At 47.6% G+C, this 137234-nt stretch overlaps 2 protein-coding genes across 7 annotated transcripts; both read right to left on the bottom strand.

The window, feature by feature from the left end:
• Positions 1–37012: 37012 nt before the first annotated feature.
• On the bottom strand, positions 37013–57688 carry LOC149339412 (uncharacterized). Of its 5 annotated transcripts, none has more exons than XM_089548200.1 (10): positions 57128–57688; positions 54649–54723; positions 53847–53942; positions 51865–52406; positions 50222–50459; positions 47799–47872; positions 46598–46692; positions 40740–41005; positions 39622–39761; positions 37013–37224 (listed from the first exon to the last, which is right to left on the bottom strand). In XM_089548200.1, the coding sequence occupies exons 1-10, from the start codon at positions 57240–57242 to the stop codon at positions 37060–37062; spliced, it is 1806 nt and encodes a 601-aa protein (XP_089404326.1). In that variant the 5' UTR covers positions 57243–57688; the 3' UTR covers positions 37013–37059. The 5 variants fall into 5 exon arrangements, with proteins under 5 accessions (XP_089404326.1, XP_089404328.1, XP_089404327.1 ...); XM_089548202.1 differs by having other exon boundaries at positions 50222–50429; XM_089548201.1 differs by having other exon boundaries at positions 53847–53921.
• Positions 57689–76883: 19195 nt separating this feature from the next.
• LOC149339411 (uncharacterized) lies at positions 76884–126849 on the bottom strand. 2 transcript variants are annotated; one of them, XM_089548199.1, is made up of 8 exons: positions 126712–126849; positions 100028–100147; positions 90268–91203; positions 88899–88969; positions 84664–84758; positions 81937–82208; positions 78843–78982; positions 76884–77304 (listed from the first exon to the last, which is right to left on the bottom strand). In XM_089548199.1, the coding sequence occupies exons 2-8, from the start codon at positions 100128–100130 to the stop codon at positions 77146–77148; spliced, it is 1776 nt and encodes a 591-aa protein (XP_089404325.1). In that variant the 5' UTR covers positions 100131–100147; positions 126712–126849; the 3' UTR covers positions 76884–77145. The 2 variants fall into 2 exon arrangements, with proteins under 2 accessions (XP_089404325.1, XP_089404324.1); XM_089548198.1 differs by lacking the exon at positions 126712–126849 and adding an exon at positions 104713–104974.
• Between the last annotated feature and the right edge of the window lie 10385 nt (positions 126850–137234).

The following is a 137234-nucleotide window of genomic DNA, read 5'->3' as shown; positions in this document are numbered from 1 at the left end:
CAGTGCCAGATTAATCGGTCTAGCCGTGCTGCATCATTTACTGCGGGGCTGATCCTTCACATACTTCACCAATCGCATCTACATGGAAAGTTGTATGCGGGTTATCTTCAGCTAAAGCGTGAATATGAACCCAACGACAGCCTCGGTGTACGCGGGAAGCCCTGCCACCCCAGCCGACACTCGCGTAACCTAATTGGTAGCGCACAGCGTGCGAAGGCGCTCATGTACTTCTTACGACAACGTGCAGTCAGAGCTTCCTCGTTTAGCCAATTTTCCCTCTAAGCGCATCTAATAGCCTTAAGACCGCTATTCTCTCAATTGGCATAACAAACACTTCTTCCACCCCTTATTCGTCGTCGACTTCATTTGCCTCTTACGCAACGACCTCCCATCTTCGCGTTAGTCTTGGAGCCGTGCAGGCCGGTCTTCCCAGGCCGAAATTGCGACGTGACCGCCCGGTCCGTCGTCTCCGCCTCAGGGGCAACCACCGTGACATGCGCGCCACAAGAGCCTCGCAGCGCGGCCGGGCTTAAATGGTCCGCGTCCGATGAAGACAGGTCAGTTACAGCGCGCTCTTCACGCACGCTGCTCAGAGGCACAATGAGAGGCGCGCACACGTGCGTCAGTGCGCGCGCCTACTGCGGCAAGGGGTAAAGCAGGCATGTCCAGCTGAAAAGGAAGGAAACAAACCAAAGAAAACGCGGAGTGGCGTCATGCGATTGCGCCGTATTGTGCTTGCCATCCGTAGCGTGAAATCATCCGTTCTCCGCCACGCTTCCCTGCCCCCCTGGCGAGAGGGTTGGTCTCGAAGGTGAGCTGATAGCGAGCGGCTTATGCACGGCCTCTACTCGCTATCACCCGCCCGAGGAAAGTTATCTGACAGATGAGGATTCGGAGCCGGGCGCACTCGAGAAGGATGTCTTCTGTGGCTTCGGTGCCGCTCAGCGGAGAGTATGGTCACGAACATGCGATAAACGAGAGTTTGCGAAGAAGGATTCTCTTGTTCGAACGCGGCGAAAGCGCACGCCCGGCGCGTTCACTGCACTGCCGTCGTGCTCTGAATGCGGTGTGCGAAGCCGGCTCTCACGTTACGCGCCGTTATGGTGCCCCGAAGGCGAACTGAACGAGAGAAGTGCGTGTCGCGGGGATTGCTGGCAAGCTTCACCCGCGGCTCTAGGTTTTGCATAGCGAGCTTGAGAAACAGAGTGGTTTGAATTAGAGTCACGTCAGGCGGAGGTGTGCTAGGCCAGGATAGCCTAGCCCCCTTAAGCTGTCTCTGCCCCCTCTGATTCATTTTCAAGGCTTATGAAAAAGGGCCCTTGATGGTCCTTTCGAAAGCCTTGAAGGAGTTTATTAATGCATGATTTTATTCTTGAAGCCTTGATGGATGCAAGACTACCGAATCAGCGACTGCTAAATTGGTAATGAGGCCACCAATAACAAAATGAGAGGAGAGAATAAAGTTAAATAGCGAATATAAAAAAATAATAGAACACACGACTATAATAACTGAAAGCCTTTTCGCCAGTTGATGTAAGGTAACCATACTTATTTCAGCCCGAAAAACACATTCCTCCGCCCCTTCCCCCATTTAGTGTGGCCAGTTAGCTTCTGTATTGTGAGTGACGTTTTTCACCATTCATTAGACAGTTTGGTCCAATTGAACTCATGTCCATGCGTGTGTGGGAGGGTCATTGACTTTTGATTTTCTTATACCCGAAATTGGGCACGTGTATAGATTCCAAGATTCCAGGATTCCAAGAGAAAGCAGACGTAGCAGGGGGCGGCAGGAAGTTAGGTGGGCGGATGAGATAAAGATTTTATGGGGATACGGTGGCCGCAGCTAGCAATAAACAGGGTTAATTGGAGATACATGAGAAAGGCCTTTGCCCTGCGTTGGGCGTAGTCAGGTTGTTGATGGTGATGGTGATGATGATGTATAGAACCCTCTTGCTCAAACCCTAGAGGAAGGATTGAAAGAAGTTTGAATTCTTGCCGCTTGATTGGTCATTAAAGGTGCACTGAAGAGGATTCTGAACTCGTCTTTTTGCCGCGGGAACTCAATCTGCACGTTCCGAGCATTCTTAGAAACTTCGATTTATTGGCCTGTGTGGCTGATTTTCCTAATTAAATCGAATTAACGTCCGGCTCCCGCCTTTTTTTTTTTTTTTTAATTCTCCCTCGTACGGTGGGCGGAGTCGACCAACGCGTGGAGTGCCTTTCAGCCAGTCCCGCGGCGGCTTGCCGCTCTGCCATCGGCGGAGTAATACGTAGTAGTCCGTAGAAGCAAATAGTCCGTGCGTATTTTTATTTCTGCGGGCTTATTTTGCGGCTATATTATCTGCGAATGAAACTATTTTTTCACGGAAACCTAAAAAACAAAATAAAGCGAAAGCAAAGCATCCACGGAGCTGGCTGCAAGGCACTCCACGCGTTGGTCGACTCCGCCCACCGTACGAGGGAGAATTTAAAAAAAAAGGGCGGGAGCCGGACGTTAATTCGATTTAATTAGGAAAATCAGCCACACAGGGCAATAAATCGAAGTTTCTAAGAATGCTCGGAACGTGTAGATCGAGTTCCCGCGGCAAAAAGACGAGTTCAGATTCCTCTTCAGTGCACCTTTAAGCATTGCAGCATCCCATGTCGAATTACTGAAATAAAGCGAACAAAAAGACATCCATGACTGCTTTGATCTACCGTCAAGCCACGTTTGTTCTATAATTAATTTTCTTTGAGACATGCTTTCAAGCGTCAATATGACTTTAAAGGCGATTAACTGCATCAAACATCCTGCCGGTTCAAAGCAAAGAAAATACAAGTCCATAGGTTCTAGAAATTCTGGTTTCAAAAGTTCGTCCTCTCCGCAAGTTTCGAACTTCCGAAGCGTTTGCCGAAATTAGGCAAACATGCATCTTGCCAGTGAGTGCACGATGGCGTGGTCAGGTGATTTTTAAGGGTGCCTTTTGATAGCGTGCAAAATTTTTACTGATTTAGTTTTCTTTTTTTTTTCTTTTTTATATACGTTATTGTCGCGTTAGGAGGCGTACGAGATGTGTTCCTTCGCTCGGTATCTGCTTCCAGATGTCGAGGAATTCTGGGTGAGAGTCTTGATCTAAGATGTGGGTCGATTGAGTGAAGAAATTGGTACTGATGTGTCGGCAAACTCCAAGGCCGGTACGTTTCTTCGGAAGCAAAACTTTTAGCCATTTGGGACGCATCAGGTTTCGAGAAAAAAGTTCGAATGTATCTCCGATGTTGATGGCCCTTACGGGCCGCTTCATCTGCTTTTTTATTAGCCTGAATGGCACAGTGAGCAGGTACCCACTGAAATGTTATGCAGTGGCCTGCGGCAATAGCTAAATGATGTAGACACTCGATGTCCAGGGAAACTGGCTGGTGATTCGTTTTCTTCAGCAGGTTGGCCAGGATCTGCAGAGATGCTTTTGAATCGGTGAGGACAAAGTTTTAGGTCCCTTAGCCTGCCTTAGGCAACAGAGACTTGCAATGAACTTTCTATTTAAATGTTTAAAAGGCATTGGACATATCGGTAAGCTTTAAATTCACTTGCACGTTACCTTCATGCATTCTTCATGCAGTGAACTTCGTCAGCCCATTTGTCGGACTATGCACTCCATCATTCCATAGGTTACATCAATACTCGCCATTGCATCCTTAGTACCCGTTTCATGGCCGCATTTTATCTTCGTTTTTTTTTACCTCTTCCACACTGCTCTTCTTCTGTCTTTATCTCCCAAATTCCCCTCCCTACGCAGAGTAGCATGCCAGCGGTTTTTTAACGCCGGCTAAATTCTCTGCTCTTCATTAAAGAGTCTCTCTCTCTCTCTCTCTCGGTATATGAATGTTTTTATTGTCATGCAGCGAAATTTTCGCTACTAACGCAAAGAGTAAATAAACAAGCATGTACTAAATAATGTACGCGGTCACTGAACCGCAGGACAAAAGGCTGTGTCAGACTAGTTTTCAATGCCATTTATAGATACGTTTCCTCCTTCGTTTGATCTTTCCCCTCTACGTTATATATTGCCATTACAAAATGATTGTTTTATGGGAAGTCTTCGTGCGTTGACCTTCCTCATATTATGGTTTATCCACATGCACTTATTCGTTTATCACGACTTCCTTATCAACATCTGTTGTAGGAAAACAAAACAAAACAAGAAAGGGAGAATTTTAGTTCTTTATTGAGCTTGGGGCTTTTCGTTCTTAATTTAGTTCTTACGTTAAGCTCTTTTGCAGTCAATTGCAGTTATCCGCTGTGCAAGAACGGAGCTTGTATACCCTGAATTAGTAGTGTCGTTTGTATGACGTACATTTAGACTTATTTACCGCAAACGTTTGAATGCGTTAATAACGTCGCACAGAAGAAGAAAAGAACTCAAAAGACTTTAGCCCACTCACTACAAGAAAGTTCACCTGTAAAAATAATTTACTTAATCTAGACTAAGCATCCAGACTAACCACGAAGGGGTATGAAGTGTAAGAAAGTGAAATCCATATTTCGGTTCTAAGCCCGAGCCCCCTTTCAAGTGGCTTTTGAAGACAAAGATGACGGAACAGTCTGACATGCTGCTTAAAACAGAGGAGTGCGACGCTGCGAACATTTTTTATACAAAGGATCGGACTCTTGCGTTTCTTCCAGTGTCAGCATTTGGGATTCTTGATGTTAGAAACGGCTACATTGCTCTTCAAGACAACTTTTCGCAGGACAGTAGTATTAAGAAACAAGCCAGCTTAATCCTTCCACTATGTAGGCACATCAATCAACGTTAAAGTACGCAAGAAGGTAACAAGTTAAGCGTCAGTACTTGAGACGCAGTCAGGAAGTCAGTTTGTGGCTTTGTATGTATAAAATACTTTATATAAACAGTCTTTCATACTGTAAAAAAAAAAACTACTCATAGCACTCTTGTACATGTTTAACTTTCTCGGGCAAAAGTCTTGAAAATTGGATAATTGTAAGACACTGTTCTTTAAATGTTGAAGATAATAGTCCATTTTTCTGATATGTAGCAAAATCTCTCTTCCATCGATCACAATGAACAGTGAAGACTGCCATAGAAAACCAATGGGGAACGCTTTTGACAATAGCAAAAACGTTAACAGGACAAAAGTTCAAGACTACCGTCGGGTGATCTCCGGGGATATTGATTTTTATAGTGAAATCTTACGATACATGAAAACACAGCGTTTATTAACGATTTCTCCGATCAAAGATGCTTTTGTCCAATTGCTGGGTATGTCTCAATGTGAGGAACGCTTACCTTGCTCCTCAAGACAACTTTTCGCAGGAGAGTAGTATTAGTGCAAGAAACAAGGCAACGTAATGCTTCCGCTACGTAGGCACATCAATCAACATTAAAGGACGCAAGAAGATAACATGAAGCTGTGCCTTAAACGTCAGTACTTGATTCAGTCAGTTCGTGGATTTGCATGTATAGAAAGTATTCGTCATACAAACATTCTTTCATACTGAAAAAACACGTAGATGACAGTACTCTTGCAAGTAAGGAGTTGAAAGCACCTCTGATACGCGCCGTTTTGTCCTGGTAGATAGAAGAAAAAAATGTACATGCAGGGAGTGTGTGGGGGTGTAAGGGGGGGGGGGGGGGGGTGTAAGAGAGGAGCGGGATTGCTAAGGACCGATATGCTACCTGCTATCTTCTCCGTGTTAGCGACTTAGTGCATTCTTCGACCTGTGCTCAGCTGCTTTCAAGGTTGAGGCTGTGCGCGAGCCACATTTTCTGACATGGTTGGAACGGAAAAAAGACTACGAAGAAATAGTTTTAACATTATCTTTAAAATGCGAGTTCTTAATCTGATGGATCAAAACATGGGCTAGCTTTTGGTTACACACACCTGTGAAATTTCACATTATCCCGTATGAATGAGACTAACTAGCCGTTATCATGACTTTGGCACAGCTGCTAGCTAGCGTGCTAAGCCTTTCGGCCTGTGCCGCTTCAGTGGGAGAGGTCCGCGTATTTATGGCACGACTAATCCTACATATAACGGATTGGCCTTTGCCGCAAGGTTCAGGTTCTAGGTGGTCTGCCGCGCACGCGAAAGGTAGCGGTGTCTCGACTGCTTATCTAACGTTTGTTGCAAAAGCATTCAAACTTTAAACAGTAGGCAGAAATGACTAAAACTTCGAATTTGTTAGGCGTCAAAAACAAATATTCAAGAATCTGCAGCTCCAATCGATTTTTGGCAACCGCTTCAAGTAGAAAACGGATTTGGTTTTCCATTAATCAATAGCTTGATTGTCGTAAAAAACAAGAAAATTGTCCACAATAGGCATTTCCACAATTGCTCTTCGTTTCTCACTGCACGCTTATGAGCTAATGCGTCCACACACAACCGATGCCACGCGGTGACAACAGAAACGAATAGCTTCATGTCAGAAATTACAGATAACGATCACAAAGCGTCCTAACTAAATACATTGACACGAATTCGCGAAACAATGGGAAATAAACAGACGTCTTCAGCCATTATGTAGGGCGGCGGTTATATTCCTAGTATCCACTCCTAGCTGTCTCGTCACTTTGACTGGCCTGACAGACCCGGCACATTTTGCCGCAGAAATGCGTCCGGAACGAGTCCGCTCTGGGGAAAAACCCCGGTGGACAAAAGGAGGACTGAACCAGTTTCCTACCATCATCCAAACAATAACCCAAAGACCAGAAGTGCGTAGGCAGCCTTGACCAGCTCAAAGTGGATGGCGCAGTGAGGACGATTCAACCACACAAAAGAAACGGTGCCCAAATTCCTGGATCGCAATCATCCGTGAAACGGGCATCACATGCTACAGCCGCATTCAGAACGCGTCAAGAAACGCAACCAAAAAAAGAAGCAGATACGCAAACGAGAAAAACAAAGAGCCATCGGCAGGGCTCTTCTTGGGTACCCTGACCAAACGTGTGCACCCCCCCCCCCCCCCCCCCCCCCCCCCCCCCCTTTTCCACGAAAGGGTTTCGAGCGCACTTTGTCCTCAGGCGGCGGTGGCAATCGTCTTCGGCTCTACTCATCGCCGTTGACATTGTCTCTGTTCCCTGGCCTCGTTTTCCCATTGTTTCCTCTCGCATCTGGAGCGGAAAGAAAAACGGCGCCGACTACTCCGCGCGTTTGTCGTCGTCTGCCCCACCCCCCGCGCCACGCTAGGCTACGCAAGAGCCGCACGCCACCCACCGCCGCACCGCGAGCGAGCGCGCGTGTGTGTACGTGCGTGCGTGCGTGCATGTGTACGCGTATATGCATGCCTGCCCGCCTGCCTGCTGCGCTCGGGACTGCTGTTCCATTTTGTGCCGCGCGTACAATGATACACGAGCTGGACACGCAATCCCGTCGTCGCCGCCGTCGTCATCTGACGCGGATTTTCCTCCTCGCCGCGTCATGAGGGTCCTCGTACGGTGAAGCTCGGCTGAGCACGCGAGCGAGCAGGATCTGCACCGTCTGCCGAGAAAGGGACACTGGTCCTTCTCTGCAAGCACTGCGGAGAAAACCGTCATCTCTTCTTTTTATTCCTTCTCTTCGACTAGGAGACCAAGTTCTACGAGTCCTTCTTTCTCCTTTTCACCTCCTCTGTCGTTCCTTTTTTTTTTTTTCACTCTTTTTTCGCACATTTGCTCTCTTCGCACTCGTGTTCTTCATCGGTTGCTGAGCGGTACGCCGCTTCGGCAACGGCTGGTACGGCTGGGTGCTCCCCTACATCCCATCTGCGCTGGGTGCCTGTTTGTTCTGAGGCGCCTCAAAGGCATCGCGACACACGGATTAGTTTGCTATGCGCACGGGCCCGTTGCTTCCAGGTTCACTGCTCGTGGTTGCGCTCTCTCTTTGCTAGTTAAGCAGCCTTTTAAAAGGGAATGGCGTTGGTATTTCGTTTTTGAGCACAACTTAGTAGCTGACGTATCTGTGATAGTCCACCGCTCATTGCAACAGCTGTGTTTGTTGAATTTTAATTTACTGTTATCGACCATACAGGGGAATGAAAGTACCACACGCAAATTAAGTTCTGACCGCGCTGTTTTGAGTATGTCGTAGCTTACTCAACACAATCTGGCACTGGATAAGTAAAATCCAAGAACTATGTTCTACGAAAAGCTTGTTCAAAAAAGAAATCCACCGAGTGCAAGCTCTATCTTGGGTTCTTGTGCGACCCTTATTGGGAATCCTGTTGCTTTTGTCATTTTGAAGACTCGCTGAGTTTGTGAAAATTAATTTATTTATTTAGCAAATACTGCCGGCCTGTTTTAAAGGCCTTAGGCAGGAGTGGGGTCCAAACATATTGATAAAAATGTCAAGTACATTGCAAAACAAGCAGATAGCGAACAGAGCAAAAACCAGAACATACAACGTAAAATCGATTACAAAGGCAAAGAACATGTAATGACATCGAACCTGGCAACAAACGAAGGCATCGGACTTGGCCCAAAACCAGGATACATCAGAGCCCTATACTTCAGAAGAGCAAGTTGCTGGGCTAGTTGGTACTGTTGCATCGTGGTGGAGCAGCGCAAAGGACGGGACACAAGAAACAAGGAAGGACGTACACAGCGCCTGTGTACGTCCTTCCTTGTTTCTTTTGTCCCGTCCTTTGCGCTGCTCCACCACGATGCCCTATACTTCATTCAGAGCTTGTAAAAATAAATTTACCGATTCGCAATTGAAAACGTCAGCAGGTAAACAATTCCACTTAGTGATAGTATGGGGGAAGAACGAGTACTTAAAAACGTTTGTTTTACATGCAACTATTTTAGTATGGTAAGAGCGTGTAGGGCGTCGAGATGTGTGCTCAACTAAAATTCCTTCCCCTATTGTTAGTTTATTGTGATAATACACGTAGAATAACTTTAATTTTTCATGATGACGACGCATGGCCAGCTGTTCAAGTTCTGCGGTTTCCAGCAGGGCTGTTGGGGAAATATTCGAGCTACAACAATTAAAGATAAACCTGCTTTGCGTTGGACAGTTTCTATTTTAAGTTTGTTACTTTCGGTCCAGGGATCCCACACTGCTGCAGCATATTCCAACATCAGGCGAACAAATGTTTTGATTTATTCACAAATGAAAATTGGGTCACTGACCAAGTCGAAAGATGAAAAAAGACGTTTCGGGTCCCATACAGGGCCCTTGTTCACAATAAGGCTGTCACAGAAGAAGGGATGGTTATATACGCTTCAGAATCTTCTGCAATCTTTTCACGTAAGTGTGATGTAGCGTGCCCTGATTCTTGTTTAGCGTGCTGGCCGTTGTCTGGATGATTAGGGATTCTAGATGCAGTCTTGCAGATAGGTTTCTTTCCGTCGCCAAGATTTCCACCTCATCCCAGCCTATCTCGTGGCCAGTGGACAGCACGTGCTCTGCAACTGCATTTTTTGCTGCGCGCTTGTTTCTGACGTCGCCCTGGTGCTCCCTCATGCGCCGCTGGAAGTTCCCGGTTTCCCCAATGTAGACGGAGGGGCAGTCGCTGCAAGGTATCCGATAAACAACGCCAGGGAACTTGGCACGTGGTAGCGGGTCCTTCACGTTGACCACTTCGGCTCGCAGCTTGCTGGTTGGCACGTGTGCAATGTGCACTCCGTGTTTACGGAAAATCCTAGAAAGGGCCTCGCTAATCTGACGCACGTAGGGAATCGCAGCACGTTTTATCTTTTTTTGTCAGCTGTTGTGCTCCTCGTGTGTAGGTGGCTTTCTTGGTGACTTTGCTGGTAAAATTTCTAGGGTAGCCGTTTCGCTCAAGATCGTGCTGTATAAGCTTCATCTCGTTGCCAAGGCTGACCGGGTCCGAACAGATGTTTTTAGCACGGTTGACAAGTGACGCAACCACTGAACGCTTGTGAGCCGTAGGATGAGCGGAATCAAAATCCAGGTATCTCCCCGTGTGCGTTGCTTTTCGGAAGACGCTGAAGGCTAACCGATGCGCATCACGTTTGACGAGCACATCCAAGAACGGGATCATGCCGTTCGCTTCCTCTTCCAAAGTGAATTTTATGGATGGCTCTACGGCATTCAGGTGTTCAAGGAAGCTGTGAATATGCTGCTTGTTTAAAATGCAAAAGCAGTCATCAACATACCTCAGAAACACCTTTGGACGATGTGTGAACGAGTTCAGGGCTTTCTGTTCAATAGACTCCATTGTCATCCCGTTCTTGGATGTGCTCGTCAAACGTGATGCGCATCGGTTAGCCTTCAGCGTCTTCCGAAAAGCAACGCACACGGGGAGATACCTGGATTTTGATTCCGCTCATCCTACGGCTCACAAGCGTTCAGTGGTTGCGTCACTTGTCAACCGTGCTAAAAACATCTGTTCGGACCCGGTCAGCCTTGGCAACGAGATGAAGCTTATACAGCACGATCTTGAGCGAAACGGCTACCCTAGAAATTTTACCAGCAAAGTCACCAAGAAAGCCACCTACACACGAGGAGCACAACAGCTGACAAAAAAGATAAAACGTGCTGCGATTCCCTAAGTGCGTCAGATTAGCGAGGCCCTTTCTAGGATTTTCCGTAAACACGGAGTGCACATTGCGCACGTGCCAACCAGCAAGCTGCGAGCCGAAGTGGTCAACGTGAAGGACCCGCTACCACGTGCCAAGTTCCCTGGCGTTGTTTATCGGATACCTTGCAGCGACTGCCCCTCCGTCTACATTGGGGAAACCGGGAACTTCCAGCGGCGCATGAGGGAGCACCAGGGCGACGTCAGAAACAAGCGCGCAGCAAAAAATGCAGTTGCAGAGCACGTGCTGTCCACTGGCCACGAGATAGGCTGGGATGAGGTGGAAATCTTGGCGACGGAAAGAAACCTATCTGCAAGACTGCATCTAGAATCCCTAATCATCCAGACAACGGCCAGCACGCTAAACAAGAATCAGGGCACGCTACATCACACTTACGTGAAAAGATTGCAGAAGATTCTGAAGCGTATATAACCATCCCTTCTTCTGTGACAGCCTTATTGTGAACAAGGACCCCGTATGGGACCCGAAACGTCTTTTTTCATCTTTCGACTTGGTCAGTGACCCAATTTTCATTTGTGAATAAATCATGCTTCGCCCTGACCAGACGGTGTTCCGTCGAACCTTGGACTATGAACAAATGTTTTATAAGCTAAAAGCTTTATTTCTTGCGTGGATTGTGCCAGCGTTGTTCTCAAATAGTGCAGTTGTCTTAGAGAGCGCATAAAGTGTATTTTAATCGTGCGAGTGAAGCATAGCACCAAGTTTCCTTTCTGAAGCTCCATTGAGGACTGCAAAAATATTTTACAGAAAGGAACAGATTTCACGCATACAATATACGAGAGTATTATTTAAGTAACTTTTTAAAAGAGAGAGAGCAAATATTATTTGTCCACTTATGGCCTGCCCGCGGGTGGCTTACTTGGGCAATGTTGAGGATCTTTAACTTTAGGCGTTCGATGTTTGGACCACAAGCAAAAGAGCAATTATATTAGAGGAAAATGGTAGCTGTTTGGGGCGAATTGGTTGCTCATGACCATTAATGTAGCGCTCGTAACACAGGGCCAAACAAAGAGGACAACGAAGGCACTAACTTTCAACTGATTTTTATTCAATGCATATACAGCTTTTTGTACACTGCGATAGCATGAACATATTCTCCCACAATTCTGTCACCCAGCAAGTCACTTTCCAACGCAGCTTCTACGTTCAGTTCGCGCCATCAAGAAAGATCATCTCTTGATAGATATTCAGAGGGTGTGCTCACACAACCATCTTTTCAAATTTTTGTTGGCATAGCTTCCATGATCTCCCGTGTTAGCTGTTTTCTATTCCTGTTAATGACTTTGCGTTAATTGAAAATCGGACTTCGTGTACATGGTTTGCACTCCTGATGGTGACGATGTTTCCTTTACCATTTTCTATATTTTTGATGTGTTTGCGTAGCCCTTCATTTAAGAACCTCCCGGTTTGGGATATGTAGACTTTACCGGATGATAATGACAAGGAATACAAATCCCCTTCTGCGCAGTTAACAAATTTATTCTTGTGCTTCACCCTGCAGGCTTTCTTAATTCTTTTTACGGGATGCAAATTTGTCATCTGATACAGTTTTGACAGTTTATCTGGTGCTCAAGAAACTACTCGAACATCTGCTCTCTTGCCAATTATTTAAGATTATGCGAAATCTTGGACATATGTAGAACCGCAGCTGTTTACTTATACATATCAGGGAGGGTTTGATTTCTCTAATTATGCTTATGGACCAGACCTTCGCCTATAGACACCAATGTATGTTTAGGATAACCAACTTCTTGTAGTCGTTTGGCTTGGTCATTGAAACTACGGGTTCATCAAGTGTTCACATAACTTTTACAGCGCCTTTTTGAGACACGTGTTTACATTGCCTTTTTTTATCAGCTCTGGGAGCGCATAATGATATGCAAGCAAAGATTTGTTTGTCCGAGGTGCATAGCTCTAGCATATGTGGTCTTCTTCAAAGACCAGCTTAAAAACCGTTGTTACACCTGAGGGTACCTTTTCCAGGCCATTAAAGGTTCGGTGAACTAAGATTGGAAACTTATCTACATACCTAAACGCTCTTGTCGCTTTGGAACCAATTAGGGGCTCATTAAGGGTTCTGTCCACGTAGGTAGAAGTTACTCAACCCCGAGTTTCGACACGACCCAATACACACTCCGTGTTTGTGCAGGTAGGGTTTGCCTCACCAGCTCATAAAAGTTAAATGGAGATATAAAGCTAAAACATCTAAAAACTTCTTTAGAGACACTTCTGTAGCGTTCTGAAATTCTACTGCTGATTCAGCAATGCTATCTTCAACGCATTTAAGCAAGCCTAAGTGGGGTAGTGCAAAGTGAAGATCCTTAATATCAATAGATAAGGCCTGAAGGCCCTTGTCTGGTTGTGTCTCAATTGAGGAAGTCCAATACCTCTCCCGAGTGTTTTGTGTAGTATGGATACTTGAATTTGTCCTCTACGAACAAAGCGATTGACTTGCGCCAAGTGTCATTCTCCGGCAGCGTATGGTGTGGTTGCACCAGAAAAACTTCCTTCCCCTCCCGTGCTATTGCTTCTTATTAATATTTTATGGGAACTTGAAGCTCAGGTCCTGCATCCGCTACAGTTCCTTATTCCAGCCTGCTTGACGCATATATGAAGAGACCGCGCGGGCGGCAGTGCCTCAGATAGGACACTGAAACATTCCTTAAAGGGATACCGAGGCGGTTTTCGAATCAGCTAATTTTTTAGGGTTTTGAAGTAGTGCCATTGCTGATCACGTCTGTGAAATTATTTTTTCGATTTTGGCTATAACAGTGGCGCAATCACCAATTAAAAACGCGATGTTCAAATCTCCCGCGCCCCGCGCGAGCATAGGAGAGGAGAACAGCGGAGAGGGAAACCTCGTCCATGCCGGCCAACGTGACGTCACGTTGAGGAGCCGGAGATACTTCGGCGCACCCGAGAGAGCTTTCAGCGCGCGTTGTTTCTCGTGCTGCGCGCGTTGTGACGGACAAAGCGTGTCAGCCGACCTTGAGAATCAGAGTCAACACGAGGTACTACTCTGCGTTCGTGTCCATGAACAAATACGGCCGAGGCTGTGTCGTCTTCCACTGTTTTTAGCAAGATCATAAGCTCGCAGCGCAAGCGCTCGCTGCTGCGACGAAGAATTCAATCTGACCAAAGCAAGCATACTCTGCTCGAAGCACTTTCGTAAGAGCGGCTACATGCAGAGCTTGTCCCTAATGTGACCTCTGGAGATTTCTGCCGAAAAAGCGCAGCTGAACCATGACACAGTTCCTTCGATTTTCTCGCGCATGAGAGGCGTGTCACCATTCCGAAGAAGCGCCTCTTTTAAAAGTAGAAACATGCTCACTTAGCCCCTGAGGAAACCTTATAGAGGCTTAAGCATGTGTCGCTCTCCTCAGCTTAGGCGCGGCCAGACCACCTGAGGCGTGCTCAGCAAGGCTCGGTTAGTGATTTTATACTCGGTTCGACGTCTCCAAGCAAGCAAGCAAGCAAGCAAGCAAGAAAGCAGAGCAAAGCACAATAAAGCAAAGCAAGCAAGCATCGAAGCTCTCGACGTTGATTTAGGATGCAAATTTATGAGAGAAATGAATGCCAACCGAGTTTTTGCGAAAAAACACCGCAACCTTACTCGGTTTCTTCATCAAGTTGTGGCAGCGGGCGAGTTGCAGCTAGCTTGGCTTTTAAACACACATATAGTTGGCAACTACTTCACTGAACTTAAACTGCAAATCTAGGAAGGGCGAACATTTCCGAGGCAGCGATTAATATTTTCTGGCGTCTGCTGAACGCGCCACGAGTGAAGCAGCAGCCTTGTGCACGTATTGGTTTCCAGCGCACAATGATTGCGTCACTATCTTGTGGTCACATGCCTCGCAGTGCTTGGCCACTGCGCTTCGCTAATTTTGACACCAACTTTATGCTCCTTCACCGTTTCTTTGAAATACTTTCTTGCCCCAACCTGCAACGCCGTGTACTGAGTACAGGATTTTTTGTACACATTACTTTGGGCCTTTTCTTTAGGATGAAGCTCTTCCGGGCGAGCCAGGAGGCGTCCGGTGGTGGTAATTGACTTGAGTATTGTTCGCGCCCCTTCCTTTCGAGAATACGAGCCGAGGTTATGCTGGCACCTTTTACGCATGGCCTGCACCGCGTCTTTGACGCTGGCGTATGCTTGTGCTAGGCGTAGAATTTTTTGCTTGTGTCTTTTTTGGTTTGGTTTGGTTTATGGGGTTTAACGTCCCAAAGCGACTAAGGCTATGAGAGACGCCGTAGTGGAGGGCTCCGGAAATTTCGACCACCTGGGGTTCTTTAACGTGCACTGACATCGCACAGTACACGGGCCTCTAGAATTTCTCCTCCAAAGAAATTCTAGCCGCCGCGGCCGGGATCGAACCCGCGTCTTTTGGGCCAGCAGCCGAGCACCATAGCCACTGAGCCACCGCGGCGGCTTTTTATTTTTGATTTCAGCGAGAAAGATTATATGGCTAAATTTAAGGTCGTTAAAATGTAAGATGGTAAAATAAATTGGTAAATTGGTTTTCGAGGAAAGGAAACGACGCAGTTTATAAATTCTGTTAATCGGCAATTTGGTTCAAATTCTCGAACTCCAAAAGTACGCGTACGAAAGCTCGTTAAGTTCACTTTTCCGCATCGCATGTTTATAAAATGGCATCGCTGCGCGTTGTATTGTCGCGCAAGTGAAGTAAACATCTTCTGTTTCAATAAATACACAAACGACGTCTGTATTTGATGCATGCGAAATGAGAGAAACGCAATTTTATGAATATGAAATGCGGGAAGGCCAACTCGACGAGCATTGAAATGCATATTTTAGCTTTCGATATTTCGACGAAAATCGCCAGGTAAGAAGATTTAAATTCTCTGCTCGCCTTCGATGTTGACGGCCATCAGTTTCCCAATACAGGCTTGCCCCTAAAATCAACACACAAAAAGCTGATTAGTAAATTTTACTTAATTTCTCATCATATTAGTGACCTTCATCACGTACATAATGTCTGCTTTGCTGTACAGTTCACCTGGGCAGATTACATCGACATATACCCTACAGTTTTTAAGATAAAACCTGTAGAGGTTAAAGGAAGTTACCGTTTGCATAAAAATTTGGAAGACACAGTTAAGCTCAGCCTTTAAAGGTATGACGCGATAGCTTTAATGGGTCCCATCAGCGACTCCACTTGATCTCATTGTCGTATTACCCGATGACGTGCTGTGCTAATGTTAGCAGATCTTGCTACACACCAATGTCACGTGACACCAGCATTCAGTCGTTCGCGTACTGACCTCTCACCGACAAGCAATTTGATACTCGCTTAACCCCTACTCCCTAAATTAGTGCCTCTTTAATCGCACGCATACTCATTAGCATAAACTCGCAAGATACCACGATATTTAAAAGACCAATGGCATACATATAAAACCCCGCTTTAACTGAGCCGTACGAACGTTCCTGCATGGCCTGAGGGATATGTACAAGAACATCTTTCTATAAGCTACGTACTGAAACGTAACCGGTTAAAACATGGAAAGAGAAAAGGGGTATTTTTGTGTCTACGGCAAGTCGTCACCTTTGTGATGCTCCTGAAATGATTGAGCATTGTTTATTCAATTGCAAAGATGCCAAACTCTTCAGAGAAATCATGCAACGAACATCGAAAAAAAAGACAATTTGACGCCGCATTCTGTACGATACCTCACTGCACTGCAATTTGTTGCCGAACACTTGGATATCTTAATTTTAACTGGATTACACAGCCTCTGGAAAACACGCCTGATAAACAGATATTGTGAATCTGTTGTTTCTGCAAAATACTCTTTCTCTAGAATGACTGCACACCTAAAAGAATTGTATGCCCAGACCGAGTTCGAACCGCAGTGGTACTCACTCTTAGTGCTGTGCTCTTCATTGTCTTTTCTTTAGTTTTTTGTTGCTTACATGAGTTGTATTATGATGCATTAGCTTTGTTGGTGTGTTGATTTCCACAGTTTTCATAACGTTTGTATAAAACTCATGTACATAAGACATCGCATATTATTAATAAATACCATGTTGAAAACAGAAGTTCCTGTATGACTTACGGGTAGCATGTTTGACCATGGCTGGTGTGGCAGCTGGCTCGTCACGTGACCTAATGACGTCGTAACTGTCTCGACCAATGAGGGAATGTTATGACAGACCACCACGCCACGTGTTTTCAACGACAGCTGTTTAGCGCCCGTAGTCGGCGTAAACGGTGAGAGCGTTGCCATGGACACTATTCGGAAGTCGTAGAAGGGGGAGGGTGTGGGTGTGGCACGAACGGAGGAGGTAGGTGGTTACCAACGGAACCAAGAGGGAAAGGGGGAGAGTACCGCGATAGCACAGGGATTCCCACCACGGGAATGGCGGACAAGAGGATCTTCGGTGACGCCAAGCGCCTAAAGTGTTGGAATGAAGAGGAGAGCTAGTCGAAAAACGAGTAAGTGTGGAAAATGAAAAAGAGTGCTCTCAAACTATACAGGTATAAGAAGTCGAGCTCATACTCTCTATCCCAGAATATCGTGAAACATAAATACCTTAACAGATGTCGTTGAATCTTGTGATACAGAGTGGCAGCCGTACTGTCAGTTTTCTTTCTTTTTTCTTAACTAAGTCCGAAGCTTTGGAACGTCAAAACTTTGAGAGATCATTGTTGATACGATACTTTATGAAGGAATTCTGCAGGGATTGAACTGCCAGTTTTTACTTGAATCAAACAAACGGTACTCCCCTTTCAGGGTACGAATTCCTCTCAAAACTGGAAGCCAGAATGTTTATTGTTTTGTTTTATTGGGGTTTTACGTCCCAGAGCGAATCAGGCTATGAGGGACGCCGTAGTGGAGGGCTCCGGAAATTTCGACCACCTGGGGTTCTTTAACGTGCACTGACATCGCACAGCACACGGGCCTCTAGAATTTCGCCTCCATCGAAATTCGGCCGCCGCGGCCGGGATCGAGCCCGCGTCTTTCGGGTCAGCAGCCGAGCGCCGTAACCACTGAGCCACCGCGGCGGGGGGCAGGGCATTTTGAAAAGTCGCATTATGTTTTTAATTTGAAGAGATTGTCGTCGGTATTACGTAACTAATCGCTGTTTCTTTCTTTTTTTTTTTTCGGGAAGATAGGTCAGGACGTCGTTTCTAGTTGACGATGTTCTTTCGGAGCGATATATAGCATGCCATTTCAGACCTTGAGTTGGACGCCCCAGTTCATACAGAAGTGCGTTAGTGCGGTTAGGTATTCGTAAGAAAGTGCGTTCAGGATACTTCAATAACTGCGGAAGACGACATAGAGTTAGAAAGGTTGCTTTAAGTGCTTTTAAACTTAATTAGGGAATTAGAACGAGAGGCTACAAAAAGAAATTTAATCATGAAGATCTCGCCTGGGTAGTGGGCTGTAAGTCGGTAGAAACAACGGAGAATGTTTTACTAGAATGTGGAAGTATCTGTTCAAATGCCGATACAGCCACAGTAACTCTCCCTGTGGCCTTAAGGCTTAGAGATGACAAAGATAATGTGAATGCATAAGCAGGGCGGTGGCGTAAGGATACAAGTTATGGATTGAAAAGTTGTCAGACGTAAAATCATTAGAATTTATATTGAAACAAATATTGAGAATTTATAGATAATACCGTTATATTTGACAGATTTGTGAGAGAAATTTAAAGGAAAAGAACGCTCAGCGTTGCGGCGCCTGCCACCACTCTGTTTCAGAGGTTACGACCCTCATGCATTCCTGCAGTGGGGTAGTCTAGGCGTAGCACGGATTACACCGCTACTTTTTAGACTACGGTAGACGCGCACGGGTTTTTTTCTAGCTCCATTCCAACCTGACTCGCGGAGCTGTTCTAGACTCGTCTGCACACAACCAAGCGCAGCTACCACTGAGCCAGCTACCGCGCTAGGTCATGTCACATAACCAGCATAGCTGCAAAATTGGTCGTGTCATGTGGTCTCATTAAGACACACGTACACCCCACCAACCAATCAGCGCTTGGACATGTCAGGTGACAACGTGACGTCATCAATCGACCAATCAACGAATTTTTTGTCACGTCGTGTTTTTTCCGTTATGAGGTTTCTTATACGACCGCATTAATATGAGATGTACTATCAGCGTCAAATGAAATGCGAACAAAACACCTGGAACGCGAGCACAAAAAATCAAGCATATTAGAGGCTGGAGGTGAAATACAGGCGTGGGCTATTAACATTTCAGAAGAGCGGTCTTTTCGGCTTAGATAGGAAAATCAACTGCTCATGTATTTTGCCTCCCTAGATTAATATCTGCGAGTTGTGCTGTTCGCGTTTCAAATGGCTTGTTCGCGTTTCAATTGACGCTGATAGTACCTCTCAGACTCCCATAAAATTACTTCAACTCGTTCAAAACAATTTTACTCGTTTCATTTTACACAATTGCAACCGCGCAGCTAGGATAACGCCCATTAAACATTCATTACGCTTACCATCTCTTGCTGCTCTCAGTAAACTCTAATTTAGACTTTCTTTAGATCATCGTCATAAAGCAGGAGTACTTTCATGTCGCACGAAAGCTTGCTTTCATTCATTAATGCCATGAACCTCGCAGGACTGGAACCACCTACTTGGCCTTACTGCTGATATCCGAGATCTCAACCCGTTTCGTAACACAATATCAGACATTGTGTGATCAGAAACACCTTTAACAAATATTGTCCTGATAATATTGTACCACGCTCCATTTGTTTATGTTTTTTACTTGTGTCATTTTTCGTGTTGTTATTTTTCAGAAGTTTTCTTTTAGCTGCATTTTTTGTATGTGTATTATTGTGCTGTGGCTTGAGCCTACACCTCTATAACGCCTCGCGGCCTTGGGGGCATAATAAATGAAATGCAAAATCAAATGAAGTCAGCTGTAGGCAACATTTGCCTTCGCGCCAAAAGCAGCATTTTATTTCCTTTCTCTCTGGCTGTAAGCTGTGCGGCTTACTTAAGCATGATGTGAAGCAAGGAGTGACAACTTAGATCCGACAACTCTGGCGACAAAAAAAAAAAAAGCAGAAATATAACTGTAGCAACAAAGCGTAGTGGGCGAGTCGATAATATTGCATCTTGAAAGAACGAAACAACGCAACTAAAACGAAAGACCAGGGAAAGTAAAGACACGTTCCGCGCTTGTAAGTAGTGTCTTTCCTTTCCCTGGTCCTTTGTCTTAGTAGCGCTTTTCGTTCTTTCAAGAAGTACAATGTTTGCATCGCTTGCACTGACACGCACTAGAGCGTTAAATGAAGGATGTTATGTAGGATTATAACGTTAGGAGCGAGCAGAACTTGCCCACAAACGAGACGGGGAAACACAGACAGCTTCAGAGCGTTCTTTCAAACGTCATGGCAGTTGTACAGGGGCTGTGACTGGAATGCAGTCTCAACACAAATACCGCAGACAAGAGGTCCAAGGGCAAGGTCGGGACTTTCCAAGGTCAAGAACGCGCGGGAGTACAATGAGCTTCTGGGAAAGCCCGCAGAGGGCGCTAATAGTTTGTATAGTGACGGTTACCTTTGAAGTGTGCGGAAACCTTATTCGGAGTGTCCTGAGTAGCGCCTCAGACCAATTTTCGCGTCGAGCCATTTCTTTGCGCTTGCAAACAGCCAGCAGCCTTAAGACGCGCTAGGGTGCCCTTTGGGGAGGACGTCTAATGAAAGTGGTGGACGCATGTTTGGCCAGCTTTAACGCTTTTAGCGCGATTATCGATTAGATGGGCTTCAGGCCATAGGCCGACGAACCTGACGTCCACACGACACGTGCTGGCCGTTCTTTTCAGTCGGCCGACGTTTCGAGCAGCAGATTACGCTGACGACCACAAGGCTGTGATTGCTCGATGTGTTTGCCTCTGAGAGAGAGAGAAAAACACGCTTTCACTCGTCCTCGGACGCATTCCGACGTTGGCTTCCCGTGTTCCTGCGTTAGCTTGCCGGCCTATTTAGCATCCGATGTTGTGTTGCGGCGGTGCGCATCTCTGGAGCGCAAAGGTCGGTGTAGGAAGCCAGGTCCACGGACAAAAGAGGGCGAATCAGATTTTTTTTTTAAATGGACACTCTGATCTTAGTTCAGTTTCAATGGATTTAGTGTCAATCTTAAAAACTGGGCAAACATAGTAATCATTGTTTCTTCAGGGAAGGAGGGAAAGCCTACAGATTCTTAGCTCGTTTTCATTCACACACACCAAATTCCGAAAACCTGCTTCGTCTGGACACCTGGGCATGCGTATCTCCCTGGCAATGAGCGCGTTCATGTAACAGCCCGAGTACTCATCCTCCGGACGCCAGAGGCAGGTCATCCCAACCCAGAGGAGGCGGAACACCATCCAACTCACTTATTCGCACATATTCGAACATTGCCGACTCTCCCGGAGAAGATATTCACCACCTCACTGAAAACTCCGAAGAGGGGAATCGGCCTTCTGGCGCCCGATTCGAACCAACACTTTCCCCCATCTTGTGCTTAGACCCACCACGCTACCCCGCAAATCATTTTTTTTTTTTTGAAGCACGTCCAACCCTCTACATTTCTCATCGACATCGGAATGCCCCAATCCTCCCTCAGTACCCTCCATACCCCATCGTCCCAGTGGAAGCCATCCTGACTAGCACAGCCCTGAGCGACTAGCGTGACCTGATCGCCCGGGCCACCCAGATAGCTGCGGCAAATGGGGCCCTGCCAAGCCCTGCACTAAGGGCTCCACCCTCTGGACGTCTCCTTCGAACCTTTGCTCATAAAAAAATAATTTCTCCCTCGTTTCTCATTCTGCTTTTCGATTCAGTGTCATTCACCGGATGTTTGTTTTGCAAAGTATCGTATTCGTGATCCCGATAATTCTCCTCGAAGCAACTTTGCTGCGCGAGAAGTGATGTACGTGCGCCTGTGTAGCAAAAAAAATATACATTAAGTTTCATGCATGCAGGCAATATTCGCCTTCTTTCTCATATTGTTACGAGACGTCAAGCCGGTGTTACGTGACGAAAGCCGCGCGAACGCTCCGTGCCTCGCCACTAAATTATCCAACTTCAAACTGCTTAAAATGACTAACCCAAATGATATGAGGCAAACTTATACGCTAAGTTCCACAATTTTTTCGTTGAACATGAAAGTTTCTGCATAACCTCGCACAAATGCGATGCTGTACGGTGTCTTGCTAAGGAAATCCGTCCATTCTTGAAGATCATCATCATCCTATATCTGTCCGTTACTGGACAATGCCTTCTCCCATGGATTTCCAATCAACTCTGCTCTTATCCACCTGCGGTTACCCTGTCCTCGCACACTTCCTAATGTCACCCGCCTACCTGACCCTCTGTCACCTCTGATTCGTACGTTTACCTTCTCATGGAATCTACTCCTTCAACCTCAGTGACCATTTGATCATCGTCCAGTAGAGTCTACGCCGTTTTATCCCTTATGGTTACTCATCGCTGAACAAGCAATAAAGCAGAAAAATTGGAGAGAACACTTATGCTGCGCTTTAAGGGTAAGATGTGATAACTTTGTTACAGTGCGCTGCGCGTCTCCGAAGGGCCGCAATCTTCGGCGACAGCTTCCCTTTGTGGGACCCCGGAGGCGCTTGAGAAGGAGTCTGTAGCCTCGTATACATGAACCCGACGTTGCGGGTCGAGTCGGGGATTCACATGAGCAAGGTCAACCCAACTCGATGATTGTCTGTTTACATAAACTCGATACTAACGAGTCGACTCTCGCGGTGCTCCCTGCGAGGCGCGACCGCACGAGTAGTAAACCGACGCCCGCTTCTGTTCTCATCTGCAGAAAATGCTTTCCCCAAGCGAGCAAGACGATTAGGTGTAATTTGCGGAGGGGGCTGCAAGTCAACCCACCCTCTGCAGTCGGGTTGGCCCAGCCCGACTCGACAGTCACTTAGCTCAACCCCCTCGCGTATACATGAGCCGGCGGGAGGTCCGGGGAAGACGGTGAATTCCAGAGGCGCCGGCGCAGGGAGGAGGGCAAGGGAGACGCTCCAATCTGAAAAAGATCGCCCGAATTGATACAAAAAGAAACGAGGAAAGCTAGTCAGTGGAGAGAGGAAGAAGTCCCGAGACGACACCGCTGGCAGTCGGTCCTCCGGAGCACGAAGCGCCCATGCCATCGGAGACAAGCTGATCCTCAGCGAATCATCATCATCATCATCATCATCATCATCATCAGCCTGACTACACCCACTGCAGGGCAAAGGCCTCTCCCATGTCTCTCCAATTAACCCTGTCCTTTGTCAGTTGCCGCCACTGTATCCCCGCAAACTTCAGCGAATGAACAAGGCCAAATCCGCAGTCCCTCCGTTCCTTCTGACGAAGACTCCGGCGCCAACTCAGCGGCATGTAAGCTTGGGCACCCCAGCCTCTTCATCACGTACTCCATAACGCGTAATTCTTGAATATATCTCTTTTGTTCCAACTGAGTCAAACGGTGTCTCTTTGCCTCTCCGTCCAGTGTGACCCGCGCAGTATGTGGGGTCGTCCCAGCTTCAATGGGTTTGTAGCGCCCGGCGCCGCTATAAAGCGCAGGCGCTGAGATCGGCGTTCCCGCGAGAGAAGAAAATAAAGACGGACAGCGCGTGCTCGTGGCGCACGCCCGGCACGCGCAGTCCGGAACTAGAAGCCTGCCACGCTGGTCGTTTCTCTGTGGTGCTCCGCTGCGACCCCGCAAAATCCTCAACAGTGGTGACCTGGCGAACCGTGCCTTCTATCGCAGCGGCGTTCCAGCATGGCGTACTGGCAGCACCCAAGTTTCGACCCGCCGCTCCCGGCGTTCCGGCCTGCAGGCGTCGGCGGGTGGTTCGCCCAACTGGAGGCTGCGATGTACCTGAACGGCATCACCATCCAGCCGTTCAAACACGAAGTCCTTTGTGACATCCTCCCGGCCGACCTCCTGCGTCGGCTCACCTACTCTGCTTTCGGCGGCCGGCCATACGATGAGCTGCGTGCGGCCGTCTTGGCGGACTTCGGCGCCTACTACGTTCCGCCGCCGCTCTACGACGCAGCGGACCCGTTTTCGCCGCCGCCAGCCTCTGTCCCTGGACCGGCCTCGCTCGCGACCACGCAGCCTTCATCAGAACCCGGCCCGCCTCAGCAGCCCCTCGCCGCATCGCCGCCACTCCCGTCCAGCGTCTCCAGCCCGGCTGTCTCTCTCGACGCCACACCAGTGGCGTTGTCGCCAGAGCCTCCTGCAGCCAAGGACGACTCTGCGGTAGCAGCCGTGCCGAGGCTTCCGGCATCTCCATCTACCTCGTCACTACCGCCAACAGCTCTGCAGGCCTCTTCTGTGAGGTTGAAGCCGTCGCCCGCTGATGCTAAAGAGCCCTCGACAACGACCAAGCCTGCTTGTCACACTCCCAGCCCCTCAGAAGGTCCGCAGAGCACTACTCGTCATCAGGAGCAGGATGAGAAAGCCAACCCGATGACAGCAGTAACAAGCACGGCGATCGCCTCCAGCCCCACTTTGCCTGAAACAGTTCCTGGCCCAGTGTCAGCGCTTGCTCTCAAGCCCGACCATGCCCACACGCGCATCAGCACTGGCCAGTCGCTCTGGACGGCCACTCCCGCTTTACCCCAGCACCTGGAATTGCACCCAGCAACTTCCTCCGTCATCACCACAGCTGTCACCGTTGTCTCGTCGGTCACACCTGTGCCAACCCTAGTGGCCGGACCGCACTGCTCGCGCCCTACATCAGGGGCACCTGAGCCATGTAAGCCAGCCATTTCCACCTATTTGGACGACTTGAAGCTGGCGCTACAGCAGCGACATGACACCACGCTAAAGACCACATCTGTCCACGGAGCCGTTTCGACCGCTCCCTTGCTTGTGACCGCGTACACGGCGCGTCGGATCCCCATCGACATCAGCTGCAATGTTCCAGCACCGATGACGCTTGTGTCCGCGGGCAGCACTGCAAACAGTGACGGCCCGACCATGGTCTTCCCTGCCCCCATGTCCTTTGTCAGCTCGGCACCCTGCATCATTCGCCCCTTGCGCAGCAGCCAGGCTCGTCCACCTGAGCCGGCGCACTCCACCCGACTGCTCTTCCCGGCCCCTGACCTGAACTTACCGGACCTTGTAGCGACCCCGTGGGGACACTGTTACTCTAGCTGCCTGCTTGCCTGCCGTGGCTACTCCCTCTCTGCCCCGTCGGCACGTACATTCCGACGTTCCGTCTAGGCGGGGGGCCCTGTAGCGCCCGGCGCCGCTATAAAGCGCAGGCGCTGAGATCGGCGTTCCCGCGAGAGAAGAAAATAAAGACGGACAGCGCGTGTTCGTGGCGCACGCCCGGCACGCGCAGTCCGGAACTAGAAGCCTGCCACGCTGGTCGTCTCTCTGTGGTGCTCCGCTGCGACCCCGCAAAATCCTCAACAGGTTAATGCCCATGTATGCAGTATAGGTCATCCTCTACTTTACATTCATATATCTCTAAAGCCTGTTTCACATGACAGCGAAAATGCTAGCGAATCCTGTCGCCGCGGCGGAAAAACCTGTTTTTGAGTCGTCGCTGCGACGAGCGGCGAGGTTTCAACAAGTTGGAAATTTTCGCTGCGACACGTCGCTCAATCGCTCAGTCGCTTGCATGTGAACCGGCCTTAAGAGTCCTCATACCACGCCTGGCGGAGTGTTGTACCGGTTAAACGACGTGCCACTGTGCTGCGAAGGCAGATTCTGCCACCGGTGGGACTCGTGCGATACAGGTTGCTCTTTCCGAGCTATCTATCGCGACCAATCATTAATTTAACTGCCACGGTGCCCAGTTTGGTCACAGTCCTGTGGGCAGGTTGGGATGACACCTCAAGGTTATATGACCTAGGTGACCCAACTGCCTCCTGGCTTGCTTTTGTTGGGATTTTTCGGAGATTTTTTCGGGATTTTTCGGCGACACGAGCTCCTGAACGCTATTGCATTAACAACTGTCCACCACTGTGTTGATTTTGATTAAACCATTGACCTCTGCAGCCGGGAAGTTCTATAATCAACATCCTGGTGAGTCAGCCACGGCTCCGACATACGATGTGACGCGACAAGTCAGAGTCACCATTATTGGTTGTACATTTCGTTTTTACATTGGTCGCCTTCCCATTGCATCTTTGCATTGCATTTCGCCGAAGGGTGTAGGTGCGTGGTGGGAGGACGTGGGTGGGCAGGCGGTGCTTCTAAGGGGTAAAGCTGGGTGATGGTTGAGGCTCGTATATGGGGAGATGTATTTTTACCAGTAGGTGCCCGAAGGTGGCACCGGAGTGTCCTACGGATAAGGGACCTTCCCGGCTCCGACCCGCTAGGGTCGAGCTAAGGGGGAGGGGGGAGGGTGTGTGCACACGTGCATGCACACACCTTGGATTTTCCGCCGAATGCAGACTGAGCTCAATGTTGAAGGCTATTTATACAACTTACCCCTAAGGATTCACTTCTGCATCAGACCCCCCCCCCCCCCCCCCCCCCCCCCCGCTACCCGAATGCGGTTTCCCTCTCGGGCAGATGCAAGCGCTGGCTGCCTTCTGCTTTTGACGCTGCCATGAGCGCGTGAGTGCCAGATTGACTACCATCGCTACTCGCATATTCATTTTCCATGTGCTGGTGCTGCAGGAAACTGGCGCGAGTAACGCAGCTCCTAATGCGCGACGAACAATAAAGGTCTTTCTCGAACTTCACCTTGCACGTAATGGTCAGACAGTAAGCAGTCGTTAATGTGTTCCTATTCATTTTATACTGCACTTCTACTCCTTGCGGAAAGATTGGTTGCGTATTAAGCATGAAATGCTTTTAGCCCCCGTTGTCGACAGTGTGGTGACGTCACGCCGAGACCGAGAGCCATCATCCGGGCACTGAAATCCAGTCATCCGGGCACTGAAATCCAGATATCCGGGCACTGAAATCCACTCATCCGGGCAGTGAAATCCAGTCATCCGGGCACTGAATTCCAGTCATCCGGGCACTGAAATCCACTCATCCGGGCACTAAATTCCAGTCATCCGGGCTCTGAAACGAGAACATCCGGGCACCGTACGTGACTTAGCGAGATTTAACGAGACTCCGTAAGCCCTCCTACGCGACCGGCATGCAAGCGCTGGTTGGTCTCCAAACGAGACAAAAAATAACTGCTGTCAGTGCCTTCTCAATGTTTATCAAGATATCAGTGGAGCTGTGGGTTTGATAACGCACGGAATTATAATTTCCGATTTCTAATAACGCGTGCAAAAACCACATAAATTGCATGTTGCACTTCGTTGTCGTACGTGATCCGGGGGAGAAGCGCTGCGTTCAAAGGGCAAGGCATCGCGCCGAACGGGTGGTGGCGTTCCTCCCTTCCTTTACGGTGCGGTTCGGGTGTCCAGCGAGATGGCAGAGAATTACTGCGCCATTTCCTTTCCTCAAAAAACCTTGCGTTCAAATGACAAGGCATCGCGCTGAACGGGTGGTGGCGTTCCTTCCTTCCTGTACGGTGCGGTTCGGGTGTCCACCGAGATGACATTAGGCCCGTAAACATTTCATGCTTACTCTACTCTCGGTTACGGGAGAGGCAGAGATTTTTTATGTGTACAGGGCTCCAGATGTCGGCAGGAACACGAGACCGTATGCCTTATGATACGTGCTGTATAGTCTAGTTGCAGCCACATAATTTGACGACGATAGCACCTACATGGGCAAGCACGTGCGAGCAGGACAGCTCTTATGAAAATGTCTAGACAGTCTATATACACTGTTGATAGACTTCTGTCTATAACGTCTATAGACTCACTATATAGAATTCCTAAAGAATAGTCTACAGTAAATACAAATCTTACAGACAATCTATGAACAAACTATACATTTGTGGTCATACCCTTTTGGCAGAATTTTCTACAGACAGTCTATTGACTATGAATGGACAAAAAAAATGTACATAGGAAGGCGATAGATTCTATAAAAAGTCTATAGACTGCCTATAGACCATTTTTATAAAGGAGAGGTCATGTGCGTCGAGCGCTTAGTTTTTCCGGGAAAACGGCGGTGAGCATTAGGATATACAACCGGTTTTCATGGCTGCATTTCTGCAGCGACTTTTGGAATGCAAAGTAAAAAGTTCAGTAGAGATAGAAAAAAAGGGTGGCTGAACAAAATCACAAGTGTCGCATAGCTGAGCGTGCAGTGTGGTGTGCGCTGAGGATATAATTACACGTACCATGGTTTACTGACGACGCATTCTTCATGAAATTTGGTGGCCCGTTTGGAGATGAGACCAACGAGTAATTCGCGCATGTCTGAAATGATGGACGCACTCACTCGTCACCACTGTCACGTGGCTCGCTCTGTGACTGCTCGTAACTCGCCAGCAATGCAGCCGGCTTTCACAAGGGGGTGTTCCTGACATCACTGGTAAACTCAGTGTCTTGAAGTTCAGTAGTTTGTCGCTTTTTATATACGCTCCCGGCAATACAAATTACAAGAATATTAAAAAGTTAGTGTCAGCAATCGCGACTGTCGATCTCAGGCTGCTGATAAGGGTGATGAGACGGGGAGTTCAAAAGAACTCCTTAAATTGGCCTTTTCAACTAAGGAACTACCGTTGATGCTTTCTGTGGAAATATGTCACTTAACGCTCAAGTTTGCCGTCGGCAGCCTGATATGTAATAACAGGAAATGAGCAACGGCTCATGCAACGCGTTTTGATTAACAAAAGTAGTTTTGCACGTGCTGCGTCCAACGATCCCTTCTTCGCCTGCCGATGTGGTGACTCCTACCGGTAGTATAATGTTTGAACAGGAAAGGATGCTTATTTATTTTTCCAGTGTGACCTAAAGTCAAAAGAAGTTTGTGACTTGAGGGTGTGACGTTTGATGATTGATAATGCTTAAGTGGTCGGTTTTTCTGGCGGATCATGTTACTGCACCTTTTATGTTCAGCGAATCCGTGCCTTCAGGATTACGTCGAAAAAGCACCGCTTTAATGTGGTAAATGCTGCAAGGTGCATGCGACCTCAAGCAGAACTTATTCAGACTCGTGATCCTTATCAAAAAGCCTCTGGCCTACAACTGCGCGGATTTTCAGACCACGCACAAATCTCGTGACTTCTTTCAACGGAGCGGCGAAGGCTACTGCGATTTGTCCTTGAGAGCACTCGATATATTGCTGACAACCCCCCACTTGCAGCGGGATTCAGAGGCGTCGTGCTACGGTCCTGATGGTTTACCGACCCTCTCCGCGCAAACGAATCTTTCGTAATCCGCTAAGCTAGCCTCGTGCCGCAGTGCTTGTTTACGACATGGTAGCTTGCCGACGGAGTCATTCGTCGCTGACCTTCATTGAGTCGTCTTTATTACCGCAGGTATATAGGATCGGATGTCGGCAGTTATTCGTGATTTCGACAACTTTCTGAAGGTCGTGGCTGTTACTGTTCCCTGCGGGCGCTGATAAGGCTTCTCTGCACAGCTTTGGTGTCATGAGGGTGAGGCGAACTGAAACGCCAGCGCCGCAGCGATGTCGATCTGACGCCAGTAACTTTTACAGACCACCTCAATTCTGCTCGTAAGAGCAACCTGTCCCTCTTCCCAAGTTTTACTGCGTTGGCGGTACTAGCGTGTTTCACCCAGAACGGCGGAGTGTGAATACACGGCGAATGAAGCCTTCATCCTCCAGAGGCGCCACCTACACTCTAAATACGTATACGCCTACATTGTAGTAAAAAGAGTGTGTGCTAGAGAACAGCTTACGCCCTTTTTATTCCTTTCGTGTTTATACTGCACTACCGCCTATAGCTACGGGCATGTCAACGTAGCACAACAAGGCTTCACATGTCCTTCGCAGTCGCAGCGAGGGGAGGGTGAATAGCACTTGCGAAGAACATGCAAGACAGAGGCATGCTGGATAGGCGCAGGGCATTACTCTGACAATAGACGTCTTCAGCGCTGCAGCCGATTTGTACTCCCTGCGCATGTTTGGCCACCATGGTGAAGGGGATTTCACTGTGCAGAGAAGCTAACTTCCACAGTTGCGCATAGGGTCTATTGGAGGAATTTTTTAACGCAATCGATATTTATTCGACACCTGGATTAATTTTGTAGAAGTACTGGACGAGTGCGAGTACGAGTACTGGCAATGACAATCATAGAAAACTTTATTTAGTAATAAAAAATAATGCGCATAAGTTCTCCCCGGAAGCGTCTACTTAAATGGGGCTTAACTCCGGGTTTAACACGCTGAGATGAGGGTTAGCGAGGGTTGGCGCAGAAAAAAAAATATGGTGGTCGATTTGTGTATTTAGGCCCAGTGCGAACCAGGTGCCCAAGAAGTTCGGTTTTCCCTTCGGTTCCGGTGTTCAGATCCAGTGTTCCCGGATGGCAGCTGTTCGGATAGCGATAATGGGTTAATGTCCATATATGCGGAATTGGTCATTTTCTGCGTCCATAGATCCATGGTAGAATTCCCACCCCTCCTGGCACATTGGTGCAGTGGTCAAGTGATGTGCCAATGCCCTTCTATGGAAAGTGCTACCATCGTTGGGACTTCAGTTGCTTGGGTTGGACTCCGACCTAGGTTCCTCTTCACGAGCAGCCTCTCGACATGAACTGAGCTGTCGCCTGACACGGTGGGCAAACTTCTTGGTATATATGTATATATATATATATATATATATATATATATATATATATATATATATATATATATATATATATATATATATATATATATATATAAGATAAAGCCGCCAGAAATTGAAAAACAACAAGATTTAATTCACGACGTTTCGGCTGGAGGACCAGCCTTTTTCGAGTGTATTACAGTATTAGAAACAAGCAGCTTTCAAGTTGTAACCAACTCTTTTTTTTTAAACCTCTCCCCTCACCATTGATTGCATTTGTGTTTTACACTTTTTCCTGTACCTCGCGGATGCTATAAAAGCTGCTTGTTTCAAATACTGTAATACACTCGAAAAAGGCTGGTCTTCATGCCGAAACGTCGTGAATTAAATCTTGTTATGTTTTTCAATTTCTGGTGACTTTATCTTATATTAATCAATCAGCTGCCAAGAAATAATTGTTGATATGTGCGTGCGCGCGTGTGTGCGCGTGCGTGCGTGCGTGAGTGTGCGTGTGTGCGTGTGTGTGCGTGCGTGCGTGCGTGTGTGTGTGTGCGTGTGCGTGTGCGTGTGTGTGTGTGTGTGCACTCGTGCGCGTGCGTGTGTGTGCGTTCGTGCGTGTGTGCGCGTGAGTGGGTGTGCTTGTGAACCTGTGCGTCTAAGTGTGCGTGCGTGAGTGTGTGCGTGCGTGTGCGTGTGTGTGTGTGTGCGTGTGTGCGTGCGTGCGTGTGTGCGTGCGTGCGTGTGTGTGCGTGTGCCTGTGTGTGTGTGTGTGTGCCTGTGTGTGTGTGTGTGTGTGTGTGTGTGTGTGTGTGTGTGTGTGTGTGTGTGTGTGTGTGTGTGTGTGTGTGTGTGTGTGTGTGTGTGTGCGTGCGTGCGTGCGTGCGTGCGTGCGTGCATTGGCAGCAGCCTGCCACAAAACAGGCTTCAGATAAATAGAGAGACCGATAAACGCACAAAGGCTAAATGCGGGGAATGGCCACTATAAGTGCTAGCGCACTAATATGTGAGGGTGAACGTGAGGGAGGGTATTGAGTGCAGGGTGAGGAAGGAAAAGATACACGAGTTGAGGGCGGGGATGTGTCTCCAGATTAGTTCTTGCCCAGCTTCTAAATACACACTGCCTGTGCAGCACGCGGATATGACGCAGCCACATAGTTCGGGCAGTAGCGGCGGTAGGCACGGTCAGGTGGAACCTGCTTTGCTTACCGTACAAAAAATCGCTACTGACATTAGCGCCACCCCACCTTCGTGACGTCGCGTGACGTGGGGAGGTGAATACCATTCGAAGCCGGAGATTAGATGTCCCCCAACTTTTCTGTAACGTTCGCAGATTTTTAGTTCTAAAGGGAAAAAAAATTTCAGAGGAAACTTAAGACTGCTTAGGACGAGCCTCCGGACGTTGATTCCACAAACGCTGAATCCACAAAGGTCCGAGTAAAACACTCGGACACTCGATTCGAATACCTATCGCGAGCTAGCCTCCAGCCTGACTAAGCGATGTATGCTGTCATCATCATCAATATCATCATCAGCCTGACTGCGCCCACTGCAAGAAAAAGGCCTGCCCTATTTCTCTCCAATTAACCCTGTCCTGTGCCAACTGCCGCCACAATATCCACGCTTTCTTAATGTCATCCGGCCACCTAACTTTCTGCCGCCACCTGCTACTGTTGCCTTCTCTTGGAATCCACTCCGTTACCCTTAAAGACCAGCGGTTATCTTGCCTTCGCACTAAATGCCCTGCCGAAGACCATAGTTTTCTTCCTCTTGATTTTGACTAGGATGATATTAACCCGCGTTTATTCCCTCACCCGCTCCGCCCGCTTCAGATCTCTTAACGTTAGACCTATCATTTTTCTTTCCATGGCTCGCTGCGTTGTCCTTAACTTAAGCTGAACCCTCTTTGTTATCCTCCGCGTTTCTGCCCAATAGGTGAGTACCGGTAAGATACAGCTGTTGTATACTTTTCTATTGAGGGATATTGGTAAATTGCCGTTCATGATCTGAGAGAACCTGCCAAATGAGTTTCACCCTCTTCTCATTCTAAAACTATATTTCACTCTCGTGATCAGAATCCGCGGTCTTGTGAACATGAGACACACGTGATTTTCTGCCTCGTTCTGAAGCCGACTTCGTGAACATCGAGGCTTTCCTTACAGCGTGCTGCATTTTCCAGTTCTGAGTGCTTGCCACATAGCTCCAGTGTGGCGACGGCTGAGCAGTGGCCGTTCGGCTCGCGCTGATCTTGAACATGCGGGGTTTAAATTGTACGACACACGGAGAACAGAGGAAATCAAATTTACACAAAAAACTTCAGTGGCAGTACACACGACAGGCGCAAACCAATGTAACAGAACAGCACATAACAGTCAGCTACCGAAGCTGACTCTGCACATAATCAGCTTACAAAAATAAAAACAAAGAAACTCTGCACATAACAGCTTAAAAAAGCTTACTGCTTTGTAAAAAGCTTACGAACACAGCGCTGTGTTCGTCCTTCTCTTCGTGCTTCCTTTCTTTGGCCGTGTGCCGTTGCGCTGAAAAACTATGAGTTTCCTCAGTGCTTACAGCTTAGCTGCCGAAGCTGGCTCAACGCTTAGCGGCTTACCATAAAAGGGGACGCGCCTAATTCGTTGCTCGAAGCCTGGCAAAAAGCCGCTTCGCCTTCACAAAGCTCTACTTCGTAGCTATAAGCGTGTGTTCATCGCGTGCTCACAAACACAGGCCCTTTGCAGACCCTCTGCCGCGTCGCAGCCCGGGCGCGAGGGTATAGTGTCATCTTTTGCATTACAGAGCGCGGACATATTAGGAATGTTCTCGATATCCTTCCGGAACCGAGAAGCGATGTTTAGTGAGAGAGTAGCCACCGTAGCCCGCGCTCAGCTTCTCTCCTCGAATGTTCCAGATCGTGCTCAAACCTTTTGTTGCTGCTCGCCGTGCTGCCGAGGTCAACGAGAGGGGAAGGCCCGGGCCAAGCACCGGGGTGCGCTCGAGGCCGCTCCCGCTATCGAGTGCGTTTTTCTGCCAGAACCGCTTGGCGCTGACAGGGGCGGCCTTGCAGTGACCTTGGGACCTTTTGAATGTGGAGATGATGTAGGGTGTTGCGAGTTGAGCATTCGTATTCGAGCTCGCAAGCTGAATCGAAAGTTTGGGTATCGCAGGAATACTCTAGGCGCTGAAACTATGGTTTCATCAGGTTGTTCACTTTTTCTGACGACACCCAATTATATCGACATCGTCTGGAGCGAAAATATCGGTCATTGTCGTCTACACTACACACATGCATAGGAAACAGGCACTTTCAGCGTGCCCCGCTAAAGAAAAGAAAGTCTTAGGCGATCTTCGGTGGATCGTTTTAATGCGTTAGCCAACAAATGTTCGTTACATTGGCACACTAAAATTTGTTAAATCTCAGGTGGTACACTTGTATCCGTGTTCCGGATACCAGATGCCGTGTTGTATCTGTGGTCAACACACGAGTGTTCGTTATATATTGCGAGGTTAACACTCGCAAGTTCGTGATATCCGAGGTTGACACACGGAAATTATTTATATCCGAGGTGGCATACTAAGTTAGTTATATCCGAGATTAACAAAGCAAGCCATAAATTATAAGGTTCTCCGTCGAGAACGTGTTACAGATCGTAGTTCTTTAAATGTTATTTTATGCATGGTTTCTTGGAGGGAACTAACTGCTTGCTCGAGTTCTTGTACGCGTTTGGACAAATCTGCCTTTTTATCTGAGGAGACAGAGTAAGGTTCATTGCATCCTCGGTACTATACTAAGTTCGTTTTTATCCTTTGCTCTGGCTACTCACACACGGCGGTCGCCATTTCCGCTTGCGCAGACACTTCTAATGATAACGCATTAATGATATGACAGCGCAATGGCCCGACGGAATAAAAATCAAACAAATCCCGCTGCTCGTCTCCAAGGAATTAGGCACACGTGGTTCCAACGGGGAAACGAGTTCGCTCACTGGAATCGGAACGTGAGATTAAGCTCAAACGTGTCGAGCACCACCAGTAACGCCATGCTAAGCAGAGAGATGAACAATGGGGCCGCAGCACCAGCAATTAATTCCACTGCCAATCGTCGCGTGCGCGAATATTTGCTCACATTAGCCTAGCGAAATCTGTTCTCACTAAAAGTATTATGAGACACATACACTCATAGTAAACGTAAGCTGATCAATGCAGTGTCCAAACACATTATTCTGGCTGTTGCCAAAACGTTCATTCACACTAGTGAGAATAATCCTCAAAATTGTTTAGTTAGGCATGTGTCCTGGTTTTCTTGCAAGCTATTGCACTGGTAAAAGTTCGTTTTGAGCGTTCTTTGGACTCATGGATGTGCCCTGGTTTGGTGGACGGAGTCTTTTATAGTGTCGGCTGCGAAATTAGTTTGCTCTGTACTAGGGTTGACATTTTTTGATTACTGACGTGCCCTGGTTAATAGATGTAGACTTTAAAGGGGCACCGAGGTCTAATTTAAGTTCGCATGCACCTAGATAGTACATCGCGTTGTAATCACAGGAAGACTACTCTCACCAAACATGCATCTTTTATAAGCGACAAAAGACCAACAAAGCGAATTACAGGTGTCGCCATCCCCCGGCCAATTCCGCAAGCACAATGCGTGTGTCGAGACCAACTTTTTGTGCAGATCACAGAGGCTACGCTACACGGTCATTCACTTAAATACAGTAGCAACCCGTACTTTTCGGGGAGACTGTCACGAGTTTGAATCGATTGTTCGGCAGATTTTTAAATCCAGTCTTTTCGGTAATAACAGTCTTTTGCTGCCGGACTAATGTTAATATACCCGGAATGAGGCAAAGGATTAATTTTTGACGAGAAAAATAATTGCACAGAGTTATCCACTGCGTCCCTTAGTAGTGTAGGCTGTTGTTTGTTGTGTATAGTTAGTGGCTTGTCACATGCATGGTCTGCGCAGTATTCTACTTCGTCGTTTGTAGTGCATCTCGCATAAGCGATTGCGCCGCCAGGACTGCATTTGCGTTACCTTTCAATGCAACATGGTGTCTGTAGTCTGCGGTCGCTTATTTGGTGCATTATCTTTTTTTTTCTGGGTAAAGTACGTGTCATGAAATTGCATGCACTTTATGGCCTTTGTCGAAGTGCTGTGTACAAGGTAAGCCTCAGAGCTGAAATAACTTCGGGAATAGTCATTTGCCAGGAGCCAATATCGGTAACATTGTCCTGTCTACAGTTATCTCACGCACTGAAATAGAACGTTGGCAACCCCTACGTCCTGCACGACATCATTCTCTAATATCCTTGGTTTAGTCCCACAGATGGTTTATTTGTTATTGGATCGCGTTATTTTTTGCGCATAAGTCTGCAGCAGTGTTGCTTGTCGACTGACACAAGAAACAAGCGTGATAATGTGGCTGTTTTGCTCTCAACCACTGAATGGCGTTTCCTTAAAGGGTCGTTGCTATGGTATGTTCAATGAGGACGGCGGAAGCCGAGTGTCACAGCGTTGTGATAGGCATGCCAGCACACGATGCGTGAACCCTACGCCGAGGTAGCAGTGATGTTCTATGCCGTTGCCAAAAAATTTCCTCAATTAGACCTAGAAATCCCTATCTCTGGCCATTTTGCCCTGGAGCAGTTTAGAAAACACAGAAAAAATCCGGTTCTTAAGATTCCCTGAAAACTTGTGAAGATTTTCATTCACCAATTCACACTCTAAATTTAAAAAAAAAATACTAAACATTTTCGCATGAAACATCACTGCGAAGTAACGAGAAAACTGGGCTTCATGAGCTAGTCGCTTAGCGCAACACATTTTTGCACTCTGATTGCGCGTTTCTGATTCAGCCTATGCAAATCCTTCATCAAGGCTAAACCGTCCTCGTGCGGACACGTGCTCTGTCGGGGTAAAACAAAGAAAGAAAAAACGGAAGGAACGCGCCACGTGCGTGCGTGCGTCAGCACCTACGGAAAAACCGGCGTAATGCCCCGATCGAGCAGCTTCTTGAACCCGCCAGTCCGCAGCTGGTCTCGGCACGTGTTTATACCTGGACGTTGAGTGCGCCTTCGAATAACGCTTTCACAGCTCTTCCCAATGTTCTTTAGCACGGAACAGGCTATTTTTGTACCTGCAGCACATGACGTGGTCAGGGGGACGATGTGGTGCAGGGCGACAACAGCAAAGGGGGCAGGCATGTCTGTGGAGCCGGTGTGAGTTTTTCCGAACAAAGCAGTGACACTACGAAACGTTTTAACGAGACGGAAATGCGTTCAATTAAGTTTTTCCTTTGGCCCGGTTGGTTTATCGCTAGTGAATGTGAAAGCAGTGCCGAGAAGAGAGGGATGCTACTCTTATAGTGAAACTAGTTCTTTTTTTTTTTTATACTGCTTACGTAACCTTATCCGGCGCTTTCATACTCACGCAGAATACGCAGAATTCGACCGGGGTTTAATGTTTTGGTTTCAAATGTAGGCGCCTTGCACGCAGGAAATACGAGTCTATTTTTTTTCCCCACTAGGGACTTCAGAACAGTAGCGAAAAAGATTAGAAAACAAAAATTTTTGGTCATGTGTTCCATCAGAGCGCATACTGCATTGGTAATAACAGTATTAAAAATTGACGGGAATTTAACGTAATATGTCATTGAAAACAGGTCGTTGGAACGAATATGAAATTATAAATTGTCTTATACAGGAGGGATTTGGACCCTACAGCTTTTTCGGGTTTTTTTTTTTTAATGGGTCATCTCCTCTTCCTTTATTGCAAAAAAGGCTCACGAAGTATTAAATTTAGTGATCCCCGCTAGTACTTTGCTACGAACCCACATGCGTTTTCACATACGTGTACCCATGATTTCAAAGTGCCGAGGCGTAGGTATTGGTAATGACGTGAGTTTATTGTTCGTTCGATATGGGCCAATAATCATTGACTGACGGCATGTTCATAAATAAAATCGAGGAAGTGAGAGATGCGAGTGTAGATGCCAGGAACGCCTGGCTCCCCGCATTTGATGCCCCAGGAGATGACACCGATCAAGGTCCACTGCTTCGATTTTGTCTGCACCATCAGGGGACCTCCGGAGTCGCCCTGCAAAGACAAGTGGAGAGCGAATAAGTTACAGTTTCCAAATAATTCTTCATCGCACGAATTCAGCAGTGGAGAAGAGAGTTAATGCTGTAGCAAGAAAGATAGAAGCCAGAACTGCAACAGGAACAGCCAGTACTGCGCGCGAGGTTTGCGTTGTTGATCCGCCTAAAAGGATGCAAGTACCTTTTTTGCTTACACTAGTAAGATTAAGCAAGTGCAATTCATGATGAGACAAGCACTACAGCGGTAGGAGTTGACAAGCGTGAAGCGTAGCAACCATCAACGGTAAGAACCAAGTAAAACGACCACTTGTATGCTTTCCTGCCACTGTACCTTCTTACAGTTCACTACGTTTGAGAAAACCGCCGCACTCCTTGGCAATATCGGACGTACTCTTTCGATTATTTTATTTCACAATCTCCCAACAGTATGTAATATTTCTGCCAGCTTTTCTTTATTTATTTATTTATTTATTTATTTATTTATTTATTTATTTATTTATTTATTTATTTATTTATTTATTTATTTATTTATTTATTTATTTATTTCCTCAAAGGTCTCGGTTGAGACATTACATGAGGGAGTGGACGGTATCTGGCGAACAATGGTAAAAAATGTTAAGATGAAAGGTTGGCGATGCTCCGCTTGAATTCTAGGGGGTTGATGATAATGGCAACTTCGGTGGGCAGGTCATTCCAGTCTCATTCCAGTCATTCCAGTCTCTCATTGCAATAGACATTTATTAAAAAGGCTCATTTCCCGTTTGGACCTTCAACTCATTGTTCCAAGCGATGATTATAGCGGTAACAACTCTCCCTATTTTGATCGTGTCAACTCGCGTCGCTTCCTGCCGTTCTCGGGACGACGGGTGAAATTGTAACGAATGATCAGATTCAGACAACTTCGACACATTTGCTTTGCGTCTACACGACTTGCTGGAGAGAGAGAGAGAGACTCTTTAATGAAATGCAGAGAATTTAGCCGGCGTTTAAAAATCGCTGGCATGCTACTCTGCGTAGGAAGGGGAATTTGGGAGAAAAAGACAGAAGGAGAGAAGCGTGGAAGAGGTAAAAAAAAAAAACCCCGAAGATAAAATGCGGCCATGAAATGGGTACTAAGGATGCAATGGCGAGTATTGATGTAACCTATGGAATGATGGAGCGCATAGTCCGACAAATGGGCTGACGAAGTTCACTGCATGAAGAATGCATGAAGGTAACGTGCAAGTGAATTTAGAGCTTATCAAGATGTCCAATGTCTTTTAAATATGTAAACAGAAAGTTCATTGCAAGTCTCTGTTGCCTGAAGCAGGCTAAGGGACCTAAAACTTTGTCCATTGTTAGGGGCACTGGGCAGAGCTTCTGCATGCAATGTTCATAGTACGCACGCTCGTTAGCATACGCAGGGCACACAAGTAGGATATGTTCCACAGTTTCTATAGAGGCACAATTGTCACAATGCGGACTGTTCGTTTGTCCAAAACGGTATCGCAAGCCGTTTGTATATGCAGAATTCAGACGAAGTCGGTGATAAAGTGTTTCCAGTTGTCGAGGAATTCTGGGTGAGAGTCTTGATCTAAGATGTGGGTCGATTGAGTGAAGAAATTGGTACTGATGTGTCGGCAAACTCCAAAGCCGATACGTTTCTTCGTAAGTGCACATTGAAAGGAAGGCAAAGGCAACAACACAGCCCACTGAGCAAAGTTCAGCGGAGAGGTGTGCCACGCGGCGGTTGTCGGCAGTTTTTCTGGGTACTAATCCCAGGTCAGGAGGGCAAGCTGCCGGGCTAGTTGGTGATGCATGTTGCGAAGAAGTTGTGTTAACTTCTTCACAACTAACCCCAGCCGCTGTTAATATTTTGGTAGTTACATATGCTACAAAATATCTTTTTATCAGGTTACCATGCTTTTCATGTTGGCTTGCAGGTAGGTCACACGCAGCTAGACACTTGCGTTCATGTTTAAGTGAGCGAATCTCTTGCAAACCATCTCCTCAGTGCTGAACCGCGCCAATTTAAAACGAGGCGCTTCTGTTATGTTGGCTCAGTCATCAACACCTGTTTTCATCTTAGAGTTCTGCTATCAGTATTTGGTAGTCCTCTTTGCCATCTTCCTCACGCAACACTTCGGCCTATTTGAGGTGTGATCTTCCACTAATAAAACCAGCTGTCAGTTAAAGCTTGCGCGTGTGCGTATAGTTTTTCTCGTGTTCTGCGGCTGTTTCCTCTAAAAGATTTTACAATATCGATGTGCATCAACTTGCCCAAAAATACATTTCAATAATTAACCCCTGCCGAAGGTGTGGACAAGCGTGTTTAGTGCGATCCACTTTCAGTTAACGGTGAGTGTCTAGCTCGAACCTTGCCGCAAGCTCCGCCTCAAGTCCCGCTTTTTCTCACCTGGCAGGCGTCTCCCTCTCTTTTCTTTGCGCCAGCACAGAGAAAGACCTCAGTGATAGGTTGCGCGAATCGCTGGTTGCAGTCCGTGTTGTTCCACACGACAAGCTTGACTTCGCGCAGAATTTCGCTGTAAGGACCACCTGTAACGAGAGAAGGGTTCATTACATGTTCCTAGTCATTATTAGCTCTCCAGTACGTTGCCATTTATTTGCTTACGTTTTGCGTAATATTTCTCACGGTGATTTCACACATTCTGAAGTGAAAATCTAGGACACATTGCACAAGAAAAGTTCATGCAAGTTCTTGTGCACAATAACGGGATGAAGATGTGTGTAGAACCAGTTTCACAGTAAGACATATTCAACCTGAATACAAGCAGTTATAGCAGTAGTCATTATCTGCTTCCATCGCTCCTAAAGTAACGTTTGAGACCGTTAGGTAGAAATACCTGAGGGCAACTGCAACACGCGATTTTGCAACACTGGCGATCTCAAATACCAGTCGGAAGTCGTCGTTCAGTAAACGGCCTTGAGCTTGTATATGTTTTGTTCGGAAAGATTTTTAGAGCGTTAACTCTAATAGTCGCATTACTCAAGGTCGCGTTAGTATGAAACACAAACACAAGGTCATTCAAGTGGGATCAGCGGGTGGTACCATTGGTACACAGATTGTGGACCACCTAATTGGTGTAGAATGTTCGTAGTGCATCAAACGATTGAGCGCATTACGGAGCTTAAGATTAATGTCGAATCAAGACGTACGGCATCATAAGGATTCGCACCGACGACTTTTGGCTCCCCAAACCATGACTTCTTGAAACTTCAAACATCCATTACGGCCAAACTAACTGACGTAGGACATTCGAAGCGATGTTAAACGATTTGTCTTCTTGCGCTGTATACGTTGGCATAAAAAAAAATTAGATATCCGGATATAACGAAAAATTTGTACCGGATATAGCGAAGATGGCTTATGACGCAATATTCGTTCGATATTGATAATGTGCGATACTCATACGCTGCCTCAGCGTTTCCCTCTTTTTTTTTTCTTTTTTTAGCACACATAGTGAACTGGACGTAATGCTTTACTGTTTTTGAAAGAAAATACACAGTGCTCACCGAACGTCTGCGTCCCCCAGCCAGTGGCTACGGCGGTCTTGCCGAAGTATGTCTCTTCGGGGCGCTCGGGCAGGCACACCGGGCGAATGTACTCGTTGAACGTGACGGGCCTCTTGAGCCGCAGGACGGCGATGTCGTTCATGAACGTGTCCTTCTGGAAGTCAGGGTGCTGTCGGATGCGAGACACCTCGATGTCTCGCACGTTCACCGACGGTTCCTGGATGTTGTGGGCGCCTAGCCTGATGGTTATGTTGTTAGCTTTCAGCCTGCGAGGAACGACGGAGGCAAGCATGACGGAAGTGCGAGGCTATAGCGTGAACGGCTTCAGTTATTTTACTGCGATGGCAGAACCAGTGACAGTTGGCGAAATTTCGCCGTTTTCTGTGTGTGTGTATGGGGGACGGGAGGTGGCCCTTGGCACCCTCGATCCACATTCGCACCCCAGCTCCGCTGACCTTCAGACTCCAAAACCTCCATCCACCCACCCACCCAACCAGCTCTACCCACCAAAAAGTTTTCACCCATCACTAACCCACCTACCTCCGCCGTTCGAAAGGCCTACATCCACTAGAAGCCCATGCACCAGCTGAGCAAAAAAGTGACGGCGAAATCAAATTCAAACACGCCAGCCGCTCTCCATAGGCACCACCACCCACCACCTTCGCCCTTCAGAAAAATCCTGTCACGTGTGTGAAGCCTCGGCTTTGAGCAAAAGCATCCATTATATTAAAGGTATCATAGTAATGTCGAGTTTTTCCTCTGGCATTTCTTTTTCATTGTTCTCTTTGCCCAAGCAAGGGTCCACGTACAGTGATTAAAAATTTTTGTTCTGTCATATGTTGACAATTTTCCTCAGCGCTGAAACGTCGCCACGTCTTTTTGGTCGCCGCAGGGCACACAAAGAGGCGAAAGGTAGCGACGAAGGCAAAGGGCATAAAGTGCATGGGTTTATTGAAATCTCCCAATTTTTATAGGCGGCATTGAAACGTGAGAATCAAGAATTAATATGCGAACAAGTAACCCGCAATCAATCCTTTTTGAGTACATATTTTTTGTGTGTTATTTTTGGATATAAAAAGTTGTTTAGGTCAACTTATAAAGAGATAGAGACTGCTCTCAACGCTCTTTGAAATTTAAATAGCCGTTCGTGAACCTGAAGCGCGTTTATATCTTATAAGACAGAAGCTGGTTCGCACTGAACTCGGTTGTCAAATGAGCAATGGGTACGAAGGCTGTCCTCTTGAAAGGGTAAAAATAATTCCCAATATGTTTCCTTTCTTTTTTGAGCTCAAGCACTAATATTTTTAAGTATGTTTGGAGGTTATATCTAGCTGTGTTTCCACATATCTCTAAAAGCGCGAACTGACTTGAAAGTGTGCCTTTTCGCTAGATATACATATTCTCTCCGTACACAATCCAGCTCGTTTTGAATTCAATCTAAGTTGGCATGCTGTTTTTTTTTTTCTGGCTGCTGCTCACATTTTTTCCGTTCCCATGTCAGGGCCCTACTCGTACCTGAGCCTGGCATTGATTGATTGATTGAAAACATCTTTATTTATTCAGTATTTTCAGAACATGTGGGTGGGCCGCCTAGTCCGGTAGTCCATTGGCTGCTGCTGCTGCGGTGGCCCTCCCTACCAGCCAGTGCTGACGGTCAGGATCATCGCTGAGCAGAATAGCCTCCCACTGCTCCTCCGAGGGGTTGGGAATGGGGTCAAGTAAGGGATTAAATTGGCATGCCCACACCATATGGTAGAGGTTAGCTACCTCTCCACAGTGTGGGCACTGCGGAGAGTATAGTGTAGGGTACCACAGGTGTAATTTAGCTGGTGTTGGGTATGTGTTGGTTTGTAGTCTCCTAAGGGTGTTCTCTTCTAACTTATTGAGGGATTTGTGTGGTGTTGGGTACTCCTTTCTGGCTGTTCTGTACGGCGCGAGATTGTCAGTATACACCGCTAAACCTATCAGGTCACGGTACCCTTCATGGTCATCAGGGGGAGACGCCCGGTATAGAAGAGCTCGGGCATGCCTGTGAGCGGCTTCGTTTCCTCCTGGTAGTTCCAGGTGACCGGGAAACCAGATGATTGAGGCTTGGTTGGGTGGATGCTTAGTCAGCAATGACAACCCTGACTTATGAATTAATCCGGAATTGAAGTTGCGACAGGCGTTCTGGGAATCAGTGAGCACAACGGCGTTGGGGTTATATGCTACAGCTAATGCAATAGCTGCCTCCTCTGCGTGAGTGGGGTTAGATGTTTTCACCGAGGCGCAGTTCACCATCGACCCTGAAGGCGTTGAGACTACAATAGTCATGACTCCATTCTGTGGTCCTGCTGCGTCCACGTAAAGGGTGTTAGTCTGCTTGTCCCATTTCTTCTGCAGGGCTTCCCCTCTTGCCTTCCTCCTCTCGATGTTATATGCGGGATGCATATTCCGCGGAATGGGGTGCACGTTGATGCGTCTTCTTACATCGCGTGGGACCTCTTCCCTTTGGTCAATTGTATAGGGCTGATTAACATGGATCTTCTCGAGCAGTTCTCTGCCGGGTGTTGTGAGTGCGAGCCTATTGAGTTGTGAGAGCCATTGTGCTTCCCACATCTCTTTGAGGGTATTATGTATTCCTAGAGCCATGAGCTTGGCCGTTGGCGTGGAGTTCGGTAGCCCCAGTGCCGTCTTGTAGGCTTTCCTGATGAGTGTCTCCAACTTTTCAATTTCCGACCTGGAGAGGTTAAGGAATGCCGTCCCGTACATTATCCGCGAGATCACGAAAGCTTGCACTAAGCGGATGGTGTCCCTTTCCTTCATGCCATGGTGTTTATTTCTGATACGATGTATCATCCGGAGGATTTGCTCGGTGGATGTTGTAAGCTTCTTCATTGTGGTGGTGTTCTGTCGCCCCTGCGGGATATACTGCCCTAGGATCTTGATCTCCGTGGGTTTCTGTACTGGGTGGCTCTCTATATACACCGAGATGTTCTGCGCTAGGGGTGTCCTCGGGTTCTTCAGAATTAGCAACTCGGACTTTTCCGGCGCACACTGGAGGCCTCTCTCTCTGGCGTACCGGGCCACCGTGTCCGCTGCTGCTTGAAGACGCTCCTCGATCTCGGCGTCACTCCCCGAGTTGCACCAGACAGTGATATCATCCGCATACAATGTGTGTTTGATGCCGGGAATTTCGGAAAGAAGGCCTGGTAGATCTTTCATAGCCAAGTTGAACAAGAGGGGTGACAGTACCGCCCCTTGCGGAGTTCCCCTCGGGCCTAGAGTGATGGGATCTGATTTTATTCCACCGAAGTTTATAGTGGCTTGCCTGGCTGATAAGAAGTTTTTTATATAGTTGCAAAAACTAAAGGGTGTTGAGCTCAACTCAAATCAACCTAGGTAAATTGGTTTTTGAGGAAAGGAAATGGCGCAGTATCTGTCTCACATATCTCGGCGGACACCTGAACCGCGCCGTAAGGGAAGGGAGGAAGGTTGGAGTGAAGGAAGAAAGAGAGAAAGAGGCGCCGTAGTGGAGGTGCAGTCTTTGTCAAAAGTAACCAGGCTGCATGATTTGATTCTAGCTCGTACAGTGGAGCCCTTACAGCTTCCCTGAAACTGAAATGATCGTTAAAGGTAAGGACTGGGGGTCTCCTCACCTTCCAACACCTTTCGATCTTTATGAAAGCCACAAGGGCTCCACTATGCAAGCTAGAAGCAAACCATGCAGCCTGGTTACTTTTGACAAAGACGGTACCTCCTCTGCATAAGTTCAGAGCGTGGTGCTGTCATGCATTATCTGTTCTCGCTTCGGCGAGCGCGGCTTCGGCCGCTTCTTTTTGAGCAGCGTCCGCTCCGGCGGACGCAGTTGTTGCTGCGACGCGCGTCTTTTCTTTCCTTTTTCTCTTTCCTCTGATCTTTTAACTCTCCTCTATCTGCACGCGGCAGCGGTGGTGGCTTGGCTCGAGCCAGTAGCAGGCCCGTGCAATTTCCTCTTCATCCTTCTTTCAGTCACAACAACAACAACAACTGTCATGCATTCATTTATAGTGCAAGCTGTGAACCTCTCAATTGCGCAAGCACATGGTAATGCATTTATCGCTTGCGAAAAGAAAGGACCGGGATGTCTCTAGGGTCATAACCGGATCTTCATTGAGGTCTTCCTCTCTCTCAACCCAAGGAAGTCATGGAAATCCATGTGAACGTCGTCTTACACACTTATATAATTCGCTAGACAGTGCAGGGGACCTGACGACGTATATTCCAATTTACTCTCTTGCTCTCGCTCCATCACCATACGAAATAAAGGTTTAAAGAAAATCAACTGAAGTGGTTACAAGGTTTACCTGGGCAGTATGCGCTTATAAACTTTTGTTATCTTCAGTTATGTTGTTTATTTACCGGTACTTATAGCAATTCTAGCAAAAATCCTCGTTATTCTTATTGCAGGTTGCGCCTGATAAATGGCGTTGATTTGTTTGTGAGCAATCTTTTACCGGTACACATTTTGCCTGGGCTGGGCGTGCAGCTCAAGTTATTAAGCGTTAAAACGAAACACCTTGTTTTTTTTCTGCTCGTGATTAAGCGCATTTCCGCTCGCTGACGTTTCTTGTTAGTGTGATTCAGCGTTCCAAAAACTGCCCGCTGCCGCGCATTAGGTGTCAGGTACGTCTCGATCGTTGTAAACATAAGCTTTCCTCAGACACCCCACGAGGGCTTGAGTTCAAGGGCAGATAGCCTTCCCGCTGATGACTCTTTGAACGATGCCCTCGGCATGGTCGACTGGCGCTGTCCCAAGCGGCGCAAACGATGTGGGATACAATGTGTATCAGAAGTGTTTCCCCTTCGTACGGACGTTGAAGACGTCCTCAACGATCTCCCGCCGCGCAAAAGTGCTTATTTTCCTTCTATACGTCAATATTCTTGCTCTCTATTGTTGCCACTTTTTCCCCTACCAGGCCTGTTTCGTCGAGTTTCCGTGACATTCTCCGTTCAAGGTCGGTCAGCGCGGTACGAGTTGTTTACATTCTTCCAAAGGCTGGCCATTAGAATTGAGCGCGTTGCGGGATTCGCAAGTAACTGAATACGTGACCTCATGGGTGTTTTTCCGGACTGACTCGTGACGTCATGAAGTGACGCCGGGCCGGCTCGCCATCCGGATGTGGTGTTTAACCTGGAAGAGCTCATTTTTATGCCAGGCACGCAGCCATAGACCCCACATACGTAACAGGTTCTCGCTCCTTTCACAGCCTGCCGCTGAGCCTTTCTTCCTGCTGAAGATTAAAATGATTAACCACCGTTGGCGCTTAGTTACGCACGTCACTGATAAAAGTAGCACAATTAATTCTTACGCTATGAAAACGTGGACATCCCCACTGACGCATGTTAGAGCGTTAATATGTAATAGGTACTGAGCGCGAAGACAAAGACAACGAACGTTCCGGAACCATCCGGCATCGCTTCTCAGGTCAGGTTGTGGCTGTCGTAAGCGATAATTAAAGCCACGTGTGTAGATAACACAAGCAGTACTCATTCATCCACAAGTTGCACAATTCTCATGTGAAATAGTGTTCTGTGTTCTTTTCTTTTTCATTCATTCTAAGCAGTCCGTCTTGATAGAAATGAAAATTGGTTTTTGAGGAAAAGAAATGGCGCAGTAATTGCATCACATCTTGGCGGACACCCGAACCGCGCCCTAATGGAAGGGAAGAAGGTGGGAGTGAAAGCAGGAAGAGAAAAAGAGGTGCCGTAGTGGAGGGCTCCGGAATAATTTCGACCACCTGGGGATATTTAACGTGCAGTGACATCGCACAGCACACGGGCGCCTTTGTTTTTCACCTCTGACAATAGCCGAGTCGTATTTCTTCCTGGGCACTTACCCATCCGTGCAATGTGCTGCCGTGATGACGTATCTGTTGCTGATAAGGGCTCCGCCGCAGTAGTGTTCGCCTGTATCGCTTCTCATGAGGGCAGCCTGCATGATGAAAGCATATACGGTGCATCTTTCTTTTTCAAAACCCTCGCTCCGAAGCGACCACATTATTTTGTATCATGCGACATTCGAAAGGAGTTTATCTCGAATGAAATTAACCAAGCTCTATTGCCCACATTTAAAAAAATTGGAGCGTGGAAACGTTTCGTCCAAAACGATTCTCACCTCGCATGTGAGCAGTGTTCGACAGTATATTTATCGCGATGGGTGCCAGATTTTTCTTGATAGCTTTCTATAATTCCGCTTTCATAAAAAAAGAAAGAAAGCAGGGGACGCAATATTGAAAAATCGTTGTTCTGCCCCTGACTTTTTTTTTTGTTGTTGTGGTTGCATGTTGGGCCCTTAAAGACGCGCCTAATTATCCGTAAAGCTGTCCTTCATACAGACGCAAATGTTTAACCTGAGTGGTTTTGGTAAGCTTTAATACTCTGACGGTCAAATTGGAATTCACCGCACAAAAGGCAACGTTCGTTGCAAAGTCCGCATGACACTGTCATTCCGAACTCGGTTACTAATTTCAATACGCCTTCTACTTTGCGTATGCCTCGTACCTCTTAAGTTGAGCGGTAAGGATTGATAATAGAACTTCGTCAGCAAATATAGGACTTGTCACATGCAAAGGCTGAAATTTCTTCTGAAGATAGCAGAGCGTTAAATGCCCAAGAGAATTAAGCCGGCTTTTTTTCCTCTGAAATTTTTTTTTTTCGGGTTGTTGTTTTTGAACACCACTTGTGCTGCATATCTAACGCCCATGAAACTAGACTAATGTTGGTTACTAAGTTCCCTTCTTATAACTGAGTAAACAACGCTTTTCAGGGATTAATCTAATACACGTAATTAAATTGTGTCTGAGTGAGGTGTTACACATGTTAACACCGCAACATCTCCCATTCCGACACAATTAATTAGATTGAATTATTAACAACAGGTCCTGACCGCACATATTTCGGCGGAAACGAATTTAGTTGCGGGGAAAGAAATGGGTTGCGTAGAGAAGATCCGTTAGACGTGTGAGCGCCATGCGCTCTATGGTCTTCCCAACAAATGAGGTAAGGGAGGCGGGTCTGTGGTTTATTTTTCGTACTTACCATCCATGCCCATTTGTTCGGTTCGGCTTCGTTGCCTCCGATGATTCTCTTGTGGAGTGCGGGAATACCGCATGCTGTAACCAAAACAATGCATCATGCTTTCGGTCACTGCACATAGCAAAGTTGGTCAAAAGCATTCGGTTTGATTTCGAGCCTAACCCTTTGTTTTATATTTAGGCTTCAAATGTCTACAAAGCATACGCAGTTCGCCAAGTGGATTACGCTTACTGTATGAAAAGGGCCTCTCTAAATTTTATTTATAGATCCTCCTGCGCCAGCTGAATTTCACTTCTCCTGGCTTTCGGCCGCCCCGGAATTGACTCTTTTACAGCAAAAGACTGGCAATGCGCTGGAATTATACATACCTTATTCAACTCCATTTCTAATCCACTTGGCACTATTTCTATTCCTAGGCGAATTACTGAGCGAAAAACGCTGAGCTCTTCACCTTAAGTGATGTAGTACTACAGGTCGTAGCTTTCGAATCAACGTGTTCAGAAATGAGTGAAATGTGACGATGTTAGCGGCGCCCAGTCACCGCTTGTTGTTGTTTTTCATGATATACAGCTCGTTTTGCTTACGTCAGCAGAGTTGCTGCAGATTTTTGTGCTCGCTTCAATGCCTTTTATCATCGTGACTTCCTGGCCATTATATTTCGTTCCGAGAGCCGGTGCATCCGGCCTCCTTCCTGTGGGGTTTTTCGTTGCGTGTCGCTTGTGGGGAAACACTAGATTTCGGAACATTTTATTTTGTATTGCAAGAGCTAGTGCTGCCGCTCATGGATAATGCCAGAGGTACGAAGAAATCACACTTTTGTAAACAGGCGGAATGCCTCGGAGAAGTAGGGTATGATATGTACTGGCATTAAAAGCAACACGGCCGCCTCTACATCTAATGATCGACCATATTTGGGTTGGTGATAGCGATGGGCTTCAAACATTTCTAGCCCCCTACCCATCCTCTCTTCCTTCTCCGGTCCCCCTCCCCTGCCATCTTTTTCTCCCTTGGTAGAAAAAAAAGAAACGAATTGCCTCAAGATGCTTCTCGGCCTTTTCAAAAACTATACCTCAAGCTTGCTTGAAGCAAGTTTTTGATAACAAAGCTCACACGATAACGTGATAGAAGCAGCAGTCCACTCAGAGCGGTATCTTTCTTGCTAAATTTGTTTTCCACCCTACGCTTAGTGCAATCATTCTTAGTTGTTACTTAGTGATGTATACTGAGGCAATTATGTCCGAGGTGAAAATTAACAAAAAAATTGTTTTGTCTGGGTGGTTGTCCCCAGCACATCACTACTGGTGCTTGACTGCTGTCACCGACATCGTTTTGATCCCTTATTTTTTCTTCCGTCATCAAGCAACGCAGGTCGGTGACAGTAGTTGCCAGTATTTCCAAGTACGCGAGGATACGTTCATTCATTCAGAAAGAGATGAAATTGTGTACCCAGATGTGTCGGAAGTAATTGTCTATTGTTATTTGTAACAGGGAGAATTGTGCAGCCCTCTGGTTGTTGCTGCCTCGCCGGTAAGCAAACATTGACTCTTCTTTTTTTTTCTTTCTTTCTCTCACACTGGTATGTTCCCAGTCCTGTGTCGCTGTGTAAAAAGTGTCGTCCTGATTCAATTCTAGTCGACCTCCCTGCCTTTCTATCACTTCACATCTCCCATCTCTTCGCGAATGCTGAAGCAAAGGTTTGGTTTTAACTGTATAGGAACTTCAAGTGTACCTTATAGGAACCGTATACGACTGTTCTTAAAAATACACTAACTTAAACCGATTTCCGCTGAGCGACCGATTTTCGGTGCTGTGTACGTCGAGGAGTTTCCTGGACTTTTTTCCTCAGGAAAGCTTTTTTGGCTCGTATATGCTCTGCTACTCAGCTACGGAGCAGAAAAATTGAGGCTAATGAAAAGTTTTCAGCTTAAGTTAAAGACTACGCAGCGAGCTATGGAAAGAAACTGATAGGTGTAAAGTTAAGAAACCGGAAGCGGGCAGAGTGGGTCAGGGAACAAACGCTGGGGAATGACATCCTAGTTGAAATCAAGAGGAAGAAATGGGCTTGGGTAGGGCATGTAATGCGAAGGCAAGATAACCGCTAGTCCTTAAAGGCAATGAAGTGGATTCAAAGAAAAGGCAAGTGTAGCAGGGGCCGGCAGGAAGTTAGGTGGGCGGATGAGATTAAGAAATTTCCGGGAATGTGGTGGCCGCAGCTGGCAAAGGACAGGGTTAATTAGGGAGACACGGGAGAGGCCTTTGCCCTGCAGTGGGCGTTGGAATACTGGTGATGATGATGATAATATGCTTTGAAAGGATGAAAAGCCGGAAGAATTGGCCAACGTCCATTTTGCCCAGAAACAGCGGGGAAAAAAACGTTCACAACACTGGTGAAAGGAGGAGCCACGCTAGCGTATTTAGGGACTCACTTTGGCGGATCTCTTGCAGCTCAGGCGGAGGGGGCCTAGGCGGGTTCCTCTTCATATGCGAGTGCGGGCCCGAGTTGGGCCTGCCAGCAGGCCGGCTCGTAGTGCCCCGCTGCGTGGTGGTGGTGCCACTGCCAGCGCCTCCCTGCGGCCTGCCGCTGGGCTTGTTGCCGGGCCTGTTGCCGCTGTTGCCTGTAGACGACACGTGCCTCTTTCGCCGCATGAAAATTGTTTGTAGCAGCTGTATTTTGACGTCAACAAAAGAACGAAAAGTTGTGTGCATGCACTGAAGAGCGCGAGATATAGCTCACGCTGGTGTGCGGGCTATACTCTATATGAATATGGATGCGTCAAGTCACATCCCTTAAGTAAGCGTAAGTGACGGCGTTGGTTTCTTTCAGGCTTTACTTTCACCTCAGATCTTCGAGACAAAAGCGTTCAAGGAAGCGTAAAAACAGTGGCCAATGGTCTCAAATTTTCGAAGCCTGTAACCACTTGTATGATATTACCGCATTTGGTTCGATCGTCTTTCTTTAAAAGGCACTTTGAAATTGCTACGAAGCCAAAAAAATGCCTGGAATGAAATATTTCTTGACAAGCAAATCAATTCACTACTGTGGAAAAAATTAGCTCAGGAGACAATATTCCAACTTACATGTGGAGGAAATGTAAAACTGAATGTAGGACTAACAAAAAAGTGAACCTGCAGCTAAGCTGTTCTTAAGTTGCCACGTCACACTCGTCGTCGAGTTCACTGCAATAACGCTAACCCAGCACGCTTAGGCTTAGCATACACACATAGCTTTTCAACGACAATAGGTCGCAACATCAGTACACTTGGTCAAATGTTTAGGGGAATCCCCCAAGGTGGATTAGATTTGTAATAATAGAGTAATTACTACTCCACCTTGGGGGATTCCCCAAAACATTTTACCAACACAGTTCCCACTTCGAGTTATAGATCAATTCGCTATCGCCCTACCATGAGATTGCCGTCCCGGTTAGCTCAACTGGTAGAGCGACTGCTCCGGTGAAGCGGTGGTCCCGGGTTCCAACCCCGGACCAGGACGAATTTTATTTATCTACTCGCACTTTTAAAAAAAGCCTTCGCGTGACCCGGCCGCAGTTACGTTTGACCTTTAGCGGAGTGAATATGGGCGACCAACTCGCCCCTTCGGATAGCCCGGCTGCAGTTACGCCGCGCCGTGCACCTGTGGCGCTACTGCCGCTGTGACGTCATACCAGCTGTAGATTATGTTTTCTTTCTCTCAGTCGCAACAACATCAAAAACAAAATATAAAAAAATACCGAAGACGCTTTGAGTCGTCGCGCAGCGGCGGCCGGTAGCCACGCGTGACCTGTAGACGCTGCGCACTGCGTTCCTTCATTTAGAGGCGCTGCGCTTTTGCTTTCGCAACCTACCAGCTCAAGCAAAGCTAAGCCCCGCCAATTTTTCTTTAACTACGAAGTTTCTGAGAAAGCTGTATAGCTTTTTTTTGTTGCCGTATGGCTGCGCTCGGGTGGGTGTCAATGAGTAATTACTCCCTTATTACATATCAGTACGTTTTTAAACCATTATGTTCAATTCGTTAAAATTGCTCTGAGAAACACAAAAGAAGAAGGTTGAAACATATGCTACCACTTACATTGTCGGTGCCATGTCCGCCCCCGTTGTGAGGGTACAGCCCTTCATCGTGCTGCACCGGGTAGACGGGTCTTGAAGAGCTCGTCGTCACAACATGCACCGTCGAGTTTTTGGTCGGCCGCGGCGGGCTAGGGCTGAGGACGGTGGCGATAACGAAAGTGCCATCCGGTCTTCGCGGTATGTTCGTGTTCACCACAAACTCCGTGGGGCAGCACACGCCGATGTGGTCATTGTCTATAGCACACGTGTATTTGAGGAACACGTCCAGACTGTCTAGGAACACGGGCAACACGCACAGTCTGACTGGCGTACAGCAGCCCTTGGATCCGGTGGGTGTCAGGCAGGCGTGGTAGTCGGCACGGCTGTTGAACTGGGTCGAGCGCTCTAGAGACCGCTGCAGCTTGTCGACGAACCTGGTGACGACGATCTTGTCAGTGACCGGGCCTTGTCGGTGCGGGTGAGTCGCCGAAGGACGACTGGGAGCGCGAGCATATTGCTCTGGACTTGGAAGGTCCAAAGACGTCGAGATCCTGTCTTCGTGGGCTGTAAAAAAAAAAATAAAATAAAAAGAGCCGGATGACATGATTTTCAAAAATTGATGTTTGTGCGTAAATTACCTTCTTGAAACAGTGCAATTTTTTAAAGCATGCTTGAAACCGAGCCGCGAGTGATTCAACTGTGAATTTTCCTGTTAAATGTATTGATGCGCTCTAAGAAGATGGCCTGATTATCAATAATTCAGTCGCTTTCAAGTTTGCTTCACTGAGCTTAGCGCCTGTAGTGCGCAGTGTTACACTATAGCACTCAACCGAAGGCACACTGAGTGGCTTACCTTACGGTACAAATGACTTAGATAAACCTCTTTGTCTGAAACCTTCGCTTAGGTTTTCCGTCTTGGTCAATGCAATTCGCTGGCACTACAGCATAAAATATTTGTGGAATTATGCTATATCGTGTATAAATTAAAACCAGACATAGACAATGAAGCAGAGATTCATCAATCTGCATTTAAATATCTACTTGTGTGCGTTTAACGCTGGCGCTAAGAAAAGAACTTGGGCAATGTTAGTAATTGGTGCAGTCGAACCGGGAAATCGCGTAACATGGATTACATGCCAGCTCCCGAGCGCCAGTGTTCATGTTTTATTCTACATTGACAGTACGTGGGCTGACTTTGTTTAACATTCGAGGTCAGCTCTCCCAGCGACGCAAAAGGACAATCGTTTCCGCTGGAATTTGGAAGACTGTGTTTTAATGAAACGCAAAGAAATACCGATTCGAACGGAGACCTCAAAAACAGGGGCAGATTTAAAGGGGGAAAGGGAGATGCGGTCGTCTCCTCCTTCCCTCACTCTTCCCGAAGCGAGAAATTTTAAATACGAAAGCCATGCTGAAGCTCATTTTCGTGACGAAAAAATTAAAAGAAAGACATGGTTCCAATACCCCCAACCCTCCCAACCCAAACACACACACTCCAGACCACCCCCACCAAGAGTGACCGATAAGCCGGCCCTTCTCATGAAGACCTACGCTTTTGTATCACTACAACATGACTTTTCTTATACTTTGCGTCTCATACCACAAACACAAACTTGTTCTTGGCACCTTGTGTTTCATTCCCTTCAATGCGTGGCTTGCACATTTTCTTTTTTTCTTTTGCGATGGCCACGCATGTCATCCATTAGACTGGTGACCACGAGTCACCTGGTCAGCCCAAATTAGCTTAGTCATTTACAACGTCCTGCTGTTAAGAAAAAATGTCCCGCACGACACCTTAAAGGGAACAGAGACTGCTACGCTGCAACTACAGCCGCCCTCGTTTGTCCTGGGTGACTACCACTTAAATAGCAGCCAGCTCTTGACGCGTCTCGCTGTCACAGACGCAGCACTGCACGTCAAGGAATTGGACCCGTCTGCTATGCACCTGGATCACGTGCTGCTCATGCGATCGCGGCACCATCAACCGAATAACTGGCGTCTCACCTCTTGTTGGCTTCAGCCAGCCGGATGCAGTCTCGACGGTGCGCTCCGGTTCACTCTGCCTCCAGCCACCATGGTCTGCGGAGTCGAAAGAGGACACTGTAGTTAATAGAGAGAAGTCGACATATTGACATGTAGCAACACTAACCGAAGACAATAGCTGAAGGATAGAGAAACGGGCCGGTTTGGAGTGCGTTCACGACTTAGAGCGCAAAAACGATGGCGCAACAAGAAAAACAGAGGGTGACACAGGCGCTCGTGTCGTCCTAACTCCTTCACCTTTGACACTTCGCGCTCTAAGCCGCCAACAAAAATCTACGCCTCTGGGAACGACCAGGTTGAATACCATCTGCCTTCAGATAACACACAACCTTCGTCAGAAGTCCCCGGACCACGTCGCTTGCTTGTCGGCCTTATAGCGCACACCCCGTATAGCCCTTGCCGTATTACAACACTCATGGAGACAAAAAGGCATTGAAAACGGAGCACGAGACTTCTCATCCTGCAGTCATTTAGAGCTTCAGAAGGGCCATAAGCACTGCCCCTTTGATAAATGATGTGCTCTGAACGCTTTCGATTAGGGGCATTTCATTTGGTCCACTGTTTCTACACCTAACAAGCGGCCAAGGTGGTGTGCATATCATGGTGCACACCCTTGGGACAGTTTTCTTGGTTAGGTTATTTGTTCTGGCCTTGAAAAACAAAGCAGCCCTGCGCGTCAATCAAATGGGCCCGACTGCTATACATAAGGTAGCGTGCAGTGGCTGCAATCGCGGCTCCGTCAACGGAGTGACTGGCCACGCACCTGCTGTCGGCTTCGGCCAGCTTGATGCAATCTCGACGGTGTGCTCTGGTTCACCCGGACTCCAGCCACCACGGCCTGCGGAGTCGAAAGAGGACACGGGGACATGTGTCAATCCAGAAGAGTGACAGATTGGTGTGCCGGTTTGAATGGGCCGGTTGGGATGTGTTCACTGCTCTTTGGCACCAGCTGCAGCATCATTGCGGACTTGCCTCTCAACTATTTGGAATCGCATGCCTGCAAGCGGAATGTGATGACTAGCTCCGCTGTTGCCCGCCAGGTTGGTTCATTTTGGCGGCTTACTTCCCCACTTTAATTTCCCCATCATAAAGCTTTTACCTTCCTCAAAGATCAACCGCATGGTAAAAATGTGTAATTATCTTTAAAATCAAGAGTGTGGAGCGACTACTCTGCACAGGAAGACAGTAAAACACTACCAGAAGAGTTTAAGCTTATAGCACCTTGACGCACGACGTGGCTCTTATGAAATCAACCTTTCTATTCTTTTTAAGCCTTCTGCCTTTGTCTTCGAACAAGCATCGAAGAGCACAGAGGCCAGGTTGCGAGCTGCCGTGCGTTACCACAAGTCAAAAGAGGAAGAAGCTCATATTTATTTAAGAGCATAGTTCTCTATTTTTAACTTGAATTCATAAAATTCCGGCCAAACTTTGCTTGAAATGGCTGCTTGCTCCTTAAAGCTAGAGCCATAATATTAAAGTCCCGCCGCTGTAGCTCAAGGCTTTGGCGGTCGGCTGCTCAGGCCATAGTCGTTGGATCAAATACGAGCCTGCCGGCCGCGTTAAAAACGCGCGCTCGATAAAAAGCGCCAGGTGCCCGTAATTAATCCAGATCCCTCCAATACGGCTTCCTTCATAGTTCATGTCCAGTCGGGAAGTTAAGCATTACATACCGTGCCTTGATAATGAATGTAATAACTGTTCTGAAAGGCTTGGGATATAGATAACCTTGCGTAGATGGATCATCTGGCGTTGACGTTCTTGGGATGCCAAGTTTTCTACTCGACAGCAGTACCAGTTGCTCTGTTTCTGTAGCATACCTGGGACGAGCACAATTGAGGATTTTTCTTTTTTTTTTTTTGAAATGAGCCAAATCAAAACCCCGAACGTACGTTATGTTCTGCTGTAATTGCAAAAGTCGCCCATAAAACTTGGTTTTAAAAAAAAATATAAAAATCAAATGCGCCATATAACTAGTCTTTTAAAGCATGTCACGTAACAGCTTCCAAAGCTTTGCTGGGATAAAAAAACTTCCACATTTTTCTCGGTTTCTGTCACGGAGTATTTGGCTCATTTCGAAAAAAAAAAACATCTCAAGTACAGGGAAAAAAACTGAATAAAGGTATAGAACAAATTATGGGGACAGCAACTGATATAAGCGGGACAGCGCGACGGACCGGTTGTTTAAAATGTTGCGGCGTCTCAGTCGTAGCCTTGGGTTAACATCGTTGCGATCGCAATACGAGTTTTTGTAATCGATGCACAAGCAGCCGTATAATTTTAGTCCGTGTAAGGTACGGTAAATAGATGCGAACAAGAAATAAGGCGGCACTTGACAATGAACACAGCTATACCAACGGCACTGGGGGGCAAGTTCCTTCACTACAATGCGGTGAAGTCAAACATGCAGGAGAGGAGATCATGGTGAAGGAAAAACATTTAGCATAACATATACTCGTAGCATAACAAACAGCATAACAGTGCGCTTCATGAACGCGCCAGTTTTTTTTGTTTTGTTTTTGTCTACACTTCCTCTTCAGACATCGGAGACACGGCTACTGTCAAGTATTTCGTGCATTGCTCCCAAAGGCCAACTGTTATTCCGTGATTTGTAATCAGCTACTTACCCAAGGTATCAAATGCTCGCGAAAAGAACGCAACCGACGGTCGGTCACTGTGCACTTGTACTTTGCCACGACAAGCGCATTTCAGTGTAATCGAGGCGGCCGTTTGCACCCTGAATTTTTGATTGGAATCGATCGGTCACTGATTACATTTGTTTATCATAACAAACCGACGAAGTAACTGAATGGCATGACATGCTGCTGACCATACAAGGCCGATTACATGTTATTCACGAAGCCGCACTGTGCACAAGGTTGTTTCTGTCCGGCAGCTAATACCCGTATAAGCGTCTGATAATGACATTTGGTTGACGGCACGCACAGTGGGGGATTCCCGTATAGAGTACCACATTTCCCCACTTAAGCTTTTTTTCCTAGTTCCTGTTTTTCATATTGGAAAAAAGGGGGAGGGGGTGTGCACGTTAGTCCACAAGCAAGTTCGGTAAGAATCTCATCCGCTGCTCGCAATGCACAGAAGAATAAAGGAACATGTAGCGTATGAAGGAAAGCGAAACCATGCGAAAATATTGTAGAAATAGGTGGATCTAGTATGCAGCTATAGCGCAAGAAAAAGAACTCTAATAGCAGGTTTGGGAGGGTCAGGTTAAGGTTAGGTCTTACCTGACGTATAGGTCGGCTCGATGTCCGCCCTGTGCCAGACGTGTCCGACGGCGCAGAGTCCACTCATCAGTCCCCACAGCGCGAAGGCAGCAGCCACCAAAGCCACGCGAGCCATCACTGACGGTCCTCTTTCACAGTATCCTCCTGGACGAGCACGCGGCCGTACAACTGTGCACTGCAAACGGGGGTTGGAGGAGGGGCGGCCCGACCATCACCTCGCTCCGGGCGCCGGGGCGCCCAGCGAGCGGTCTCCCTCCCAGCTTTGCGGCATCTTCTCTTCGCGGGGTCGGCTGGAAGCTCGCGGCGTCGAACGTGCGCGACCTGTAGCCTCTGGCTGCGCGGCTGCTCCCGACGGACGCACGACCGGTCAAGTCAGCGGGCACCTCGCGGCGGGGTGCTTTTTCTTACCAAGGTCGCGAAGGATATCTCTCGCCTTTGCTCCCTCTCCTGTCTGTGTGTGCGTGAGTGCGACTGCGTGTGCCTTGCCGCAACGCGGTTTCCTCTGCCGGAGCCTTCTTCCTGAGCTGCCGCAGCCGCTGCTGCTTCTAGAATGGCAGCCACACACACACGTGTCCCCCCCGAACAGCGACTCTCTTTTCTCTTCGCTCTTCCATCTTTTTTTTCTTTTTACATTCAGCACTTGTTTGTGCCATCAATCCTCTCCCAAGCTGCACGTATATACTTCTCTTCGGGGGAAATCGCCAGCGTGCACGTGCTTGCCACGCGATTGTGAGATTCCCTTCCTTTCGTAACGAGCCCGCGTGCGAGTCACGTATCGCGCGGCCAGCGGAAATACGTCACGGGCAAAGCAGAGCCACCCTTTTGTGAAAGAGAGGAGGTGCCTGCCATCGTGCTGTTTTTCTTTGGTCTTCGAGTTGGATATCTCTCGAGCAGGCCGCTTTAATGAGCGCCGTTTCCTCGCCGACTGGCTTTGCCCCGGAACTGAGAAGGGCAAGGCCGGAACTGTTTCGAGCGGCAGCGGAAAGACGGAGATATCGGTGCGAGCGTAGCTCAGCGCACGGACGCCGAGAGCTTAACTGCGCGAAGTGTCTTGCCGTGTTGCACGCCCCTTGCTGGAGACCCGTCGACGTCAGGCGCAGAGACAGTGCGTGGGGTTTTGGGTTTTCTGGCTGCATTGCACAGCAGTTGGGTTCTGCACTGGTTAACAAGGATGCATTTGCAATACCTGTCTGATGAATGACTCCTGACAGCTTGCCGCGTGTTTAGCTATCTTTGCAATATCTGAAACCATAACATTCAATGAAAAAGAAGTGTCTTTATAGGAGTCCCTCGTAAAAATATTTGAGAACGAAGGGGGGGGGGGGGGGGGGGGGGGGGGTCTGTGCAACTTTTTTTCCCTAGCAACTAATCGGTGTGGTCCTGAAAGCCTTTTAGTAATCACGTCCTGAAGTTGCATAAGGCCCGGTTTCTACCAGTCAGGGCTGGTCAGGTTCAGGGAAGCTTGACTGTAGTGGTAAATATTAAGCTTTGATGAGCGTAGGTTTTCCTCTGTAATCTAATGGTGTTTCAGCCGCCTGCCCAGCCAACTTTGATTGGTGCATTAGAAACGTTCGGCTGGCAGAGATTCTCGTCGCAATTAATTTCCACGTGGACAGGGCACTCAGCCAATTATCTTGCAGAGACTGGCAATTTCCCCAAACTAAAACGAAACGTGACGTATATTGCCTGTGTTAGTCACTACTTTAGTTCTGCAGTGCGGAAGAAGGCCCAGAAATGATGTTATCTGCAGAGAACTGGTCTCGAGCCATCCCTGTCGAAAACACAATAGAAAATTTTCTGTCGTCACAACGTATATTTTGACCATGAATTTATAATAGCAGCAGAATTTTCCGTAGTATGTGCAGTCCATTGGCGTAGCGATAGAAATACCGAAACATAAGACGGAAAACTACCCCGGTACTGAAGAAAAATCCTACAACACAGAAAAATAATCCGTTGCGACAAAACGCATTGTTATATTTTGGAGAATATATTGTATCTTTATTCTTTTTTTCGACTGGGATGTCAATAACGGCACAACAGCCTCTCTCTCCTTCCATGCAAACATCCAGTTGATTCAGCATGCAAGGACCCTTCATGTCTCATTTTCTTTTTGGGACAAAAAAGAAGCTTACAAAAAGAACACTTTGCACAGAATTATATGCTTTTAAACCGTTCTGAAATCGCAAAGGAAAACAGCGCGAACTTAAAAATAGACAAGACACTGGCGCTGTGTCTTCGTGAAGTTTGCGCTGTTTTAGTTTGTGATGTACAATCTACTAGCTCGAGATATGTTATTCACATTGTGAAATGCAGTCATGGAAGGGCATTTGTCGCGGTCGAGCACTAACTACGCATAACAATACAATTGGTTTGGTTTGGTTTATGGGGGTTTAACGTCCCAAAGCGACTCAGGCTATTAGGGACGCCGTAGTGGAGGACTCCGGATAATTTCGACCACTTGGGGTTATTACGTGCACTGACATCGCACAGTACACGGGCCTCTAGAATTTCGCCTCCATCGAAATTCGGTCGCCGTGGCCGGGATCGAACCCGAGTCTTTCGGGTCAGCAGCCGAGAGCCCTAACCACTGAGCCACCGCGGCGGGCATAAAAATACAATTGTGCAACATACTAGCACCATTCAGTATGAGCATTTAGCATGGTTTATCGTTTAAGGGATTTAACGTGCCAAAGCGACTCAAGCAATGAGGGACGCCCTAGTGGAGGGCTCCGGACAATTTCGACCACCTGTGGTTATTTAACGTGCACTGACGTCGCACAGTACACAGGCCTCTAGCATTTCACCTCCACCGAAATTCGACCCCCGCGGCCGGGATCGAACCCGCGTCTTTCGGGTCAGCAGCCTAGTGCCATAACCACTGAGCCACCACGGACAACTTGAGACCCATCTCATTAACCTCGTGTGTGGGAAAGCTCATGGAGACGATGGTTCGGGATCGCCTCTCTCCATACATGGAGGGTAAGGGCCTCTTTGCAGACACTATGTTCGGGTTCCGCCCGCACATGTCTGCACAGGATGTCCTACTCCAACTACACAGGGACATAATACGACCCACAGCCATGCAACAAAACGACAAGGCCATTCTCGCCCTCGATCTTAAGGGGGCGTTTGACAATGTTAAACATGCCACCATACTCTCTAACTTGAACACCACTAACTGCGGGGCGAAGGTCTTCGCCTATGTCAGAGACTTCCTCTCTGCGCGTCAGGTACTCCTCCGGATCGAGGACGAGGAGTACGGCCCGTACTCTATGGGTACACGAGGTACACCACAGGGGGCGGTGTTATCACCGCTCCTTTTCAACATCGCCATGATGCACCTGCCCGGCCGACTGGCTCAGGTAGATGGCATAAAACACGCACTCTACGCAGACGACATTACAATCTGGACCACCGAGGGGAGCCTTGGGGAGATAGAGGACCGCCTTCAGCAGGCCGCCACCATAGTCGAAGCATATGCTGCCGACTGTGGTCTCCAATGTGCTCCCGCCAAATCAGAGCTTCTACACGTCAGGACAAACCACAAGGACAACACGTCTCTACACATATCTCTGTCAGGCGGTCCCATCAGAGAAGTGGCGGAGCTCCGGATCCTGGGTCTGTTCATCAATAACAAACTTAGGCCGGACTCTACTATAGCGAAACTCAAGAGCATAGGTGAACAGGTAGGGCGCATGATCCGCCGTGTTTCCAACAAGCGGGGTGGTCTGCGGGGCAGGGACGCGCTACGGCTCGCCTATGCCTTCGTGACCAGCCGGATCCTCTACGCCGTGCCGTACCTACGCACCACCAAACAACAAGACGAGCGCATTGACGCCATCATCAGGAAGGCAACAAAGCGAGCACTGGACCTTCCGGTGGCTACCTCCAACGCCAAACTGAAGGCGTTGGGAGTGGTAAACTCCTATCAGGAGTTGCGGGAGGCCCACCTCGTGAACCAATATACGCGGCTATCGCAGACGGTGCCTGGGCGCCGCCTGCTAAACCGCTTACACATCCAACACACATGCATACCAGAGGGGACGGAGAACATCCCGGTGCTGTGGCGCCACATGCTCTTGGTCGCTCCGCTCCCGCGTAACATGGACATGGTTTCACATGAAGGCAGACGACAAGCGCGGGTTCGCACGCTTGAGAGGCAATATGGGTATAAAGAGGGCGTCTATTACGTGGACATCACAGGGCCGTCGCCCTCAGGATTCTTCACGGCTGCCGTAGTCCACCGGGGAATGAATGTCGATGGGCTATCTTTTCGGGCCCCAAATTCAACACGAGCGGAGGAAGTCGCAATAGCTCTCGCTGCCGCCGATCCAAAATCGAAAACGGTTATTACAGACTCTCGCCGGGCCTGTGAACATTATCTTGCAGGCGAAATATCACCTCTGGCCTCGCAAATTCTAAGACGCGCTCTCGCCGATCCAACTCGCACAAAAGTGATCTGGGCTCCTGGCCACCAGGGTCTACGAGGCAATGAGGCCGCTGATGCGGCCGCCCGAGCGCTCACACACCGGGCTCCTCATCCTAGCTCTCATGGCTCAGAAGCTCATAAACCGCTTCTGCGGTTCCGCGAAATCCTAATTTATTATTGCGACAGCCACCGTCTCTACCCGGCACCTGCCAAGGGGCTGAGTAAGGCGGAGGAGCGAACTCTGCGGCGCCTGCAGACAGGAACCCTTCTCTGTCCTGCAATAGCAAAACACTTCGATCCGAACACAGATGGGCGCTGCCCGCACTGTGGAGAGATCTGCGATATCTTTCACATGGTGTGGGCATGTACTCAGAATCCTCACTTTCCCCCCTCCCCCACCCCCACCCGAGAGGTATGGGAGACTGCCCTCCTCAACTGCTCCACACTGGAGTCCCAAAGGGCTCTGGTCAAGCGGGCGCGAGACGGGGCCTCGTCATGCGGTGTCCCGGACTAAGGATACCGACCATGCAGCAGGGTTATTTATTTTTTTTTAACCCTCAAGCTCTCTTGATTAAAGTTTTTCACCACCACCACCACCACCACCACGGCGGCTTGAGCATTTAGCAGGAGGGATCAGTTCGAGAAGCGGATATTACAGCCAAAGAGCGACATGAAGTTTTCATGTCGCACTTTCTTGTCGAAAAAGCTGAGTCGCCACCTTGCGGCAAAGCAGAGAACCCTCCTTAGAGTAGTTGGCTGCTCGTGTCGCCTGTCCTAGCAGTGCATGCGCCGCATACGGTGCGCATTTCTGGTCTCTGTTTCTTTCGCGGTTTCAGTGTGCTCAGTTTTTACTTTTCTACCTCTTATACGAAAGAAGTGTGACCTAAGCCTAACGCTCTCATCACACGCTGCAATGGAGGCAATCACTGTTCATGGCCACGCGGTATCAGCGCATGCTCGGTCGGTTTTCGGCCCTTCAGTCTCTTCGCCATGGCCCGTTTCAACACACCGACTACGCGTTACTTGTCGCCTTAAAACAAACTACCAGGTTGCCATCGGCTATATAACTAAATGTGGCCGTCCGGCAGTTATATACCATCGTCGTTTATCCCCGCTTGGAGATTGCTGCCAAGCTTAATAAAGTTTGAACTGGTCATGTGGTATACTCTGCACGCATGATCAAGTTGTTTGAGTATTGTCTTCTCGTTATCTGAATAAAATCTCTATAAGGTATGAGGAATTCTCATGCTTACCCTTCCAATAGTTGGCACTTCCACGTATGATACTAGATTCTCCCAGCAGAGCTTAGAAATCAACTTTTCGGGTCTTTGCTTTTAACGAAGACATGTGAAGTGTTTTATATTCGTTGTTAAACTTTAAAGCTACTGCGCATCAGTCATATCGCAGCAGTGAGTAAATTCCGTCAGAACGAACTACGGAAACGTATGGGAATTCATTATGCCTTGCAGCTGGATGTCAACGATAATCTTGCTTAGTTCAAGCCAATAAATCGATACCATTGACACTATGGCAATATTTACATTCAGACCAGAGCTGTCTGCCGAGTAAGTCCATGTTTCTGGCAGGTAAAAATTAAAATATGAGCGACACGTCAGGCACGTTCGTCTGAATGCGGCGTATGATAGCGCAGAATACGCAGTGCGACTTATAGATTCCCTCGGGGCAGTGTTAATTTGACGAGAAGTTATTGGCGTTGATAGTGGCATGAACGTGATGACAATCGTTTGTTTAGGGACAGTGAATTAATGATGAAGGCTTTATTTCAGGAATCTGTTGGGAAAACATCGCAAAGATCATGTTCACATAAAAATTTAAATCATCAGTAGTTACCTAGGACCACACTCAATCCCCGACGACTACCCATCTGTAATTCTCAGCGTCTCCCTGACATTCGGTGGGTGAGCCCAAGGTCGCGAGATTGAATCCCTGCCACGATGCCTATGTGCTGACCGATGTCAATGGACTTTATGCTTACATAGGCGTTCTGTAGTTAGGGTCCATGCTTTTGTATTGTCGAGCGCTTTGTTTTAATGGATGCGGTGTGTAATTTCCTCCGTTTCAGTGTTATCGCTTCTGTCACACTCATGGTTCTTACACGGGGGCGGAAGAAATGCTCCTTCTTTATTTTTTAATGTGCAGTTTCCTTATGGTTTTCATATTGTCCTGGAAAGGATAGTTGCGAAAGAAATGAACAGAAGAATCGAGCAGATATTGTGAAGAACACATGAAGATGTTTGGTGACAGCGTCACTTCTGTATACCCCCAGGGAGAGGATTTATTCGAAAAGAGAGACAGAGAGTTTATCCATCGGCACACTACTCTGTGGTCGTGAGAGGCGAAAGAAAGAAGAAAATGCCGTTAGATGACGTCGACAGAGGGGTGACGCGACTGTAAACAACACACGCCACTAGGGCTGCTTACAGCTGGGAGTCGAGACCCACGTTGCGTATGAAATGGCAAAGCCTGAAACTCTTGGAAGATCTTTCCAGCCTCTTACCAAGAGCCTGATATGAAATGCTGAGTGAACGGCTTGCTGCCACGGCCAGCTAAGAGGAAGTTGCTAACGACTTTCTTTCACGAGGATGCATTATCGATAACAGCTACTGGGGTGCAATTTTCAGAAGCCAGAGTTCTATCCCAGTATGGACAGTTGGCACATCAAACGCATATAGTATCGCTTGAGAGTGACGTCAGTTGTTAGTCTCATGCCTGAACAACATGCTACGCATCAGACTGCAGGTCGTGATGGGTTGAGCGGTTAGGGCTACCAAGCTTGGCTCAGTGTCTTGCTTTCAAGATGCGCAAAGCGTAAGAGAGACGTCAGTTGACTAGCAATGAAGCATCACTAAGGACGCGCTTCGCATTTTGATCAGCATGCCCATTCCCTCGCAGTCTGCAGTGACTTGGTATGTTCTAGTACATTATGCAGTAGCTGTTTTCTTGGACAAGGAATGCAAGTTTTGAGGAAGATAATGATGAAACATACCCAGCAATTCCGGACAAAAATTGTTCCTGGACAACGCAATTTTTTCATATAATGTAAGATTTCACTATAACAATTAATATATCCGTAGATCACCCGACGGCAGTCATGCTTTTTTTTTATTAACGGATTTGCTGTTTTGAAAACCGTTCCCCATTGGTTTTCTGTGGCAGTCATAACTGTTCGATGCGTTCGTTGAAAACACTCGCTACATATCAGAAGAATGGACCATTACCTTCAATATTTTCATAATCATACCTTACAATATTTCAATATTAATAATTTTTGTCCGAGAAAGCTGGATTTAGCTTTTTCTTAGATCACTTTCGAGAACGCGCAACACTGTTTTTAAGCAGAAAGACCTTCAAAATACGTAGAGACTCTTCCGGTGTCGACACAGGTTGAGCAGTAGCTGAATTCTTTTATGGTCCAAAAGTTTACAGAAAAAGAGGACCCTACGATGCTATTGGACAGGCGCTGCTGATATGGATAACATTACAGAGCCGACGGTATACATGTGTAAGGAATTTGCATGTTGCCTCCAGGTAGTCGATTGTTGGACGCCACACTGTCTGGCCAGGCAGCCTAATCGAGTCGATCGAGTTCATAGTTCAGTGAGACGTTTCATAAGAATGAATGACGTTTCGAGAACACTACACCTCTCTTGTTTATAATGAGGACCCGACTGGGTGAGTCAGGTTTTTTTTTTAGCAATCGGTAATGTTTTTGGTTCCGCATTACTAAATATTGCTTCATCAAACATCATCTCAGAACTTCATTTCTTATCATGGAAAAGGCCAATGGCCAATGGACGTCACACTCTCTACAAATGTGTTCAAAAGTAAGTTGTTTGAATTCCGTAATTTGCATCGACAGTTTTAGCCTTCCCACGAGACACAGTCGCAAGAGAGGTTAAGCCGCCATCAACAATTTCAGTCATCATCAATGCACAATATTATTTTTTGCCGTGTTAACCCCACCCGTCATAGTGTTCCACAAGGGACAGTTGAAATATAAATAAATAAACAAATAAATGTATAAATGAATAAAAAATATTAAACGGCAAGCAGGAGCAAAACATGATGGCATGTAGGACTCATGGCCCCTTATATTGGCCTTAGGAGCACAGCCTCAAAGAGCGTCGTATTAAAGATGTAGCTTCGTTGAACACGTGCCAGCTTCCTCGATTGTGGCCTTCGTTGAAGAGCGCGTCGAGATACGTCAATGCACATCCGTAGCAACCGGTTCTGTCACGTTTTCAACGTACGCTAGCAAGAATTGTTTAACCACGCATTATGTGAGGAACATTTTACAGAGATGTCCTGCTGTTCGATTACATGCTCGAAAACTAAATCGGCCCGCATAAAGAGAGCTATTATAAGAACTTTCACTTCCATGATTTCATTGCTTTCTTATTAAACTTAATTCAACATATCGAGTTCTACGAGAGGCGTTCAATAAAGATTTCCCCTGACTCACTTCTACTTATTGCAGGATGCTGAAACTGCGCATGTACAATGACTTAAGTCCCTATAGGTAACTTGCCAATGTGCAACTCTCAGCTAATAACGGTCTTCCTTTCACAGGTGCTGAAGTGGTGTGATGTGTGATAATGGATGCAGTGGAATACAGAGCAGTCATCAAGTTCCTGTACTTGAAAGGCCGCACTCAAAGGGAGACGTTCGATGAGACAAAACAGGTTCATGGGGAGGATTCCCTATCATATGGTGTAGTAAAGAACTCGCATCGTCAATTCAAATGTGGTCGGACTTTGGTGGAAATGGCTCCGATTGCAGGGCGACCTCACTCCGTTATTGATGAACACACCATCCAGCAAGTAGAGGTCGCCATTTTAGAAAATCGCCGCGTAACCGTTCGAGACCTAGCCGAAAATATCAATATTAGTGCGGGGTCCATGGAAAAAATCATTCAGAACTATCTTCACATGCGTAAGGTATCCGCTCGCTGGGTTCCCCGGCTGCTCACACCTTTCCGAAAGCAGGAACGAGTCGAATGCCCCCAGGCTCTTTTGACCATGTGCCATGGAAACCAGGAGGACTTTTCCAACAGACTGATTGCACAGTACGAAAGCTGAGTCCATCACTATGATCCGGAGACTAATGTCTAGTCGGTGCAATCGAAGCACTTGGACTCACCGCCTCCAAAGAAGGCACGCGCCCAGCCCTAGGCGGGCAAGGTCATGCTCACAGTCTTTTGGGACCAGCACGGAGTAGTCTTGATGGATTTCCTAGCAAAAGGTGCCAGATTACTGGGGCATACTATGCTTCACTGCAGCGGAAATTGCGGGAGGCCATCAAAAGCCAGAGACGTGGCATGCTCACCAAAGGTGTCCGCCTTCTGCAAGACATTGCCTCAGTTCACAACTCTCATGTTGCCCAGATGAAAGCACGCTGCTGCGGCTTTGAAATTCTACCGCATCCCCCTTATTCACCCGACCTCACCATCGGACTGCCCCCTCTTTCCAACAATGAAGTCATATTTGAAGGGAAAGCATTTTCCAGATGATGAGACTCTGATTTCTGAAGTCACAACATGGCTTTTGGAGCTACCTGTTGACTTCTACAAGCGAGGTGTTTACAGTTGCATAAAAAAATGGGAGAAGTGTGTGTCCCTGGGTGGCACCTATGTAGAGAAGGACTAATAAATCTGTAAAGTTTCGTTGCTCTCCATCCAAAGAAAGAGGGTCAGGGGAAATCTTTATTGAACGACCCTCGTATCTCTCCACAGACAGTTATTAAAACCTAGAACGGGAACCCGCCTTTCGAACACCCTGGAAATAGGAGTGTATGTCTCGAGCTGTTGGGGACGTTGGAGCAACGTTACATTTTTTTGTAGCAGTAGCTACACTAGGCCAGTCAGCGGCGCATTTCGGGCGGTCGTCGCAGGCTAGTATTGCGCATGCGCCGTAACCATGCCAACCGGTTGCCATGGCTGTTAGGCAATCATGGTAACCATGGCAACCATGGCAACCGGTTGCCATGGTTGTTAGGCAACCATGGTAACCTTGCCAACCGGTTGCCATGGCTGTTAGGCAACCATGGTAGCCATGGCAACCATGGCAACCGGTTGCCATGTGTTAGGCAACCATGGTAACCGTGCCAACCGATTGACATGGCTGTTAGGCAATCATGGTAACCATGGCAACTATGGCAACCGGTCGCCATGCTTGTTAGGCACCAAGCATGTTATGCTGGGCGCCTAACGTACCTTTAGCTATGTATATCCTGGCCTAGGTGAGCTAAACCACGGCATTTTTTTTTTCAGTACTCGAAGAAGACAAAACGGCAGGTCGGCCGCTTTTTTTTTAAGTTGAGCATGTATACAGGCAGCCTTTAGCATTTTGCTGATTTATGTCCGCAGTCCGTTTTCCAACGTTCGATGCAGCCTTGGTAGAGGCTAAAAGGATGAGGCCTGTCGAGACAGAAGGTAGGACTTCCATCTTCTCGCTGACATCCCATTCACCACTTCATTAACCCTAACCACGTTATTGATTTTACCGCAATTATCAACAGTGCATCACCGCCAGCAAACCGTTTTGTCGGCTTAGAAGCCGTAAACGAAGAGGTTGCAAACGAACGTCGTTACGTGACGACAGCGCCTTTCGGATCACGGTGCTCAGGAGGTCTGGAATGTACGAATGAACAATGAACTCATTTATCGGACGAACTTGTAGCTGTCAAGAAAATCGACGGCTTTGCAACTGCGCCAAAGACGCGACATAGCCTTGCCATCATTTCTGATTACACGAAAAGCAATCATTACATCACCGGCAAACCTCTGTTGCCCAGGATTCGTGCATAAGTGCATAAGGGAGCACTACTTGCCCTAGACCATTAACTAAGGCAGCGACATCTCCGCAAATTAAGTGAATTGGCCAGCCAATTATATACCAGGTAGCCCAGGCTATTAATGATAGCTAGCAACACTCATTACAATTTCCTACAGGTACGCCGCGGTGGCTCAGTGGTTATGGTGCTCGGCTGCTGACCCAAAAGACGCGGGTTCGATCCCGGCCGCGGCGGTTGAATTTCTTTGGAGGAGAAATTCTAGACGCCCGTGTACTGTGTGAGGTCAGTGCACGTTAAAGAACCCCAGGTGGTCGAAATTTCCGGAGCCCTCCACTACGGCGTCTCTCATAGCCCGAGTCGCTTTGGGCCGTTAAACCACATAAACCAAACCAACCAACCAACCAACCAACCAACCAACCAACCAACCAACCAACCAACCAACATATTTCCTATAATTTTATGCGCAGTTTCTCGGCGTTGCAGGTACAGACATTTAGAAGTACAGAAAGGTGGGCAAGTTGGTTATTATTATCCATGGTAAAACAGCGCGGAAAAAACACGAGGACGGAACAAACACGACAACACGAGCGCTGACTTTCAACTGACGATTTATTACGCACATGTGTACATATATAGCATTCCCGCCAAACACTAAACAGAACAAAAAAAACACTGCATCATCACTGAAAATATTAAATCTACATATCTACAAATGCATGCTCCAAAAAGGTGATTTCGCGGTTAGCCAGTGATAATGAGGGCTTACTAATGCATGCTGTACCCCCTTTGTCAATGTGATATGCCTCTACTATTTCTCTGACTATCTGATCCTTATGTTTGAAGATGACGGATGTCTGATGAAGCAATGGGGCGCACGTGTGCTCAGGTTGCCTGCAGTGAAGCGCCAAATTCAAACCGGCTGCCTTGTCCAAAGAATTATGGTGCTCCCTCAGGCGTTCGTTTAGACATCTCCCAGTCTGGCCAACATACCACCCACCGCAAGAAAGGGGAATCTTATAAACAACACCCTCGATGCACTCAACCCTCCTCTCTACGTGTGCTGTGGTACAACCACCACCGATCCTCCTTCCTAGTAGGGCCTCTCGCTTCCCCTGCACAGCTCGGCAAATGTTGCTTAATTTTCTGCGAGACGAAAATACCACATCAATTTGATGTGGTATCGAAAATTGATGTGGTATTTTCGTCTCGCAGAAAATTAAGCAACATTTGCCGAGCTGTGCAGCGGAAGCGAGAGGCCCTACTAGGAAGGAGGATCGGTGGTGGTTGTACCACAGCACACGTAGAGAGGAGGGTTGAGTGCATCGAGGGTGTTGTTTATAAGATTCCCCTTTCTTGCGGTGGGTGGTATGTTGGCCAGACTGGGAGATGTCTAAACGAACGCCTGAGGGAGCACCATAATTCTTTGGACAAGGCAGCCGGTTCGAATTTGGCGCTTCACTGCAGGCAACCTGAGCACACGTGCGCCCCATTGCTTCATCAGACATCCGTTATCTTCAAACATAAGGATCAGATAGTAAGATAAATAGTAGAGGCATATCACATTGACAAAGGGGGTACAGCATGCATTAGTAAGCCCTCATTATCACTGGCTAACCGCGAAATCACCTTTTTGGAGCATGCATTTGTAGATATGTAGATTTAATATTTTCAGTGATGATGCAGTGTTTTTTTTGTTCTGTTTAGTGTTTGGCGGGAATGCTATATATGTACACATGTGCGTAATAAATCGTCAGTTGAAAGTCAGCGCTCGTGTTGTCGTGTTTGTTCCGTCCTCGTGTTTTTTCCGCGCTGTTTTACCACAGGTACAGACGTCAATGACACAAGCTTTTCTTCCGTTTCTAGGTAAAGGAGGTAGGTGAAGCTTTCCTTGTGATTCCAGGTAAATGGTGATTTTTCTATGTTGCTAACGTATATAAAATTAACCCTGCACCGATGCATTCGTGTACATTGCAGTTCAGTCGGTCAGAAGGAGTGGTACGTTCTGACTACTAACACATCGAACAGTTTAAGCATTAATAAAAAATACAAAGAAACTAAGAAAAAAGAAAGTATGTGAAGATTTCATTTCAAGGTTCCAAACAAAGCCAGAGCTTCTGCTAGCGCGTCGGTTTACAAGCCTGACCCGACACCTGAGCAGCATGCGATTTTGAAAGGAAGGAGAGAAAAAAACAAAGAAGTAGGCACGAATTCCTTCGATGGTCTTTGTTAGTACTCCCCACAAACGAGCGTCGAGGGTAGCTCGAAGCAGCCGTTGAGTAGACGTTCGAAACAACGCGCTCTCTTGGCAGCACCCGTCGTGTGGCATACCCCGAGGGCTCAGGCCATGCCACCAGCTTCGCATTTCATCCCTCCCGCGCGTCGGACTCGAGAGAAACCTTTCACAACGTATTTAGTCGCGTAGTCCCCTGGGGAAAAGAACAAAGAAAAAAAAAGCAGCCAGGCCCGTAGACATGACGCAGACACTGCGTCACGAATACGCGTTACGTTTTTACTCATTTACGACCTGCAAAAAGTACCGTCCCCGCTTGGCCAGTCATGTCTTCGTTAGAGGATGAGAGCAGGCAAGAGCAGGCAAGGGAACTGCTGGTAAACAATATGGTGGCGCCATCCGTTGGTAAGCACTATAAAGAAAGGCTGATCCCGAGAGGCCGTCAAGCTTGATTTCGTTTTCGTTCGTTTCCTATAATTAGTCGAGAGCTCCGGACCATCACCGGAGTTTATATTTCTAATGAATGACATAACTCCTTTGCATTTTGTGGAAACGTAAATGAAAGAGGAAACCGAACACTACATTTGAAATTTCCGCACCAACACGGTCGCCTTTTCGCTCTGAAAAAAAAAGTGTATTGTTCACGAGGGGCAATCTGTCAGTCTAGCGCAGCTCTGCAGTGACCCTTCGAAAAGAACATTTTTTTTTTCGGTTATATTCAAAACAAGGCTCATTACTGGCAACATCGATACGGCCTGTGGTTTCAAAAAATTCACCAGTGCTTACCCTTGCTGGGTACGTTGCAGAACTTGGCGAGAGTGGCTTGTTGCTGCTACTGTTGTTGCTATTTGTTTTTATGTCATAGCATTTCGATTGTCGTCTCATAAAAAATCCCGGCTTCTCTGTCACGAAATTCCCCCATTGGTCGCGAGGGCTCTGACGTCGTCAACACCATATGGCCACCGGTGGACCAATAAGGAGAACCGCCAAATTTGGAAATCTGAAGAGCCCAAAATTTCGAAACTGGCCAACCCCCTCCCCTAAAATTCCAAAGGACACTCAAAATTTTTGATGTAGGCCCACCCTAGAAGATTGATTAAGGTGAATTAGTAGGAATTTGTGCGTGGATTAAGCTTGGTTAGCGGTCGGATTATTATAATTCCATATGATAATCCAGTTGAAGCTATTCTAACCTTCTAGAAGCTGATGACGCATGCCTAACATATAAGGGCAGTGAAACCGGTTATAACCAGAATTTTGGCGGGAAAATCGCACTGGGAACTCTAGCCACTCATTGGCGACACCACAGCAGGCAAACTAAATGCTCTCTATTTCATTTTTTAAGAATATGCTTCGAACCTAGCCGCGGCGGTCGTGTTCCGATTGGAGGCGAAACGCGAAAGGCGCCCGTTTGCTGTGCGATGTCAGTGCTCGTTAAAGATCCCCAGGTGGTCGAAATTATTCCGGAGCCCTCTATTACGGCAATCTCTGCCTTTCCTTCTTCCTTTCTTTCTCTCTTTCTTTCTTTCTTTCTTTCTTCCTTTCTTTTTTCTTCCTTTCTTTCTTTCTTTCTTTCTTTCCTTCTTTCTTTCTTTCTTTCTTTCTTTCTTTCTGTCGTTCTTCCTTTCTTTCCTTCTTTCTTTCTCTCTCTCTTTCTCTCTCTCTTTCTTTCTTTCTTTCTTTCTTTCTGCCTTCCTTTCTTTATTCCTTCCTTCCTTTCCTTCTTCCTTTCTTTCTTTCTTTCTTTCTTTCTTAAGCTCCCACCTTCCTCCCTCAGGTTAAGCGGTAGGCGGACGAGATTAGATGGGCGGATGCGGTGAAGTTAGGTGGGCGGATGAGATTTAAAAGTTTGCGGTCTTACTATACGGAATCCTTTTCGAAGCGTTCAACTCGCAGGAAAACTGAGGACCTTTCTGAGGGATGCTTGCACTCTTTAGGAAACCTCTGGGTACGGTAGAACTGCATTCAGTTACAGTGCCTCCCGCACTGGAGGTGGGTTTTCTGTCACGAGGTCATCGATTCTGTACAATTGTCTACGCATTGATCGTTGCAGACGCACTAAATGCATCTGTCAACGTGCTCCGTTCTGTTCCTTCCTACTTCCCGGTTGTGACCCGCTCAGCTTTAACTCGATAATGAAACCACGAGGTTGCCGGCGGAAGCAGGCGAGGTTGCTGACGACTATGTTGGCTCGCTCTTTATCGCTTGGTTTGACGTCGTCACTTCAACGTCCACTAGAGAGTTAAGTAACCGTCGTTACCAACCGTTCTCGCTGCTTTTTCTTTGCAAGCGCTTTGTCGACTTGCAGCCAATAAATCAGCAGTGCCGAAAACCATTCCTTTTTCCAAATAAATTACACTTTCAGGATGCTTTGGCATCAATCATACTGTTTAACGAGGAAAATATTTAAAGAGATATATAATTAATTAGAGCCGCAATTCGTAGACGCCAATTAACGCACTTAACACATCAAAAATAAAAGTAAAACCTTCAGGACCACTAGTCCCCAATTTCAGAAAAACGCTTTTTACCAGCCGCCTGAGGCACAACTCTATAAAATAATCTGATGATATGTGGTACATAGGAAAAACGCACCCAGATCTCTGGGGCCCGGCTCAGTTTTGTCCAAAATGATTTATTTCAAGAACAGCTGCGAGACAGCTTCTGGCATTGGAAGGTGACTTAAACTAGGCAAAAAGTAAACTACCACGTGCAGACAAAATACCTTAGCCATGGCCCTCTTTGGACAAGTTGCCTTTGCATCATAAAAAAAAAAAAGAAACATCTTTATCATTTCAAAAAGAAAATAGGAAAATGCTACCTCTTAGTTATCAAGTTTCCTCACTATCCTGAAAAAGAGAAAAGGAAACACAGTTCTCAAAAAACATCCGAAACTTCAGGATCCTGGCTCCCAGACACGAAAGACTTTTCCGGTGAAGACTTTTCGGGTCGCGTCCGACAACTCGGGAACAAACAGTGCCGAAACGAAGCAAAACTGGAGAGAAAATAAAAGTTGCAAAGGTTAAATGTTAAAGGTTAAGAACACCTAACATTTCTGTACTCCTTGGGGACATGACTGGCAAAAGAGAGGGCGAGGACGCTTACGACTGCGTTCCATGCACGCATTACAACCCTTTACAGTTCCCTTAAATGCCATTTGACGTCGAGATGTTCATCCCTCCAGCTCCCTGTTAAATACCGTTTCATGAGAAATTAGTGCTTGTTCGGAGCAACAGTATGAGAAATATTTCTATAATTTTATGGGCAAGAGAGCGTCAAACACTCTTTATGAGTAATGCGAATACTTGAGATGTGTCCTGGTGTTTCGCGGATATTTTGGGGCGAAGACACATAATGCTGAACACGGTACACCTGCATCACCAGGTGAGGTGAAAACTCATGCAAATAAATCTGAAATTAAGGCAATAGGTACCTGTAGTTTCATGATTTTACCCTTTTCAAGTAGCTAGTAAAGAGTCTTAGTTAAGTGTCTTGCCGTTGGAAGAAGAAAGCTCTCTGTGTGTTTGGCAAGGTCGTCATTTCATGGATCTTTAGTCAAGATAGCGCCCTGAGGAGTACCTTTATTGAACTCAATTTTTTTCGGTTAAAAATAGAGGCGAATTTATACCAAGAGAGAAGAGGAGGACGCCAAGCGAAAAATTCTGTTGCTCGTTATTTTTTTTATCTCCCTAAGAAGAATGCTCAGGAAAGGCAGTCTGTAAACAGGACCACCTCATTCTACGCTCCAAGAGTTTTTCACAAATCCCTTCATGTTGGAAAATCAATCTGAGAGGTTTTAAATCCGCCCTAGAACTCAGAATTAGCTTTGTGGTATTTTTTTTACTGGAATCTGAAGGACATCATTTTGACACAGTAGCCATGTATCCAAAGAGAATATAGCACATACTTTGCGCAATGTATCACGGTCGCAAGCTTCCCGGAATAAGTAGCTACTGAAAACATTCTGTGCATACGTAATGACAAGATTTAAAAGAATGCCAGTTTGTAATTCTTACCAATAGTCGGGTTTTAAATAATTACTATTTCGGGGGCACAACTCGTTAAAAGAGCTTATATCCAATTCAGTTCAGTTCCGCTCAGTTTATTGCCTTAAATGTCCCCCGTAGGGGCATTACATAAGTGGTGGTTTCTTATGCATGCAGTAAATATCATGGTAAATGATTATTGAAAAAAATGGTAAGATATAAGTTGGAAAAACGAAGGTGGGCAGGTAGTAGCAGCGATTTCGTGGGAAGGCTGTTCCAGTCTGTGGCGGTTCGGAAAAAAATATGAGGCAGTGAAGGTGGTGGTCCTGGCACGTGGGCGCACAACTTGAAGTGGATGGCTGGTTGTTTTGGTATGGTCAGGTGAAAATATGTAATATAAGATTACTAAATGTAGCAAACGACTCTTACAACAAAGTCGTTCGACAACCTCAATTCTAAGCGCCAATTGTACAAGCGTTGTCAACAATGTGGTCCGGTTCAAACTCATGTTGACGTCGAAGAACCCAGAAGCTGTCGTCCGACGCAGACTCGTCTCAATTCTCGACAGGGAATTCCTTCCTGAAAACTGCAACATCTTTTTAAAAGGCTTGCACTATAGATATTAATGCGTTAACGTATAAATCACAAAATACTACCGCGTTTAGAACGACACATACTACCGCAAATGTAGAATGAATATTTCACAAAATACACTGTATCAAAATTCGCTAAACGCTGCGAGCTCTTCATATATGTAATCCGTCAAATGATAGGTTCTCTTTTGTTTAATTCGGCGCACTTTTCTCGGTGTTCGTTGCACAACGCATTTTTCTTCTTTTTTTTTTCTGGCGAAGATAATGTTTTACTCGAGAATTTCGAGTGTTTTTTTTCTTCAGTGAAATATATCGTGTTCTTGTTCGGTCGCATTCACCTAGAGTTTATCTTGGCCTGTATTTTTAGAACGAGCATGTATTTGTAATTAACACACAAATGGTCGTATCAGGAGCAATCCTTGCAGAAGGAAGACTTACAGTCGTAGCAAAAAGTAAATATGTCGAAGGTAAATAATCGGGCCGCAAGACAACAACATAAATGGAAGTTTAGTTCCAACAACTTCGTTGTCATGGTCTGGGTGCATCCTGCGCTGAACTAGACCACCGCACATCTTATACGGTCAACTTGCTGATTGAAGCGATGACACTGCCGCTTAACATCGCGGAAGCCAGAACATGACACTGTCGTGTCATGTTCTGCGTGGTTTGGAGTTATGCATGGTTTCGAGTTGACAGTTGGTTGCTTGTTATAGTTCCAAAAGTTGTCAGTGTCCTTACATGCAGTGGAAAAGTCTACTCAACCAAACGTCAGCCCTAAGGCAGGGCTAAGGCGGAGCAGGCGCATCATCATAATCAAAACTCACAATCACGGCACTAAATTTCAATTATTTCGTTGTCGCGCCGCATTCCAGGCTCTAGCACGTCGCTATAGTTACAAGGGGGGGTACTGCGCACAAAAAGACAAGGACAAGAAGATAACACAACAAGCGCAGATGTTGTGTTATCTTCTTGTCCTTGTCTTTTTGTGCGCAGTACCCCCCCTTGTATTCACCATGATTGACCGACTAGCCCAACAACGTACGCTTTTAAGCTATAGTTACCTTGATACCTCTGTAACTGGCACTTAATAGCCAGCTAGTTGTGGCATGCACGCCATGAATGTAGACTTTTTTTGGTTAAAATTACATTTTAAGAAATGAATTCGGGGTACATTTATCGGTGTTTTCCGGCTTACAAATAAAAATTTGCCACTATAGTAGGATACAACTTAAAAAAACTGCAGTTTCTGACACTGGGTCGCGATCCGCGGTGTCATGTATTTCTCCGCTGGCCAATCGCAACTGTAAACGAAATCATATTTTTAATGTTTGACTATATCAAGCAATCCATGAATCAAAACTCTAGAGCTCATAATTTTTTTTCTTGTGATTAGCTTCTTGTTTACGCAACAAGAAACGTTTAAGCAGTGGACTACTTTTTTTGTCGTGGAGGAATTCTGTGCGCGGAGGCTAAATGTAGGCGGAGCTTCACGGCAGTCTTAAGTTGTATCTTACTATAGCGCCAAATAGCCAAACAGCCAATTCTAACTAAGAACAAATATTGGATACAGTTGTCGCCAGTGTCCCTTTAAAATAAGATAAGGCAAACTGTGCAGTCGGTACTCAAAGGCTTTGAAGCAGCTTTGACCATTTTACCGCAGCAATTGCAAAAGCGTTAAAATAAGGTGAGAAGAGACGGTACGGTCAGCAAGTGATGCCAACGCGGATACTTTTTCCGGTTCATTTCTGTCTTTATTTAAAAAAAAAACCATGTTATTGAAGAGTATGTTACATAACAGAGTACATTCAGTTGATACCGTGAGTGATGAGCACCTCTGAAATGAATCGCTGAAATGACTTCCTAAGTCTGCTTGTTCTTTGATGAAGAAAATGAAGATGAGTGCAGATGAGTAGTTTCCCTGTGATTGTTGTTCGTCCCCTGTGCCCTGGCGTCGCTTAGCATCCTCACACGGCGTTCTCGTAGATCCAGCCCAAAAACTCGGTGATTCTCGTGTAGACTCCAGGAAGACCTTTCTCAGCGCACTTAATACCCCAGGACACGACGCCTACCAATGTCCACTGGGTGGTGTCCGACTCGAGCATCAGCGGCCCCCCGGAGTCTCCCTGAAGAAAGGAATAAGAAAAAATGAAACAGTCGGTTACAACAGAAAACACAATCAAAGTTAAACGACGACGATGATTTATGTTCAGTGGCGCAAGGGTTCATGTGAGTGCCATGGCACAAGGTATTTTAGCCTACTCAATGTAGAGTCAGAGGCTCCTTTTCAAAAATATCGCCAATGAGAAGCCAAGCACCATGCCAGGGGAAAGCGCACCTAGTGGAAATTGTTGGGTGCCCGACGGCAATGGGGATCAAATACCCCACCTCCCACATCAGAGAGAGAGAGAGAGAAAGAAAGAAAGAGAGAAAGAGAGAAAGGAAGAAAGAAAGAAAGAAAGAAAGAAAGAAGGAAAGAAAGAAAGAAGGAAGGAAAAGAAGAAAGAAAGAAAGAAAGAAAGAAAGAAAGAAAGAAAGAAAGAAAGAAAGAAAGAAAGAAAGAAAGAAAGAAAGAAAGAAAGGAAGAAAGAAAGGAAGAGAAACTGGTGTTGTTTCGTAACGTGAAGTGCGCATTGCACGCACAACATGCCGAGCCACACATATTTCGACATGAAGGCAAGTAATAAATATTACTACCGAAAACGGAGCGCAGTGCAATATATTACTGAGAATCACTTTCCGGATTGTAATGCAAGGTGCGACATTATATCGTGGTAATGCCAGAAAGTGGCACAGTGACATAGCGAGGCGGGGAAGGGTCACCTAAACGGGAAAAAGTGTTACCTCTCAAACTACAGAACCGGTGTGTCCGGCTTCGCTATTCACGGCGTGCTTTTATTTTTAATGCTTTCGCGCTCTGTATATGAATGACTGCTTCCCGACGGGTTGTAAAAAAGCAAGAGCTTTATCACCATCCTTCCCTTCATGATGAATTCTTTCAGCCACCGCCAGTTATCTTTCCACGTCGCGATCATCCTTACAAAGTTAAACGCATTAACTGCCAGTCATTCCATTATGCCTATTCTTTTTTACCACGCACAATAACCGAATGGAACGCTTTGCCATCAGAAATTGCCACAGAATCTGATCTAAATAAATTCCAACATCTTATGCACTTATGTTTCAACAACTAAAAAGGTATTTTTTTAGCGTTCGTTTCTTCCGCCTTGTCTTCTTTTATTTTATATTTTTTTGTTTTGTACTTCAGCACACCTTTTCCAGTGTCGTCTTTTTCTTTTTCTAGCGGTGCTGTTATTTATGCTCAAATTTTGCTGTTATGTGCATTGTTGCGACCCTTTCTGTGAATGCCTATTTATGATTAATATTTTGTGATTTCTATTTTATTTTAGTGCAATATCTTTATTCTTATAACAATGCTTTGTACTTACTCCCCCCCCCCTGTAATGCCCTCAAATGAGGGCCTTTGGGGGTATTTTGAATAAATAAATAAATAAACATTCGTTTTCTCCTAACTTTTTAAGTTCTCGAGTTAACACGCTGCCAAAGGTGTGACACCCTCTGTTAACGGACGACGGTATGAGCCATTAAAGGCTTTCGCCTTAAAGGTGAACGCTGATATGATGAGCACACGACAAGCACGCACCTGGCAGGCATCTTGCCCTCCTTCCGTCGTGCCGGCGCAGAGGAAAATCTTCGGGATGGCTTGCGTGAACTTGGACTTGCACTCCTTGTTGTCCCAAATGGGCAGCGTCACCTGTCTCAGGATGGAGCTGGAGGGTCCCCCTGCACATGAGCGATACTTCCGGTCAGAAAGGCACGACCGCATACCAAAAGCACGAACTTCGCACTTTCCCGACCCGGATGTCATCTGTGCACAAACGTAGTCTTCCGTACAAACATCCCCAGAGACAAAATTCTGGTAGCGGCAACGACCAGAAATGTATGGGTCTTAAAAGTTCCGTCTAGTTAACTCCCAAAGACACGGCTTTCGAACCTCTAGAGTAGTGGCGGCCGAAGTTGTTAAAATGCCAACAACGGACGTCTACGTGATGGGCAGCCAGAGAACGTTTCCTCTCCTCCTAGCACTTCTTTGCCATTACTTCTAGTACAGAGGGCGCCGGAGGCTTTGTGTCCACGGAGAAGGACACGCAGGCACAAAAAAAAATAAATAAAACGCAGGCATATGCGAGAGCAGCGCCGCCGCCAGTCTTCCGCGTCGGGCCTGGGGGCACAGCTTTTCTGTCCCCGCGGCGGCTCGCGAATGGAGAAAGCGTTACTCAAGGCAAACAACACTTCAGTGGTGGAGACGACGTCGAGATAGCGCGGCCTAGTCGCGAGAGCTTTGAAACGAAACAAATGTTGTCAAAGTCAGCGTTCAAGGTAGGACAAAAGCGGTGCTGCCGTCCTGCCCGCTTCCTAGCTGAAAACGTGCATTTCTGACTCTTCCCCCCTCCCTTCCCCTCCTTTTTTCTTTTTTCGGTTGAGATGTGTATCTCCTTTCCAAATGATTGCGTTTACTTTGGGAGAGACTCGCGGCGTCTCTGCTTGACTGCCGCAGGCAAATAGGGTCCCCTTAGAAAACGTGTCTGTGCGGGACGTGATTGACTTCAGGCGGCGCCAAACACGGAAATGACGCCGTTGCGTCTCAGTAGGCTTTGTATGTTCAATGTTTCTACTCGGGCCCATATAACGAGAGAGGTTGTTTGAGCTCAAAGTAAAAAGAATCCTTGCGGAAAAAACGGCCGCCACCCGCCTAACATAAACATGGGCACGTCCACCTGTCAAACGCAAACATGGACACGTTTACATTGTCCCACCGCAGACCTGCTTTCTAATCGCTTTCCTTTTTCTACTTTCTTCTGTCGCCCGTCGAATGTGTGTAAAAAAGACAACAGATGAAAAAAAAAACTCGATGTCTCCTCTGTACCACACAGAAGCGTTCAATATGCTTTGCATTTATAGGGCCTTGCACCTTCCAGAGAAACCGTCGGATCGGCATCATGAAACTCGCCAGTATTTTGCTCTTGCCATATACCTTGCACCAAGCAAGAGATCGTGACCTGTAATTCCGAGAGCTGTGCCGCAGTGCGCGCGCATTCGCCTCTTTCTCCGACGGTGTAGTCAAAAGTAACGTGTCCGGCTGTCAACTGTAAGAGTTCCGAGGTTTATTTCACGCTCCGACGCAATTTATTTTTCTGGACATCTCCGCCGACGTCACACCGAACACCGGACATTTATCAGCAAACATCAACCAACCAATCAGCAAACCTTTTTTTTTTCGAGCGTTGGCCTCAAGGCATACATAGGAGGAGGAGGAGGAGATAGAAGAGGAAAGGCAGGGAAGTTAACCGGAAGAATAATCGGTTTGCTACCCTGCACGGGGGGAAAGGGGTGAGGGGATAAAAAAAAATGAAAGAAAAGAGAGTAGGAGAAAATTTAAGTCACTATGAAAAGTCAGCGTTCGTTAAGTCACAGCCTATGATGCAGGCTAGAAGCTCGCAAAAAGCGGAGCAGTGCCTTGGAGGACTTCACCGCCGACGATGGCCGCGGCCAGTCCCGAGAACCTTCATTTCCGTACGTATAGTCTTTGACAAAAGTAACCAGGCTGCACGTTTTTCTTCTCAGTCGTATATTAAAGCTATTATGCCAGCTCTCAAGCTTTAAATTTAAGTATGGTAAGAGGAACGCCTGCTCTCACCTTCAAATAACTTTTTGATCTTTAGGGAAGCCGTGAGGGCTCATACATACATACATACATACATACATACATACATACATACATACATACATACATACATACATACATACATACACATACATACATACATACATACATACATACATACATACATACATACATACATACATACATACATACATACATACATACATACATACATACTGTGGGGACGCCTTCGTCCCCTGCGTTAGCTTTCCCGCAACGCACTACTTCCCTGTGGTTAGCTTCTCCGCAAGGCACTCTTCTCAGTTTTGCTACTTTAACTAACAGGGGAGGGCGCTCGCGTCGCAGCGACACCAGCGCCACGGATGGCGTTTTGCTGCGCGCGCGCGGGGGATAGCGGGCTCTCTTCCCTTGGGACCGGGAAAACACGCGGACGTTTCGCGAGCCGCTCCGCTCTTCGCCGGTGGGCGACCTCGTTTTGGGAACATGTTCCCGCAAACCCGTCCCGTGCGGCCTCGGAGTCTTCCTTTGCCCTAGCGTGGGCGAACGTTCGCTCGTAACCGTGCTGGTGAGTCAGACATCCTCGATTCCTCAGTGTATCTTGTTGCTAGCTGGCGTTATTGTTGTTATAGCAATAAATGCCTTGTTTGTGTCAGCCAGTGTGTCGTTCCTTTGTTCCCGTAGAGCAAGGCCCGCCGTGGTCGGCGAGCGCTCTGTAGCGTACCCGACCACGGGGTGGGGTCCGCGCGGTTTTGAACTGGTCAGCCGCGGTTAAGCGGGGAGAACGTGTTTATCTCCCCATTTAAACCCCACAATACATACATACATACATACATACATACATACATACATACATACATATATACATACATACATGAAGTTGAAAAGACCGAGACTATTCTCAAGCGACACACTGTTCGCACAAGTCTTGTGCCACGAGAGCGCCTTGCTTTCCACTCTGGGCAACCTGACGCTAGCGAAACATGTGTTCGGCGTGTTTTACCTCTTCCGTCTCTCGGTGCAACATGCCAGGCGCATGCACGAGTGCACTCACCGAAGGATAGGGTGCCCCAGCCGACCACGGTGGCCAGCTTCCCTATGAAGGACTCGTCGGGGCTCTTGGGCAGGCAGATGGGCCGGATGTTCTCGGTGAAGCGCACGCGGCGGCTCATCCGCAGCAGCGCGATGTCGTTCTGGTAGGTGTCCTTGCGGAATTCCGGGTGCTGCCTGATGCGGGACACGTTGAAGTCGCGCGGCAGCCGGCTAGTCGTGTTCTGCTTGAAGTCGTACTCGCCCAGACGCACCGTGATGTTCTGCGGACGAAGCCTGCGCGCCGTCCCGAAAAAAACATGCACGGTAAGCCTTCATGTACAATCACCGCGCCAAAAAAAAAAGGAGGCATGAAGCAGACAAGCAGGACAGACACGAACCGCCTTATGTCTGTGTCGTTTTTTTTTAGTTTTTGTGTGATATACATTCGAATCAAAGCGAGAGACGAGTGCAAGCAAATGTGTACGAGTACATCTCCATTTTTCAGGTTACATAGTGCAGTTGAATCTCACGCCGCGATGGCTCAGTGGTTACAGCACTCGGCTGCTGACCTGAAAGATGTGGGTTCGATCCCGGCCTCGGCGGCCGAATTTCGATGAAGGCGAAATTCTAGAGGCCCGTGTACTGTGCGATATCAGTGCACGTTAAAGAACCCCAGGTGGTCAAAATTTCCGGAGCCCTTCATTACGGCGTCCCTCATAGCCTCAGTTGCTTTGGGACGTTAAACCCCAATAAACCAATAAACCAAGCAGCTGGATCTGTCATAACATCATCGCCTACCATTTGCACTATGCCCCTGACTTGTCGTCTCTGTGAAGTGCTATATATACTACCGCAGGTCCGAATGAAAGACGCGCAGACGCACGGTTTTTCGCGTTATCTATCTAGAGAACGGATACATGTTTCATTAGATGCGAACAAAGCAGCGATTACTGCAATCGCCATACCATTCCCTCCCTCCATAAGATTTTTCTAAAACGCGTACATACCTCACGGCTGCGCGCTTGATGATCGAATTATTGGGCCCCCTCCAGAACCGAAGCTTTTGAAGAACAATCTCTGACGTTAAACTTTCCTAAAGTTCCCCTAGTGACGGAAAAAGCGGCAACATCGTGCTCCTGAATAAAACCTTATAAAGTTGGGGCTAAAGCAAATGCTAGTTTCTTTTTCTAAATAGAAGGCTTCGATGAGGCTGTCGAGGCCACAGACAGATATGTACTTTTACGATGGCATCTGAGACGTAATTTTTAATGTTGTTTTGATTTGCGTTGTTTATTTGAGTTGTAAACTGAACAGCAAAGGAACGGTCGTTAACACTGATTCGCTGAACAAAAAAGTACAGTTTGTTTTGACATGGTTACTCGTGTGCAGTAAGGTGTATCTGAACCTCGAATTCATTAGCTAGGAAAAAAGCGGAAAAATCACAACGGTTCGAGTGGTTTTGAGTATTGTCAAGTTTTTCTCTGTCATGCAGATTTCTCTGGGCTAAAATTAAGTCGGTTACAAATTGATTAACAGGCGCTGCGTATCTATGAAGTACTCCGAGAATAGAATCACGAGACTTGTGTAACTTCACGAGCGTCACTCTAACCTTTAAGACGAAAGCTTGAATGGTCTATGTTTCGCTTCACGAGCTGATATCGAAAGCTCTGGCAGGATTGTTATAGCTGTTATAGCCCTGCATTTTACCGTGAAATTTACAGCGTCAGCCGAAAGACCTTATTACTTAGTGAATTATTTTACTTACTTTAATTGCCGTCTGCCCACCGTGGCAGGTGGCGAAGTGGGGAGAGGAGGAAAATCCCCCTCTGCACTTTTAAGGCAGATGAGGGTGATGAAAGTGCGAGAGAGAATAGAGAGAGAAGGTCAGAGGGGACGGGCGGCCTAATGGCTGAGGAGGTTATGGCGAGAGTGGGGCAATGCGCAACCAACATTAAAACTATACTCGCGGACACTTTGTAGGAATGCAGCAGAGACTAGACAGGAAAGGGAAGAAGACCGTCCTTTGGGGAGCGGGTTGTTCGTTGTTTGGGCTAAGGGTGCGGAGGGGTGAAGGAGGGAAGTTGGAGAGAGGGTGCGGGGTCGCTAGCTCTGAGCAGCGCTAGCAAGTCACGCAAACTTTTTAAGTCTCGCACTGAATGTAGCCCGCATTGCAGAAATGTGCAAAGTGGACTACAGGTTGTGTACGGAAAGTAATGCAATATTATACGTAGAAAAAAGTTCATTCAAGACATCGTTACTAACGTTTAAAATTCTTCGAAGCTAGTCCCCTTTTGGCATGTACACTTTTTTTCTAGCATATTTTTGCCTTTTTTGCGAAATTGAAGCACCTTGAAAACATACAAATAACCGACATAATTTACATGTGCACATTTCTGGAAGCAAATTTCGTCTCTCCTTGGCTGAGGCACTACCGCTTTTGTTCAAAATTAGCATTGCCTCACCATATCATGTAACTCAGAGACTGGCCTCGGTTTTATTAGAGTTTTTTTTTCTGAAGAAACACACCTAGTTTAAATTACAACGCACCTATTCTGATTCTGAACGAAAAGTAACAAAGAGAACAATCATACCGGGAAGAAAGTATATAATTTTGCAAACAAAACGTTCTTGAGTACGCACTTTTCAACTGCTAGTCACGAAAGTTTTTCTTTCTTTTTTTTTTCAATCCGTTAAGCGTATGTTCAGAACATCCGTCGCAAGCAGAAGTTCAGAAGGGCGTAAAGCTTACCCCTGAGTGCAATGGGCAGCTGTAACCACGTATCGATCACTGATCAATGCACCACCACAGAACTGGTCGTCATCCGCCTTTCGCAGGAGAGCAGCCTGAAAGATCGAAAAAAAAATTACCACATGTTTTAGCATGGCTATGCGCGGAATATCGCGTAGTAGAACTAGTTACGGTAGGCACTTAAGGTCCTTACGTGCTGTGAATGCGAAAGAATTCTTTGACCTAAAGGCCTTAACCATAAAGACCTTTGACATAAAGGCATTTGGACTAAAAGGCCTTCACACTAAAGGATTTAACATTAAAGACCTTTGGTATAAATGTCATGGACATAAAGGCCTTTGAACTAAAGGTGTTCTACCTAAAGGCCTCTGACCCACAGAATTTGGCCCTGGAGGCATTTACCTTGAAAGCCTTCACCGAGGTGAAGGCCCGGAAGCAGCTCGGTGGGCTGGTGGGCTGCCTGCCCTAATGTAGGCTCCAGGGACGTGTACGTGCGTACGTAAGCCCGAAATATGAAAATGCGCCTAATAGTGTTACAACACTAAAAATCCATCCTATACTTATTAAGCATCTGACGCTACTGAACAAACCAACCGCATTCCTCTATAAAAGTCATAGCCAGCCGTTATCATAAAAGCCAGCGTAGCGTACCACCAAAAGAACGGCTGTTCTTTCCTCTGATGTACGTCTCGAAATGTAGCACGTCATTCGTGACGATTGCAACGGACACTGCCTTTACCACTTTAAGTCCTCATGGCCTCACGAACTCACAGCGCTGTTTGCAGTAGTAGTAACTGTACACTCACCACAATAAGATGCACCTCTCGTTTCGCTCATTCCTAACTAAAGAAATTTCCGCGTGTGTGAGAGCCACAAAGCAGACAAGTAAATCGGAGTACTATTTTGGTTGACAAAAGAAAATCGCCGAGTACATACGCAAATGTTTATACAGCAGCCGCGACAGGCACACGCTTAGGCATTTCACAGCGAAGACACTGTCACAAACACTACCGAAATATCACATCTTCGATGTGCTCAAGGGTATCGAAGTGTAGCTATATACTAATTCCCTTTGCGTTTCATGCAACTTTCTTCTAGTATTTCATGTACCACAACGCTTTCGTTCTTGCCGAAACTTCGCAACTTCTCAAGCTTTGGCGTTCATCTGCATGCAGATCAAGTTTGCGTGCATTCCCACTTAAGTCCCATCGTAAGCACAGCACGTTTTTCCTGCTGTTCGATCGTTGACCCGTTCCCTCTCAAGCCCCACGTAACTTTTGCCGCGTGTCAAGGGTACTTCCTACGTCACTCCAGTGGAATATTTATAATACGGCCCAGCATGCTCTTTCCTCTACTGAATGAGCTGGAATTCGAGTGAACCTTCCCAGCCTTTCGGCAGCGCTGCCTTTTAAAGGTGTGGATTAATTTTCAGCGCTGTGTCGTCCGTTTTCTTGTCTTTTGTGCTCGTCTTCGTTCGCGCTGTTTATTCAAGATGCTTAACCAACTAGCCCGCCAAAACGTGTTAATTTATGTAAGTGCACGTTGTGGGGACACGCTTTACTCGTTCCCTGTGGTTCGCTTCCCCGCAATGCGCCCTCCTTAGCCGTGTTAGTTACTTCAATTAACAAGGGAGGGCGCCGGAGTCGCAACGACACGAGCGCCACGGATGGCGTGTTTGCTGAGCGCGCGCGGGGGTAAGACGGCCCTCATCGGCTCGGGACCTGGGAAGCGCGCCGACGTTCACGCGCGACGCTCCGCTCTCCGCCGGGGGGCGGCCTCGCCTGAGGAAATTGGACGATAACAGGTGGGCAGCTAAGGTATTTAAATATTTATACAGAAAGAGCGTTGACTCACAGTGGCGGAAAAGAACTAGAAAACTAACCAGTAAGTATGCCCATCATGAGGACGGAGAAAGAAAGAGCATTAAACGACAGGTTAAAAACGCGGAAGTTTAAAATTGGATGAAGTCAATGGAAAAGAAACAGTGTAGAACTATATCGATACTGGAAAAGGCAGATCAGGAAAGAATTTTTCTATGATAACTCAAGAGGCAGTGCCCTACTTTTTGAAGCTAGGTCAGGGTGTCTTAGAACGCGAAGCTACAAAAAGAAATTTAACGAAGAAGATGACACATGTGCAGTGTGTGGTAGATCTGTGGAAACAATTGAACACCTCATAATCAAATGTGACGGTATCCATCCGGATGTCGATACAGGCACAGCCACTCTTCCTGAGGCCCTGGGGTTTATAGATAACAATGTCCATGTGAATAAATCTGCAGTGGAAGTTAGCAAAAAGCGATTGGAGGATTGGTGGCTGAAAAGCAGAGATGTGGCATAAGGTTAGAATTGTAGGAAACCGTAGGTAAAGATGATGGCGAATCTTAATGAGAATTGCCAACACAGTAAACAAAAAAATTATAAAGAAAAGAAAAGCTGAGCATGGTGGCAATTGCCACTACCCCGTTTCAAAGGGGGCGCTCCTATTCATCCATCCATTCATCCATTCATGCTCCCGCCAGCTCGTCCCGTCCGGCCTCGGAGTTTCCCCCTTGCCCTGGCGTGGGCGAACATTAGCTCATAGAGAAAGGAATTTTAATGAGGAAAAGGTGGAGAGGTCGGCCGGTGGTAACATGGCCCTGGCCTGCTACTCCACACAGGGGAAAGGGAAGAGGAGGAAAAAGAAAGTGCGAATGAAGGTTGATGATGGCATAATAAACTTGCTGGTGAGTCGGACCTCCTCGATTATTCAGCGTATTTGTTGCTAGCTGGCGTTATTGTTTTTGTAGCAATAAATGCCTGTTTGTGTCAGCCAGTGTGTCATTCCTTTGTTCCCTGGGAACAAGGCCCGCCGTGGTCGACGTGCGCTCGGTAGCGTACGCGGCCACGGGGTGGGGTCCGACGGTTTTGGACTGTGTCCGCCGCGGTTAAACGGGGAAAACGTATTTATCTGCCCAATTAAAACCCCACAACGTATGCGAGGAACCAGCATCAGCACTTTTGATGACACATAGCTTTCTGACTTTCGCATTTGCTTTCCACTCGATCTGCAGAGTGAGCCTTCCCATTGCACCTGTCAACAGCGAGCACATAAATAGTAAAATCTTCAAGTGGCTGTCTTGGTCTGCATGGGGTGCCTACTGCAAGCGCATGAGCTCTGTGACTTCTTATATTTATGCGCATTGGATCTGTGGATAGCAAATATTTTTTTGGCACTGGGAGGCATCCAGCAAATGTTACTGCAGAAAAACGAACATCTTTTATACCTGCAGATACTCCAACGAAATGAATGGCTTCTGGCACATCGAAAGCCTTTCGCGTATAGACATTGTAGATTTACTTTATTCAGTGCTGTATGCTGATTTGTTTGCGGATATTAAAGCCTGTACTGACGAACACGGGATTGTCGGTTTGCAGATTTGCGCAGGCGTAACAGTTGAGATTTTTTTAAGGGGCTAACTTTAGTTTACTTTCATTTCTCTCAGCAAGCGAAATTATCTAAGCAAATTTATCGAGGGCCCCGTTACAATTTCCTACTTTGGGACCCTCGTCTGTATACTGATGTTTTCGTGCTCATCCCTCATGTATTCAATAAATTTTTATAAATGCTTTACAAAAAACACTTCGATACTCTTGTGGGCGTCGGAGAAGCGATATTTCGATGGTGCGTCTGATGGACTTCCCTAAAGGTAAGTGGTATAAGCGCAAGAATCTCTTCATTATTGACCAGACGTTTCCTTCCAAATAAACAGTTTCTAGTCTCCGTTCATTCGGCAATCTGTTTCGCGGTTGTCTCACCTGCGGCAGACTATTTTTGGTTGAGAACGAACCAAACAGTCCAGCTGCAAGTCCTTCGTATGTCCAAGCAAAAAATTGGCCTAGTCTATTTTGGTCTATGAATGGAGGAATTCCCAAGCGGCAGAAGTGGACAAAGATGGACAGACGCGAGCGACACAAACACCAGCGTTTGCGTCGGTCACCTCTGCCCTTGTGTTCATATTTGCCGCTGGGAACTGCCTTCTTCCTGAACTTGCGGCAGCCATGCACTACGATCCTTCTATATATGTAAATTACACGACATAATCACATGAATTCTATGAATGGATACAACGTCACTTTAAATTAAGGTAAGCGTCCAGGCATAATGAAGGACACCACTACGGCCAATTTCTCCTCCGTGAAACTGTAAATCATGAGCGCTTCATTGGCACTTCTTTCACCAGAGAGGCTCCTTACCATCCATGTCCAGTCGTCCGGTTTGGCAATGGTTCCACCAACGATTCTTGTCTTGAAGTTTAGGCCGCATGCTGGAAAAACAAAATAGCACTGTATACAATGTACGAAGAACGCGAACCAAACGAGTCCGCGTTACGAACTCCCTCGTAAGCAATGTGACGTACTCTTTCTGTAACATTAGTTTGCACAATCAGGTCCAGGCAAGCTCCCTCGAAAGTCATCTGCTGGCCTTGAGAAGCACATTTGTCCCCATCCTTAAGTGAATTCGTCATATTTTTGGGCTATAATATAGACGTGTCTCCATCGGCTCAATTACCTTGGCACTGCCTAGAGCACGACGTCCGGGACTGCGCATTAAGATCATTTGCTGCCGCCGCAGCTGTACTGACAAACTACCTCAGAAAGTGACGGTTGCTTTCGGGCGAACTACAGGTGCAGAAGACCTGCTCACTCAGAGAATGACGCAATGGTCTTAGTCGGTCAGAAACACCGAGCAAATAAAAAAAGTGAGAGGAGCGTGTAAGGGTGAACTGTCATGGTGCAATCAGTAAGTGGAGGATCGATGGCGAAACGGATCTCATACATTTTGATTCTTTCACTCCTTCTATCCGCGTTTTAAAGGAGCGGCGTATAAGGGGAGGGGCGGGGGTGGGGGGGGGGGGGGGGTGAGTAGCATAAAATGTGGTTAGCAAGTAACGCATGCATGCATAGCAAGCTTGACATGTAACATGGTACAAGGCGCACCAGCACCCTATACACGAGGACAAACGAGCGTAATTATCCCAAGTTGCATCACGAATGAAAGAGGCGATAAATGGAGGCACCTAAATAGCACAACATAACACCGGTGATGTTTGTAAAGCTGCCGCCAACTCCTACAACAAAGCTCCTCTCTTGCGGAGAGATCCGTTGTCGCTACCAGCGCCCAGCAGAATTCTCAAGACTTAACATGCTCGGTGCTACGCAGACCTGACGCTTGCAAAAACCTGAGCAATGACGCGTCTGTAGCATATTATGCGAAGTTTCTATCAATGCCATAAACCCCCATTTGACAGTGCGTGAACATGCCGCCATGGAGCGTGGGCTATCCACCGAAAAGTATCCAGGGCGCGCGAAAAGCAATCAAGGCGCATAGTTGCCATGTCTTCCCTCAGATGCCTCAGAACGTAAGCACATCCCTAACCTCCACAGGTATGCCCTCTAGCCATCGGCAAGTAACACAGATACTGGCTGCGGTTGCCGCTCACATGTCTTAGAAACTTTTGTTCCCGATGCAGTCAAATGATGCAACGGAAGTTAAAGATGAAGCGCCGGTCCCAGCAGTCGACATTCGCGTAGCCTAGAATGAAGTTAAATGAAGTTAACTCACAAGTCGTCAACTCTGCCAGACCAGGGGGCACCGGAGGCAGCGGCTTCTGGCGCGTTTCACTCTGGCCGGCGGCCGGGTTGGGCCCGGCCTGAGGCCTCGGAGGCACTGGCTCGTGCACGGCTGCCTCTTCCTCGTCGTCATCCGGAAACAGGATGGGAGCGTTGTTCGTCGGCGTCTGGGGCGGCTTGGGCTTCTGGGGTGGCGGCTGCACTACGGGAGGCTTTACCGGTGTTGGCTGCACTGGTGGAGGCTGCACTGGCGGGGGCTGAACTGGCGGAGGCTGAACTGGCGGTGGTCTTTGAACTGGATTGGGCTGCGGTTGCGGTGGTGGCTGCTGCACTGGGGGTTGGGGTTGCACCGGTTGATTTGGAGGCGAGACACCTCCGTGCCCGTGCACATCTTCATCGGGAATTCCGGGATGGTCAACATCGGGGTGGTTGGGACCTGGCCCGCCGGGGCCGTCTTCGTAATCCGGGTTCTGCTCGGGTGGACCGGACGGTTTCCTGCCTATGTTGAGGATGCCGCTCAAGATGGGGAACAGAGGCTTGCGCGGGTTCAGAACATTGCCGAAGAACTCGTCGGGGCAGCACACGCCGAGATGGCGGTTGCCGACAACGCAGGAGTAACTGAGGAAAAGGTCAAAGTTTTCCAGGAAAGCGGGAAGGACACACTCCCTCACGTAGCGACACTTGCCAGGGCCCGACACCGGTGTCGTGCATATCTGGAACTGCCGCAGCACATTGATGGCTGGTCCGAAAAAGGAAGAGCGGCCCCGAGGTACGTTGAAGTTGTGTCCCGAGCGCTGAAGGCCCTCTAAGAACTGGTTCACTACGTTCTTGTCTTGAATGGGAGCGCCATGAGGATGTTGGACGTCCTGGCGTTGCGGCCTGGACTTGCCCGGGTTCAAGACGGGCTTTAACAGTGACCCTAGAAGCCCTGAAAAGTAAATGCAGTGGCATTGAAGACATTTGGATGTAGTCATAAGGGATCAACTTCAGCAACCTTAGCTTACCTAAAAAAATTCCTTTCTCTCTCTATACTTACTGAATTAAATGTACGAGGACAAAATTCCGCATAGGACTAGAAACTGTACAATAGCCAGAAATGACTAAATATGGCTGTCTTCCATAAGTTCTACAACTTTTCATAAAACTAGCAGAGCACCAATTGCATCCTCCCCTCCGACCAAGAAGAATAGGCGACTTTCATTCCAATTTTGCAATTCCATGACTAAGGTCAAAAACCTACTTTTGATGGTGTTTGAGTTTTGCTAAGTAAAGCGGCCACAAGTGTCGATGTGGAATGTTCACAAAACCACCAGTCCGCACTGTAGCGCTAAATACGACCGCAAGAAGTTCCTGCATCTATTCTGCACATTCTGATTTTTCTTTCGCTTTCGACTCAGTGTTTGCCTTCCTTCTTTTGAACGTTTATCTGTTATGATGAGCAAATGAATACGTCCGCTCTGGAATCATGCTCCTGTGGAGGCTGCTTCACCATAAGTACTGGTTGCATTCCTGACTTACTATGTGCGCGTGTGTATGCCCCTATGTCGCGGACTAGTTTCCGTACTGAAAACGATCGATCTTAGGTTATTTGACAGAACCGTTACGGATAATTTTTCTATTCTATGGGCCAGTCCTAACATCTCGAGAAAGCATCGTGAGATTTGGAGATTTGAATGATGTATAGCCGAAGGAATATAGTAGCCCCTCCGGAAGGCAAAAGAAAGTTGTCTGAAAAGCCGAAAAGCATAATGGAAGCAAGTCGAGCTGCTGGATTTGTCACCTATTTTCTGAGGCATATGGAAGACATGTCTAACGTATGTAAGTTATGGGGTCACCCGCGAGCAGCCGGCCGTGAAGGCGCGCTTCCGTGCCAGCTATGCGCGGGCGTTCTCGTGTCCCCAACCCGTGGAGCAAAGTCACAGCCACGGCGGGTTCGGACGAAGTAGGCAACGAACAGAGTACGCTAGGAAACCGTTTATTTACCTAGCGCAAGGCAAAGCACACTGCGGAAGAATGTTCTATCCGATAATAGATGGTTCAGCAGCTTACCAGGTCGTCGTCGACCGGCGTTGAATAATCCGGGAGGGCGCGGGCAGGAGACGGGGTCGGCGGGGCAATCGGGCAGTCACCGCCGCGAGAGGAGAGACTAGACAGCCTTTGTTCCCGCGTGAGCTCTCCTTTTAACCCCTACGACATTACCTCCCTCTTGAGCAACTTGTTGCAATCAAGAGGGGTCGTTCACCCGTCCCTAAGACGGCAGAGCGTAGGCGTGACGTCACGTCCGAGCTGAGGGTGAGGAGAGTTGCCGGGTGCCCTCCTCTCCCCATTCCCTGCGGCGCGCGCTCTCGTCTCGTGACTCAGCGCGGGGCGGCGAGGGATATTTGTATATCCCACATCCTCCCCTCCTTAAGAAGCCTCCCGGACAGAGAAGCGGGCGCAACGTTACTTAATCTTCTCCGCCATCCAGGGATCGCAGTTCTTCGGCTCCTGCCGGTACACTTGTTGATGTCCGCGCCACGCCCGCACCGATCAGCTGGTCCGAATGCTTGACCACCCGCGAGATGGCGATGTCGAAAGGTGGCTTGCTACCGGTCGCCGTCTTCCGAGTACGCGCGGCTGCGCCGCTCCGGTGAATATGGTCGACCGCCTCCTTGGCCCCGGCTTCGATTACTTGGGGGCCAGGTCCGTGGCTGCGCCGCTCTGAGAGACTGGGTCAGGTGGCTTCAGAGGCGAGGGCCGCGGCGTTTCCAACGTAGATGCCGGGCGGTTGGGCTGCCCTGGCATACTTGATCAGCTGGCCAGGGCCCAGGGTTGAGGTGGTAATGAGGCCACGGCTGCTCTGACTTCGTTTTGCCAGCTTGCTCTTGGGTAGGCGGGTGCAGAGGCGTACAGTCGGTAGGCAGGCGGTTGGCTCCGATGCGGCGTGGCAGGTAGCAGGGGTGCCCAGGTGGCAGCAGGGTGGCGGCTTCAGGTCGCGGGCTGGGCGTAGAGGCGGGCCATGGGCGCGGCGCGTTGCCGAAGCTGGATGGTGGCTCTAGATGGTTCTAGTTGGTGGTAGCGGCGAACGATGTCGTTCTGATGCGCCCTGCTTCTTTTCCATCTGCGCTGAAAAGGTCAACACAGATGTAACCAACTGCCGCAGCGCGTGCTACGTAGCTGTTCGGCCCTCACGAGAGTCATGAGGGTTAACGCAAGTAAGTCTCACGTAACATTGATCGGCATGAGCGGCCCGTACGTTCATGCATCTAACGAGACTGCGTGTAGGCCTGCGCCCTCGCTCTAGTCCGCGCAGGCAGATTTTATTTCTGCCTACGGCGCAAGTTATAGCGGGACGCGGAGTTCGCCGGCTGATCGCAGCGCTCGTTTTCCGACTGCGGCGCGGGTCGGGCTGTGTCCTGAACCCACTCATCTCGCTGCACGTAACGTTTCAAGTCGCATACGTGCACCGGTCCGCCTGTCGGTTTCGACCGCAAGTCCTCGAGCCTGTAAACGAGCGAGGAAAGCTTCTCTCGCACGCGAAACGGCCCTATCCATTTCGGCGCCAACGAGGCCGCGAACTGTCTGCTAGCATCGCTGAGAACGTGTTGGCGCCGAAGCACCAGATCGCCCACTTCGTAGCGAACATCCCGGTGCGAGCGGTCGTACTGTGCTTTCTGCTGCGCTCTAGCGGTGCTCAGGTTGCGGCGAGCCTTGTGTAAGGCCTCCGTCATCTTAGCGCGCAGCTGCGTCGCGTATTCAGCTCGTGCTGACGAAGCGACTGGCGTCTTCCTGCTGTCCGTTAGAATCCGGTCCATCGGATTTAGCAGCTCTCTACCCAGATTGAGAGAAGACGGTGCATACCCAGTCGAGCGGTTAACGGTCGAACGCAAAGCGAACGCGATCTCTGGCAGATAGGAGTCCCAATCTTTGTGCCTCTCAGAGTACGCGACAAGCATGTGCTTAATGTTGCGGTTGACTCGTTCCGTGGGGTTCGACTGAGCATGATAGGTGGTCGTTTTCTTGTGCTTAATGCCGAATGCAGCGCACGAATCTACGAACACCTTCGCAGTGAAGTAGGACGCGTTGTCCGTTATCAGCTGCTCTGGGAAACCGAACCTGGTGAATACGTCCATCAGCTTCTCCATGATCACTCGTGCCGTCAGCTTTCTCAGGGGGAAAAGTTCAACCCACTTGCTGAAGTGATCCGTGACCACCAGCAGGAACTTGTTCCTACTCGGTGTCGTGGGATACGGTCCCATGATGTCACACGCCGCGATTTGCCAGGGAGTCTGGCTGTTAATCGGCTGCATGAGGCCGGGCGGTCGTCCACCCCGGGGCTTCACACTTTGGCACACATGACATGAGCGGGCGTAGCGTGTTACGTCCCTTTTCATGCCAAGCCAGGTAGCAAAGCGACACAACTTAATGTAAGTCTTGGGGCCGCTTGCATGCCCAGCGATGCACGAGTCATGAAAGTAACGTAGCAGTGCCGCTCTCAACGCTCGCGGTATCACCACCTTGAACGCCTCACTTGTGTCGTTCTCGGAGGGGATATACCTCAGCAGGACGCCGTCGGAATCCAGCAGATACGAATCCAGCGCGCTCACAGCACTACCAGCTGTTTCCAAGCGCTCCGCACCGACAGCAAAACCAGCTGTCCCCGTGTGCGCGGCGGCCCGGCCGCCTGGCTCCCGGAGCCCGTCGAACACTTTTCGACAAAAGGAATCCATCTGCTGAGCTTCGAGCAGCTCCTTTCTGCTGAACGCGATCCCCACGGAACTCGCGTAGTCCACGTGGTTCACGCTCTCGCCTGGGGTCAACGGTCGGTCCGCGTCCCTTACATCGGCTACGGCTGGGGACAGTCCCGCACTCTCTCCCTCTGTCGGGTGGTCGGTCGCGTGACCTTCCTCGCCCTGGACAGGCGCTCGCGAGAGTGCGTCAGCCACGGCGTTGTTCTTCCCTCTGCGGTAGCGCACGGTAAAGTCGTAGCGCTGCAGCAACAGGGCCCAACGCGCCAGGCGGCCGCTCGGCTCGCTGAGGCGTCTCAGCCAGGTGAGCGCCATGTGATCCGTCTCGATCACAAATGCCACCCCGTCGACGTAGTAGTCGAACTTCCGCAGAGCAAAAACTATCGCGAGACATTCCTTCTCTGTCACCGAGTAGTTCCTCTCTGCCGGCGTCAGTGAACGGCTCGCGAACGCTACCGGTCGGAGGACGCCTTCATGCTCCTGAAGCAACACTGCTCCTAAGCCCAGGTCGCTTGCGTCGGTTTGAATCACAAACTCCCTGTTTAGGTCGGGTAGCTGCAACTCAGCCGTGTCCGCGAGCACCTTAACGAGGTTGCGCAGTGCAGCCTCTTGCTCGGGACCCCAACTCCAGCGCTCGCCCTTCTTCAAAAGCTTTGTCAAAGGTGCCTGCAGCGCTGCGCAATCTGGGATGAACTGGCGATAAAAGTTCGCCATTCCCAGGAAGCGTCTGAGACCAGCTAGATCTGACGGCGACGGAAACTTAAGCAAAGCCTCGAGTTTATCCTCGCACGGCAGAATGCGGCCTTTGTCGATCGTGAACCCCAACAGTGTTATTCGGGTCGCGGCGATCTGCGCCTTTTTCGGGTTCAAAGTGATTCCCGCGGACCTCAGCCTCTCTAGGATGTCCCTCAAGTGGCGCAGGTGTTCCTCGAACGTTTTTGAGTACACCACGATGTCGTCTAGGTATGCGAGCGCGTGGTGCCACTTCGCATCTCCCAGAACACGGTCCATTAGGCGCTGATAAGTAGCGGGTGCTCCTACCAAGCCAAAAGACATTCTCTTGAATTGGAAAAGACCTCTGTGACAAGTGAAAGCAGTCTTCTCCTTATCACGCTCATCCATTTCAACCTGAAAGTATCCGCGGCTAGCATCGAGCGTAGTAAAGTACTTCGCCCCACCTAGGTTGGACACTAGGGAAGAAATGGTTGGTAGAGGGTACGCATCCTTTCTCGTAACCTCATTCAGTCTGCGGTAGTCCACGCAAAGCCGATATGTATCGTCTTTCTTTGGAACTAAGACTACCGGGAAGCCCCAAGGGCTGTTAGACCTCTCCACAACGCCAGTATCGATAAGTTCGTCTAAGGCGCCGTCTAGTGCTTTTCTCTTAGCCAAGCTGATTGGTCTAGGATTGCACTTCCAAGGCAGTGCATCACCCGTGTCTATTCTGTGCCTTACTAGTGTAGTCAGGCCAGGCCGGTCTGTGAATGTCGCGTTGAATTCGTAGAGGAGAGATGACAAACGTGCCTTCTCCCTTTCCGATACGCTGTTCACCTCCGACAACAAAGGGTGCATTGCCCTCCGTGGCACAGTAGAACAGCTTTCTACCGCGACAACATTCTCTGTGGGCCCTCTCTCAGCGGCGACTGTCCGCCCGCATGCTTGTTTCCGGGCCGGCGGGGGTGATTTTCCACGGTCACTCCCCGCTAGCTCCGCGTTCGGAGCCGTAATTGACTGCGAGGCCGCGGGCGCTTTTGCAAAAAGCTTCAAGGCGCCGGTGGTGCGCTCTCGATAGCCTCTGCTGGCTATGTCTATCACAATGCCTGTCTTGGCTAGGAAGTCTCGCCCAAGAATTACAGGAACGGATAAACAGGGAAGATGAACGAGGCGTTGTCGCCGCACGCGTCTTTCCCAGCGAACCACTATCCTAGCTGCACCGCTGGATTGCGCTGTGCCGCTCGCGAGGCGAAAAGTGGTATCGCACTCTCTCAACCGGATTTTGTTCTGGCGGAGATGGTTTAGCACTTCGTCACCGAACAAAGAAGCGCTTGCCCCTGTGTCGAGTAACGCGGTGAATTTCTTTCGAGCTATCGTTAGCTCGATGAACGGCGCTGGCAAGTCAACAGAACTTCCTACGCGACATGCCAAAGGCGCTAATAAACCGGGGTTCTCTGTGTAAGCCGCGCGGGATCGAAGGTCGATCACCGGCGGCTGTAGCCGTTTCCCGACTGTGTTTGGTCACGGGCGGGGAGGCGGCCACAGTCGCGGGCGAAGTGGCCCGGTTGGTCACACCTGTAGCAGCGGTTGCTCGGGCTCCGACGGGCTAGGCGCTGGTCGCCACGTTCCGGTCGGTCGTTTCGATCTCGATCTCGCGGTGCGGACGGTGGGGGCCGCTCGTGCGGCCGCGTGTCGGCCTCGCGATCTCGGCTACAGGTGTTCCGCTCTGCGGCAGCGTGTGCTGTTCGCAGCGCGTAGCTGAATGGGTCCAAAGCGCGGTCGGACAATTCCCAACCCCTCGGGACACTCTCGTCAGCAAACTGTGCTGTCGCTTCAGCTCTAGACGGACTACGCACTGAGCTGCCATTCCACGCGCAGCGAGGCTCAAGTGACTGCGATGCAGGTGGCGGCGGCCGATACGCTCGCGCAGAGAGGATGTCTCCCTGAATGCGCTTCGCCTCAGCTGCTAGCTCGTCCAGGTCTCTAAACCTGCCTCCTCTCAGGTAGGTCGCGAAAGTCGGGTGCGCTTGTCGTGTGACACGCTCAACTTTCTCCGTGTTTGTGGCGCGAGGGTCAGCGAGGCGATACAGTTCGTCCATCGCTCGGACGTACTCTAACAAAGACTCGTCAGGGTGCTGGGTGCGGAGTTCCAGCTCTCTCCTCAAACGCCACTCGTAGTTAGCGGGAAGGAATTCGTCGCGGAAGCTTGCGCTAAACTCCTCCATTGTCCTCGCTCGGTTACCGGTTAGTCGGTACCAGCGGGCCGCTTGCTCCGTCAAAGAAACAGGCACAACACGCGCGAGCAGTTCGGCGTCTGCGATTCCTGTCGCTTGCTGATAACGCAGCAGACGGTCGAGGTACTCATTAGCCCCTGTTCTGTCATGGTACCCCGTGTAGGTAGGTATGTCTATCCTAAGACGGGGTGCCTGGGCCGGGGCTTGCAAATTGTTTTGCAACATACCCGCTAAGCTCTGCATAACTTGCATCGCGTTCTGCAAGAGCACCTCGGATGACTGCGGACTAACGCCCCCGGAGTTGGGCGCAGCCGCTGATGGCGTCGAACAATGAGGCGTAGGTGCCCTATTGTTCGCACCACGGAGCGGCGGGGTGCCCGATGTGGTGCCCTCCGTACCAGGCCTAAGTCCTGCCGACGCGCCCGGGAATGCAACTCGGCTATTCCGCGTGGAACACTCAAGATTTACGCCTTCCATAGGCAAGTCAAGTAGGGAGCCCTGGCTCTGTGCCGCTAGCTCTGACAGCATGAACAAAGACTGGAAGTCAGGCCTATCAGCTGCCATTCTTTGTTAGCGCGTCGACAGTCGTTCGCTCCAACAAAGTACACTGCTCAATGCCTAGTTCGCCCCACGTTCGGGTGCCAAGATATGGGGTCACCCGCGAGCAGCCGGCCGTGAAGGCGCGCTTCCGTGCCAGCTATGCGCGGGCGTTCTCGTGTCCCCAACCCGTGGAGCAAAGTCACAGCCACGGCGGGTTCGGACGAAGTAGGCAACGAACAGAGTACGCTAGGAAACCGTTTATTTACCTAGCGCAAGGCAAAGCACACTGCGGAAGAATGTTCTATCCGATAATAGATGGTTCAGCAGCTTACCAGGTCGTCGTCGACCGGCGTTGAATAATCCGGGAGGGCGCGGGCAGGAGACGGGGTCGGCGGGGCAATCGGGCAGTCACCGCCGCGAGAGGAGAGACTAGACAGCCTTTGTTCCCGCGTGAGCTCTCCTTTTAACCCCTACGACATTACCTCCCTCTTGAGCAACTTGTTGCAATCAAGAGGGGTCGTTCACCCGTCCCTAAGACGGCAGAGCGTAGGCGTGACGTCACGTCCGAGCTGAGGGTGAGGAGAGTTGCCGGGTGCCCTCCTCTCCCCATTCCCTGCGGCGCGCGCTCTCGTCTCGTGACTCAGCGCGGGGCGGCGAGGGATATTTGTATATCCCACAAAGTCTAGCTGTACCTGCCTCTCTTTCGCTTTTTTATCTCGTTGTGCAGAGATTCCTAATGCATTTGTCACGCGCATGCAGAATGTTGTTGAGGCCACCTACCCGGCCGAGTGCGGGAATTCAGGTTTTTCCCTGCCCGAAGGCCGTGTTTGATGTGCAAGCTCATAGGCGCGCAGTGAATAGAAGCGCATATGTTGCCCCTGCTTCTGCCGACGACGCGTAGGATATCTTGGTATCCGTGGCGGGGTTTCTCAGAAGTTCGTGGCCTTGCTGTGTTTGAGTACGGTGCGGCAAGGGTTGTGGGTGCGCAGCTACTGAAGCTTCCATGTATGCTCAGTAATTCGAACGAGAACCGACTATGGACGTTATAGTTTTGCACCTGAATCCGCAACGCCCGCCCTGCTAAATGGTTGAAGGTTTTATGTAAAACATTTTGGAACATTAAATGGAGGACATTGTATGCCGAGCAGTGCATGTAGACACTGTATGAAAAGCGCATGCAGAAAATGGTGCGTAGCACGTTTCATGGGAAAAACTTTATGTAGATCATAGTACCTAAAATCATTGTATCTACAATATTGCATGCAAATCATTGTGTGTAGAACATTGTATGTAGAGCGCACACAGATTGCATCCGACTCATTCACGAAACAAAAGGGGTTCTGAAGGCTAGGAAACGGTGTTGACAGTCTAAATGGCAAGGGATCGTAAAGCAATAAAGCGCGAACAGCAAGAGAAAAGACAGGCAATTAGACTTTGTTGCCGATTATTTATTCCTGCGTGTTACGTGGTTGTGTACACTCTCGGCATTACAAAACGCAGACATTTCGACAAAATACAAATGGCACCATCCACTTACCTTGCCTCTTAGCTCGCACGAGAACGGTAGAGTTGTCTCCAGTGGCCGCTACTGTGCTCGCTATGGAGACCACTACCAGTGCGCCCAGTAGCCCCCCGCGCATGCTCGGTGTTCTGGTACCTGTTCGCACCAGAAAGAAAGAAAGATGGGAATCGATGAAATCAAGCCGAAGGTGCGTAACGATGCGGCAATAAAGCGCGCATGATGTAGCGGCCCTCGGCTTGGTACGCCGCAACGAGTGAACGCCGGGGTTGAGAGCTGGTTTTCAAGGCTAAACCTGTCGAGTTATTTATAGCTCGTTCTTGGCCCGCGGCCGCTTCCGCTACACCACCGGGTGAGCATCAACACGTTCTCAAGGACCGTGCTTGCTGCTGACCGTGGTTTTCAATTGTTCTCGCTCCTAGAGTGGCCAGCGACCACTTAGCAGCTCACCCAACAACCCTGATCAGCCTCGTAGCGTTACAACAGTCGGCTACACCAGTATCGTTTGTCAGAGATGTGAGGGTATTATATGTGGTATGTGGTATCATAGTAAAACTAAAATACCACGGCATTGTTCCGCCTGAAGCCGACGAAGCGTACATATAGATGGAACAAACAAATATTAGTATTCATTCTCTGCCCGTCAGGAAAGCCAAGTGCCACTTTCGGCATCATGCGTGACGATCGTGAGCAGTTCGCCGCATCATTAGAATGAAGGCAGCGATGCGTAGCGTTTGTTCCCACTCTATCTGCGCCTTCTCAGTGGAGTAATTCTGGTGCCACATGCCTGTGCCATCACGCGAACTCGTCATCCCGCGCCCTCGTGCTCTAAAGTAGATAGGAAAGGTAACCTTGTTTGCAGTGTTGCTAATAAAAATAAGTATGAATTATTCACCGAAATTATAAAATTAAAAGTAATGAAAAGATGAAGTGATTTGCACCTATGTCTAAATAAAATTTTTCAGTACCAAGAAGCAAGAATCAGCCATTGCCTCTATTTAGTATTTTCAGCACTATCTTTTTTTCCTGCATGAAAGTCTTAAAACTCCTGGAAACTGACAACTGATTACTCGGGGATAAAGAAACAGAACAAACTGCCCAGCTATTTACAAATCGAAAAACAACATGTATGTGCAGTGGAAAAGCTCCTTTTCTATAATATACCATAATGACACAACTACTGCATGCATGATTTGGTTCGAAGTCTACTACCTGCTTCTTGAGTTGCATTATTACTCCCTTGCTCGAGATATTTCGGGCTTAGCACAAAAACTTGTAAAGCAATAATTCCTGCCGAAAAGAAAAAACTCTCTGCCAAAGGTTATCTTATAAATATGGATATAATAGGAGACAGCTCTTCATAAGCCGGCAGCAATGCCAGAGCAATGTCGTTCGAATTCCTTTGCAACCTTGGATTTATCTTTCAAGAAAGGCGGGTTGGGCACGTTCGTGTTCGGAATGGCTACACCTGACAGGCGGCTCTCGCTTCCAAGAATGTGCCACTTTCAATTGCTTTGCGATTCTATGGGCAATGTGCTTTCTTGCAAAAAATCTACGTTTATACAGGCACATATTCTTGCAGCCCAATGTGATAATAGCATTACCATGAGCGCGAAAATATAAAAAAAATCTTTTTGGAAATCATGAGCTGAGCACCATCTGTCCTTTTTCGTATTCAGTCGGCATTCATAAACCCACCCGTTTAGAAATGTTTGAAGAAACACAGAAACAGTCGATGCGAACAGCGATTCCTTCTAAGAGCATCTTTACCAAGGAAAATGTTTAGTCAGACTCAAGTAAACACGCATCTTATTCGGTTTAGAACATCTGGAGTTGCACAGGATGCCTCAAGCTGAAGGATTCGTCAAGAAAATTCGCAGGTGCCTTATTGCCTAAAAAACAACGCTATGCACCCTGGCAAATACCCCGCCGTGGGTATGTGCCATTAAACCTGAGGACATCATCATCATCAAACGCGACGGTTTCGAAGGTATTGTTACCAGTAAGCTGTCTACAAGTATGGTAGTTTCGTCGCCGTGGGGTCTTATAACGAACATGGTGGAGTGTTCCCCGAACTTTCGTCGCCTACTGCCGCGCCTCTCGGACGAATAACTCTTACAAAAAGGCGTAGCTATAAATGAAATCGGCATCAGTTAGTATTTTCCCGTCTTGATAAGCAAAAGTAGGCGCGTTTCGAATGTTAATAAGTACATTTAGCGACCAATACTTGCATACTTTTCTTCAGTTGCAGTTTATTATTTGGTTTCCTGAACCCAATGTTGTTCTCCTGTTTTCTTGAGAAATTCCCCAAAGCTCTTAGCAGACAACACACTGGAAATGCATTACCAAGGATTACATTCTGTCTCTAGCTGCCTAAGCATTTCAGTTTAATGAACTCAGCTCCTCCTAAACTGGAGTCAACCTCACCAAGGATTACGTATGTACAGTCGTCCACGAGAAACGCAATACTACGAGCGTGTGTTTTTCGGCAAATTATTTGCACTTGTGAAGAGTACAAGCTTCAGGAAACGCACGCAAGAAAAACAGTATCACTTCAGTAGCTCAAGCACTCTCACAGCTTTCATTTGAGGGCTCCTTTTCTGTTAAAACACTCGAAACAAGTTCAAAACTGCGCCCCAAATATCTCTGAGTCCACGCGCTGATTCCCTGACCAATATGCATTTCAAACATGTAACTACTTTTGGTCATTAACAATTTCAGACACGTCTATGTCCTCAAGCGGCTATGGAGACAGAGAAAAGAAAAAAATGAAATGCAATTTGACAGAGCTCCCGCCGCCCGAAGTACCAGATGATACAAAGCGTAAACGGGACAGGACGAACGAAGAAACGACACGGACAAAGCGCTTCTTCGTTGTTTCTTTGTTCGTCCTGTCCCTTTTGCGCTTTGTATCATCTAGTCATGTACCAACTCGCCCACCAATTGATTCTTCTGAGGCAGTGGCGCAAGGAGACGTGAAAGAGAGGCAGAAATACAGGTTATCCAAGTCATTTTATAATAATCTTACTAAACTTCTGTTAAAGGCAAAATATCAATTCACACTAAACTTCCATTAATGATACCAAATTAATGTACCAGAGAGATTCCTGTGCAACGAATTGTGTTAATTATTTCTACTCAAAACTACCGGCAATGTAAATGTCAACATTAGGAGGCTAGAACGCGGCGCATGCGTGAATTGTTCTTGGGAAGGAATTTTTTCTGTTTCGTAGTTTCGACCAGACTAAAATCTAATGCTGAATCTTCTATACTCAAAAGTGGGGAATACACGACAAATAAATTGCCTTTTTTCTTCCAAGTTTACACTTTCATGTAAGGATTAGGAGGACGCCTGCTAACGGTCTCTCTGTACACTCAGTTCGAAGGAGACAGCATCGTCACCTAACTTTATAATCTTCGTTTTGGTTTCTGCGACGTCTGCACCGATGAACACAACTTTTTCGCAAGAACGCAAGGTTTCTATGGTTGGAATTCATATTGACGTTCAATTACGGCGACAAATTGTTTTCCAGTAATCTAGCTGCAGCAACGTTACAGGTATTTTAGTAAATTTACCCGACAAAGGCGGCACAACACACAAAAATAGCTGCTTGGGCGCTGCAAGGAAAAAAGAAATTCTTGCGCAAAACTGCTTGTGGCTGGAGATAACTACTATTTTTAACTCATGTATAACGCCAAGGTAAGCATAGTTATAGCGTCTGTCTACGATGTCTCAGCGTTGCGTAACTACAAAACAGACTCGACTCGTACTCGGGAGCTTTTGCTTTAAACATTTTGAACGAAATATTGGTAATGCGTCTGTTTTAAAAGCTGCGCGTCAGAAAATAACGCCCTGAAAACTATTTTACTCTATAGTCACCTCGATCAGCTTCTTCCACTGCCTAGCGTCCTCACTCAATGCAAATCGTTAACACGTGCCTCGCGTCCTCCAAACGCGTGAAAGCAACTACGAACGTCGTCGCGCAGAAAACAGACACACACAAACCGGACGCTAAACCATCTGCGCACAAAACGACCCTGCGGCTATAGCTCACACACGCCGTACTCTTCCCCAGAGGCATCATCGCTCTTCCACGGCTGGCGAGACGGAAAGGCGCTGAAGGCGTGTTCGCGTTAAGCACCACAAGGCGTGCGTCTAAATTTTCCTGCTCGTTTTGTATGCAAGAGCTTTCTTATAGCTTCCTCGTAAAACCCAGCACGAGGCTAGTGCTATTGACACCCACTTTTAGGTGCATTCGAGCGAGTAAATTGGGTCGATTTCTTTGACAGCACCGGGGGCATTAATAAACCAGCGTGCCATTTATAGACATGCCATATCGCGCCACCCGTACATATACTAGGTTTGCCTGAAACGGATTAGCACTAACAACCAAGGAATTATCTCGTACTAAAATGATCCGCGAACCATATCGGAATTCCGAAGCGGTGCCCTATCGACTGGTACGCAATATTTGGGTTCTTCCTCTACACAGACTGCAAACGACCTACACAAAATGTGGTGCGCGAAATTTTAGAATAGATCATCCACTTGTTCAGACTACACCTGACATCTCTCTAGAGCTGAGCCACTTGCCAACAAAAAGCCGAGGCACCTGTAGACAGATACAGAAGGAAGCAGAAAAAAAGCGCGCGTTTTTCAATGTCATCGCGGTCGCGCGCATCCCATCGCCACATGCACTCACCCGTTGGTGTGAAATTAATCCTCGACTTGCTGCTCGCGACACCGGTTGCATGAACAGTGGCACTCGGCGCACGGTCCACTCGAGCTCAGCACCAGCGTGTGCCCTCTGGCACGGAGCGTTAAAAAATCGCGCGTCAGACGAACCGCGAGCGGCTCTCTAGGTTTCCCCCAGCACGGTTGCGAAATGTTGTCTAGCGATTGCTGCTCCTCGGGGTAGCTTCTGCGAAGCTGCTCCTCCTCAGCCGGAAAGAAAGAGCGAAAACCAACCAAGCTCCGAAGGGGCAGATTAACTCGCAAAGCACGCGCCGTGCGGTCGCTTTCCCAGTGGCGTAACGCCACCGGCGACGTCGACGACGTAGACGCTGCTAGGGCGGACCTTCAGCGTCGTTTTTTTCCTCCCTGGAGAGACTACTCATCTCTTTCTGTGCCACGGCCGCGCAGCTTTCGCTTGTTTACTCCTTTCTTTCTTTCTTTTTTTTCATCTCTTCCATCTCTTCAAGTAGTTCTGCTAGCGCATGCGCCCTTCGTAGCGCGAAGCGAACATCCCACGTAGCCACCTCTGCTTGGTGTCGCTGACGTCATGATCTTGCGCTTACCAGATTCTTGCGCGCGCGCTACAGTGCAGGCCGACTATCAGCGCACGCAGTCAACGCGGGCCGCTCGCCAGTCGCTGGAGGGGGTCACGATTTTGGACGTTCGCCTTGAAACGTAACGGGGCGTCCCCGACTGACCAGGCGCCACGGACTCAAGACAAATGGGCGGCTCAGTAACTTGCGTCGTGGCTTACCAGTACGTACAAAACGCCCTGAGGTGGCATCAGCCCGACCGTGACTCTTTCTCAATTCCTCTGTCATCTTCAATTTTTTTTATTTCATTCTTTACCCAAGTTGACGTCTTTGTACCTATTTTGCTATTCTTTCTGAATCGCTACATGTTTCGCCCTTCGCATTGTTCAACGTCCGTTTCCGGCCATGCCTATATCTCTGACTCATTGCGCCTCTCTTCGCGTCTCATTAAAACAAAGTTGGCTAATTCACCAGGGCTGAGATCGGCGACCTTTCAGAGCGTACAGTACAGCGCTGTCTACGCAGTACGTTCGGCTGCATACAACAGCGGCCCCTCTGTGGCACGAAAGGACGTGAGTTAACTGTTCTTTTCCTAAGAACTCCGCGGAAGCCGCAAGATAATAACCACGAAACAAAGGGGACGACGTGAGCTCATCTTAGGCGAGAACGTTCATGCCTTCCTTAACAAGCGGTCTGACGGTCACGTTCGCCCTGTGTGGCTTTTGCAAGCAGCCCACCTGTCCTTGAATTTCCTTATACCGCCCGGAAGTCATGCGAAAGCCTTTAGTCCGCTTAGAACGTCACAAGTGAATGACGCCCGCAGACGCACCTTTCGAGCCCGTAACTATAGCCCGTAAGATGCATTAAGTACCGGACTTTTGTGTCGATGAAGTCAACGTCAGAAGAACCCGCTATGCACGGCGTATAAATAGAAGCAAATAAAAATCGAGGCATTAAGGTACGTTGCACACAAGGCTGCAAGTGTTTTTTCTCTTCGTTTCAATAACACGCCTGTCAAGTCTAGCTTTCTTGGACATCACTTTTAATAGCGCGGCAACTGTGGAATAGTATAGCATACTGTTATTAACATATTGATAGCAATGGTTTCATCTTCTGACGCGTAGCAAAATCTTGCTTTTAAATTTTGTCTGGCGCTCGCAATAGGTAAGACTGGCAGAAAAAAACTAATATAGTGCGTTTTGACTCTAACTAGCGGAAAACTTGAAGCGACCTGAGGGGGCAGGCACCCAAATAATGATTGTTATGGTGTCATCTTACTATACGCAAAAAAAAGCATTTATAAATCATTTCTCGTTGAAAAAATGCGCTTCATCATGATTTCTGGATATCTTTATAAACTGTTTTTTTTTTTTTACTTTCGAAGGGAAACAGTTTCTCCCTTGAGGCAGGCTAGTCTGTCTGGCAGAGGTTCGCAGGTCTTTGCAGCTGGGCGTACTCTATTTAAAGATTCATTTGGATTTATTTCTCTCAAGGTCAGCCTCAAGTTAAGCTTACGCCGTTCCTTGTCATTTGATAACTTACACGTGCTGTTAACGTAACTATCTTGTTGGAAGTTCGGGCACAAGTAAGTACACAATTTGTTCCAGCCAGCCGGCTGGCCGCATCCATAATTTTTCGCATGTGCAAAAAAAAAAAAACTTTTTTTTTTCGCCTTAAGCTTTATGGCTTCGAAACGTGTCTTGAGCTGCTCGAATTTCAGCAAGCTAACCTGTCAGTACGGTGCCCCCTCAACCAACGAATGAAAGTCAAAACCCTCTACACGAAGCGTGGGGCTTCGCCAGTGGCAGAGAACGTACGACTACTCTTGCATTATTCAGTGCTAGTAGTTTCTTTTTCTACGGCGCGAATTAGTGATTCGCGCTGTACATCAGCGCCTGGATTGCCGCACAAGCAGGTTATTTATAACTATATGCAGCTATATTCTAAGCTCCTGCGTCACAGTTCGCATTGACTCCTTCCCCCCACCCCAATAGCGGTTCGCAGAAACACACCTTGGCGTAACAAAAACGCATGTAGGGCTAGCGCAAAACCAGCGCTGCAGTCAGGCTGGTTTTCAGGGGCCTGATGGGATGCATGGTCGGTCGCCGGCCGGTTACTTGTGCCAAAACGCATAACAAGCTATAACCGCAGCCGCTACAAGCGCCTCAGTGCCAGACGCCCAAGGCTCGTCTCCCCTTGTTTTTCCGGCCCACTTAACCAGACTAACACGGCGTTAAACTTAGCCGTTATGAATATTTAAACGCCATCCGTCCTTTCCACTGCATACTTCTTGCTCTAGAATGGACGCATATATGTATATCTGGCAACGAAGATGGTTTTGATTGAGATCTCGTAAGACGAGTGGTGTGGCGGGTCGGGTTGCATGGAAGTAATTAAACTGTTGAGCAGGCGACCTCGTCTGTGTACAGGAACAATCTCCGCAAAGAAGAGAAGGAGAGAGGGTTGAACTCCTCTGATAGGAGTAGCTCTGACGTTGTGCGGTATTTCTCTAGTTTCTACCCTTGTAACACCGAATGTACTGAGGCTTCGTTGAATGATGTCATATATTATTGCGTGGCATCGCCAGCTATGACTGCGCAACCATGATATGCTTGATGTTTATGAGTTTACTGGCTACCGCAGCGGTGGCCTGGTCGTTTGAGTATCCACCTCTCATGCTGAAGGTGCAGGGTTCGATCCGCAGTGCCACCCATAGGCCGGCACACTCACTCAAGAGTGCACTCATATCGCCACACTCACACTCACGTCTGTGAGTGTGAGTGGGGGGTTGTGAGTGTGAGTGGACGTGAGTGTGAGTGCGAGTCCGTGGATGTCAGCATGGGTGGCCATAATTGCGAGTGAGTGGATGTGAGTGTAAGCGGAGATGAGAGTGAGTGCGAGTGAGTGGATGTGAGCGTGAGTAGAGGTGAGTGGTGAGTGGGCATGATTGATGAGTTGATGTAAGTGGCAATGAGTGGTTGTGAGTGGTGGGTGGACGCGACAGCGAAATCAGTCGCGTATGTTTCGTGACGACGATACCCGCTTGGCTATTTTCATGCTGTTGACAGCCGAGGGAAGCAAATATTCACTACTGAGGGCGCTCGAGGCAGCATAAGGCATCAAGCCGGTGTCTTTCGACAACCGAAGCAGATGATTCCGCTGGCATGGGAACGCAGTCTTTCGTTGCTTTTGTAATTCAACGTTGACGCGGGCGCAGGCCCTTCGCGGATGCAATGAGCCGCTACGAGTTTTGTAAGATCCTTTATCGAATTTCGCATTGCCAGCCCTGCAGATATAGATGTCTCTTGCCACGCTACCCGCACGGCTCGATCTCATATACACAATAGTTACAGTGCTTACTGCTGAAACGACTGTCCGCTTCTCGGCGATAACTACCGTAAGATGGGATCTCGAGTGCTGCAATTGACTCTTAGGTTTTTTCTGTGCCCAGGCGTGCGCATTGCAGAGCTCTGCTCTGACCGTAATTTGCTGATTTGGCCGGACCCACGCGAAAACCTGACCTACTTGGCCCAGCTCTTGAACTGCACAAGTCCGACTCAAGCCCGGAAACGACGCGAAAACCAAGAGCGCTTTTCGGCAACGCCAGAGGATTCTTGTTTCTATCATGTACTTGAAGGAGCCCAGCGTCGCAAACCAAGCAAGCGGTTTTTATTTTTTTTTATGCATAGCATTAGACATGGTGATGCCTTTGACGCCCAAGGAGATATCCAAGCTAACAATGCGACAACTGGGGCTAGTTGGTATTTCATTTTTTGAGCTGTAGTAGAAATGCGCTGAGTATAAAAAGAACAACACGAGGCAAGGCTAATCGACGCGCTTCGTCAAGTCATGTCTCGTGTTGTTCATTTTATACTCAGCGCATTTCTACTACAGCTCAAAAAGAGATATCCAAAATGGCAATATTTTATGTTTTAATTTTTTCTGCCCTCTGCACAACTGCAGAGAAGGGGGTGAGACACTGGCTACCCAGCGAGATAAGGGTAGCCGTACAGCGGAAGATTCCGAGAATACGGGAAAGGTCAAAGGTCACTTCCCACTGTGCACGTTCTCGCGTCGCGTGGCTTTTGTCCCACGTCTACAGCGCCGCGCGTTGACAGCTTGAGGCGCGGTCAAGAGGATATTGCCACGCTAGCTGCAGGCATGAAGACAGCTTGTGAGTAACGGTACTGAACAGATGAGCCTTCAGGTGACTTTCCTCGAACCTGGGTTTATCAGAGGTTGAAACAACCTGTTCCGTGGGAAAGAGAGAATGTTCGCGAAGCTCACAGGAGGAAGGGAGAATCCTCCGAGATCTTGATGGCGGAAAGTGTGTGTATTTGCACAGTGTTTGTCGAGAAGAGTTATCTTCTTTCCAAAATTATTGATTGCCTGTGTTGTCCTTTCCCAATTGTTGATTGATGATGTTTTCCTTTCCCCAATGATTTATTGGGTGGATGTTTGTGGAGTTACCTGATTGGTTACTGTCCCCACCGAGGGCGCGGACGTAGTTTAAAACCAGCTGTTTCGGTGGGACCGAGGGCTGGTTTCGCCACGTAAAACTACGAGTCAGTCAAAGTTTTCTCCTTGCTTGTATCTATCTTTGGTTTATTAATTGCTAATACAAAGAGTCCTCTAGCAACGTGATTGAGCAAAATCGAATCTGCAAGATGTCAGGTATCCTCCAGTAATCATCATCAACGCATTTTCCCTCTACAAGATTGAGAGGGAAACTCAACTATGTTGAAACGCTGCGGCGATTTTCGGCAGTGAATATGAGGTGGCAACCAAATTGGCCGCACCCTTTTTCATTGATTGGACGTACAGTTCGAACTTAATTTTTATGTACTCGAGAAAGGGATATAATCTATATGTGACCAAAGATTGTGTGCTCTTTACCTGCTCGCTGAACGTCATCCGGAGCGAAAGCCTTTGTCAGGCACTGCAGCCTTTAGCTTTCGCTCAGGCTTTCTGTGACGGAAAGGAACAAATAAATAGGAAGAGAAAGAAAATAGTACGTCCCTGAGTATTGTCACCGTTTCGCTTGAGAAAAAATTCAAAATAAAAGCAGTAGAGCGAACGAAAGCTAATAAGAATCACGCTAGGGTGACAGTTTTCGTTTCGCCTAAAATTATCGTGCAAGCGAGTGCTGCTGTTCTTCTTGCCCATACCAAGAAGGCAGCGGAGAACAAAACGTCCGACGGACGCCACAGCCAAAAATGTGACCAGAAAAGAACAGAAAACTGGGGGCGGCGGACGGAAGGGGGGCCAGGAGCCTTTCATAAACAGGTCGAAGTGTGCCAGCATGTTCGACACTGGACTGTGCTCGTAGAACAGGAAAGAGTTGAAAATTAAGCCCCCCCCCCCCCCCCCCCACGCTCTCCCCGGAGTCCAAAAAAAAAAAAAAAATTTTTTTTGTGGTCATGAAAAGGCTCCCGTCAGCGTCATGTAAGCGGAACTCCGTCGCCGGCAATTTGAGCGGCTGGGGGCTGCCCTGGCAAGCCAACAACTGCATACAAGCTTCCGCTGTGTGTGTGCAAGGCGTGGTTCTCATATGTGGCGCCTAATCTTTGGCACTGGGTGAGTGAAATCGAAATGAGCTTGTGAAATGCGATTTTGTTTATTTTTCATTTTTTTTCAGTACAGTAAGCGGATTAACTTCTGGTCAAATTAACTGGTGGGTTAACTTCTGTTTGCACGCACCGATTTCAGCAATCCTACCCGCACTGATATCTGGACAGCAATAGGTATCCTTTGAACCGGATACTACGATTTCCTCTAAGAATTTCTGGATAGCGTTTTTTCCCAGTAAATTCCTATCGTTGCAGAAGGGCGTGCGCTACAAAATGGCTCACAAGTTATCTGCATACGCATTTTTCGCGCGAACTACGTTGGAGGATAATCTGGTGCATGTATGCACCCCTTATTACCACGCGAAGGCGCACGTGGTCTCCGCAAGCGCTGGCCTCAAAAACACCGCGCCGCTTTGTAAAACCTCCTTGAGACAGGGATTATGTGCAATGCAGAAAACGTACTGCACTGCAGACATGTCCACAGATCAATCACACATAATAAGCTTACAGGCTCATTCCTACTGCTGCTTCAACCAGTTGCTTTCACACACTCGCACCCCTGCGCCATGATGTAAAACACGCGTGAGTGCCCCGGCCATGTTTTAATTTCTACTTCCACTGCTCATCTGCATCTTTGCGACCGAAGGCTAGCACTCCACGGTCGCGTGTGATGCCTCGCAACCCGCATATCTCTTACTCTGGGGTTAAGGTTAAAAAACAATAACAAATGACATGACGGTCAGCCCGTGTCAACGCGATATTCAGCGACAGCTGTTAATGCGATATGTTGTGGTTGAGAATATGAGCGCGACCTCTTTTCTGTATCCCATACACAGTAGTTTACACACCAGCGTATACATCTCGTTCGGTCGAAAAGCCGTCGGCGTCGTAGTTGTAGTTGCCGGCATCTCTCGTCGGAAAAAATCGCATCATGCCAACCGTTTGGCGCAGAATGTTGCAGAGAGAGAGAACTTTATTGCCATAGATTAGCGGGATTTAGGGCAGATGGGCTTGGTGTGGCCCCCAGGTGGGGGCGACTTCCTGGGCCCATGAAATGAGTGCCAATTGGATGCTCTTGTCTGGCCTTCTGAGGAGTTGGTTCCATCCTTCTTCGGAGGGAGCTGGCAGTAAGGTTCGAGGGGGCGGATTTCCCGCGCAACCCCAGAGGATGTGTGCCTGGGTGGCGATTTCTCCCTGGTAACAATTTTGACAGACGGGGTCGTATTCCCCGTCTGTGATGAGTGAAAGTATAGAATGGCTAAGGATGGAGTGCGTCTGCAACCTGCGGAGCAAGGTGGCTGGCGCTAGATTCAAGTCGGGGTGGGGAGGCGGGAACTGGCGTCTCATCTCTCTGTGGAGGTTGGTAATTTCGGCAAAGGTCTGGGGAGCCTCGGCAAGAGCGTCTGGATTCGTGGGGCCGGCCGCCCGGTTGGTTAGTCCTCGGGCTAGTCGGTCGACCCCTTCGTTTCCAGAGTTTCCCGCGTGGGCGGGCACCCAGACCAGGTTGATCTTATGGTCAGCCGCCGCGGTGGCTCAGTGGTTATGGTGCTCGGCTGCTGACCCGAAAGACGCGGGTTCGATCCCGGCCGCGGCGGTTGAATTTCTTGGGAGGAGAAATTCTAGAGGCCCGTGTACTGTGTGATGTCAGTGCACGTTAAAGAACCCCAGGTGGTCGAAATTTCCGGAGCCCTCCACTACGGCGTCTCTCATAGCCTTAGTCGCTTTGGGACATTAAACTCCACATAAACCAAACCAAACCGACCTTATGGTCGGGAGTGCAGCCGCGAAGGATGCGTGCAGCGGGGTGGCAGATAAAACCTGCCGAGTAATTTTGTATCGTCTTTTGGAGTCGCTTAGGACTGTGCGCGTACGTGGGCCAGCGATGGCCAGCGCGATACTGTGGCACAGAATGTTGCAGATGGTGTAGTACCACTCAGCCTTTCGAGCAGAATAAATTTACTAGTTAGTTATATATAGAGAGTTTGCGGCAGGAATTCTAGCCGGCGACCTATAATCGAGGCTGCGGGTGTCCACCGAGATGTGTGAGACAGTTACTGCAACTTCCTTCCCACAAATCCAATTTTCGTTTCCTTCATTACAGCACCTCTCTCTCTCTCTTTCTTCTGTCACTCCCACCTACCTCCCTTTCCTTACGGCGGGGTTCGGATGTCTACCGAGATGTGAGAGAATTACTGTGCCATTTCCTCTCCTCAAAAATGCGTTGCGTTCAAAGCTGTTTCCAAGGGGCAAGGAGTCGCGCTGAACGGGCGATGGCGTTCCGTGGAGAGAGAGAGAGAAAACTTTATTTACAAAGGAATTCGGGGCACGCCCCAGGGTACCCGCACGACCCCACTGCACTCAAGTGTTTATGTTCCTGAGGTCCATAACACTGGCAGCACGGCCGGTGGCGATGGTCTGCACGGCCGGGTCCTCCGAGCGCAGCAGGGTCTCCCAGTCCTCCCAGGTCTTGAGGTTCTCTAGGTCCCGCGGGGGAGGATCCGCCGGGCAGAGGGAAAGGATGTGGAGGGAAGAAGCGAAGGGTTCTGGGCATAGGGCGCAAGCAGGAGTGGGGAAGGAGGGATGATAGTGGACTCCCTGGCAGCGCTGCAACATGCTGTCGCGTTCCACTCCTGAAGGCGTTAAGCGTCTTCCCATTTTTTTTTTCTACTATTACTGCTGTCGAACTAATACCGTCGCCAGACATGCCGACGACCCAGCAAAGCAAAACAATAAGCCTACAGTGACTCAGACACCGACAGAGGTGCGCTCAAATTTCGCATTAAGGAGAATCGTAATTGTCTCTAGAAATTTTTTTCCTCGTTTATCCTTATTTATAGACGTCTAGAAATCCCAACGCATGCTTATTGTTACTGGCCGCCGACCTTGTTACCGCCGGCGCAAAGACGATCGATTCTTTACGCCATTCATTTCATTCGTAAATGAAGCGTAAGAAAAAGAAAAGCAGACGATGCGTCCCTTCATTGCCTCAGGGTTGCCGTCTGGCGATTACAACGCGACGTTTCGGCGGCATTGGGTGTATGGTGCGTTCCAGAAACCAAACTGGCTAAATTAGACTACAGCTTAGTTGAAAACAACGAAACGAATGTTTCAACAAGACTATCGAAGGCTTAAATTAGAATGAGTGCACGAGGCCTTTCTTTGAAAATCGTCAGCTTTTCTATCTTGATCAGCTCTGTTTATATAAACTTGCCACATTGCATATACATTCAAAGGATGCAAAATACCCAGAGCTTTTATAATGTGCATATCGTGAAGAAGGACAACTTTTGAATGATGAAAATTCACATTACCACGTACTCGGAAAAACTAAGGACTACAAAGTATGAAATATCTTATTCCCAACATTCTATACGCGAATACTAGTCTTAGCTGAGATTTTAAATTATCCTTCTATTAAAACATTCAAAATAATGTTGTGTGAACGTTTATGTAGATGGATTTTTTTTACTTGATACTTTGTTTTTGTTTTGCTTCTAAAGATGGATATAGTTCTAATTCAGGTATATACTGTTCCTTTTCCGTAGTGACCGTTCTCACTAGAAATGACTTTGGGTCTTATATGTAGGATGCTTACCCTTTGTTCTGCTTATAAGGAATGAAAATGCTCCGGCGTATGCTACAGCTTTGCTTGCTCCGGTAATTGGTTTTCGCTTGATCGAATTTTGTTTGGTTTCATTTGTATAGTAATGAATGTTGTGAAGATGTCCTAACAATTATGCTGAATCATTCTCTTCTTTTGAGTGCTCTTCTTCGTTTTTGGCATTGATTTCGGTTACCTTCAAATGTTTTCAGGTTCCAAACGCATCGCTGTGAACATTTCTGGGAAGTCACGGGACCCTGTCAGGCACGTGTTCACGCTTTTTGTCCCCGTCCATGATATTTTTTCTTTACTGAGAAAACTGTAATCCCTTACAAAAAAGTTTTAGATACTCTATAGAGTGTCTATAGATTTCTGTCTATAAAGTCTATAGACTGTCTATAGACAAATCTTAGAGAACAGTCTATAGGCAATACAAATGTCATAGACAGTCTTTAGACAATCTATAGATTTAGGGCCATGCACTTTTAGTAGACTTTTGTCTATAGACAGTCTATAGACTATGAACAGACAAAAATCAAAATTTATAGGAAGTCAATAGAGTCAATAAGAAGTCTATAGACTGTCAATAGACTATTTTATATGAGATGGCTCAATAAACTCAGACTCAGCTCTGTCCACTTTGTAGTTCCTCCATTTCCTTCTCCTCCTGCTCTTCCTTCTTTTCGCTCTTTTGGCCTGGCTTGGCTCTTGGTTTGGCTTGTCTTGGCTTGGAACCGATAAGCTTGAACGCCGAGCTAGGCCATGCTACAACTATATACAGCGGGCTTCAGTTACACGACCACTTGGGTGGGCTCCCATTATCGGCTTTCGAGGTAAATAGCCGAGATCCCGTTAAAAGCTGCCATAGTCGGGTAGCGAGCTGAATTGCATGCCGCAGTCATTAAGTCCTAATACCTTGTCCGCACAGCGTCGGTCGCACATAACGGGAACACTTCGGCGCGCAATTCCGCAACTGGCGAAGCGCCAATGGGTGAGCATTTCGAATAGAGAGCGTGACCATACAATGAGTAGCGTGGGCAAGAGAAAAAGAAATAAAAATAAAATTGTCTAGCCCGCAGCGTGACCATACAGTAGGACTGGGCACAGACACTGTAATAGTATGCCAGCTGAGCGAGCCTCAGGACCACGCGCTCAAATGTTCCCTGTAGGTGTGAGCCGCCCTGTACAAAAGAGACACTAGAGGCATATTTTGCGGCGGAAGTGTGAATTCGGGGTGTGTCTCTTGATTTGCATACCGATGGGTATGAAAAACAAGAATTAACGGGGGGTTTTTTTCGTGTATGTTCGCCTACGAGTTTCACTTAATTTGCTGTAAATGCTTCACTATTCTGCACACGACTCGGTGAATCGTTGAAACCTGCGATAGGCACGACAACCCACCCGAGCGATCTAAGCATTATCGGGGTCGGTATAGTGCTTTCATTACAAAACCTGGTCGGCGGTAGGTGATAAGAGATTAAAGAAGATTATAGTAAACGTATGAGGCTTTCCAAGCACCAGGCCAAAGCCTGGCGTAAACTTCAAACTAACACCTATCCAAATCCCCAATTCTGTAACTTCTATTCGGATGGACTCTACTCAGACAAATGCAAAAATTGTGATGCGAAAGCCGATCTAAATCATATGATCTGGAACTGCCCGCAGTCCCTGCCCGCGAGTCGATTCATTACCGACTCTGATCATTGGGAGGCTCTATTGCTCAGCCCCGACCCGGGGACACAGATCAAGCTCCTCCAGCTGGCTGAAGACGCCGCCGCTGCCCAAGGGTTAGCGGCCGCCGTATAAGCGGGGGGCAACAGAGAGCCTGCATACATCTTGCGCCTTTTAACAATATAGTTCGTGCTCAGTGACCTCTATGATTTTTTTCGCTGTCACGGTCTGTTAGAAAATTTCTATTATGTTGGGGCCACTACTAATTTTATTCTCTCGCGATTACATCGACATTGAGTCTTATTGTTACTTACGGGCCTACCGTTATTTGTTTTGGAGATTTACGCTTTAAAACCGGGGGGAAAAAAACGGGTTTCATAAAAGTGGAATGCAGTTCTTCCTAAGAAGCAAACATATACTTGTTAATTGAGCCGGACATCGCGATCGCCGGCAGGGCCCAATTCGTTGCGAGAGACGTCCTACAATCGCTTCTCTCTTCCTCAGGACGGGTGCGACCCGCCGTCGCGAAGGGTTATAATTGCGCTCCGAGAGAATTCCAGGCCAATTAAGTGGGCGTCCCTTCCGCATGGTCGGCACGGGCAACGCCGCCTAGACTGCACATTGGCCCGGGACGGTGCACGGCTCGCTATGCACTGCCTACACTGCCCCGCCAAAGAAGCAGTGACGCAGGCTCGCCAGAGGTGGTGTCGACTCCTGGCGAGCACGAACAAGGCGGCCCTTTGTCGCCGATTTGGCGCGTGAATGCGTTGTCCCCGTTTCCGTGGCCCTCGCAGCCCGTGCCCGCGAATCCATTTCGTGCGCACTGCACCGAGAACCGCCTGAGTTCTCTATTTTTGTTCGTTTCTACTTGTATTATTGTCATCCGCGTAGCGCTGAATCTTATACGTACGAGGATTCAAAACGCATTTGTACTTCCTCTCGCGCCACGGTCGCCACAGCTGCCTATGTGCAATAGACCGGTTCAGGAAACTATGCCGTGCCGGCTTTCGGCTCTCGTACTGTGTATATGGGAGCTTTGTTCTTCTACATTGTTGTTTTGCTTCGCAGCGCACGGAACTGCGTTTCGGCACTGCAGCTCAGTGCGGTGTCCTCCAGCTCCCTCCGCCCACCTCGTCTTTGATCTCCTGCCAAACCTCACCACCGCCGGTTCTCTTTTTTTTTTTTTTTTTTTACATACGACGTATTGAAGCAAAACTGCCGAATATCGTCCCGAAAGACGCTCCTTTATGCGAGCCGTGAATCTTCGCGTAAAAAAGGGCGTACGTCAGATTCCACGCAGCGGGGAGTATGGCATAATTCCGCGTCGCGTTTTCTGGATTCTTTCTTACCTTTCGTGCTTTTTTTACGTCATTCGTATTCTTCTGTGAGTGTACAAGCAGTCGTCGGCGCGCGCGAGGCGTCAAGAATATACGAAGGGCGACCCCGAACTTGCAGCCAGGTCACTCTGAACGTATGCCAGAAAAGAAGCGAAAGATAAAACGGGGAAACAACACCGGCACTCGACTCTTATTCAGCGCCGCGCCTACTCTTGAATCTGCCCTCAAGCTTGCTGCATGCGTAGGTGTGCATGAGTGCTTATAAAGCGTCGCTGAAGGTGCGTAGCCGAGAAATCAGTTCTCGATGGCACGCTTGCCTGTTTATCCAGTCGAGCTTTTCATCGGTGACTCTGTGGGACAGGCCCTTGGTTATATTTAACTGAGTCATTCACTTTTCGAGTTGTGAAGTATGAAGAAGAAAGGCCTTATGGTCACGAGCTCTCGTAAAGTCGCGTTGCTGGCAGTAACTGAAATCCCGCATGCGGCATGTACCAGGTACGCTGCAGCCAAATCAGCGGGGAAACACTTGCCGTTTTCCTTATCCAGAATTATTTTCGTCACCTTTGTGTTTCTACTCTAGCTGAACATATGCTTTATGACATTATTATAAATGCAGATGACAAGCTAAAGGATGCCTCACGCAGTCTTTCCACTAAAAACTGAATCACGTTTAATTCTCCAGTAAGGTTTCTCCTAAACAACAATGTTGTTCAACTCTCCCAACCATGACGCAATGCTTTTTAATCAAGTAAACGCAGTGTTTTAGCAGTAAAGGTAGCACATTACAGGGCGGATACGTTCTTTCTTTATGCAGCTACCTTTTCCATATTTGTGTTGTGTCAGTATCCCCATATTTTTCGGCTTCATTCAAACAAGCCAGTTATAGAAACGTACAATCGGGGACAAAAGTCTCCGGACCACGTGTTCCTCAAATGAAGCTTATAGCTCTACTATCAGACAGCGGCTGGAGACCGCACTTGGGGAGATGAAACAACAAAAAATTAACTTTTACCTCCACAAGTGTGGTCTCCAGCCGCCGACTGATAGCAGAGCTATCGGCTTCGTTAGAGGAACACGTGGTCCGGAGACTTTTGTCCCCGACTGTACGATGAAGGATTCACGTGCATCCATCCATCAAATTTTTATTCCGCCCTTGTAAAGGTTAGGATTGCTCGAATATTGTTCAAGTCCTTGTAAAACAACCGGATTGGCTTCATAGACAGTAACATTATGTTTACGTACTTCTCTAATGCTAAAACCGAGTCACTAACCAGGGTTGATAATAGAAGCTACAGGCGGTAGTTTGGGGTTCTAGCCTAGCACCTCCTGCATAGAGACAGATGCCCTCTGTTGGGCCATCGCTGAACGATCCGTTTCTTAGGGCTATCAGGCATACATCCTGCACAACAAAACTGATCAGTGGAAGTACGTGATGCACGCGGTGACGTTAAAATTCTTAGGTATTCGACGCAAGGTAGCTAATCCAACGCCATATTCGGTATAGTCTGACGCTTTCGGCGCACCTTATGATGGAAACAGTCTTTTAAATACTCCGTAAAATGGCGAGCTGTCAAGATTATCCTGTTCCTCCATAGGCCCTGAGCAATTTCTAAAACGTATGGCACACAATCTTCCTGCGGCAGATTCAGTTGCGACGACCGAAGCGCTGCTACAGAAAGCGCTGTCATTACGATAACTTATTTCGTTCTCACAGAACGACTGAAAGGTTTTGTCGCATTTTTGTGTATGGCGAACTAAGGCGCAGCGAGTTGAGGGGTGCGCATCCCTTAAATTAGCATCCTCTTTTTCACCAGTTCAAGCTTCGAATTGGGACAGTACTTTTAAACATGATAACCGAAATACTTTTATGAAAATTAGACAACACGCTTAAACAGAATTAAAAAAAGCCGATACTATTTGCTCGACGCCTTTATTTCATAACTATGATTACCTTGTAGCATGCATAAACAGTGCGACAGCTTTACGTGCACCACGTTTCACGTGCAGTACACTTCACGTGCGGCTTGCGCAGTAATATCAGAGGAGGTTATTCGTGTACTGCCCTTATTTCAGTATTACGGCATTCCTTGTAACAAGGGCTGTGTGAACAGGCAGATTGTCTCGATGAAGGATGAAACCATTCCTTCAGAGTTGTGGTCTTTTCTTTCTCACTCTATTCTCGGCCTTCTCAAAGCTTTTTTATGATAATCCCCGCTCACAGTTCTACATTCTGGAACCCATTCCTCCACTCTTTCGACCTGGATGTCGAAAAAAACAATCAGCATGGCTTAGAATTTGGACTTGGTTTGTGGTGATTTTTTTCATTCTTGGTGGAGATCGTGCTTTCCAGTGCATGGACTGTCGTTTCATCACAGGATCATTTTGAAAGATCCAGGTTGCATCACAAGTGATGACTTCTGATACAGGTTTGGGTTTACTCCAAGTTGCTCCAGAATATCAACACAAATTTCCGTGCTGCATTCTTTCTTCTCCGGTGTGAGAATTATAGAAACCCTCAAGACATGAACGATCTTCCTGTTGAAATCCCGAAGCAACATTTTCCACGCATCGTTTTTGCCAACGTTGAAAGTCAACGATGCTTTTGAAAAATGTGGTCAATTCTGTCTATATATATGGTGTTTTCTGGTCTCACTAAAATTTCAAATTAACATGTTGCTCGACTTTTAAGTTCAGCATCTTGCCGACGCACGATAGACAGCACATTTGCTTCAGACCATGACTGACAGTCGACTGAACGCCTGAGGACGCCGCTCTCTGTCATGCAGGTGCACACATGTTCAAGGTCACCATTCAAAAAAATTCACGCGAACAGTAAAATAATAATTATGAATCGCAATTAGCTTCAGCGACGCGCCGATAGTCATGCAAATAAGTTGCATCACACGCGCCGCTTGTTCCACAAAATAAATGTAGGATATCCTCATTAGCATGCTCAATGACCCCAACACCTCTCGCTTCGCGATCATTTCTGCGAAGAGTGAGCAACGACTTCTCGGGTGTTGCTGTCACACAGCTTACGCAATGGCTTATGTGCCTCATAACGTTTGTTTTTTTCTTCTCTGCTCTTCATTTTTGTGGCTTCTGTCCATCGAGGGAACTCAAGCCACTTTAGCAATGCTTAGCATTTCTCTAGAAATAACTTTTGGTTGAGAACTGAAAAAGACATTTAAGCTCCGCCTTTTAAGGTATGACGTAATAGCGTTAATGGGCTAATGCCCGAATATGTAGAATTAGTCATTCTCTACTTTACATTCATACATCACTGAGAGTCATCATACCACTGCTGGCGCAGTGATGCAGCGGTTAAGGGATGCGCCACTGCCCTGCAATGGCAGGTGCTGCCACCTGTGGAGCTTGTGAGACCCAGGTTGCTCTTGCCAAGCGACCTCTCGCGACCAATCAGTGACTTAACTGCAATCTGCCACGGTGACCAGTTCGCTCACAATCCGATGGGCACATTGTGATGACGTCACAATGCCAGCAATCGGCCGCTCCGGCTGCAAGGCTTCAAACGGTCGCTAAAGCTCTCGCGCTCAAATGGCTCTTAACGTTTATAGTTATTTCAGTGCAGTGCATACGCGTCAAAGTAGATAACTATATGGCGTAGCTAGTCTATTATCAATCATATAACAAAGCAGTGACTCGAGACACGACACCGTTTTTTATACCGCTAAGTCACAAAATGCACAGGGCTATCATAAACGGCGTGAAGCTGCGATAAGCAACAATATTTATATTGTGTTTATCCACGTGTGTACGCGTACCGATCATTGTCTTTCTCACCACGAGATGTGAAGCTCTTTTTTTTTTTCTTCTCTCTATAGTATACCTAGACCGCTAACAGCTAGACGTCTGACGGGCGATTATCAGCTCGGCCAAGGGCTCATCGCTTCTGTGATGTACACCTTTTCACGTGCGGCGTACCGTCTTAGGGCGAGGCCCCTGAAAACCGTGCGAGAACATGGCGGGAAGCTAAAATGTGTGTCATCCTCATAAATAGGTACGACGACCGCTTCGCATGTTTGTGTTTCGGAGAATAAGCAAGTCGTACAAGGCTGCGTATAGTAAATGACATAGTTTCGCACTGAGTCGTCGGTGCGTGAGGTAGGGAACCGGAAGTATGAGTCTCCTCGATCGCTATGCGCGCATACACTAGGTACTAAGTAACCTAGGGAGTAACTTGATTTCATTCTCTAAACGCAATTAGCTTTTAGTCATTGTGCAGATTAAGAGAAACACAGGATATACAGCATTATCTGCAAACCATAAAGGCGATGAGTTTTTTTTGTTTTTTTTTTTAAGGTTGAAGTTGCTGTGCGAATAATAAAGTCATCATATGCTCGGAGCAAGCATATTTCTTGAAATTTTATGCCGTTTTGACAATCGCCGCTTTGGTGAAGAAAAGCACAAACGTTGAAAACCAAACTATCTCAACTATCATTAACTAACGTGAATTCCCAAATACGCAGAGCAGTGTCTGCCGCTGACGTTTTCGTTTTCTTTATGGTTTATGGGAGTTTAACGTCCCAAAGCGACTAAGGCTATGAGAGACGCCGTAGTGGAGGGCTCCGCAAATTTCGACCACCTAGGGTTCTTTAACGTGCACTTACGTCGCACAGTACACGGGCCTCTAGAATTTCACCTCCATCAAAATTCGACCCCCGAAGCCAGGGTTTTGTTTTGTTTTCTAGCATATTTTTTTTAAAGCATCACCTTGACGTGAAGCGCGGGATCAAACTTTAGTGACTCCTACTCTTTACAAACCGCATTAAACATAACGTTAAATTTGTGATGATGGTGGAAAGCAGTAAAACCTAACTGCTGTCTGCTCCTTATGAACCAGCTCAATTACAGTTAAAAGCGCACTCTTTGTGAGTGATTGCGCAAGCGATGGAAGTAGCACTCTTCCGGTTGTTTTTGTGCGCTAATTGCTCCTTCCATGCACGCAGTTCCTGTTTCGCGACTTCGTTATAGACTCGCCTCTGCGTTATCGCTGCGGAGGCAGGGTTATTCACCGCAGGACGGCACCGCAGATTTGCGACGGCGAAAGAGGAGAGTGACGTCCATTTCGTTATAAAAGCATGTTATATTGGCAGGAATAGGGGCCAATAGAGGCTGACTGCTTTTTTTCCATGTCCAACATTCTCGAACAAAAATTTTTAATACTGGGAAATTGTAAGATACTCTTACGGAAATACTGAAGGTAATGGTCCATTCTTCTGATGTGTAACAAAAGCTTTCTTTGAACGTGTTTACATCGACCCCACCGAGCAGTTATGACTGTCATAGAAAACCACTGGGCAATGCTTTTGACGATAGCAAAAACGTTAAGAGCAAAAAAAAAAAAAAGGAAAACTGCATGCCGTCGGGTCGTCTGCTGACACATTGATTGTTATGCTGAAATCTTGCATTAGATGAAAAAAATTGGGTTCATAAACTGTTTCCTGCTCAAAAATGGTTTTGTCCACAATTGTTGGGACACAAGGACCTCATCATCGTTCGCTGCTGGATTTCATTAGATCAGCGAACCTTTCCTCATTTATTTAGGCCTCCTCATCTATCATTACATAACGTTTTATGCCCTGAGGCAATCAACATCGCATTAAAAAAAGAAGAAAGAATAAAAAAAATACTCAGGTGACCCTCGGTCGATTGTTTTAATGCGTTAGCAGCCAATCGTTCGTTATATCCGAGGTTGACACACTAAAGTTCATCACAGTTATATCTGAGGTGGCATCCTTACGTTCGGTATATCCGAGGTTAACTCACGAAAGGACGTTATATCCGAGGTGGCACCTGCCACGGTGGGCAGGTGCAGCCTGCTTTCCACTGGCTACAGACAGACAGCTGTCGCCATTTCTGTTTTCACCTACCCTTCTAATGTTTCCGCATTAATATGAGTCTTGAATATCTGTGCTCTTATCTCGAGCTCGTGCGCTATCGTTATTGCTACAGTTCACACAAACAAATTTTCTCCGGTAACTTTTCCTTCTCTTTCATTTTTTTTCATATTCTCAGTTCGTCTCCCCACATTTTTCGGTGCCATGCGGAGATAGGGTGAAAAGGCAGCTGTTCGCGTCGTCAGCGCTTTAAAACGGCTTGCAGCTCGAGACCCTAGCTTGCATGTTCGAGACCCATCGCGTGCGATAATCCTGTACGTCCGCCCCTTCGTGCCCGGCCTTTTGTGAATGCTGTATTTCCTGCGGAGCAACCGCCATGCGTGACACCCGGATTCGCGAAAGCGTTTTCAGAGGCCCCTGCCAATGTTGTTAGAGTACTTGAAAGCAGCGAAAAGCTGAAGCCTCCGTTGGCACATTGTTTGCCGTAGCGCGGACCAAAGATCGATCGTCACGCATTGAGTCAGGTCCGGTGCGACAAGGAAACCAAACCGTAGCATTCGAGAACACAGCGACTGCATGGTCTAGCTGGCAGGGTCTTTACTGGGAAGCCGATGCACAGTGCAAACGTTTCGTAGCATTCGGCTCTGTAAAGATGCATTCTTTCATTTGCAATAGAGCCCTAATTAGGCGAAAATGCCGCTGTCTGTGTGTCCGAAGCCTCCACCCAACACTCATCCACCCCCATCAACCCACAAGAAGCCTCCTCCTAGCAGAAACCTACGCAGCAGCGAAACGAAAGGCGATGGCGAAATTTAATTCTGAGTGAAATTTTAAGCGTTATTCTAATTCCAAGCGGCAAAATCTGAGACGCATGGGGAAGGCGATCATTGTGAAAGCGAAAACGTAAAATCGAAATGCAAAACTAATACTCCTAATGCAGATTTGTCGCATCCCATCGTATGGTTGCTCGCTTTTCTTATTTTTCTGCAATACTCAGCAAGCGAACTCGTGTTCGAGCCTTTTGAGAACTTTTTGTCGTCTAACAAGGCTATCTACGGGTGTTGGTACTAAATGGCCAAGAATCCTCGACCGTTGGTATACTCCCTTACAAAATTTTTTTTGACAGTCAGTAGACTGTCCATAGACCTCTGTCTGTAAAGTCTATAGACTCCCTATAGACAAATCCTGTAGAACAGTCATAGACAACCTGTAGATTTATGGCCACTTTTAGTAGACTTTTGTCTATGACAGTCTATAGACTATGAATAGACAAAAAAGAAATATCTATAGGAAGGCAACAGAGTCTATAAGAAGTCTATAGACTGTATATAGACCATATTTATAAAAGTTGTCCACGCTAAAACCGAAGTGACGAGCTTGCGAAGAGCTTTGAGAGAAAATAAGCTTTCTTTGCACTTACATTTTAAACGCAGATAGTAGTCGCGATTCCGAAACGCGTTATCTGCGGAGAGGAGGGAGTTTGCACTCAAGATGACGTGTATAACGCCTCGAATTAGCCCACTCGAACAACTCGCGGCTTCACTGGAAGCTTACGAAACGTTGGACGGTCCCCTTCATTTTCTTGCGAATCTCCTTATCTCTGAGTGCTTCCAGATTCCGGGCGTAAAAACCACACGTGAAATGAAGACAACAGACGATGGTCTTAAAAAAATGAAGCAAATGAAAAAAAGAACCGAACAAGAGGAAGAGATCTTATTTCAGCGTGTCACATGCTAAGAAGTTGTCGCTGTCAAGGCCACCAGATGGGCGCCACGATATCAGATCGTTCATAAGCATTTTATGCTGTTTTCTTTTCGGCTTTACATTTAGGACAAGTGAGATCGCGCCAAGAAGGGGCAGATCGCCTGATAGAACCGGATCGTCTTGCACGCTGCGGTCGCCTTTTCATGTCTCTTTAAAGCAGACAAATAAAGAAGGACTAGATATGTCATGATTAAACCGTTTTCCTGTTTTGCTAAACCTATTTCGTGCTGCATTTACTCTAAACAGTTCAAATATCGCTCTTAACACCGCAATATAAACCTCATAAAAGAGAACGAGCACTTTCACGGCTTCATGCACGCCATAAAAGCTACATTTCGTACAATGTATTTATTGGCACTTAGTCGTGACGCACCACAAACCGTTTAACTGTGCAAGTTAGTTCCTGTAAAATGAAGAAACTCGGCGACCGCAATAAAAGACGCATACTTTGGCAGTTGCAAGAATGGAAATTCTCGGAACCGTCGGGCCCGCTTAATATAAGTACTATTCATAATTTCATATAACTCGTGTATATCTTGGGCAGCACACTTGAGAATCGTTAATCACTCTCGAGAGTTCGCGAACCTTTGAGGTCAAACTGGTCGCATGTGATGTGAGCGAACAAAAGATTACTCGCTTCCCTACTGGCGAACAGAAAATATTGAAGACGCGTGCCACGGCGACGATAATTAAGATGCAATAAAAAAGTAAAACATGACAGAACGTCGTGAAAATATTGTTGCCTTATTTTTAGATGGAGTTGCTGCTATCATGACCATTAATTAATGCTTTGGGGGTGTCAAGTTTTTAACAGAGTACTATTGCTTTTCGTCGCATCTAAGCAGTATAGAAAAAGAGATTGCACATACATCTAAGTCAATGTAACTTAATAAACAGCTGTTTTTGGAGATGCGAACTAAAACTGGTATGGCCAAAGTCGCTAGAAATAACTTTTTCATGCGTTCTGCATCATGAGATAGTCATTTTATAGACATCCGTGCATAAAATATGCACGAAATAAGTATGCAGTCGTCGTCAGACTTTGCTAGGCAATTTGCGTCTCGCTGGGGTTCGACTACAGTGCACTCCTGTTCATACACCATCAAGTTATGCCGATTCTGCGCGAGTCCATTGTTTCGTTTTTGCGTGTCTTTATGTACGCTCAGCTCTCCTCCAATCTAAAAGACGAATGTCAAGAGCTAATTATTTGCTGCGTAGTACAAATCGCCATGAAAGCGAACGCACAGTTGGAAAGCGCATTTCCTGCCGACCCTATGAAGCTGATGCGACAGGCCGTTTGGAAAAAAAAAAAAAAAAACTAGTTTTTAATCATTATACTTCAGTGCTGTGCCCCTTTTTTCTCTTTTGTTCTTTTTGGGCTTGTTTCCCCAATATTAAGTGAATGATGGTCATAATATGACGATATCGAATGTAAGCAGCACCAAATCGTTTACAGCAGTTTGCATTGCAGGGATGTCACTGTGAACGATATGCCGCGCAGACCCGTAGCGCATTTTAACGCCGCCAGGGATGCTTCTCTCGAATGGCAATGGCCTTCCGACCCCCCTAGAGATAATTAGTTTAGCAGCTAAACATTGCAGACACGATGGCGCATATGCGGAGTACTCACCTCGACCTGCGCAACCTGCCAGCGTCCGCGACACACGTGCGCGTTCTGGAAGATCGGAGAGAACGGCGGCTGTTTATCGACGCCCGCTTCCGCGCTGTCTTCCGCTCGTACGACACGCCGCCGGCGGAAGCGAGGAGCTGGGCGGGTACTACATACGTAGTGCCTTGGAGATCGTGTTTGAGCCCCTGTAAGGGACTATGACGACATTGCTCCAGATGATGCAGTCGCTTAGTAAGCAGATCGTTCCTTGATGAGTAGAAGGAGAGAGGAGGAATAAGAGGAAAGGCAGGAAGGCTAACCGGAAGAATAATCGGTTTGCTACCCTACACGGGGGGGAATGAAAGAGAAAGGAGAGTAACAGAAAACTGAAGTCGCATGGAAAGTCAGCGTTCGTTATGTCACAGCCTATCGTGCAGGCCAAAAGTTCGCAAGAAGCGGAGCAGTGCCTTGGAGGCCTTCACCGCCGACGATCGGCGCGGCCAGTGGCCGAGAATCTTCATTTCCGTCAGTGGGCGTGGATCCAGACGCTCCAGAGCACGGCTGAGAGACTGCCTTTCGGCGCTGTAGGCAGGGCAGTCACAGAGAATGTGGGCTATAGTCTCGTCATACCAGCAGATGGCAAACCCTTGATAAGTAAACACGCTTAATACGTATGGGGAATACAACTGAACCTCGTTATAACGAAGTTGAGTGGGCCAAGCGATTACTTCGTTATAGCCGTAGCTTCGTTATAGCCAGTGCTGACCGAGCTTCCAAAGGGAATCGTCATTCCTTCGTTATCTCTATATTTCGTTGTAAACCGTTTCTTCATAGCGTGGTTCGACTGTATGAGTCACTTTAAGAATTTATTTTTAATGCATGGCTGACTATTCGAGACCGCATTGACATGTACTACCAAGGCGAACTCAAACGCGAACACTTACATGTGTATCATTCTTTCACATGTATGGGAACCCGTTACGCAGAAAACTCCCGTCGCACTGGTTCAGTGGCGTTGACATTCTGCTGCGGATTCCAAGGTCGCGGGTTCGATCCCGGCCACGCTGGTCACAGGGAGGCCAAATTAATCCGGAGTCATCCACTACGGCGTTCCTGGATGACCCGAAGCCCTTATATCGCTTCGGGTCCGTCAAACCCCACTACTCACAGTTCAGTTCGTTACGTAGAAATATGAATCAGGCTAGCTGCTCGTAAAATTTTTTTTTTCTCTTCATCGGCTGTGTTCGTGTTTGATTTCGGCCCGATAGTAAACACATTTGAAGTTGCTACATTTCTTATTTCTTCGGAGTTATGCCTTCATGCCATGAGCTCCTTTCTCAAGTTTTCTGTAGATGGCCCAGAATGTTCAGCTGTAGTGATTCCATCTGTCGAAATGCGCTGTTTCAAGGAATGATACTCCGACAGCGCGTCGCAGCATGCGTGTGCAAGTAATGGACGTGGGTTTTTCCAAGAGAACGCAAGCGTAGCAGGAAATTAGGTGGGCGGATGAGATTAAGGAGTTTGCGGGGATATGGTGGCCGCAACTGGCAAAGAGCAGGGTTAATTAATTGGGGACACATGGGAGAGGACTTTGCCCTGCAGTGGGCGTAGTCAGGCTGCTGACGATGATGAGTCTATGCACGTGTCATTATCATCATCATCGTCATAATCAGCCTGACTACACCCACTGCAGGGCAAAGGCCTCTCCCATGTCGCTCCAATTAACCCTGTCCTTTGTCAGTTGCCGCCACTGTATCCCCCCAGGAAACTTCTTAATCTCATCCGCACACCTAACTTTCTGCCGTCCCCTGCTACGTTTGCTTTCTCTCAGAATCCACTCCGTTACCCTTAAGGACCAGCGGTTATCTTGCCTTCGCATTACATGCCCTGTCCAAGCCCATTTCTTCCTCTTGATTTCAACTAAGATGTCATTAACCCGCGTTTGTTCCCTCACCCACTCCGCCCTCTTCCGATCTCTAACGTTACACCTATCATTTTCCTTTCCATAGCTCGCTGCGTTGTTCTTAACTTAAGCTGAACCCTCTTTGATAGCCTCCACGTTTCTGCCCCATAGGTGAGTACCGGTAGGATACAGCTGTTGTATACTTTTCTCTTCAGGGATATTGGTAAGCTACCATTCATGATCTGAGAGAACCTGCCATATGCGCTCCACCCCATTCCTATTCTTCTAGTTATTTCCCTCTCATGATCCGGATCTGCGGTCACTACCTGCCCTAAGTAGACATATTCTCTTACTACTTCCAGCACCTCGCTACCAATTGCGAACTGCTGTTCCCTTGCTAGGCTGTTGAACATTACTTTGGTTTTCTGCATGTTAATTCTTAGCCCCAGCGTTCTGCTCTGCCTGTCGAACTGATTGATCATGCTTTGTAGTTCTTGTCCTTAGTGGCTTAGCAAGGCAATGTCATCAGCGAATCGCAAATTACTCAGGTATTCTCCATTAGCTCTTATCCCCAACTGTTCCCATTCCAGTCCCCGGAATACCTCCTGTAAGCAGGCAGTGAAGAGCATTGGCGAGATCGTGTCTCCCTGCCTGACACCTTTCCGTATTGAAATTTTATTGCTGACTTTATGGAGAACTATAGTAGCTGTGCAATCGTTATAAATATCTTCCAATATTTTCACATAACACTCTTCTACACCCTGATTCCGCAATGCCTGCATGACAGCTGAGGTTTCCACTGAGTCAAATGCTTTCTCGTAATCAATGAAGGCTATATATAGGGGTTGGTTATATTCTGCGCATTTCTCTATCACCTGATTGATAGTGTGAATGTGGTCTATTGTCGAGTATCCTTTACGAAAGCCTGCCTGATCATTTGGTTGACTAAAGTCCAAGGTTTTAGCGATTACCTTAGTAAATACCTTGCAGGCAAGGGACAATAAGCTGATTGGTCTGTAATTCTTCAAGTCCTTGACGTCTCCTTTCTTATGAATTAAGATAATGTTAGCGTTCTTCCAAGCTTCTGGTACTCTCGCGGTCACAAGGCATTGCGTATACAGGGTGGCTAGTTTTTGTAGCACAATCTCTCCTCCGTCCTGCACGTGTACCTGGGCTTATATGAGCAGCCAATAAAGCTGTTTTGCTCGGAAATTATGCGCTGTTAATTGCACGGCGCAACCTTTGCGCGATGTCAGGTTAGCACTAAAGTGACCCGAGAATACGCGAATACATGCATGGCTTGGAATCCGAGCCTGAATCACGGCGCAGAGAGCGTGGCGCAACGCATGAACATAACGGTTCCCTCCGCACCTAAAAAATCGCGTTGCTAGTGACGTTTATTGGGTGCCACTGTGCGCATTAAACCATGATTTGGGAACATGCGAAAAGTCAGCTTTTGTTTTTTTGCACTGTATAACAGTTGGTGAGTTTGCTGTCTTTTGAGGTGAGTTTCAGCCAAAATACAACACCGGCTTCAGCCCTCGAGTCTCATAATCTGATGTTTGTTCGTTCTTCGATTGTCAAGTGTGCCTTTCGCACGGCAACGTGTGAGCTATAAAATACCGATGGCCCAAACATCTGTTCTGGTGAACTCTATTTTGACGCTATAGCACAACAGCGCTAAATTAGTTGCTAGAGCAAAGAAAAGTGCCTCGTACAAAGGTGAAAAAACGCTACACGGTGCTGAGGCATGGAAATTGCTTGTTTGTTGTTTTGATTCCCCTTAGCTCCTTGTTAGTCGATTTATAAAAACCTTTTTCCACAACACTAAACTCATTGAAGTGGTGGCGATGACATTGTGGCCCATGTGAGCGACGGGAAGTAGCGGGTGGAGTAGGGGCGGGGGGTGGGGGGGGGGGGGTGGTCGCGGTTCATTAGACACAATCGGGATTATCGAGAGGTCAGTCAGGATTAAATGAAACAGAATGTTCATAGTCAACGCTTGTTCAACATCGACGTTGATGCCCCTGGTGATTAGTAGATTTACGTACAGAACTAATTGCACTCTAAACACGAATACGCCTATATGGGAGTAAAAAGGGAGTGGGCTGTCCTCTAGCGCACTCCTTTTTATAAAAGTTAATGCGCCAGAGGACATCTTGCTCCCTTTTTACTCATTTCTGTATAGAAAGCGTATATCCTGAGTTCGTATCCTGGATGACTTCAAGGAGTGAGTCGCCAGTCAGCTTTGTGACGCCCAAAGCTACATTCTGGGCCGTTCCTATTGGTCGGTCTCGAGTTCCATCCTCGTCAAGAGAGTGGGCGAATTGAGCCATGCTTCTTTTTTTTTTTTTTTGCATTTCCACGGAAGATGGAGGATGTCCGGCTCCTCTTCCTTTTCGCAATACTCCGGACAGGACGGAAGCACGTACTAGGCGTGACGCTGGAGCCGGTCCTCGTTCTTCGTCTTCAGCACAGCCGCCGCAGTTCGAACTCTCCGTCGCGACCTGCGCATGTGAACGCCATCTCCCATTCTTTCCATCTTGCAGCTACGCTGGTTGTGATGGCCGCTCCTGTGCGGATTCACCGAAGTATGACGGTTACCAAAACTTAGTAAGCAGCGCGTAACACATGACGACACGAGAGGCTGTACACGCACACATCCGCTATTAGTGACTGAATGTTTCGCTGCTGCCATACGCACACTTATTTATGAAAGCGCGTGTCAGGAAATAATGTTAAAGGAAAGCACGAAAGCAGGACGTGGTCTTAATCCTGATAAGTAGAAGACTTCCTCTGAATGTGGTGCCGCATATGACGACATCCTGACGCAGGCCTCGCCCTTCTTTGAAATGAAAAACGTTTCGTAAATCTCTCGTTCCCTTCGTTGATTGTATCATTTAACGACTTTGCGTTCTTTAAAAAGCGGAACGCAATAGCACTGTTGACAGTGCACAGCTTTAAATGGCTGCCAGTGGATACTTTCAATGACTGCAGCGGGCAGCGAAACGTGAACGAGGAGGTTACAGAAAACAACGCATGCGCACTTTTAACTGTTATGCAGAAAGAAAACCTTCAGGCACCCTTTATACGCCACAGAAAACGCTCTCAGCATCTGACCACTTCAGCAAAACAAACGCGTGGTACACAAATGTTACAAGCGCACAGAACGCAACCCTCCGCGAGAACAATTCGAAACAAAGCAAAATGAGGTGAAACAGGCATAAAAGCAGTCACATTACATGGCCAAGTGTTTTGTGGAAGCAAAAAAATAGCGCAGCGAAAGCAGGATTTTGAAGCACACGCCAGTAAAAGGCCAAAAAAAAAATAAAAGTCATGTTAAAAGAATGCCTAACAGAAGCACGGACGGCTAAAGAAAGTTTAAAAGGGAATCGCGTAGCGAAAACAGAGTCCAAAACCTATATAGATTCGCCGAAGAAGGAAATGATTAAAAAAGATGGAAATCACACTGAGGACAGCCCATCCTACTTTTGTTGTCAGTAAACTCAATTGTTTGCATTTTTTCTGATTCTCCTGGCATTCATTGGGTGCCAAAAAGATGTTTTATCGCTAAGAAGTTTAGAGTTGAAATATTTTCCCCCGCCATTTGCGGGTGCTCGCCCTTATCGTCCCCTTAGGCTCAACTTCCCAACGAGGGCGAGTTCTCTCCATAAAAAAAAAAAACTAACAGCTTGAAAGACTCAAACGTACCCCCAAAGGCAGACATGTATTGCAACAACTCGGATACCCGAGCTCCAATAAAGGATAGTGTGAATATAAAGGCATCGCATCGGAATTAAAAGTCAGCACCTCCGTCGCCACCATACCATACATACTGAATTCCACGAGGGAAGGCGCAAGGAAAGGGCAAAAGTGCTACACCGTATATCTACGGTAGCAGTGAAGAAACTCTTACAAATGGACGCCACAACACAATCGACGGAAATAATGGCGACGGCGGTGGTGTCTGACTCCATTCACCAGAAGCACCATCAATCGCATACATTCGGTCGCGTGTGCTCAGCTTCGGCTTGCCATAAAATCTTTCATTAGAGTAAAAACATCCAAGTAATCATCAAAGGTAAACCAACAGTGCTTCGCAGCTTTCTCCCACCAAATTTAATGACCGTCCTGTCAATACCACGATATGTGTGTGTTCCAGATATACAACCGGCACTTGTGCTCATTCTCTTCTCCTGTCTTGTGTATTCCGGCTGCTTTTAATATGAATCAGTACCAACTCGTCAAGTCGCCAGCCTTGAGATACAACTGGGCGGGGGTACCGGCCGGTAGCGGGGCCCATAGAAACACATGCAAACAAAATAATTTATATTGTTTTGTCTTTCACGGTGCACCCATGAAGGTGGCCGTTCGTTAATTGCTGGCGAGTACTTTTTAAGAAGAGCGTGGCAAAGTCTGCGACGACGCTTCGCGAAGCTGGGAACTTTTTACAACCTGACGACAAGTGCGTATCGTGATGCTGGACATACTCCCCACAAACCCTAGGTGTTATATTTACTCGCAAACGTAGTCGTTCAAACTAGGCAGCCTAAACACCTCTACATGAAAGGCAGTCCCCAAAAGGCATGATAAGAACCACGGACCACAGCAGACTACGGCGCGGACTATATTCTCCGCCGGCTCCCTCGGTCGTCCGACAGCGCCTTCTGTGTTTGTAAACACGGTGTTGGTCTACATCGAACTAAAAACAATGGCATGACGGTTACCACTGGGCAACGCGAAATTCAGCAGCAGCTGTTTAGGCATTTATATTTTACGATATATTGAGGTAGATAATATAAGAGTGACTTCATATCTGTGTAGATCTAGAACGCTCTTTCTAGTTTTCCTCACATACTCGCTTTACGACTTGCTGTCCTCTTCAGTCCGCCGCTCTAAGCTTGCGGCGACTCCTCGGGCGGCGCGTTTCGCAGCAGCTGCCGCTTATGGACCGTGCTACATTCCTCAGTTCTCTCCATACTCTCCCTCCTCCTTCCACGGTAACCACCGTCCAGTTACGTCTTTCTACGCTCTCGCCATACACTTCTCCTTACACGGTGACCGTCCTGCTCCTTCCAAGGTAACTACCCTCGAGGCAACCATCCACCGGTCGCGCCTAAAGCCCCTCTTTAGGCGCGCCTTCTTACACTCTCGCCATACCCTCTTCCTCCCAATGTAACCACCTTCCACACAGTTCCCATGGTAACTCCTTCCAGTTACATCTTCCTAAGCTCACGCCATACCCTCGTCCTCCCAATGTTACCATCTACCACACAGTTCCCATGGTAACTCCTTCCAGTTACATCTTCCTAAGCTCACGCCATACCCTCTTCCTCCCAACGTAACCACCTTCCACACTGGTCCCATGGTAACTCCTTCCAGTTACATCTTCCTAAGCCCACGCCATACCCTCCTCCTTCCATGGCAATCCTCCTCCTCTTTCCGGAGTAATCAGCCTCCAGATGGTTCCCGTCGAAAATATCCACCGGTTGCACCTTTCTGCGCCCTCTCCATACCGTCATCCTTCCGTGGTAATCCTTCTCTTCCTTCGGGGTAATCACCCTCCAGCTGGTTCCGGCGGAAACCATCCACCGGTTGCACCTTTTTACGCTCTCGCCATACCCTCCTCCTTCCACAGTAACCTCCCTCCGGATAGTTACGGTGGTAACCACCCACCGGTTGCGCATTCCTCCACTCACATCACACCCTTATCTTTCCACGGTAACCAACCTCTTAGTGGTTCCCATGGTAACGAACCCACCGTTCACGCCGATAAAGGCCGATTCACAAGACGGTCCGTTCGCCCGCGGCCCGCGCATCACATGTTCATGCGTCAGCACATTGAGAGGCGCGCTGATCAGTCCGCGGGCTGGCAGCGCGCCTTTCAATGTGATGACGCATGAACACGTAGTGCGCGGGCCGCGGGCGAACGGACCGCCATGGGAATCGGCCTTAACTACTACGGCGACGACGACGCGAAACCCAGGAACGGGCGCTGAACAGCTGTCCTCGCTTCAAAAAACTGAGGAGCTAAGCTTACCGAGCTACCGCATTGATCAGCGAAAGCCGAATGTGATCTGGACACCCATCACCTGCAAACTACTTTCCCCTCGCACTTCCCTCTTCCGCTTCTATAAATCTGCGGAGGGGCATTTCTTTTCTCCAGTTGGCCACCTGCCACAGTTGGCAGGTGGCAGCCTTGAATTGAGCTTAATGAATTCACTTACATTAATGTAATTCACTAAGTAATTATGGTCATATGACTGACGCTGTAGATTTCACGGTAGAATGCAAGGCTATTTGCTAAACCAAATCTATAACAGCTCTCGTTGTGAGAATATACTGGCGGGGTAATTATACGATGTGATGCGACAAATTTTGCGTCAGCAGTAATAGTTTCTGAATTACATAGATGGAAAAGTGGCGCCACCACTTGTGAGTTTCTTGAAGACACACTAGAGGGATTGATTGTAAAACATTTTATTCGCCGTGAAGAGCTTGGCAAGAGGTCGCGTTAAGTGGTCGAGAGTGCATAGCCCTCGACGACTTTGTCAGCCCACTCCACCGCCAAAACTTGCGTTCTAGGGTCAGAGCTAGCCAGCACGGTCTCCCACCGCTCGAGAGAAGGAGCTGTAACTAGATCACCCGGAGGTGGCTCTATTTTGCAGTCCCACAGGATGTGATCGTAGGTAGCATGTTGGCCACAGTGTTTGCAGTTTGGGCTGTAAAGATCTGGATAAATGTGCGCGAGGAGTGATGGGGTGCGTATCGATCTCGTCTGTAGACGACGCCACGTAACCTCTTGTTCTTTAGTAAGTCTTTTGTCTGGAGGGGGGAAAATTCTCCTCTCTAATTTAAAATGATTGGTGAGATCATGATATGTGATCATGGAGTCCTTCGTGAAATTCAGGGAGCCAGACTAATCCACTGCCCGGTCGACGAAACCTCGGGCTATATTGTGGGCTGCCTCGTTCCCCGGATTCCCCGAATGGGCTGGGACCCATATCAATTCGGAATAATTTGGTGAGAATTTGGTTGCGTTAAGGATTCTAAGGGAGGTGTTTGTAATTCGCCCTTTAGCGAAATTATTGATACCCATTTTGGAATCGCTGAGGATGATGCTCCCTTGGGTATGTGCTAGGGCGAGGGCTATAGCCGCCTCTTCTGCCGTTTCAGAGGATTTCTGTTTGATTGTCGCCGAGACGATGTGGTCACCATTCTCGTTCACAACCATAATTGCAAAGGCATTGGTATTTTTGTATTCTGCTGCATCTAGCGCACTGTCTATATTTGTTATGTAAGGCTTTGGCTCGTGCTTGTCTTCTACCCTCATGGTGTAAGGGGTGCATGTTTTTGGGGAGTGGTTTGATTAGTAGGGCCGTCCTATAGTCGCGGGGTAAGTCTACTTTAGCATCGTTATTCGTAGGTTGAAAGTTAATTCCGAGCCCGGTAAGAATACTCCTGCCAGTTCTGGAATTGGCTAATCGCGCTGTTTGAGCCATTAAATGGGCTTCTTTCAGTTCATTGTAGGTGTTATGTATTCCTAACCTCATAAGCCTTTCGGTTGAGGCATTTAGTGGGAGTCCTAACGCAGCCTTATACACTAGAGGGAAATAACAAACTAAATAAGACGGATAGAGTATTCCTCAGGTTCACAAACGATTTTTTTTTTTTGCGCAAGGGTGGCTGCATTGCGGAGAAAATCTATAACTTAAGTTCGGAACCCTTTCACATTTTAACCGCCACCGCCTGCAAAAAAAAAAAAATAAGCTCAGTTACGTCATTTCTATACGGCGCATTTGCAATGGAGCTCTCTGACCAATCAGAAGCGCCACTATCTAAGGCCGGAAACGCGACCGGAAATCGAAAATCGAATGCCAGCCGTCACGGCGGCAAGGTTCAAGTGCAAGTTGCAAGTTTGCAAGCTGCAGTTTCTTACAGCGAAGCCTGTTATAGTTTTCGTTTAGCCACTTAACAATAATAGGAAACTCTATGAGCCACATAGCCTTTCGTTGTACCGCGGAATAGACGGCATCAGCCGCAAGACCTTAATTACTTTTGGGAATTGATTTCTCGTACTCAAATTAACGAAATTTAATGCAAATCAATTGAAATCAATTACCTACTGCCAATTGAACTGAATTTACCACCTAACAATACAGTTTCCAAATGGAGGCCACCTGGTGGCATGTGACAAAATGGAGAGGAAATCTTCATCTCCGGTTTTAGGGGAGAGGAGGGAGCAGGGAAATGCGAGAGAGAAAAAATAGAGAGGGTGGGGGACAACCGGTGACTTAGTGGCTTGGGAGGTTACGAAGAGGGCGGAGGCATACGTAACCTGATGGTGGTTCCACGGCAGAATGCAGGGCTATATGGCCTAACCAAAGCTATAACAGCTTTCGCTGATTCATGCGCTAAGCCGATAATCCTATGGCTCAACAATTATTTTTTCTTTACGAGTCTAGCGAGAGCTGATAGTGCAAACATACGGCACTTCTCAGATATTTTTCATCATATTGTTACGAAGACGATGAAGCTGGCAGTGGCGCGGAACGGAGCGCTCTGTCTTGGTCAATCCCTCGCAGTGGGTACGCGCCATTATCTAGAGGACAACAACAACAACGTAGCGCTCGCGCTCGCG

Source organism: Amblyomma mixtum, chromosome 6 (genome assembly GCF_055824585.1).
Source record: "Amblyomma mixtum isolate Tamu chromosome 6, ASM5582458v1, whole genome shotgun sequence".
Classification (NCBI taxonomy): domain Eukaryota; kingdom Metazoa; phylum Arthropoda; class Arachnida; order Ixodida; family Ixodidae; genus Amblyomma; species Amblyomma mixtum.
This window is presented reverse-complemented; position numbering and strand designations above follow the sequence as displayed.

Excerpts from the sequence above, each read along its gene's own strand:
- LOC149339411 (XM_089548199.1), bottom strand. The coding sequence starts at position 100,130 with ATGCGCGGGGGGCTACTGGGCGCACTGGTAGTGGTCTCCATAGCGAGC. Across the intron at positions 88,970-90,267 it reads TCTGGCAGAGTTGACGACTT|CATGCGGCCTAAACTTCAAG; the intron begins GTGAGTTAACTT and ends TTGTTTTTCCAG. Across the intron at positions 77,305-78,842 it reads GAGGGCAAGATGCCTGCCAG|GGAGACTCCGGGGGGCCGCT; the intron begins GTGCGTGCTTGT and ends TCCTTTCTTCAG.
- LOC149339412 (XM_089548200.1), bottom strand. The coding sequence starts at position 57,242 with ATGGCTCGCGTGGCTTTGGTGGCTGCTGCCTTCGCGCTGTGGGGACTG. Across the intron at positions 46,693-47,798 it reads CGAACAAATGGGCATGGATG|GCTGCCCTCATGAGAAGCGA; the intron begins GTAAGTACGAAA and ends TTCATCATGCAG. Across the intron at positions 37,225-39,621 it reads GAGAGGGAGACGCCTGCCAG|GGCGACTCCGGAGGTCCCCT; the intron begins GTGAGAAAAAGC and ends TTGTCTTTGCAG.